The sequence below is a fragment of the Ixodes scapularis genome, unplaced genomic scaffold (assembly GCF_016920785.2).
Source record: "Ixodes scapularis isolate PalLabHiFi unplaced genomic scaffold, ASM1692078v2 PGA_scaffold11__112_contigs__length_91849675, whole genome shotgun sequence".
In the NCBI taxonomy this organism is placed as follows: domain Eukaryota; kingdom Metazoa; phylum Arthropoda; class Arachnida; order Ixodida; family Ixodidae; genus Ixodes; species Ixodes scapularis.
Genome location: NW_024609837.1, coordinates 33,579,927 through 33,724,105, shown reverse-complemented (window position 1 = coordinate 33,724,105; position 144,179 = coordinate 33,579,927). Strand labels below are relative to the sequence as shown.

The 144,179-nt window shown below is 47.1% G+C and overlaps 2 protein-coding genes and 1 pseudogene across 5 annotated transcripts in view; all 3 read left to right on the top strand.

The window, feature by feature from the left end:
* Positions 1–9,773, top strand: part of LOC8032434 (photoreceptor-specific nuclear receptor-like) — a 21,516-nt gene extending 11,743 nt beyond the window's left edge. Inside the window, exons 6-7 of the mRNA XM_040503568.1 lie at positions 938–1,043; positions 9,641–9,773. Coding sequence (XP_040359502.1) covers positions 938–1,043; positions 9,641–9,773 — 239 coding nt within the window. The remainder of the gene's footprint in view (positions 1–937; positions 1,044–9,640) is intronic.
* A 35,888-nt stretch (positions 9,774–45,661) lies between these two features.
* LOC8050710 (tudor domain-containing protein 1) lies at positions 45,662–81,748 on the top strand. Of its 4 annotated transcripts, none has more exons than XM_029973109.3 (18): positions 45,662–45,838; positions 51,772–51,900; positions 53,840–53,927; positions 58,468–58,508; positions 58,574–58,772; positions 60,465–60,564; positions 61,076–61,226; positions 62,457–62,564; positions 62,678–62,755; positions 62,900–63,362; positions 66,207–66,480; positions 67,707–68,163; positions 68,834–69,109; positions 70,573–70,887; positions 72,068–72,304; positions 77,041–77,190; positions 79,544–79,804; positions 81,086–81,748. In XM_029973109.3, the coding sequence occupies exons 2-18, from the start codon at positions 51,853–51,855 to the stop codon at positions 81,620–81,622; spliced, it is 3,783 nt and encodes a 1,260-aa protein (XP_029828969.2). In that variant the 5' UTR covers positions 45,662–45,838; positions 51,772–51,852; the 3' UTR covers positions 81,623–81,748. The 4 variants fall into 4 exon arrangements, with proteins under 4 accessions (XP_029828969.2, XP_029828968.2, XP_040359506.1 ...); XM_029973108.3 differs by having other exon boundaries at positions 45,671–45,838; positions 68,831–69,109; XM_040503572.2 differs by having other exon boundaries at positions 45,745–45,838; positions 53,843–53,927.
* Positions 81,749–84,189: 2,441 nt separating this feature from the next.
* On the top strand, positions 84,190–85,048 carry LOC120846043 (annotated as a pseudogene).
* Positions 85,049–144,179: the final 59,131 nt, after the last annotated feature.

Genomic DNA, 144,179 nt, shown 5'->3' with positions numbered 1-144,179 from the left:
TCGCCTTCTAATTAGAATTGATAAAGCACGCGCGCTCGCGCAGTGCATCATTCAGGGCAATGCGCTCGTGTCTTCGACTTCGCTCGCGCGTCGAGTAGAAGGGAACACATATCCTGACGTTGTAGACTTGCGTCACGTACGTAACGCCTCCGGTGTGATGCATACAGTGACATTCGCTTTGAGTAGCTATAACAACGAACGAAAGAATGAATGATGATAATCCAATTAAGTCAAACGAGTTTGACAAGAATAATGATGATAATGATCCTTGGAGAAGGGGAACAAGAGAGACAGCACAAACACAAATCCCCAAACGCAGCTAAGGGACTGGTGCGGCGACCGAAAAAATCCGCCTGATCCGAACCAGGGACCTCTCCATTTCCAGTGGAGCGCTCTACCAACTGAGTTGGCCAGGAGTTAGATGTCCGTAGAGCGAACGGGGCCACTCCCCTCGAAATGGAGAAGGCCCTGGTTCGATATCAGGACCAGGGGGATTTTTTTTTTTTTTTTCTGTCGCGTCACATGACAGATTTGGGCTTGTCCTCTGTCCCCCTTGTCCCCCTTCTCCGGGGATTATCATTATCGTCATTCTTGTCCAGCTTGCTTGCACCTCTGCAATAATTTCATTATAATCATAACCTTAAAATGCAGGCGGTTTACAATTATTGGTTTAAACTGGTGGAAGCTGTTAAAACCCGTTTGCTCTACTCACGTTAGCCCCTGGTTAGCTCAGTTGGTAGAGCAATCCACTGGAAATGGAGAGGTCCCTGTTTCGATACCAGAACTAGGCGGATTTTTTTTTTTCGGTCGCGGAACAGTCATTTAGCTCTGTTTGGAGATTTGTGTTTGTCCTCCCCCCCTCCCCCCCCTCCCCCCCTCCCCCCTCCCCCCGTTGTGAAGTGCGCATGCGCGTGTGACGTGAGTCTCTCTTGCGCAGACTCCCGGGGCCTGAAGGATGCGCACCAAGTGGAGGCCCTGCAGGACCAGGCACAGCTCATGCTCCAGCAGCACGTGAAGACACAGCACCCGACGCACCCCGTCAGGTGCGTACGGAGCTCGCGCCGGGCTCGTCTTGAGCCACGGAGCTAGGAGGAAGAAGAGGCGACATACCGGCTGAAGCCGGCCAAATGAGAAAACCCAAAGGGAAGCCGGAAGTAGAGGTCGGTGTCGGTGGGAACGCCCCCAAGGGTGTCCAAGCATGTCTTTTCCGTCCAATGGCGTCTTTTGGCTTTGTTCGTTTTGGGGCATCGTTGGGGGCGTGTCCCTCAAAACCGCAAGTCTCCCCGGTTTCATATCTAGTGGAGTCATGTCGCCTCCGGAAGCTTCCTAGCTGCACGCCTATACTTCGTTTCAGCTTCGGTCCGAGCGCGGCCGATGTTATGAGCCGAAGGGCCAATCGAACAGCGCAAAAAGCGCAGCATCATGGTGTGCTCTTTGTGCCTGATAGGACTAGCCGGCGGAGGAGCACGCAGAGAGAGACGGCGAATACCGGCTAGTCCTATCAACTGCAGAGAGCACGCCATGACGTTCTGCCTGTTTCGCTGTTTGATTGGCCGTTCGGCTCATAACATCGGCCGCGCTCGGACCGAAGCTGAAACGAAGTCTAGAGCGCACTCAGTTGCACACCTTGGAAACAGCGTCTTTAACTTGATCAGAGTAGACAAGACGCAAGTGGTGTCCGGAACAATAATGACAGGCGTCGATTAAAAAGATTGACTCCATTAATTGCTACCTTTACGCAATTAAACTCCTTTAAGCAACTAATTAATTGATTAATCGGTTATATTTACCTCCAGGCATAATATCTCGAAAGGTATCAAAAAACACATTTTAGAGCGCAGCTCTTAGGGGCCCGTTTCCAGCCTGAGCGGCGTCGGCGTCGGCGTCGGCGTCGGCGTAACCGGGGGGGGGGGGGGGGGGGGGTCACGTGACCCTCGAGGTCACGTGATCCCCGAGGTCACGTGACACCCCCCCCCCCCCCCCCCGAGATCACGTGACCACACTCCCCCGTGATACACGTGACTACCCGCAGGTGACGAGACCCCCTCAGTACCCTTCCCTACTCCTCCTCAAGAGCTGCGCTCCTATTCGGCGTTACAGGGATTTGTAAACGGCTTTCATTTTTTTACTATTTTTATGAAATAATTTTTATTATTATTTTAACCTCACAATTGCTCTGGATGACAGTCGTATGGAATACTAAAGATATTATCTTGGAAGCCAATGGTGTGCGTCGTAGAATGAAAATATGAGAACGAACGTACATACATACATTTTTCTCCCCGCGAATTTTCGCAACCCCTACCCAACCAATTAACCGGTTTAAAAAAATGATCGTGATAAAGCATTAATCAGTGGGTAGGTTATTCGATCAATTGCCTAGCCGTACCTTCCAGTTGCCACCGCCATAATACCTTTTCTATTTCGTTTTTGCCCTTCGTTTGCGAGATTCATAAAACGAATTCAAATTACTTGGCTCTCGTACACTTCTTTTCCTAAAGAAAACGTACTGGGGAAAAGGGAAAAATGGCTGTGGGGGTTTATAGAGGAGAGGAGATATGATAGAACGTGTTAATGTATCAAAAGGGAAACAGAAATGCACAATTTGCCGGTTTATGTTGGTGCAAAATCGTTAAAGGGACACTGAAAGGGTATTTTCGCTCGCCGAGGTTTTTATTTGAACATGACATATGAGAGCCCAACTACCCAAACACGATTTACGGCTCGAAATTTGTTTTCTTTCCGCCCAAAAACAGTCGGTCCAGAATTGGCCGGTTTCAGTCGCGCTGACTCTCTTTTTCATAATCACGTGGTGTTCAAACTATGTGTACCAAATATATTCAAAACCCTAGGTCATCTAAGGCACACATTCAATATTGGAAAGAGAAAAGAATACGATCCCCATTCTTGTGGCCTCCAGAAAGCTGCAAATGCGTTGATCGAAAAAAAAATGTTGCACAGATCACAGCAAGCACATGTATATACATCATCGCCAATATGGCGACGTTCTGCGGGCATACCACGGGCTGGACGACGCGATGGCAGGGCACGACGGGCCAACGTTGCGACGGACGGGGGCCCGCTACTTCGGAACTGTCGTTCGAGGTACCGGCCAGTCGATCTTCAAGTGCTTCATCGAGCGGAAGGGACACAAGTGCGAAACAATCGCACGACAAACGGTGCACGCAACATTGTCGTCTGCTTCACACGGCAAAGAACCGGAAAAAAAGAAAACGCGGTAGGGTGTAGCCATGTCACTTCCGGCCATGAGCTTCCGTGCTCGTGTTTCGGTTTCGAATAGCTGCGTTCTATTACTTTACTAAATATCTACGTGACTCTGTAGCAAAATATTGATTGTGTAGTCTACTGACACCATATTAAATCACCTGGCATAAAAAATTAAGACATTTTAAGGGGTGTCAGTGTCCCTTTAAAGACGACGCAAGGGTTGCCTTTTTTACGCAGCTAAAAACGCTGTATCCTGAATCGTAAGAAACAAATTCCATACCGATATATACGGGTACAAGTGTATGTGGCGACTCAGAGGCAGTCGAGAGTGCATGCATGGACGTAAATGGCTTTGACCGTCGCTGCAGAAAGCCGTCCTCCTCGAAGATCATTCCAATGTGGAGCGCAAGTTTGTCTGCTTCTTGCAGAGGGGTTGCGATGATGTCAGAACGCGCAGCTCTTATTGGCTGATTGAAAAAAAAAATGAAAGACGTTTACAACTCCCTGTAACGCCGAATTAGAGCGCAGCTCTTGAGGAGAAGGAGGGGGAGGTACAGAGAGGAGGGTATGCCCCTCCTCCTCGTCGTCTCTCTCCTCTCCTCCTCTCGTGCTCCCCTCCCATTCAGTGGAAATTTTTCTTGCTAAATTTAGCGGGGAAAAGTTTTACCTAAATTTAGCGGCGAACTTTCGTTTCGCTAAATTTAGCGGGGTAATTTCTCCGCTAAATTTAGCGGGAAATTTTCCTCGCTGAATTTAGCGGGGAAATTTTTTTTCTCTATTTAGCGGCAAATTGTTTTCGCTAAATTTAGAGGGAAATTTTCCCCAAAATTTAGCGGGGAATTTTTTACTCTAAATTTACCAGGGAAGTGTTTCCACTAAATTTAGCGGGGAATTTTTTTCGCTAAATTTAGCGGGGAAATTTTTCCGCTAAATTTTGCGGCGAAATTCTTTCTGCTATATTTAGCGAAGAAATTTTCCCGCTAAATTTAACGAAAAAAATTTTCCGCTAAATTTAACGGGGAACTTTTTCCACTAAATTTAACGGGAAAGTTTTCCGCTAATTTTAGCGGGGAAAATTTTTCGCTAAATTTAGATTGGAAAGTTTTCCGCTAAATATAGCGGTAATACTTTTCCGCTAAATTTGCAGGGACGTCACACGTGACGTCACGTGTGTCGTCATCATGGGGAACGTGCCATAATGCACCGCGCAATCACGCCGACGGTGACGCCGCTCAAACCGGAAACGGGCGCCTAAGAGCTGCGCTCTAAAAAAATGGTGTGTAGACGGTAGACCTCAAGGCATCTAGCATTGAGGTCTACCCACTATCCTTTCAATCAAAGCCATTCAGAGCTCGGTGTCGTTCAGACGTCACCGCAATTCCTGCGCAACGTTATTAGATTAGCTCAGTTGCGGAACCGCCCATACCTGCACGAGCAGTATCCCCTTCTCACTCACCACGACTCGCCCCTCACGTCGTTCGACCCGCCGGACGGCTGCTATGCTAACTGCAGTGTGTTCTATGGATTACGTAACTTTCGAAGCACAGCGTCTAGATGGCGCTCCAGCTCTGCTCTATGTAGAGTTCCTGTATAGCTACCTACGGTATAGGCTCCCGTAGGGAGCCTATAGAGGAACTCTAGCTCTATGGAACGCACAGTTATATAACGAAAATCTAGATGGCGCTTCAAACGACGGTAGGCCAGAGCCGTATATGTACGGAGTTTGGCCATTCATTGGAAACTATGAAAGACAAATCAGGAGGCGCCATTGGCCGAAAGCGGGAGAGCGGGCTGGGCGTATTCCAGTGCCTCTTCGTAAATTCGAATGTGGCCAACCAGAAGCCGGAAATAATACCCTGGCGGTGATCGCGAGAAACAAATTTGATAGGTGCATCGGAGTTTCTCGGTGACTGAAAATATGGTGCACGTGATGTTTTACTCACGGTCATCCAAAATTATGGTGGGAGAGTGCGACGAGCGGAAGGATCGACATAATCCGTACGCCAGGCGCCGAGGGCCGGGAATCTGCCGTCCGGGCGGTCACGCTCTGTCCGAGCAAAACAGAGTTCGAGCGGCACACATCACGTGCACCCTATTTTCAAACACGAAGGGTTACTACATTTAACTCTTACACGCTTATTAAAACCATTAGGGGTGTCGCGAACCGGCCGAGGTACGAGTTCGACCAGGTTCGACGTTTTCGAACTTTTGGTGGAAGGTTCGACGAACCTTGTATTGAGGTTCGACTTGTGTGCGCATGCGCGACAGGCTGGCCATTTGGCTTCGGATTGGATGGTGATGGCTAAGATATTAATTAAGGGCGGCGCTGATTGGTTATTTCAGTTAATATAGTACAAAAAATTAAGTTATTAACTTATTCAGTCATTAGAATGTGTTTATTTTAATTGCAACTGTTTATAAAATGAAATAACCCTTTGTGTAAAAAAAAAAAAAAAGATCTCCAATCCTAGACATGCTTGTATCAAGGTCTGGCCAAACTGTCCACAAAGTCGAACCAGTCGAATTTGGTGAAAAGGTCGAAGGTTCGTCGAACCGGTTCGACCCAGTCGAACCCCGAAAGTTCAACCAAAAAATCCGGTCGATATAAGTTCGCGACACCCCTAAAAACCATATGCCTATTATAAAAACTGTTTCTCGTTACCGCCGCTAGGGGATTCTATTCGGCTTCTGGTTGGCCAAGAGAGCATGTCAAGCCCTCTTTCTGCGTCCGGTGCACGACCTGGCTCTGCCGCTCTGCCCGCGCCTCCCATTAACCAAACTCTCTCTCTCTACACGGCTCTGCGGCAGGCTATGCGGGAGACTAGGGTGCCTCGACGTCAGCGCCGTTTTGCAGGGTAGGGACACCTTTTGACCCGCGCCGCGGCGCCATATTGGGTCGGCGGAGTTTACGTGTGCAGATGACCGCGCAACAGGGCCGTAATTTAAAAAAAAATCGATTTGATCTCGTTAGCAGTTGCGTCATGCACTTGAACTGTCTTATGGTGAAGACGAGATCGTCCATGCACTAGCATGACGGGCTGTTGTGTGGCGCTGTAGGTGGGTTCATGGGAAAAGATACTCCGATGTTTTCGCTTCCCTGAATAAAGGCACGAAGAAGAAAATGGGAATCCCTTAGTCAACCGCGATCCCTGAAGGGCTACTGAGAACTCGAAGATTGGCGAGGTAATTTGCAAAAGCACGTCCGATTTCTGCTTACAGGTGCTTCATGCAGTGCTGTCGGTAACACGTTACAAGTGACGGCGTTACCGGTACCTTGTACCGTACTCGTTACATTTCCAAAACGGCAAAAGGTAACGTACTTACGTTGCTCATTTCGACTAACGTGTAACGTAGTTACGTTACTCCTTACTTATTCTTCCCAAGACTTAAAAAAAATACACGTCAATTTTTTTTTTTTGGCTTTCTTAATCATGTAGTGTCTGGCTGGACATATTTTATTTTATTTGGCGAGTACAACTTGTTAATTCGTAATTTTGAAAAGTAACGCAAAAGTAACGTCCGTTACTTTTTAACGGTTGCGATAAAGGTAACGCGTTCATTTTATTTTCAGGTAGCGTAAGTTGGAAACGCGTTCCTTTCATTTGTAAGTAAGAAATAACGCACTTCGTTGCTTTTTTTTCTCGGTAACGCCTACAGCACCGGCTTCACGCAATGTTAGGCAGTTTTGCAACACCGATCGATCGCTCCGTGAGCGGAGTTACACCGCTGAGAAATCAGTCCTCGCGTTTACCTCACCGATCGGATCGAGCGATTAATCGGAGTTGTGAAAATGGTTCCCTAGGACACCCCCGTCGTGTGTTTTAAGAGCGATACCTATATAGCAACCTCCTTCCTGTCGTTGGGGAATGACCACTAGCCTTGTGCGATTAATTTAAGTTTGCGGGGGTAGTTCTCCAACCTGGAGAGTTTCTCGCCTGTGCAATACTTTATGGAACTTTCTGCGCTTATTTCAGTATGTAAATAAAGACCCCGAAACGGCGTGATAAGCGCGGAAGGATGCCTCTAACGCGTACAGCAGAATGGCGTAGTTAAGTGATTCCGTGCCATTTTCGCCCATCGATCCCAGCATACGTTCGCGACTAAGTTTCATTTATTTCTGCGTGTAATTTTTTTACAGCGGAGCTGTTAAGGGCTAGTTCCCCCAGTTTCGTGTCCGTGGACCAATAAATTTCGACACAAAACTCTGGACAGATTTTCCAGCCCTTCCAGTCTGGCTTGCCGACTAGCGGCCCGGCGATTACATTCTTGTTCGCCTTCGTCTGTTTTTCGCGCCGTTTTTTACGTTCTTATCAGTTGCCCTTTGGACTCACGATGGGTCGGCCGTGTGCCTTTTCTTCGGAGGAAGAAGAGCGGGAGCGGAAGGGAGCGGCGGCGTGCGCAGCAGCGCGAATGGTTCCGCAACTGCCGCGAAGCCGCTATCGCCTCAAGTTCCACTGCGTCGACCGCTTCAGATTCCCTCGCGAAATAAGAGCAGATCGCTCGCCTAGAAAGCCACCGGCAAGAACAGAAGCTACAGCTCGGCTGATCTTCCTTCTTCACCAGAGTGGAAAGGCTAAAAGCTTGTTTTTTTTTCTGCAGACATGGCACCTGTTTGCAAACGTTATTTAATACAATATATCTAACTGAACAAGTGGCATAATGTAAAACGTAGCTCTGCAACAGGTCTAATCGAATGGTAGAACAGCTGCTCCACTGTAGAAAGCTATGGCAAAAATCCTTAAATCTATAACATTTTGTCATTCTATGCTATATGATATCTCGAAGAGTATGACAGAGGTTGCCGCTTAAAGTGCTGCATACATTTTAGTATGAAAAAAAAAAAAAAACGAGTAGCAAATATAGGATGCGAGGGGCACTGGCAAGTGCGTTCGCTTGTCGTATTTTTTCTTCTGTCTAATCCGCTTATTTACTTCTTATTTATCTGGGTAAAAAGGACCTCTGACAAGCGCGTCTGAGTACAAAGATGATAACCCGTAATGGAAGTTGCACGACGTAAGCGCATCCTGGGCGAGGAGTAGCCAGTTGCACGCGAACGACCCAACATGGCGGCGCCGACGGGGTTGTCTCCACCCTGGACGGATGGAGGCGTTATCGAGGCACCCTACAGGAGGCGAACTAAAGTGAGGGAAGGTTGTGTACCCCCTTTAGCGGGAGCTGCACAACCGAGGTAATCTAGTAACGTTGGTCCTGCGCAAGTAGCAGACTTGCTCTCCGCATATTCGCCTCCTGGCAACTAACATCTTTGTCCACCTGGCCGTGGACCAGGGTTTAAGATAGACAGGTGGGGAAACGGCCCATAGAAGCCTACCGCAGCGCCGTGACCGGATTGTGTACTCGTCTGCTTGCGGGTACCCTCGATTTGCGACAGATGGCGCTGCGGCAAGAGGAAAAAAATTGGAATCGGATTTGCGTAGAAGTCTATGGGAGAGTGCGCAAAATAAACCGAGAGCACGACAGTCCTCCATTAAAAATCCACGAGAAACCATCTCTGTCAGTTTAGCCGGTCGCCACCGGTTGCCCACCAGGAGTGAAAGTTCGCGGTGCTCCACACAGATGGCGCCACAGAAAAAGAGAAACCCGAGGGGGACACAATCTGGTCGCTCATTTGGCTCTCGTTTCCTCACCTGTCTATCTTACACCCTGCCGTGGACCATATCCCAAGTATGCGATTACATCTGCGAAATATCGCACGCTGCTCATCCGTCCGCAGCCAAGCGATCCGGCTCCTTTCACCCGGACGCGCATGGAAAGACGTTTCTGCACTGGGTCGGTTCTGGATACAGCAATCTGGTTCAGCATCTCGGGATTGTGCGGTGTGGCTGCGCTACCTCAGCCGGTGTGTATCGCGGCTAACGGAAGCACAGGCGCCAACAGTACCTCGAGAAGGCGTATAGCGGGAATAAAAATACGTCTGCTCACCGAACAAAAACCACGCGCTTTAGTCACGAAGACGCGAGGGCAGCCTCAGTCGGCTGTCGATGCGGGGAGACGAGGAAACAAAAATTTCGAAAGAGACTCGATTAAAGTATAAGTTGATTGCTCCTCGAGACACTGCGAGAACGAGCGCGATGTCCCGAAAAATTCTACTTTCGGGATGTCCGAGCGCGCGGCCATTCCACGCGATCCTAAACTGGAAAAATCTTCCATTGTCTCTAATGGCGCACCGAACAAGATTTTGTCTTTAACGAGAGTTTTAGCTTTAATCGTTGCGACTGCTACATGACATTAATTAAAACTTGATTTATAACTTGTTCGTTTGAACGTCCTTCTAGTTCCTCCTAGCTTCCCGGGTGTCCACAAAGCTCCTCGGTTCTCCTAGGCCTTTGAGCGTCCATCGAATCAGCTTGCTACACCGTACTGCAACCAACGCTGGCGTTGGCGTGTACCGCAGGTTCGGCCGCCTGCTGCTGATGCTCCCGTCGCTGCGCTACGTGCCGGCAGAGCGCGTGGAGGCCCTGTACTTCCAGCGCACCATCGGCAACACGCCCATGGAAAAGCTGCTGTGCGACATGTTCAAGTGCTGACGACGCCCGTGCCCCGACCCCGTTGCACGTGCATCGGCCGGCGCCTTCGCCCACGGGCCTCGCGCGGGGCTGGACGCCTGCCCGCCGCCGCCCCGAACGAGGACCACCGCGCAAGACCATTCCTGACGGGACCAAGGCCGATGCGCGGCGGTGGTAGTGACGTTCTCTCTGGGTCGCGACACGCGAGCGATCGTTTCCGAGTGCTCGACTAGTCAGTCCAACGCGTACTAGACGAGAAGACGGTAGTGCCGAATTTTCGCAGCGTGCACTATTGGCTTCGTAGTGTTGGCCAGCCGGGGCTGATGGATAGCTCACACCGGGTCTGACCGCACACGACACTGTGATCTGATGGAACCAGGGTGGAGAATAAATATCACGATGATCTAATCGTTTCAATCGCGATATAAATCGGACAGTTTTACCAGATTTAAGTTGAAACCTTACCTGTAAAAATAACTTCAAAAATAGATTTTTTTTTTTTTTGCGTTTGCGAATCTCATTGGATGTTTTTACGTGCATTTTTTGTATTTATATCGAAGAATGATCGAGCGAGAAAAAATATCTATCGTGCGGAACACGAGCGAAATTCGTTTTTCTTCCGATCAAGTCAAAATCATTAAGCTGTTCTTTTTTTGTTGTTTTCTTTTTTTTTTCTAGTACACCCATAAAAAAGTCGTTCATTAAACTCTACTTAAAATTTACAGCATTTTCTCCCGCAATGTTATCACTGATTGGACAGATTGATCAATCGTTGCACCACATCTAAAAGATAAAGAGTCACTATCTTTCTTTTAGCCACGGAGATTTAAATCGAATTAGTCCGATTTGAATGAAATGATTCTAATATATTTAATTTTTCTTTTTGCTTTGGATGGAATCAGTCAACCAGAGTCAAATGTGCATTGTCATGGCGCTCGTCGTCTTTGTGCGTTTACTCTCTATGGCTAAATCACTCGCGCACAGCGCATGCGCAATGATCTCGTGCTTATCTCTTTTTTCCCCATGCGTGATTGGTTCAGCCTCGGGCGACAGCAAAGAGACAAAGACAACGAGTACCTCTTGGCGCTGCCTCGGCTGCGCACGGACTTGGCGTGAAACAGAGTATATACTCGTACGTATGACAAGGCCGTACACGGGCCGGTGTCTCTACGTCACCCACCGGAGGCCTGAGCAAGCACTGGACGCGGGGAGCACCGCGTCAGCTTTCGGTGGGCACGCGTTCTCACTGGCCGAACGCGAGTCACGGTCGAACGCCGACGGAGCGCTCGTGCCTAATGTACGCCCCGCAGTGGCCTCCCATTGGTGACGCAGAGACTCCAGAGGGACGGCCTCATCGAGGAGGTGGTGATGGGCTAAGAGCGAGACACATGTACGACCGAAAAATGATCCGAAAAATGTTGTCGCTTCAGACGTCCGATCGGCGATCCAGCGTGCGTCCGACGTGCCAGATAGTTTCGCACGACGGACGGACTTTCGGAAGCGTCCAGCCAATGACAGCACAGCTAGCACGAACGTCATGATGACGTACTGGGTCTGGCGCGACGAACGGGACGGGCGACGGGAAGCCGGACGCGTGGATCCCGCTGACCCATTCGAGAAAGATGGCCCCGGCAAAGAATGCACGCGTTAGCGAGAACGAGCTCCTAACTTCGCTCTCATGCGAGCTAAACCGTCAATCTGGGACCAGAGAGCTATGAACTCGGACCTCCGCTGAAGTGCTTGGATCTCCTGGGCGGAGCCGAACGGATCGTCGTGTCGCATGCAAGGTCGGAAGCGTGTGTCTCAAACTGTGGCGTGCGGCGTTCGGACTGTCGGATCGGACGACGAATCGGACGATTCTGCCGTCCATGTGTCTCGCGCTTGTTGTTCACACGCGGTGCAATCTGCCATCCACTCCCCGGTTTGGAACCATCGTAAGGATCATCTGTCCGTCGTGTTGCGCCTGTTTTTATCCCCAGGGAAGAATTGTAGCGCGGCAAGGCGGCGTCCGCGAACCCGTATAAACCAAACAATGACGTGTTCACGTTATGTACATAAAGAAGAGTATTTCCTCGTACGGGTCATGGCATGTTGCTGATCTGTCTCGTCAGCGGGTCGTTTTCTCAGCACGGGCTGTGATGGCTCTGGAACGGCGCCATCTTTGATGGCGCTTGCTGGTGCATGACTAACCCTGTACAAGCGTTGCGATTTATATATTTTTTTTTTTAAAGAGGGGGGGGGGGGGGGGGGGAGTCGATATCTTATTTCAGGGAAAGCCCACTGGGCGTATCGCAGTATCCTTGAATTGGCAGTAGTGTCGGAAAGTACTCATTACCTTGTACTTCAACGATCACTTCGAGTACAATTCACGCGCGCTTCGAGTGCATTTTAGGAGAAAGTACTTTACTTAAAGTACCAATCTGGAGTGCTTTCTGAGGAAAGTGCAGTTTCTCACTTCCGGTACATGCCAAGGAATGTATCGTGCCAACTTTTTTTTTCTGGAAGAATCAGCGCTTGGTCAGCAGGAAGAAATACGGAGAGTGACTTTTCATTGTAAACTGTGAATAGAATCTCACTTTTGGTGCTTGTGTACTACCTTCATTGAGTGTCATGTTTTATGTCCGAGATCTCGTGCAAAGAATTTGTTGAGTATGTTGGTGCAATGGTGACCCGCTTTTGAAATAAAAAGAGACATGCACAAAGCAACCTCATCTATTTCTCGCGATAACGACCATCAATTAATTCGTCAGCCCAGCGAGGTAAGTGATTGACACTTTCATTAGTGTCCACTGACAGTCTTCATATTTCTTGTTGGAGCAGCAAGAGAAAGTCTGGTCAGAACATGATGTGGAACGTTTGATTCTTTTAGATCAATGGTCCAAAGACTAACCGGCGCAGGTATGCTCCTCGTTGAAAAAAAAAAACAACTAAAAAGCACTGCATGTTTTTGTTTTTCTTTTAATAAATAACCCGAGACCGGGAACATAAGAAAGGAAGCAGACAAGAACACACATCATAAAACACTAATGAGCTGTGTTATGTGACGATGTGTGTGCTTATTCGTTTTTACCTTCCCATTATGGAGTTAGTTTAAAAGCTTGCCTGCATTTTATCACTTTCAAGTTTTTTCTACTGGTCTAAGAAACAAAGCAGGCATTTAAACAAACCCAACGCACAGGGTGAACTCTTATGCTGGGCAATCAACAAACCCTTTTTCAAAGCCCCATCAAGCAACATTGGCGGCCGCCATTTCTTGGGCACGAAGCACCTGAGCTACGACTCGGATCCAGTCAGGTGCTTCGTGCTCCTGATTGGATCCGAGTCGTAGCCGAGTTCACGTCGAACTCCGACGGAACCCTCGTGTCCAATACATGGCTAGTGTGTGTGGCAAAACAATGGCGGATTCGGATAATTGGCGCCGCGGCTACTGGTTGTTTTTACGTTGCGCTTCATTTATTTATTTATTTGAACGATGCGAAAGGAATCTACGATGTAGTTGGTGACACCCAAGGCGCACATGTCACTCTCGATAGAAAAGAAGGATTGGGGGGGAAAAGGGTATAAAGATGCAAAAAAATACAAACTCTAATACAAACAAAAAATTAAAGACGTCAACAAATTTCTGTAACGCGAAATTAGAGCGCAGCTTTTGAGGAGCAGGAGGGGAGGGTACAGAAGGGAGACTATGCCCTCCTCCCCCTCCGTACCCTCCCCTCTTCCTCTTCCCTCCTCCTCCTTTCCTCCACCTCTCCTCCTGCTGCTGAATCTGTTCATGGGTCACGTGACACGAAGTCGTGACGTCATTTTCCCCGCTAAATTTAGCAGGGGAACTGAATTAGTGTTGAGGTCACGTGACGTCAATTTTCTCGCTTAATTTAGCGGGGAGACTTGACCCGCTAAAGATTGCTGGGAATTTTTCCCGCTAAATATAGTGGGGAAATTTCCCCGCTATATTTAACGGCAAAATCTCCCGTTAAACTTATCGGAAATATTTCCCTGGTAAATTTAGCGGAAAAATTTCCTCACTAAATTTTGCGGGAAAATTTTCCAGCTAATTTTAGCGGGGAAGCGTCCCATAATGCAACGCGCGTGGTTACGCTGACGCCGACGCCGCTCAGTCCGGAAACGGGCGCCAAAAAGCTGCGCTCTAAAATGAGAAACGTTTACAAACCTCTGTGTGTAATTAGAGTGCAGCTATTGAGGTGGAGGAGGGTAGGGTATGGAGGAGTAGGGGCATACCCTCCCCTTCGTACCCATTCCCTCCTCCTCTGCTCCTCCTCCCATCCTTTCCTCCTCATCCTCCTCCCCTACTCTTTCTTCTCCCCTCCTCCGCTCCCCCTCCTCCTCTCCTCCTTCTCTCCCCTCCTCCTCCGTACCCTCCCCTCCTCCCAGGCACGCAGCCCGGGGGGGGGGGGGGGCCATGGGCCCCCCCCCCCCCGAAATCTTTCATTTTGCTGGGGTCTCCTCTCCCCCCTCTCCCTCATACAGCATTAATAAAGCTTGGACTTGGGTTTGGGCTAGTTGGTTGTACATTGATAGACGTGCTGCGCTGCGAAGTTCTACAGAACAAACGCGTGATTAAAAAATTGAAAATGAAAACGATGAGTTTACATTGAGATGAGGAGAAACACAACGAACACAAATGGGCGCAGAACTAACAACTGTTTATTCTTTTCTTTTTCCTCCTTCTCTGTGCATGAGTTTCCCAATGCGTGAGTTTGAAAAGGAGCGAACGCAATGAAATAATGGTAAATGTCTTCATGAAGATGTGTGTACTTTCGATTTTTGTGGTGTTTTTCCCGTTTTCTAATAAACGTTCGGTTTTTGTGGTGTGAGAGGGGACCTTGAAGCTGGTGCTGGTTTCCGCCTCGTTATGTTATGTATTGTCTTAGCATCTCAATTTCTTTTTTGTTCAGAGCTATGGAAGGATCACTGACACACTTGCCGTGCTTCCCTGATGCCATGTGGAAGGCTTCTATGATTTCTCGTTTGTTTCTATTTTTTGATCTGTCCATTACTGATGTGTCTTCGAATAGCGGTTCGCAGCTGCATCTCGCGCAATGCGCTGCTAAGTTGCCAGGTGCTTGCAATTGCCCGCATGAATATTTATGTTCTCTGAGTCTGTCGTTTAAGCACCTCCCCGTCTGCCCGATGTATGAGTTTCCGCACGTCAATGGTATCTTGTAGACGACCCCTTTTACGCAATCGACAAACTTGTTTTTGTGCTTTACCCGACACGACGATTGACCCGATGTGTCGCCTTCCTCTTCGTTAACCTTTTTGCACAGTCCCTTAAGCTTGAATGGGGCGGATAGGGCTACTTTGACCTCGTGCGTTTCGGCGATCTTTTTCAGTTGGTGCGAAAATTTATGAATGTATGGCATCACTACCAGAGGTTTTTTGACCTGATCCTTTTCCTTGGTTTTGTGATTGCCTCTGAGTGTTGCTATGCATTTTTCTGCCACAGATACTAGCAGGGACTCTGGGTAGCCGCTTGCTTGTAGTCGGGTGATTTGCCTTTGTAGGCCTTCTGACATTCTGTGGTGGCAAGATTTCTTTATGGCCTGCCATACGCACCCAGAGGCGACGCTCCTCTTCACCAATTTGGTGTGCCCAGAGTCGTACGGTAGTATGCCTTTTGCCCCTCTTGTCTTGTACATCCAGCATGTGTGCTTTTCTCCAAATGCCATCTCGATGTCTAAGAATTGCAGCCTGCTTCCTTCCGGTAGTTCAAATGTGAATTCTAGGCCTCTGTGCACTTGCTTGAAGCTCTGCTTGACCTTTTCGCACACGTGGTCTGTCATTTTGTTCATAGGGAAACATACCAGGAAATCGTCCACGTATCTAAAGCACTTTTTAACTCCGATCTCCTGGAAAAACGGCACTAGATCTCTGTTTCCTCTTGCAAGGTATATGTCGCATAAAACTGGTGCGATGCACGAACCTATGCAAATGCCCTCTTTTTGCGTGTAAACACTTCCTTCATACTTGACGTGCAGGGAGCTTAAGTATGTGCGGAGGAGATCGAGGAAATCGGATGTGCTGATCCCACTCTGGTTTTGGAATTTTACGCCTCCGTAGACGTCGATGCACTCTTCCACTGCCTCTAAGGCTCCTTGCTGTGGCACGTTGTAGAACATGTCTTTTACATCTACCGAGAAAGCAATGATGGGTTGTGTTCCATTCAGGAATTCCACCACCTCATCCGAGTTGCGTACCAGAAACGGATCATCGATTTGTAGGAGTGACAAGGATTTCTGTAGTTCTCTTGCTATCACATGCTGCCATGTGCCTTTGTCTTCTACTATTACCCGGAATGGACTGCCTTCTTTGTGCGTTTTGACTGCAAAGAATGGGTTTAGACATAGTTGACTGCTGCCTTTTACTTCCTTCGCTATCATGGTGATGCCTAGTTCTTCACACTGTCTGGCCATTTGTGCTCTGGCGTTTTTCATACACCTTTCGTTGATGTCTTTTCGTTCATCGAAGTTTTTCAGCATGGATTCTTTGGCTTTGTTTTTGTGCATTTCCTGTTCTAAGATGACGAACTCTCCTGTCTTGTCAGCTAGCAGGAGGCTGCAGTTGTTTCTTCTGATCCAACGTACCGTATGGTTGGTGTTCACGCCTGGTTGCCTGGCTGTTTTTAATTTGTTGGAAACAGCTCTGATGCCGGCAGCTATGCATGCGTTTTTCTCTTCTTCAGAAACCTTCCTTGCAACGTCGTGCACCATACCGATCAGGTCCACAGTTTTGGCCTTGGGCTCTACTGCATATTTGGGTCCTTTTTCTAATGTCTTGGAGACGTTGTCTGGGATGGTTAGATTGGTCATGTTGACGAGCCTTTCTTTTTCGTCCTTCATCCTTTTTTTCTTTTTCGGCATGTTGTTCATGCATTTAGTCCACTGGCTCTCACCCTGGCTCTCCGCTATATCGATGAAGTAGTTGTACATCAACTTGGCTCGGGTCGGTGATAAAAAGGCATCGCAAATACTCCTGATGTTGAGCTTGAAGAAGCGTACTTGCCTCCAAGTCTCGGAGCGCAGCATTTTGCAGCAACGCCTTGCTGTGGCCTCCCCCGGTGCCATCCTTCCGAATAAGGAAATCAGAACAGGTGCTGACAAGCCGTGTGTGAGGGCGTACGTCAGAATGCGTGTCCTGCATCTTGCCTCAGCAATGAATCCGATGAAGTGATGTATGCGTGGGAGAGGTGGTGATGGAGGTGGGAATCACGCGTTTGTTCTGTAGAACTTCGCAGCGCAGCACGTCTATCAATGTACAACCAACTAGCCCAAACCCAAGTCCAAGCTTTATTAATCTTCATTTCGAGTGCATCGGGCTTTCATGTTCTCCCATCACCACCTCTCCCACGCATACATCACTTCATCGGATTCATTGCTGAGGCAAGATGCAGGACACGCATTCTGACGTACGCCCTCACACACGGCTTGTCAGCACCTGTTCTGATTTCCTTATTCGGAAGGATGGCACCGGGGGAGGCCACAGCAAGGCGTTGCTGCAAAATGCTGCGCTCCGAGACTTGGAGGCAAGTACGCTTCTTCAAGCTCAACATCAGGAGTATTTGCGATGCCTTTTTATCACCGACCCGAGCCAAGTTGATGTACAACTACTTCATCGATATAGCGGAGAGCCAGGGTGAGAGCCAGTGGACTAAATGCATGAACAACATGCCGAAAAAGAAAAAAAGGATGAAGGACGAAAAAGAAAGGCTCGTCAACATGACCAATCTAACCATCCCAGACAACGTCTCCAAGACATTAGAAAAAGGACCCAAATATGCAGTAGAGCCCAAGGCCAAAACTGTGGACCTGATCGGTATGGTGCACGACGTTGCAAGGAAGGTTTCTGAAGAAGAGAAAAACGAATGCATAGCTGCCGGCATCAGAGCTGTTTCCAACAAATTAAAAACAGCCAGGCAACCAGGCGTGAACACCAACCATACGGTACGTTGGATCAGAAGAAACAACTGCAGCCTCCTGCTAGCTGACAAGACAGGAGAGTTCGTCATCTTAGAACAGGAAATGCACAAAAACAAAGCCAAAGAATCCATGCTGAAAAACTTCGATGAACGAAAAGACATCAACGAAAGGTGTATGAAAAACGCCAGAGCACAAATGGCCAGACAGTGTGAAGAACTAGGCATCACCATGATAGCGAAGGAAGTAAAAGGCAGCAGTCAACTATGTCTAAACCCATTCTTTGCAGTCAAAACGCACAAAGAAGGCAGTCCATTCCGGGTAATAGTAGAAGACAAAGGCACATGGCAGCATGTGATAGCAAGAGAACTACAGAAATCCTTGTCACTCCTACAAATCGATGATCCGTTTCTGGTACGCAACTCGGATGAGGTGGTGGAATTCCTGAATGGAACACAACCCATCATTGCTTTCTCGGTAGATGTAAAAGACATGTTCTACAACGTGCCACAGCAAGGAGCCTTAGAGGCAGTGGAAGAGTGCATCGACGTCTACGGAGGCGTAAAATTCCAAAACCAGAGTGGGATCAGCACATCCGATTTCCTCGATCTCCTCCGCACATACTTAAGCTCCCTGCACGTCAAGTATGAAGGAAGTGTTTACACGCAAAAAGAGGGCATTTGCATAGGTTCGTGCATCGCACCAGTTTTATGCGACATATACCTTGCAAGAGGAAACAGAGATCTAGTGCCGTTTTTCCAGGAGATCGGAGTTAAAAAGTGCTTTAGATACGTGGACGATTTCCTGGTATGTTTCCCTATGAACAAAATGACAGACCACGTGTGCGAAAAGGTCAAGCAGAGCTTCAAGCAAGTGCACAGAGGCCTAGAATTCACATTTGAACTACCGGAAGGAAGCAGGCTGCAATTCTTAGACATCGAGATGGCATTTGGAGAAAAGCACACATGCTGGATGTACAAGACAAGAGGGGCAAAAGGCATACTACCGTACGACTCTGGGCACACCAAATTGGTGAAGAGGAGCGTCGCCTCTGGGTGCGTATGGCAGGCCATAAAGAAATCTTGCCACCACAGAATGTCAGAAGGCCTACAAAGGCAAATCACCCGACTACAAGCAAGCGGCTACCCAGAGTCCCTGCTAGTATCTGTGGCAGAAAAATGCATAGCAACACTCAGAGGCAATCACAAAACCAAGGAAAAGGATCAGGTCAAAAAACCTCTGGTAGTGATGCCATACATTCATAAATTTTCGCACCAACTGAAAAAGATCGCCGAAACGCACGAGGTCAAAGTAGCCCTATCCGCCCCATTCAAGCTTAAGGGACTGTGCAAAAAGGTTAACGAAGAGGAAGGCGACACATCGGGTCAATCGTCGTGTCGGGTAAAGCACAAAAACAAGTTTGTCGATTGCGTAGAAGGGGTCGTCTACAAGATACCATTGACGTGCGGAAACTCATACATCGGGCAGACGGGGAGGTGCTTAAACGACAGACTCAGAGAACATAAATATTCATGCGGGCAATTGCAAGCACCTGGCAACTTAGCAGCGCATTGCGCGAGATGCAGCTGCGAACCGCTATTCGAAGACACATCAGTAATGGACAGATCAAAAAATAGAAACAAACGAGAAATCATAGAAGCCTTCCACATGGCATCAGGGAAGCACGGCAAGTGTGTCAGTGATCCTTCCATAGCTCTGAACAAAAAAGAAATTGAGATGCTAAGACAATACATAACATAACGAGGCGGAAACCAGCACCAGCTTCAAGGTCCCCTCTCACACCACAAAAACCGAACGTTTATTAGAAAACGGGAAAAACACCACAAAAATCGAAAGTACACACATCTTCATGAAGACATTTACCATTATTTCATTGCGTTCGCTCCTTTACAAACTCACGCATTGGGAAACTCATGCACAGAGAAGGAGGAAAAAGAAAAGAATAAACAGTTGTTAGTTCTGCGCCCATTTGTGTTCGTTGTGTTTCTCCTCATCTCAATGTAAACTCATCGTTTTCATTTTCAATTTTTTAATCACGCGTTTGTTCTGTAGAACTTCGCAGCGCAGCACGTCTATCAATCTCATACAGCATTTTGTCATGGGCGGGCCCTTCCCCCCGAACCAAAATCCTGGCTACCTGCCTGCCTCCTCCCACAGTTTCCCCGCTAGATTTAGCTGGAAAACTGACGCCACGTGGCCTCAACACCAATTCAATTTCCCGCTAAATTTAGCTGGGAAACTGAATTGGTGTTGAGGTCATATGTACCGCTAAATTTAGCGGGGAAACTGAATGCGCAGTGTTGCATTATGGGACATCACAGACTTACACGCAAATTCAGTTTCTTCTCTAAATTTAGCGGGGAATCGAACTGGTGTACATGTCTGTGACGTCTCATAATGCAACGCGCGCGGTTACGCCGACGGCGATGCCGCGAAACACGCCAACGAGCGCCTAAGAGCTGCGCTCTAAAAGGTTTACAGGTCAGTAATTCAGTATATAACATTCCAATGGGTTGAAAGTAAACATTTTCGAAAGAAATCTGTCTAATTTGAAAAAACAATCCAAAAAAAAAAAAAAAAGACTTAAACCAAAAGTACAGAAACAAAGAGTTGCCAACGTTTCGGGGTTGACTTGACTCCTTCAGAAAGTGACTAAAAATGGACCTGGACAGCGAGAGCTTCGACCTCTTCGTCCTCTTCTGCCGAGTTGATGTTTTGTTAACTTGACGCAGGCCATGGATGTAAATAGATGGTAAGGTCCCTCGGGGCCTTACCATCTATTTACGACCATGGCCTGCGTCTGATATATCTTACTGTTGATGTCGAAAGATGAATATTATGAGTATCAAAGTAATTAAGTAATGTCGGAAGCACCTTGGATGGCATTTGTTCACCATAGGTTATTCTGCAACTGGAGACTTCCAGTTGTCTAGGGTACAAGTGGGACATGTCAATTTCAGCGATAAGGATGCTAGTTCACTAAGATCGACAACGTTATTTTTGATTTCAGACATATAACTTAGACATACCCGATATTTATAGATATTGTGAACATGTATTAAATTTAAGTTTGTGAAGAGGCCTACTGAATATTTATATGGAACATTACATGTTATTCTCAGTATATTTTTGTAGCATAAGAACCATTGTAGTATTTCCCCAGACGAGGTGACAGTAGTGTAAATGTGAAAGATATAACGAGTTATAGGTTAAAAATTTAGCATTTTTTAGCAAAACAAAGCGGCGACGATACATTATGCAAATCACACTTGACACCCTTATCAAGATATTGGTTAGATGTTCATCCAAAGCCATTTCTTGCGTTAAAACAACTCTAAGAATTTTAAAACTGCTCAAGACTTCTATTTTTCTCGAATTCAAAACGATATCTCTGGTAATAGCTGCGTTTGTATTTTTCGGTTAAAGGCGGGGGCTCAAAATTTTCTTCAGCGTGGCAGAAGATTCCCCCTCTTTTCTTTTTTTCCTCCTCCCCTTTCCTCCTCCATTTTCCTCCTCGCTTTTTACGGCCTTCTCGCACGAGTGCTAATGGGCTTACCGGCCCCCCGACAAAATCTCTGTAACCCTTCAAGGTTCTCTACTTCAATCCCAAAAACCAGGGATTAGTTAGGCAGGCTCGATATGAGCTCGGAAGGGTTCGGGCTGGCTATAATTATAATGCAATTAAATGCAAAGGGGCAAGCGAGCTGGACAATAATGATGAAAATAATCCCTGGAGAAGGGGAACAAGAGGGACAAGGGACAAACAAATCTCCAAACACAGCTAGGCGACTGGTGAGCGTCCGAAGAAATCCGCCTGGTCCGGGTATCGAACCCGGGACCTCTCCATTACAGGTGGAGCGCTCTACCAACTGAACTAACCAGGGGTTAGACGTTAGTAGAGCAAACGGGTTTCATCAGCTGTCACCAGTCTAACACTCCTTTTTTTTAGTTTTACTTTTTTCAGCTTTAAAACATGCTCAGACACTTTCCCATGCGGCCACATACGCTACAATACCGCATATTTATCTCGAGTGAACGGAACATGAACATCACAGCAGAAGAAAAAAAAAATGTGGGTATTTTTATACCCAGGGAGTTGAAAATTGGTCGTTCTAACAACGGCACGCTGAAGAATGATTGTATCAGTATTTTGTGTTTTTTTTTTTTGTTCAAAATAATAATCACGAGTAAATATAAGTAAAAAATATTGCAGTAAGAGGGCGAAGCATGTAAAATTAGTTGCATTTTGACAATATATAGTCATGTATCGAAAGGAAAAGAGTCTGACCATTCCTGGCGCATATATAGGTTCGTACTACAGGTGTTTTCTAGAGTGACGGCCGCCTCGTTGAAGCAAATAAGAAGAATAAAAAAACAAACTTCCATAAAAAGTGAAGCGGTTTATGGTATATTTCATGTATCTTCAGATTTTGAAAAAAAAATTCTTCGCGGCCAAGCGTGCATTTAGTTTCTGCCAACAAATGCAACTGAAAAGTCGACAGCAGACAAATACCTGGCGTATCAGCAAAGAGAGCGGGAAACACGGAAAATGAACTTCAAAATCACAATTTTCTTCGCGTAAAATAGTGCAACTACCAATAGTAGCATATTATGCCATTTATTAAAAGACAGCAGGTATTACGAAGTTTTCATTCTGTTGTGTTCCCATTCGTTCGCCGATTGGGAAATGGAATGCCCAGATAGCCTCTGCAGCCCTGGCATAATTGTTCGGTGCTCTGTCAGGGTGGGCAAAGGCCAGCGACCATCTCCAAAAAAACTCAGGAGTTCGGAAGGTGTACTACTGCAAGTCTTGGGGCTGCTTGGCTAATTTAGGCGCTTGGCGTTACCCGGCCTACTTAGAAAAGAAGCTGAACAGCGGCCAGCTCAACGTCATCACCAAACGGGAAATCATGCCGAAATGTGTCCTTGAACATGTGCGAGATCTGTACCTGAACCCAGCCGGGATTCGCCACAATTCCTAATTAATCTATGAAACAAACTATAAAAAGAGGGAGGCTTAAACGATTTAGCAACTTTTGAATATAGACATGCGGGCTAACTGCCCACAAGTACAGAAAGAAAGAAATGCAGTAGAAAGGAGAGCTGTATTGTGTTCTTTATGTCCCTACTTGTCTTTCGCGCCAATTAAAATAAAATCTGCAATATCTGTAGATTATGCCTGGTTATGTTGACTCTAAAAGAAAAGTAATCCAGCAAGTTCGGCATTGTGCCATAATTTGTGCAAATAAAATTTTAGGTGGAATTCAACGTCAAAACAGTACTTCCGCGGGAAATAATGAATCCGTCGTTCCTCGTCTTCCAGAAGCTGTCAACCACCGATCTCGGCTAGAGGACGTTTGGGTCCACAAAAAATCACGCTCAGTAGAAAATTCGCCTTTTCCATCAAAAGTACTGGAAATTATTTATTTTTCAAACAGGTGGGGTGGTGACGCGTGTTTGAGTGTAGGACCGTTGACTGGGCACTCGTTTGCGCCAAGAGTGCAGTGCTGCCTTTCATGCTGCCTGCGATGAGTGTTGAAACTTGAATATGGTACAAATAAAATCAAATAACACTCTTAGAATTATTTTAAACTTTCACTCTATTCAGGCATTTAGTTTTGATCGTACCTTTTATTCATTGTCGTCTTCGATGAGGGGACAAGTTGCCGAGGAGGCCGCGCTGTCAGCGGACGCGGCTTGACAGATAAGGTCGCGAATGCTTTTCACGAATCTTTAGAGGCCGACGTACAGTTCGCGCTTTCCACTTTTGTCAGCGTCCTCCTTTCCTATATCCTATCCACTTTATACCTCGCCGTAACTTGTCTCCCCTCGCAGCTTAGGAGAGGGGAGCTCTAAGAGGATTATCTTCCCTGCAGAAAACCGAGGTTGTACGTCGGCCTTTAAAGACCAAGCATAAAAATGAAAGACGTTTACAAATCTCTGTAACGAGAAATTAGGGCGCAGCCACTTTACGCCAATGAAACCAACTTTATGTTGTTAGAAAACATCTTGCGAGAGTTGCAGTATTTTTAATTATGCGTAAAAATTAAATCTTTAGGACTAATTACCCAACTTTTTAAATGTATTAAGAACCGAAATGTCAATTGGAAAGTTGTAGAGCGCCTTGAGAAACCCCCCAATTAGCTGTTTGCAACGTGAGACGGCTCGAGTGGCTTTCATCTGACCAGTAATAAAGCTTATAAAACATGACAAAATAAACAGTGATAAAGCGCTCGCCCCATCATAAACTCAATTTGGAATGTCCCGGGATTTGTTTCTATAGGCGGAAAAAAAAACCATGCATGCAAAACGCGTGCCCCATGCTTTATTTATATCAGAAAAGAACTGCCCTCTGTTTTATGTACAACGTTTTTTTTTGTTTTTTTTTTCTTTTTTTACCTACTAGATATTAGGGAAAAAAAACGTGAAAATTAACGCAATTGCGCTTTGTGGATGTGAGCTATACGGCCAAGCGAGAATTAGGTTCAAGAAAGAACTCAACTAAAACCGACTGATTGCCTAAAATTCGATAATTAACCTTTTAGTTAGGAAAGAAAACGGCATAGTGTATATAGAAAGTTGGCCATAATCAAAAGCCACCATACCAACGCGCGTACACTAATATACGGCGTCCTGATAAGGCGTCCTCCTCATTTGGGCGCGAAAATATAGTTCTGATTTGATGTCACCATCTCCGCGTGGCACAGCTCAACGCCCTGAAGCCAAAGGGATAAATCATGCGCCATGCTGTGACAACGCCACTGTAGAAGGGGCGAAGAGCGCGGCGGCCGAAAAGATAGCGGTAACACGATTCGCGTCCAAATTTGTTTTTTAGGACGCCGTGAACTACTTCACGTGCGTTACATCTCTCTAAAAATGAATGATTGGGTGTTTTTGATGACTACAGACAAGGCACAAATCGCAATTGCGTAACTTTGACGTCTTTTTTAGAAAAATGTATAGTTGTTAAAAAAATCACCCTCTATAAACACGATTGTAAGGCAGGTTTTTACTGCCGGCGACATCATTATGGTATGGAAGGAGACGCTGACCACAGATAATCTATAGCCACTGTTTTTTTTGTACGAGAATGAGCAAACATTTGATACAAATAAAATAGATTTAGCATTCACCAAATTCGGCGTGTTTACTTGATTCAAATCTATATTTGATTTTATTACACTTATTTTGTACCGCCACACGTCTACTTTATTCCCTATTAAGTTACAAGTGATAACTTACATTGTTTTTCGTCGTGTAAGGTTATTAACAATTTATTATTAACAAATTATTAACGATCGGAGCTATACAATTACGCGAGGCGCATTTGAAGATATTCAAAATTGTTCTGAGTACACAGACAACTTCTCAAGCTTCTTGCTGTTCGGGGTCTTTCCTACAAGCAGTACCAATAATAAAGCAAAAACCTTATAGAGGAGACCATCTCTGTCAACTCAACGCGCAAACACGATGTGAAGCGTGTAGTGCGTACGTTGGAAAAGAAATACCGGCGAGCGAGCGATAGCGTCGAATGTCCAGGCATCAAAATGTTCGTGCACCGAAATATCCGCGCAACGAAAAGTCCCACACCGAAAAGTCTTTGCAGCAAAAAGTCCGTACACTGAAATGTCTGTGCACCAAAACGTCCGCACCGAAATTCTCTACAGCAAAACTCTCTACACCGAAAAGTGCTAGATCCACCACGGATGGAATCCTCCGTCATCTATGGAGCGCCATCCCTGAGATACCGAAAAACGCCGCTCGTACTTCTCGTTGTCGCCATGAATTCGGCTAAACAACGAAAGATGCCAAACTATATATTTATATTAAAATTTATACTTCAATGACTACTTCTTTGATCAGAACAAGTTATTTGTGCTCGCACAACAGCGAGAATCGTCCTCCAAGCCAATGGTCAAAAAAGTCAATCCAACTCGTTGGGAAGAGCAAGTGCCAAGCTCGCTCAAAAGTCAAAACAGCTCCTCGGTTGGTTCAGCTCCTTGTCGCAGGTGTGCCGGCTGGCTTCTGGATAATCTTTTCAAATCCTTCAAGCTTTCATTCCCCCCCCCCCCCCCCCCCCAAACTTGCCCTCGAAAAAAATCAGGCAGCCGGCAAAAAAACAAAAACAAAAAAAATCGAAAATGGCAAGGAGGAAACGAGAGGCGATTTCCTCCTTTCCCAGTGGCGAGAAGGAAAGTGGGGGTCAAATTCCTTCTCTCTGCTTGCGGGCCGGCCTTTAAAACAAAATAGCCTTCGTCTTGCTCACGTTAATTTTTAAGGCGTAAGCGTGGCTCCAGCTACTAAACTTCTGCAGAGTTTGACTCGCCCTATGTGCTAGGTCATCCCAGCACACAGCTGTGAAAAAAAAAAAATAAAAAAAACTTGTATCGTCACCCTAGATGACATATTTCGTATTTTTATCTACGTTCACGTTATCATTACTATATAAAATGAAAAAAGGCCTAAAATACTGCCTTGTGGAACACAAGATATGATAGGTTGAATATCAGAAGAGTACCCGTTGATAGGAACATATTGTTTACGATAAGCAAGATATGATGAAATGATAGCTGCCACTTATCCGCATAATCCGTACCTTCTAAGTTTCTTTATCAACAAGTCATGGTTTGAATATTCAAAGGCTTTCGTAAAATCAAAGATAATACCAAGAGTCATATTTTTATCCTCAAAGCTACGCAAAATGTATTCCTTCTGCTCCAGGACTTTGCAAAATCTGAATATCGACGGAGTGATTATATTGTTTTTCTCCGCAAACTTCACCATTCACGACAATATTTTTTTTCAAAAGCTTTTGGAAAAATAAAAAAAAAGATAAAATTCAAATTGGCTTATAATTACCAACATCGTTTTTGTCACCCTTTTTGCGCAGAACCGTTACCTTTCTGATTTGCATGCTCTGCGGGAAATGCGCGGCCTGCCAAAACAAATTAAAAATATACGTCAAACAGGGAGTTAATATTTGTCTAACACGTATATTATTGGCCCTATCCGCACGTCGTCAGCGTCACAACTTTTACTTTTTTTTTTTTTTGTGCTAAGAACGCAAGCGTCACCTCGGCTTCCATAACTGGCCGAAGAAATATATATAGAACACTCATACTGATTTTCAATGTAAGCACAGGTGTTTTCTCTTAAGTTATCTCTTGGAAAGTTCACAAAATGATTATTAAAGATTGCTAGCTTTCGCTCGTTCAGTTCTGTGCCATCTGCACAGATTTTATTTTTTTTGTTTTATTTCAAATTAATGATTAAGAACATTATTAAGCTTTTTCCACGTGAAGTCCGTTCGCTCTGCTGATGAAACATATAAGTTGTTGAAATATCTTTCTCTGACAGTCTTCAATTATTTTGTAAGTTTATTACAGTAGACCTTGAAGACCTTAAGACTTCCAGGCTCTCTCGGAACTCATTTTTAATTTTGACGAAACCGATATAAGCTTTGGAAGCATTTCTGAAATTAAGGAGGCCGCAAACCGCATGTTACCCAGATTTTTTTTTTGTTCTCGAGTTAAGAAGCGTAGAAGACGAAGTGGCAGAAACTATTTTTGCCTGCCGTCGCAGGTCGCGGGTTTGACACCCTCTGCTACCGCTACTCCTTTTCCTTCACCATCTTAACTTTTTCCCCCTCATTTAAAAGGTACTATAAAGCTACCTGACGTATTCAAATATCTGTAGAAATTTTAGCTTTTTTTTTATAATCAAAATGTCAAACTCGTCGTTCAGGTCGATTTTTGGTTAACTTTTTCAGGTGCTTACTTTGTCTGTACTTGAGGTAAATTGTTGTTCTTTACCTCTATAGAAAGCCCAAATCAAGCCCATTATAGATATAATAATACCGTTATAATATGTCGACCAGCCGCTTTGCCACCCTCACGCCACCCTCTCAAGAACCCCATTTTTCTACTTTTTTTTAGATATAATAGTCCACTACAAGAAAAAAAAAAAAGCTTGAAATGTAATATTTTGGTTGTATGTCCTCTATTTGAGCAGCAATCGTGTGAAATATGTGCTCATTTGACTAAAATACAACAACTGTACCGGTCTTGGTTTCTGTGGCGGAGACCTCCCTACAAAAAATCAAGGGGTTGAAAAGAAAGGTCCCAACGAGGCAGAGAACAAAAAGACCAGAAGTTATCCCGTACATCCACAAGGTTGCCCCCAAGAAAGTTGTAAACAAGTATGATGTTCCCTTTGTGTTCTCTGCCCCTAAGACGTTGGCTGGGTTGTGCTCCCGCATTTCTGATGAGAAGGCGAAAACACCATGTGATATGAAACACGTCACCCCTTACGTGGACTGCACAGTGGGTGTGGTCTACGAAATCCCACTGAGTTGTGGTAAGGTAAGGATCGGCCAGACGGGGCGATGCATCAATGACCGAGCATGGGGGCACGCATTATCAGTAAAACATAATATATGGCTCGCATTTGCTTATACATTGCAACACGCGTGACCGTGTTCCGCGACTTCAGCAGATAAGGATTCTGGGGAGAAGCCGAGAGACGGTCGCTCGAGATCTATTTGAAGCATTCTTTATCAACAAAAAAAGTGGGACGGCATATGTCAGCGACACTTCTATTGTACTTCATTGTAATTAAATTCAGTTTTTGAATGATCGGGTACAAAATAATCAACTTCTGTGTGGTGCTGCCTTGCCTGTCGTGTGTATATATATGCTTGCTTTCTCTGAGTAAGACTAGTTTAAAGTTAGCGCTTGTCCTGTATATTTCTTGACCTTGTCTTCTTGCGCTATATATGTTTAACTAAGATGAACCAACTAGCCCAACAACATACGCTACTAAACCTTAAAATGAATGATAGGGCGCAGGCGAGCTGGCTTACATTTATGATATAACACAACCCTGAGACTGGGAAAACAACAACAAACACGACGAAATCTCAAATTTGAGATTTCGTCGTGTTTGTCCTTCTTGTTTTTCCCAGTCTCAGGGTTGTCTTAAATCATCTACTAAACCTTACCGGCATTGTGCGCCTCTACGATTTCAAAAATATTTTTTTGATTTTTGTATATCTGTTTAAAAATCAACGCGAAGTAGGCGAACTTGTGATATTCATTGTAATTTAAAACTTGAAATAAAAAAGAAACCACGTAAGCACAGTACAAAACATTGAGCAACAAGAATATATAAATCAAAAGGCCAAGCAACATGCAGAAATTGTTTCTATATGCAACGGTTCAAAGTAAACGACGGTGGCTACTCATTGAAATCTTGTACATAAATCTTTCGGGAATATGCACCGGGTTTTGTTCTCCTCACATCTTGCAGGTCGCCGACACTGTACTGCACAGTTCTTCCGCCTCAGTAGTGTAGACACGCGCGCACAGAACCAGTAAAAAACACAGAAACATCGATGGCACATTTTCCGAAGTCAGTACATTTTTTTTTTTTTTCAAGGTCTACGTAACTGTAAATCGGTTTTCACACTGTGTAGGAGCCACGGAGTTCACAGTTGCAGTTTTGAACATGCAGGCACGCACTCACTGATGATTTTCTAAATTTCGGGACAAAGCGGTACGTGCATGCATGGACACGTGTATGCAGCTACTCTGGGCTTTCGCAAATCGTTCTCAGGGCAACGTTCGAGGCGCCTTCCTCCAGTGTCTTCCTCCACACGTGTGACGATCGGATGCCTCTTGGTGGGTTTACCGTCTCCCACTCTTTTCTCTTGAGCACTCGGAAACACGTGAGCCGATCCCTTTGATTTTCGGTCTGAGTGCATGGAATTTATACATGGATGCCTGATGCTTGTACACGCCACCCACTCCATCGCGCCAGATTTTCCCGTGATCTGATGCGGAGAATACCCCCTTGGAGACAACATTCTTTTTTTGGATTCGTACACCTGGTGCCTGTTTTTGAAGGGGCTTGGAACACCGTCTGAAATATAAACGAGTTGCGTGAAAATAGGCAATACTTCCTCCAGTCGCCCATCGACAACATTGAGCGTAAAGAGCGCGTGGGACGAGTCGTGGACGACGTTGTCGCTCACTACGCCGAAGATTAACGTTCCCTGTTCGGTCGTATAGCCACTCACGTAAAGATGGAAACCATCGTGCTCTTCCAGTGATGTCCTTGCACTGCACGCTGGATCACGACCCTCGAGCTTTCAGCAAAATCGAAGTGTAAGATGACAGATCTTGACTCCACATGAGCTTTCTCGAGCCATATGACTCTTCGCTGGGCGCGTCTGATGAAGAAGTGGAGAATGTATTTTTTGTCCGCTTCTGGGACTTGTCAAAAAAAAAAAAAGTAATATTTAAAAGCTTTTTTTTTTTTTTGTGTATTAACATGTTACCGCATTCTTACAAGGCAAGATCCAGTACGTCTTTGTGTTCGAGTCCTAGCTTAGCCAGCGATGAGTAATTCCTTTTCAAACAGACTTTACATCCTGGCAAGAAGCAGTCTTGCGAAGGGGTCTTTTTGAAAAAACGTAGACAAAAATAAGAATATATTTTCGAAATCGTAGAGGCGCACGATGCCGGTAAGGTTGTTGTATTTTAGTCAAATGAGCACATTTAACAAGATTACGGCTCAAATAGAGGACATACAATCAAAATATTACATTTCTAGATTGTTTTGTTTTTTCTTCTTGTAGTCGAGTTTTATATCCAAAAGAATCTAAAAAAATGAAAATTCACGAAATTGGGTTTTTGAGAAAATCGCCTTTTAACTTTCAACATTTGTTATTTCTCACAACGTTTACGTGAAGGTGACGGAGCGGCTATTCGACAGATCATAATGGTATTATTATATCTATAATTGGCTTGCTTGGGCTTTCTATGGAGCTAAAGAACAACAATTTACCTTAAGTACAGACAAAGTAAGGACCTGTCAAAGTTGACCAAAATCGACCTGGACGACGAGTTTAAAATTTTTTTTAGAAAAAAAAAATTCTAAAAATATTAGAATACATTAAAGGGGTCCTGCAAGGACTTTTTTACTTGTTTTTAATTTGCACCGAACCTGAGCGCATTGGCCGTAGTAACTGAATGAAACTTTTCTTTTCTCGAATTTCGCTTTATCTTAAAAGTTATAGGCAAATTAAAATGACAAAAACAAGCAAAAACTAACCTCCTTCATGACGTCCTTGGTTGCTTAGGTTGCTCGAGTGGCCGTCAGCTAGAGAAGGGGTAGTGAGCTCAGCGAGCGCTCACGGCTGCCACACTCCGTGTAGACGGCTCGAGAGAGCGCCACTAACTTCATGTTCTGGCTAGGCTGTATGAAGCGGGCAGCCAGGGCCGCCGAGTCGGCTCGCATTGCATTTGCTGAGCGATTAAAGACTAATTCGGCATGATACTTCATTGTCCACAAACGACAGCAAACACGGGGTAAAGATGACTTCAGAACGGGAGCCACTTCGCGCTGCCATACCGCTAAAAAGCCAAACCGCAAGCCAAAGCTGCTCGCCAAAGGCCTTGGGAACGCTCGGAACCGGTCGGATCCTCCAGTGTATGCAACCGCAGCGCCGCCGCGTACGCTCGCCGCTCGTTGGCGCCTGATCCCACTACACTTTTCTAGTATGCGCCCCCTTTTCCACCGCTTGGTGGCGGGTATATCGACGGGCCATTTCTTGTTTCCGTATTTTATAAACTGCATTCGTTTCTTTTTTTTTTTCTGATCTAAAATACTGAACACAAAATACTTTTATAAATAATTGAAACGGTTCGCGCCACTTATATTTTGTATTTCGACTAAAAAGAATCTTTTAACGGCTCTGACCAGTAGTAAGCCCAGAACCAAAAACGTCACATATCGCGCATTTTCGGCACCGCGGGTCGCCCCCGTAGGTAGAGGAGGTTTCCGCGTCGTCCGGTTAAAATATGACGCACTGATATTTAGCTACTCTCTCCATGCCCGCTGGCTTGCCCGAACCCCAAGAGACGTGGAAACCGCAAAAAAGGTAGACGCTTAAATATGATTGCAGGGCCCCTTTAAGTTATCCATACTTCGTTTCAGCTTCGGTCCGAGCGCGGCAGATGTTATGAGCCGAAGGGCCAATCAAATGCAGCGAAAGAGGCACAACGTCATGGCGTGCTCTCTGCAGTTGATAGGACCAGCCGGTATTCGCCGTCTCTCTGGGCGTTCTCCTCCGCCGGCCAGTCCTATTAAGCGCAGAGAGCACGCCATGACGTTGCGCTTTTTGCGCTGTTTGATACGCCCTTCGGCTCGTAACATCGGCCGCGCTCGGACATAAGGTGAAACGAAGTGTAGTGAAACCCGTTTATAGAACGAACTCACGTACAGCGAATTATTGTCAATATCGAACTCGCGGAAAATTTAAATAGAAGTGCTTGTAAAAAATACTTTTTATAGCGAACAACATATTGGCTATATCGAACTTGTTCCACCGTAAAGGCTTCCAAAAACGCTAAAACAATCGTCTTCTGGCCTGTCCCCCCCCCCCCCCCCCCCCTAAGAAAGGTAGAAAAGAAGAAAAAATCTCAAAAGCTCAAGCCGTGAACAAAATTGAGCGAAGAGAAGCGATTCAGAAGAGGAGAAAGCTAAAAAAACACTGCACGCACGCACGCACGCACAACAAGAAGTTGCTATCCTAAAGCGGTTGCCCACGAAGAAAAGCGATTCAGAAGGGGATATAAGCTAAAAGAACAAACGCTGCATGCATAGAAAAAAAAAGACGAAAAAAAAAAAAAAAAACTTTCCAGCGCTTTGTTACTAGGCGGAAGTGAAGAGATGACAAAGAAAGAGAAGTTTTCGCCTTACAACGAACGCATCGTGGAAGTTCGTTGTAAATGTTTTTTGCTACATCGAACTACTTGCTATATTGAACTGATCGTAGCGTTTCCTGCTGTTCGTTATAAACGGGTTTGACTTCATATAGTACCTATTAAATGAGGATGGGGAAAAAACAGTAGTGGCAACAGAGGGTGTTAAACACGCGACCTTCGACGGCAGGCAAAAATTATAGTTTCTGCCACTGCGGCTTCTACGCTTCGTAACTCGAGAACAAAAAATCTGGGCAACATGCGGTTTGCGGCCTCCTTCATTTCAGAAATGTCTCCAAAACATTTTTTTTTTCGTCAAATTAAAAATTAGACCCTTTTAGCTTGCCCGATTTGAGATGAAACCACCCATATATACGTATATGGGTGGTTTCATCTCAAATCGGGCAGGCTAAAAAGGTATAATTTTTAATTTTGACGAAAAAAATATATGTTTGGGGGCATTTCTGAAATGAAGGAGGACGCAAACCTTATGTGCCCCAATTTTTTTGTTCTTGAGTTACGAAGCGTAGAAGCTACAGTGGCAGAAACAGATGTTTTTGCCCGCCGTCGCAGGTCGCGTGTTTGACACCCTCTGCTGGCGCTAGTGTCTTTCCTACACCTTTTTTAACTTTTCCGCCTCATTTAATAGGTACTATAAAGATACCTTGACGTATTCAAATATTTTTAGAGGTTGTATTGTTCTCTAAAAAAATGTCAAACTTGTCACTCATGTCGATTTTTGGTCAACTTTGACAGGTCATTACTTTGTCTGCATTTCAGGTAAATTTTCCTTCTTTGGCTCTATAGAAAGCCCAAAGCAAGGCCAATACAGATATAATAATATTATTATGATTTGTTGACTAGCCACTTCGCTACCTTCACGTAAACGCTGTAAGAAATAACAAATGTTGAAAATTTGAGATCGATTTTCTCAAAAACCCTATTTTTGTAAATTTCGTTTTTTAAATTATTTTAGATATACAAGTCTACTACAAGAAAAACAATCTATAAATATATTATTTGGTTGCATGTCTTCTATTTGAGCAGCAATCGCACGTAATGTGTGCACATTTGACTAAAATGAGCACATATTTCACGCGATTGCGGCTCAAATAGAGGACATACAACTAAAATATTACATTTTTTTTTGTAGTCGACCATATATCTAAAAAATTTTAAAAATCCAAATTTACAAAAATGGGGTTTTTGAGAAAATCGACCTTGAAATTTCACGAACAAACCTCAAACTTGCATTGTGCGCCTCTACCATTTGGCAAATATGTTTTTATTTTTGTTTACGTTTTCAAAAAACACACACAAAAAAAAAACACGTAAAGTAGGCGAACTTGTGATATTCCTTCTAATTTAAAACATGAAATAAGAGAGAAACCACATAAGCACCCTACAAAACAATAAATAACAAGTATATAGAAGTCAAAAGGCAACGCAACATGAAAAAAATTGTTTCTATATAGAACGGTTCAAAGCAAACGAGGGTGACTACTCATATTATGCAGCTTATTACGATTGAATGATAAATTTTCACACCCTTCAAATCTGTACATAAATCTTCTTAAATTTATTTAATGAGTTTCAAAAGTGGACAAAAAAAAATACATTTCAAACTTTATCAGACGCGCCCAGCGAAGAGATGGCTCGAGAAAGCGCATGTGAAGTCAACGTGCCGTCATCTTGCACTTCAATTCTGCTTAAAATTTTAGTGTCGTGATCCAGCGCGTGGTGATCGGACATCACTGGAAGAGCAAGTTGGCTTCCATCTTTGCCTGCGTAGTTACATAGTGAGCGACGACATCGTCCATGACTCGTCCCATCCGCTCTTTGCGCTCAACGTTGTCGAAGGGCGGCTGGAGGAACTATTGCCTATTTTCACGCAATTCGTTTATATTTCACACGGTGCTCCAAGCCACTTCCAAAACTGGCACCAGGTGTACGAATTCAAAAAAGAAATGTCGTCGCCAAGTGGATATTTTCCGCATTAGGGCATGGGAAAAGCTGGTGTGATGGTGCGGGCGGCGTGCTAAAGCACCAGGCATCCATGTATGACTTGATTACTACTACTCCGTAATGAACGCGCAAAGCTTCGTTGAGGCACTCAGACCGAAAGTCAAAGGGATTGTTCTACTCTCAATCGCTAAAGAGAAGCTCACGCGTTTCCGGGAGCTCAGGAGAAAAGGGTGGAAGTAGGTAAACCCACCAAAAGTGGGCATCCGATCCTCACACGTGTGGAGGAAGGCACTGGAGGAAGGCGCTTTGAACGTTGCCCTAGAAAAGATCTGCGAAAGCACAGAGTAGCATACACGTGTCAAGGCATGCACGTACCGGTTTGTGTCCCGAAGTTTAGAAAATCATCAGAGAGTGCGTGCCGGCATGTTCAAAACTGCAACTGTGAACTCCGTGGCTCCTACACAGTGTGAAAACCGATTTACAGTTACGTAGACCTTGAAAAAAAAAATGTACTGACTTCGGAAAATGTGCCATCGATGTTTTTATGTTTTTTACTGGGCTGCGCGCGCGTTTCTACATTACTGAGGTGCACGAACTTTGCAGTCAACCGTCGGCGATCAGCATGGGTGTGAGGCTAACAAAACCCGGCGCATATTTCCCGAAGATTTATGTACAAGATTTGAATAATCTGAGAATGTATCATTCGATCGTAGCTGGGTAATGAGCAGCCATCCTCGTTTACTTTGAACCGCTCTAAATAGAACAAATTTTTGTCATGTTGCGTTGCCTTTTGATTTCTATGTACTTGTTATTCATTGTTTTGTGGTGTGCTTATGTGGTTTCTCTCTTATTTCAAGTTTTATATTACAAGGAATATCACAAGTTGGCCTACTTTACGTTTCTTTTTGAAAACGTAAACAGAAATAAAAACATAATTTCCAAATCGTAGAGGCGCACAATACCGGTTTGAGGTTTGTTATTGAAAGTTTGAGATCGATTTCCTCGAAAACCCCATTTTTGTAAATTTTTATTTTTTTAATAATTTTAGATATATTAGTCGACTACAAGAAAAACAATCTAGAAATGTAATATTTTGGTTGCATGTCCTCTATTTGAGCCGCAATCGCGTGAAATGCGTGCTTATTTTAGTCAAATGAGCACACGATTCACGTGATTGCGGCTCAAATAGAGAACATACAACCAAAATATTACATTTCTGGATTGTTTTTTATTGTAGTCGACTAATATACCTAAAAGAATTTTAAAAATAAAAATTAAAAAAATGTAGTTTTTGAGAAAATCGCCTTCAAACTTTCAACATTTGCAATTCCTTACAACGTTTACGTGAAGATAACTGAGCGGCTATTCAACAGATTATAATGATATAATTATATCTATATTGGCTTGCTTTCGGCTTTCTATAGAGCACAAGAAAGAAAATTTACCTCAAGTACAAAGTAATGACCTGTCTAAGTTGTCCAAAGTTGACCAAAGTTGACCTGAGTGACGAGTTTGACATTTTTCTTAGAAAACAATTAAATTCCTACAAGTATTTGAATACGTAAAGGTATCTTTATAGTACTTATTAAATGAGGGGAAAAAGTGAAAAGGTGTAGAAAAATCACTACCGCCAGCAGAGGGTGTCAAACACGCGACCTGCGACGGCAGGCAAAAACACTAGTTTTTGCCACTGCGGCTTCTACGCCTCGTAACTCGAGAATGAAAAATCTGGGAAACATGCGGTTTGCGTCCTCCTTCACTTGAGAAATACCTCCAAAACATATATGTTTTTCGTCAAAATTAAAAATTATACCTTTTTAGCCTGCCCGATTAGAGATGAAAATACCCATATACAGGGTGTTTTTTTTTTTTTTTTTTTTTAGCTGCACCAAATTTTTAACAAAAACAAAAGAGCTGCGTTAGGGCACTTTTAGTTATGCCATCAGCATACCCGACCTGGCGCCCACTAGGAACCAAGTATTTTGTGCATCTAGGCGACTAATTAACGGAGATCTCTTCATTAACTTTTTAATTATTGTTTTTGGAGGGCCTATTGCATTTACGAAATTGAAGCCCAACCTTAATATGCTCCAACCCCATAGCGAAGTAAAGGCACAAACAATTTCTGCGCGCGTTTCTGGTTAAATTATTTCGTTCCCGCAGGCTCTTTCAAACCGAAACTGACCAGAACGAGAGCGTCAATGACGTCGATACCTTCGCCTTCGCTTGGCGTCACAGCAGTGACGTCACCTGTGACGCAGGCACTGCCGTCAGCGCTTTTGCAATACGTTGCTCTCCTTAGTGTTTTGCTTACCGTGGCAGGTGTAATTTAGGCGTCTGCGGTCGGCGTCAACTGTGCTGTGTCATACCCCTCTCTTGACCTGCGGGCGGCGCGACGCTTTTGTTGGCACGATAAATGCCGTTGCATGCATTACCAACGGTCGGCAATGTTAGACGAGCTTCCTGCGTTTTATTTGGTAAAATATTTTTTCAATGCTGGAAGCTTCTGCTACCTATTATTTGCCACCGCTGCTTTATTTCCAAGTTCTTGCTTTTTGATGCACTAAACTAGCCAGGTTTTTTTTTTTTTTTAAGGAACAAAATAATCATGCTTGTGTAATATCACTCGTTGGTCCCTCTGGCAGTTAAACTATTGCAGCGTGTCTTTGTTCTATGTTTTATGGGCTCTTAATAAATGAGGAAGGAGCCTTAGCACCGGCGTCCTGGCTCACGTTACGGTAGTCATGTGCTGTGCGCGGCACAGTGTGAACACGGCATCGGCGCTTTTTCAAGTGTAACTCAAACAGGGCACTGTTGAGAACTAAGTTTTACTGACCCACTTAGAGCCCCAAATAATACTGAAAGAATAAATAGAGGGACGGACAGAACAACGCATCTTTCGTGCTTTCGTGCCTCTGTCCGTCCAGCTCCACTGTTTATTTCACTGTCCGTCCCTCTACTTATTATTTCAGTATTATTTAGTTTACCAACACGCTGACGTCTAACTTAAAGCCTCAAATTAGCACTTTTCACAGCACCAGTATTTTCTTCCGAAACCTTCTAGTTCGTCGAGAAAAGCAGGCAGAAATATGGCTTAGCGCATTCTGGTACTTAAAAAAAAAAAAAAAAAAGTTTGCCAGCCAAGGTGATTTGGGCATGTGATAAGCCACCCAGCGTTTGCCGCCGCCTGGCCACTTGGCAGGGACGGCGCCAGGCTTTTCATAGTGAGGGGGCAGTGGGGAGGCGCACGGTATTTTTGGGGAGGCATGGGCCTTCGATCCGACTAAAAGAACAAATATTCAGGGACGATGACTTTGCGCTTTGGGAGTTTTTAATAGAAATCAGCTCAATTTATTTCATTATTTTACAACCTATCTACAACGCTGGTTAATGTAGAATTTCACGTGCAAAATATTCAGGCATGTTTACATTCCGCAGTACTAAATAAGCAGGCTCACGCTTGTCGTGACTCATTATCTGCTCTTTAGGCAGTCCCCTGCACCGCGGAAAACCGGAGCACGTCAGCGATCATGTAGATGTAGTGACGATACTCCCTTCTCTGCTAAATACGCCTGGCAGAGGTACACGGCGACTGATTTAGCCGTGCCACTGTTGTTCATCTGCTTGAAGGAAGCCGATGATGCTTGGGACGCCTTGCGTGCCGCACTGTTGGAGTAGCGTCGTAGACCGCCTTCCTTTTAAAAAACTTTCTTCTAGTTTCGACAGCCCTCTGTCAAAATACAACACTTCCACTGTTTTCACCCCCCCAAATACACAAACACTTTCAGCTTACCTCCAACTTCCTGGGATAGTCCCTCGAAGGGACTTCGTGCCCCAGGGTCACTAATGATGGGAGCATGGCAGTTCTCGAACCGCCAGGCTCCGACCTATACCCTTTCCCGAGCACACACAGTCGCCGTCAACAAAGTTGCTTCAAGGACCCCGTTGAGACTCGAAATAAGCAGGATGACCTAGGGAGCCTTCATGCCTTCATGTGCGCTTGAAGGCACCCTAGGATGACCTAGACACGTCAAAGCCTCCCCTTGGGAACTCGCCCGTCGGCCCAAGCGCCTCAGGACTTTGGAAGATTTCCTCGGTCAGAACATGAACAGTGCCCTTGAGTTCCTTTGTCTGGCAGGTACGAAGCGACGGCGCAGTGCGGATGGGATTCCAAGTCTCTCCGAGTAATCACTTGGGTGAAGCTACTTTCAGGAAGTCTTTTATGGTTGGCGACAGACTACTTCCATAAAGCCCTACATGCAACACGGCACGCGTTGCACTCTGGGAACTAGTTGGCCAGCCAGGGAGGAGGGTGGCATGGTTTCGGTTTTGATTGACTCGTCGACAAACGATTATACACAGAGCGTGGACTATTAACGGCCGTTATCTCATGTTTTCTGGTCCCGAGAGCGTCATTTGTGGTCTCTAAACTAACCTAAATGGCCAGACCTTGAAGCTTTAGACAAGCCCGCGACGTATAGTTTGTCTTAACTCATGCTTGTTGTATTTTTGTACTTGAGCCTTTCTGTTGCCGTTCCAATCGAGGTATGTGGACGAGCCAGTGCTGGGAATCTCGACGCTGCGAAGCTCGGGGATCTTGCCTGTGTACGAACCAACAAGCTGTAGCAACCAATAAGTATGCATACGTCGAGCTCGCGCCTTTACATTAGTGTTGTTGATCAGGAAGTTTGTTTGTTTCGTGCGTCCATTGACGAAAAATCACTTTTTGTAATTACTGTTTTTCTTAATACGCCATGGTACGCGAGGTAAAACTCGGAGGCGCCATTGAAAAGCTCAATTTTAACACACTTCTAATCTCTTATCTGTACTGACCCGCAGCACTGCACGAAGTGAGGTCCCCACCCGCTTGCATTCCACTAATGTTCAACATGGCGTATGCGCATAAAGTTATCCTGCAATCATATAGGCACATTCGCACATACAGACCATTTTTAGAAAGCAAAGGCGAGCACTTGTGTGAAGAATGTCGCATCGTTCGCCGGGAGTGCGCTGGACGGGCAAGAACCCCTATGCGGTGCGCCAAACGAACGAAATTATTCAGAGCGCGTTTGACAGTTGCTAATGGCCATAATATTTGTTATGTGTTTGCTTTCTTCCTGCCTGAGTATGTCGAGATAATTTCAGACACACCGTTCAGGCACAGATCTTGGGCGTCAGTAAAAGCTCGTCCGAAAAGGCTTAGCGAGGAGTAGGGGACGCTTGTTAGGGCCTCCGTCGTAACTAGCCGATCTCAGCGTTTGCAAAAACTTAATCTTCTATCAGCATAAAATTTGAGTGGGAGATATATGATGACACGAGGAAGACATCATAGTAACTTTTGTGCAGTAGCGAGGTCGAATTTATTGCGTTTCCTTAGAAGTTCATGCGTCAACGCTGGGCTCAACTTTGATACTCCTGTGAGAACGCGGCTTGCTTTTTGCCCAATGAAGTAACAAGAAGCGGACGTTTGGCAAACAAAATAGGTGAAAGGCTCCAGGTGAACAAATTTCAGTTCTAGTTCACTGGTACTAGACGGGATTATTGAAATTGAACTCAAAGATGCACTCGTTGGGTGAGGTGACTAAGCCACGCTTTACTACGTTTGCATACGCACTCATAATATCCGGTGTTTCGGGAACCAAGAAAAGTGCCCCGGTCTTCGTTTTGTATCGCTCGAGAATAAGCGTATTGTACGTTCGTGAAAAGTCAGATAATCGAAAACGCAAGCAGCGCGTTCGGTCGCGGCGTGATAGCATGAGATGAAGCTGCTCAATCGAAACCGAAACTGAGCGGCCAACTAGTTCCCAGAGTGCACTGCGTGGTATTTCGCCGCGATGGGGCGCGTCGGTTTTGGAAGAAGCGACGCTCCTTAGCTTCGGCAAGCCATACCAATATTCATGCATCGTTCTTCACGGGGTACGTAAAGAAAATAAAGCGGATGGCACGAAAAAGTTGAAAACGTCCGGTATGAGGCCTCTTTAGGCTGGCTATCCTACAAGCCAATGCCTTTTCCATGGGACGAGGAAATTAGGAAAATGACAAGCCATGTAGCGTATACAGGTCTGCGCGCGAAAATTAGGGTGAGGGGGGGGGGGGGGGGGTGTAAAGGCTGGCATATTTTTGGGGTAGCAGGACAAATTTTAGGGGAGGCGCCAGCCACCCCTCGCCTCCCTTTGGCGCCGTCCCTGCCACTTGGTTAAGTTGGAAACAGTTGCGTGCAAAGCAAGTGCTCGGATTGGAGTCCATGTACAGAAACGCACATCATCAGTCGGCTCCGCATGGAACACAACACGCGCTCGAGCATTTCAGGCTGAACTGCGGCACAGACGGCGACGATTCTTTGTTTCAGGTTGTCCACGCTGGTGGGTTCCGTGGCGTAGACTTTATTCTTCACATAATTCCAAAGACAAAAATCTAACGGACTCAGATCCGGTGATCCTGCCGGCCACGGAACTGGACCACTGCGTCCAATCCACTGCTCTGGAAAAGTTCGGTGTAGAAATCGAACAGCACGCGAAGAAGAATGCGCAGGAGCGCCGTCCTGTTGGAACCACGTCTCCTTCAGCACGCTGAGAGGCCGGCCGGCAATAAACATTCACGACTCCCTCAAGGATTCTCTCCGTGTATAGTTTTCCGTTCAGTGTGCCGTCAAAGAAATATGGGCCAACGATTTTATCATTAAATATTCCACACCATATGTTAATACACCATCTCACACACACTTGATGTTTGTGCTGACGGAGCCAACGAGGATTTACGCTTGCCCAGTAATGGGCATTGTGGAGGTTCACCGTTGAATTTCTGCAGAATTGAGCCTCATCACTCCAAATAATTCTTTTCAAGAATCCAGGATCCCGGTCCATTTAAATCAGGGCCCAATTGCAAAAGTCCAGTCGTCGTTGGAAGTCACTGCCGTGTAGCTCTTGGTGCAGGCTAACGCGAAACGGATGCATGCGATGCTTCACAAGCACTTTCCACACAGAGATCGTTGTCCCGGAAGACCTCGCATTTTCGCGCACGCTTGCTTCAGGCTTAGTTGTTACGTACCCGAGAACGTCAGTCTCGAATTCGCGGCTAAGGACATATTTTTCTGTCTTCGCCCACTCACCACCGTACCACTTGATGCAAACTTGTTGAAGACGCGTATGAAGGAAGTGTAGGCAGAAACGAAGCGACCTGGGTGCTGAGCGGCATAAAGTTGCGCCGCATGACGAGCATTCTTTTGCATAGTTAAACATGCGATCACCATGTCTGTTTTTTCTTCAACCGAAAGCCTTGTCGCAATGAGCGACGCCATTCAGATGTGTTTCCTGCCACAGTCAGAGAAAGAAAGGCACAGCACTATGAATCGCATAGCGCCTGTGTTATTTGTAGCCTTCGTCCTTCCAAAGATATGGGTGCTAACCTGTGTCTTTTACAACGGAGGAGCAAGTGACGCAGCGTTCGTCGCTTTGTAGCACTATTGGCACAAGTCTTCAGAACGGCTTCTATAATATCAACGAAAGGAAAGGATAGCGTCACGATGCCCGCTGGGACAGCGTGATTTACACCTGCCGCAGTAAGCAAAACACTAAGGAGAGAGCAACGTATTCCAATAGCGCTGATGGCAGTGCCTGCATCACAGGTGACGTCACTGCTGTGATGCCAAGCGAGGGCGAATGTGACGCTCTTCGTTCTGGTCAGTTTCAGTTTGAAAGAGCATGCGGGAATGAAATAATTTAGTCAGAAATGCGCGCAGAAATTTTTTGTGCCTTTATTTCGCTGTGGGGTCGGAGCATATTAAGGTTGGGCTTCAATTTCCGAAATGCAATAGGCCCTCTAAAAACAATAATTAAAAAGTTAATTAAGAGATCTCCGTTAATTAGCCGCCTAGTTGCAAAAATACTTTGTTCCTAGTGGGCGCTAGGTCGGGTATGCTAATGGCATAACTAAAAGTGCCTCAACGCAGCTTTTCTTTTTTTGAAAATTTGGTGCAGCTAAAAAAAGACACCCTGTGTATATATTAGTGTGTGTATGATTGCACCAACACCTTGAAACACCCCCCGAAAATATTTCCTGGCTGCGCCACTAATAGCAGCTGTCTTGCGCGTCGAGCAATGGTAGGCGAGTCATGATGAGTGAGGGCGGGTACTGTTCGTGCAAGCAGCGTTTATGAGCAGTTCCGTAACTGAGCTAATCTAAAAACGTTGGTTACAGCTACGTGTGATGTCATGCGACACGTGACGCTAGTGACTGGACCACACAAACACGCTTGCACGGCTTGGCAACAAGTACGCGTTTATATATCTGAGCGTGCGAAGGCACAGGGACGCAGCGCTTCGGTGTGCCAAGAAAGCTTTGATCACGCCGCGAGGCCGGGGAAGCTTGCTTTCGAAGAGTTGTGCCTTTCTTCTGCAACGCTGCGCTCTCGTAAAATTTTCTGCGTGTTTTCAAATGCAAGTCTCACCGTTTTTACCGTGATTTAAAAAACTTCTTCGGCGAATGACAACGAACGAGTAGATAACGAGTCTTCAGGGCGCTGCCGCCGTGGTCTGCAAGGCTCACAAAAATGCGATTTCGCCGCATGCAAGATGGCCGTCTGGTGGCCGCGCTCGCGGAGCGGGGAAGCCCTATCCAGAGCCGTATATGTACAGAGTTTGGACAATGGGAGGCGCGGGCAGAGTTAGGGCGTGCGGCAGACTCGGAAAGAGGGCTTGGCATGCTCTCTTGACCAGCCAGAAGCCGAAAAGAATCTCCTAGTGGTGGTCGCGAGAAACAGTTCTGAGCCGATCGATCATCGAAGGTCTATGTTCGTATATGGTTTTATTAAGTGCGTAACAGTGAAGTGTAGTAACTCTTTGTGGTTGAAAATAGGGTGCACGTGTTGTTTTCATCATGATCATGCAGAAAGATGTAAGAAACGAATGCGCCGCTCAACTCTGTTTTGCGCGGACAGAGTGTGACCGCTCTGACGGCAGATTCCCGGCCCTCGGCGTTTGGCGTACGGATTATGTCGATCGTTCCGCTAGTCGCATTCTTCCACCATCATTTTGGATGAGCGTGATTGAAACATCACGTGTACCATATTTTCAGCCATCGAGAGTTACTCCAATGCAGTTATCAGGTTTGTTTCTCGCGACCACCGCCAGGGTATTATTTCCGGCTTCTGGTTGGTCACATTCGAATTTCTGAAGACGCCCTGGAACACGCCCAGCCCGCTTTCGGCCAATGGCGCCTCCTCATTTGTCTCCTATACTTCCCAACGAATGGCCAAACTCTCTACATATACGGCTCTGGCCCTATCCGCGCTAGAGCACTATATAGCTCCTTCGGAGCAGAGTAGCGCAATCTAGAACGCCGCCTCTCGGCGACTAGCGGCGAACGCCCGGAGGTTCCAACTGCGGTCAGAAACGCATGGAGAACGTGAGAAAATCGTTGTTTCTTCAGTATTGTGGGAATGTACGGAATGGCAATCGTTTTGGACATAATAATGGAACATTTTAGAATAATTTGCGCGAAGTTTTGTGCCCCGCAAGGACCTGACTTTTTTTAAAAAATTGCTTGAACGGCATTATGCAGCAGACGACACGGCGACGTCACACCATTCACGTGACCCGCTCCGGCCAACCCGAAAAGCCCATCTCCGCTGCGAGCAAAAATCGTCTGCTTCAAACGCCATTGCCTTGGAAATTGCCTTCTCAAAATTTGCACACGCATCCGATATTATTAAAACTTTGATAAAGTGTTTAGTGCTTTACTAACTTCACGACAGACTAGTTTTGAAAAGTGTGAACTCGCCGTTCATTTTTTAATCAGCCGTGTAGTATCGATCTCCATGTATTCTCCCATAGGGCGGGCCGCCTCCTGGAACCCTAAGTACCACGTGACTCGCGCCGAGCCGCTCTGTCGGCCATGTTGTCGGCAAAACACGGGGTTCAAAGGATTGCGCTACTCTGCTCCGTAGGAGCTATATAGTGCTCTAATCCGCGCGATCCAGCAATATAATTATTTTACAGAAATAATTTTTTTTTTTCAAAAAGTAATTAATTTTTTATCGTCTTTTTATTTACATACGTTAATTTTGTTTCTGCATAACCTGTTATGTGATTATGTAATCAAGTTTCAGTTTTTCTTCCGCGGAATGAAATCTGACAACAAATAACAAAACAGATTTGAGCCTAGACCTAGACCTAGGCTGTGTTCCAAAATTTACTCGATCCGACTCCGGAGTAAAAGTTTCGTACCGCGGCGTTCCAAAACTTACTCGAGCTTACTCGATGACGTCAGAACTCGCGTTCCAGAAGCGGGTTGTTTACTCCGGAGAAATTACTCGCGCTACCCTCCTCGATCGGGGGGTAAAGTCGGATCAAACCGAGTAAATACGTCACGTGATCTGTTCGTCGTCTGCTTTCTGCGCCAACAGCCGTCAAAGCTCGCTTGCTCCGTTGGTTTTGGTGGCGGACGTTCGAAAGGACAAAGAATTAGGTGCAGCATGTGTGGTTATTGCGATTTGCTGTTGTCAAAGCAGGAATTGACTGCATTACATCCAGACCGTCCACCTTCCCCGGGAACGTGTACTTGTTATTATCTGAGTGCGAGTGTAAACAGGAGCTTCTCCGCATCCTCGTCCCCGGCGTTAGGGGACTGCCGTATTCTCACGTTCAAGGCCGAAAATGTTTGAACTCGGTATATGATAATGTAGTATTTTTGTTTCCTCCAGAGTGTGTGTAATGAGAGGATAACGTTTGTAAAGCAGTGAAGGTTTCGAAAATTTCACTGTAATCACATTCGCGTCAAAGCGAACGTGAGTTTCATATCATTCTGGAGAAAGCACCCTCGCGCTGTACCGCTACACCGTGTGGAATATATTTCTGCAAAACATAATCGGTGCAAATTACAATACGTGGAATATATGCGTTTAGGGCACCGTGACTAGAATTGCAGCGATCGCGCTGATTAATAAAAACATATTTTTTTATGTCTAGCTGTAAGGAGTAAGTGATTTTGATCTCAATATACAGCTCAAAACGAAGGTGAGTAAAAGGAGCTGGTGGATCCACCTCAAAAAACACCGCGTCTTAACATTACCGTTCTTCGGGTGCTTTCTCCATGATCAAAAGGATCGTCTGCTATTTTCTGCCATCGCTGTTGTGTTTTCTTTTTGCCGTCGCCCAAGACAAAGCCAATCCGCGTAGTATCCAGGTGATTATCCTGGCCGTTCCAAAAATCGAGTCGCGGATCGTTTACTCGCGATGTCACGTGGTATTACCCGCTGACGTGGGAGGCAGATTACTCGGGTAAGATTTGGAACATAGCCCTAGTCGCATAGTTCGAGTACAGTTCGAGCCACTCGCTGTCGAGTTCGGTCTTTCAGTGTTCAGCCAGTTCAGCCCCGTAAAAAGAAGCGCCTTGGTGGGTGACGGTAAGTTCGTTCCTTATCAAACATTTCGTATGCGCGGCAAGCTTTCTCGGAAGGACTGGGTAGTTCTGTTGTCTCCTCAAATTGTGGGACACGTGTTTTGGGCTTGACAGCGCGGTGGTCACTGTGTCAAACGAAAACTCTCCTTGACACCGTTAAAATTGCGCCAACTGAACAAGGGCAAAGAGGCACACACATAGGACCCGGTAGTTTTGCGCTTTTATGCTGAACTCGAACATTATTTTTGGACCCTATATACTTTTTTTTTAATCTACCTTCTTTTTACAGACGCCCGTTGCAAACACACTTTTGACGGGGACGTTCCAAATGGTGATATCTTGCAGAGGTCGAGATATTCATTTCACGTAAACTCGGGTAATAAACTTGAAATGTGCAAAGATGGTAGCAGCGACAGCCTTTTGTTTGGCCACGACAGCCTATATTTCTGCGTCTCGACTGACTGAACAAGAAGTACAAAGCGTCTCGGCCTCCAACGCCAACACGTTGCCTTCCATTGTGCTGCTCGTGCGTGCACGTGCAGCTCACGAGAGGCAAACGTGTTGTCGAAAGTAGAAACCTCGCGGGAGCTTTGATGTCGCGGGCCTGTAATAAGGCGGAGCCAATTGAGGGGGCGGTTCACCGAATGACACGAAGTACTCGGGCACCGCGAAATGGCGTTTACGGGTGGGCCTAGTGGGTTAACATTTTTGTAATAAGCCGCCGCAGATTGTCGCCGCGAAGTGGCCTCTCGGCGGAAGCGGGTCACAACCGAAAGACTTCCCTGTCATTGCTGTCCTCTCAGGGACCATATCTTCCGTACAGTCAGCATGAAATGAAACCCGAACGCCGAAACGCGTGGCCGTTGATACAGGCTGCTCCACCTGGAGGGCCCCTGAGAACATCGAAAGGCCATAAATAAAAAGCAATACAGCATGGCAAAGCAAAACTGGGAAAATTACGAGCTACAGAAGAATAAAGTAAAATCTCTAGTGGCGACAAAAATTCCGAAGATAATCACGAAACACGAACAAGCCCTACAAGAAAGCGACAACAAAAGCCGTTGCTTTTGTAGATATGTGCGATCTCTCCAACCACACGAGGACTTTGAACACAAGACGGTAGGGAGTGGAGAAGACCAATGGACCACTGAAGAAGAAATTGCCGAGGGAATGACTAGATACTTTCAGGGACTTCAAGCCTCCCTCTACAACAAACCAAGGACACAGGAGTAAACATCCCTACGACCTCAGGAACAATTTGACCGCAGCATTCTTGAACCAATAGCGCCCGGTGAACTGCAGAGACATATTAATAAACTAGAAGCTTTAAAGGCAGTAGGTCCAGACGACATCCCCAACGAGTTCCTGAAAAAGATTAAACCGGTAGCACAAAAGCACCTAAGGTACCTTCTAAACAACATGCTGGCAAAAAATGCTATTCCTGAAGCCTGGAAACAAGCCAAAATAAAACTAATCTACAAAGGAAAAGATAAAGACAAGAAATCGTTAGACTCATACAGGCCGATAACAATACTAAGTAATGTTTACAAACTGTTTGCATCAATTCTGCAAGACAGACTACAGAGACTCTGTGAGAAAGCCCATCTTTTCAGCGAGGCACAAAATGGATTCCGTAGGAACCGGCGGGGCAGCGACAACATATTCACTGTCACACAACTAATAGAGCTAAAAAAATCTAGATAGGTCACCACTCTATCTGGCTTACCTTGATTTGGAAAAGTCCTATGAGGCAGTGCCCCATGAGAAGATGTGGACGAAGTTAGAAGCGATGGCACTGGATGTTCAGACAGTATCGCTCTTCAGAAACATGTACGCCGGATGCAATGCCAGATACAGTTTGGGAGAACATTTATCAGGGCAGGTGAACATGATTGTGGGTCTGCACCAAGGCTGCCCCCTTTCTCCAACCCTGTTCAACATCTACATCAACAATCTCATTCTGGAGCTGCAAGCCAAAGGGCAGGGTGTTTCTTTCACAACCATTACCTCCAGTAATGACATGGAAACAACTTATATTCCAGTACTGGCCTTTGCTGATGAAATACTCCTGTTATCAGAGAATGAAACTCACCTTCAAGACATGCTCGATATCTGCACTCGAATTGGGAATGAAGAGCGATTCAAATTCAGTAAGGAAAAATCAAAGTGGATGGGCTATAATGTTCACGAGCCTAACCACACGTTTAGAGTACAGGAGGTGGAAGTAGAACATACCAAGGAATGCAGGTCTCGTGGAAATGGAGCGTGCTGGTTAAGTTACGGTGTTTGTGGAGAATAACATAGAGGACGAAAACAGGACGACACGTTTCTCCAACTGGCAGCATACATTTATTTTGACGCCCGTCACCGAACGCGACAGTCACCGCGCAGAGTTGGAAGGGTTGAGGAGGACAGAGAAGGAAAGGAGGGTGGGGGTGGAGAGAGGAGGGAGATGGAGGGAAAGAGAAACATGTTTTTAGCCGGCAGCGCACGCCGAAGTCAAAAAGGGGGGGGGGGGGGGGGTAATAAGGGAAGTGACCTTGAGGAGGGAAGGGCGACCCTACTTCAAAGGCGCCTACGTTTGTCGCAACTCCGGACGCAGAAAGGAAACGTCGGCGTCGGAGAGACAAAGCGATGGGGACCCGATGTTTTGCGGTGAATGGCGCATAGCGAAGGCTTCGATAATCTCGCGGCCGTATCTTGACCTGTGTGTGCCCACTGTCGTGGTGGCCGGAAACTCTGGTTCGCAGGAGGGGCAAGAACCGACGTGCTGGGCAATTGGGTGCAGGGAAGTTATAACCCATACACCCTTGCGAGGGCACTGTGGAAGAGTGTCGCAGTACCGGCGGTCACCGATGCTAACGACGCAGTGGTCTTCCAACAGACCACCCTGAAGACACTGGATCGCCATCAAGTGGAATTCGGGAAGTGGGCACTGGGCGGAAACGGGGCAACTGCAAACCTGGCCGTCACGGGAGAGATGGCCTGGTCGACATTCAAGTAACGGGATGCAAGGGCCAAGCTCGGATACCTCGGGCGCCTGATCCACATGCCAGACGAAGCGTACACCAAAAGGACATTGCACTACGTTAGATACCGCAGCAGCAGGACGAACTGGTCAAACACCATCGCCAGGCTCGACTCTGTGTACAGCAAAGGGACAAGGTGACATGAGGCCACATCGGAGAAAGGATGGTTCAAGGCTGTGACAGAGGAGGTGAACGCGATTGAACTTGAGGCCTGGAGACAAGCGGTGAGGAAAAAGCAGAGCATCTACGCGCTCCACAAGTCTGAGCCGTCTCCCTGCACACACTACCGAGGGGACCATGAAAGCGCGCTACTGTTTCAGGCACAAGTAGGAGCGCTGATGACAAACTGCCGACGTGCCCAACTCTTCGGAGACACCGACACAGCCTGTCATCTGTGCGGGCAGTCAAGCGAGGACGTCTTCCACATGCTGCTGTGGTGCCCTGCTCTAGACCACTGTCGACCGCCCTGGGCGACCAGCGAAGAGAGGATTACCGAAATGCTGGGATTCGGGGAAGGAGCCCACAGTTCACTAACAACCAAGCGCATTTTCGTTGAATGGGACAGACTGTCTGATCGCCAACCAGTGAAAGTGTCCCAAAAGTGGGAAAAGCTAAAACAAAACAAGAACTAAAACTTTTACCTGTGTCGGCAATCTGAACTTTTGCTGACCGCCCTGTCTCAAAAGGGGTTAGGTACCGCCAACTAACTAACTAACTAACTAATGAAAATGCGCGAGGGTGCGGGTCCTACTAATATGAGCTCTACCCTTGCGCGGCGCGTCTGGGAGTTCCACTTTTGCCGGTGGCACGCTGTAAGCGCCGTCACATCAGATACAAAACGCACTCACTCGCTTTTGAGTACCGGATTTCCAGCGATATCTCTTCAGCGCTGCCATTAATTATCGCTCTGTGTATCGCAAGGGCGAAATGAAAGTTGAAACATTTCGTGCACAGAAGACCCGTAGTGCTTGATGACGTGTCACCGGAACCACGCTGGGGCTTTGGTGAACAGCGTGCCACGCGCGGTTTCTAAGAAACAGTGGGACGTCATAAATGCAAAATAAAATTTCTTTATTTGCACAACCATGCTATTTATAAAAAAAAAAAAGCTGCAACAGACAGTCGTGGATGACTCGGTTTTTATGAGCCATGCCCAGGTTTTTGTGCGAGGTTTTCAGTCGAATCTTAAAAAGCGAGGAATTGCTTGCTGACGTTCTCTTTGGTAACCACCGATATGCCAGGAGTATCGATTCCAGAGCGGAATAAATTCATCACCCTGTCTCAGCAGGGCCTCTCGTAAAGTGCTATAGCCAGGTTAAGCGGTCGCCCGGTGTTAACCGGGTGACAGTGCGGCGACAGAAAAGCACCCAGAGTGACGGCGCTTACAGCGCGCTACCGGCGAAACGCGGAAGTCCCAGACGCCCCGCGCGAGGGTTGAGGACATCTTAGTAGGACTCGCACCCTCGCACCCAGGTGCATTTTCATTAGTTCTCAGGGGCCCTCCAGGTGGAGCAGCCTTTATCGATGGCCACGCGTTCCGGCGTTCATTTCATGCTGACTGTACATAAAGCTTAGCTTTTTAGACGAATTTCCTCTGCCAAGCAAGTCGTTTCGTGTCTGCTCGCAGAAACAAAAAAAAAACAATGTGAAAGCTGCAAAAGTCCGCATGCCTAGCATCAAGGCGTCCAGAGTCCGAAGCAGTTTTTGTTTTAATGTGGGAAGCTTGACCATTGATATGATCAGAATTGTCGGATTAAGGGCGCAGTCACTCGGAATGTGTTCATTTTTCGTGTGCACAAGCAAAAACTGATAGAGTAGGGAGAGATGTAGGGGTGTGTGAATGGTGGTTTGAATCGGAATGCGCAGTATCGTCCCCAGCTTCAACACCGTTAAGGCTGGTTCACACATTTGCGTCGACTGCATGGCGCCGTGCAGCACAGCGCCTCCCCATTAGCTCGTCTTAAGTGTCACCACAACTCAACACAAGAAGTCTTAACGAGACGCAAATGGTTGCAGTTTCGCTCGAATGCAACAGTGTGAACAAGCCGTTACGAAAACCGGTTATCTTGAAAATTTGAATCGTCATTTTTGTTCAGCTCGCGTGCACCTTTGCATTTAATTGCATTATTATTGGCTATCTTGGCTTTGAATTGTGCTATGAAGGCTATGATTGACGCAGTGCTGTTAGACTCGAACCAGCATTTATACATTTCCTGTTAATGGAAGTGCAGGTTGGGAAGAGTTACTTTAATAAGTATATTTTTTTACTAATATCTGACAAATCACTCTTCAACAGGAACTAAGGAGGCATTCTGCATCCATCAAAACATAAGAGCTAAAGCGATGCTTACAAATTTGCAATTACAATGGCATGCTGTTATGTGCATGCTAATGATTGTAATACGGGCTTGGGACGATTAAAGACAAAAATGGGAGGCTGCAGCAAATTTTTCGGCGGGCCGGAAGGAGCCAAAGCCCCGAATGAAGATCCTTACCTGTCATTGCCAAGCTCACTAAGTAGACTTTATTTTGTCGAACTGTCATACAGTCATCACAATAGACCCTCTTCGAAATTTTGAAATAATGCATAGATTATGTGCGGCATTATATTTGGTAATTAATTTATTCTCGCCCTCCCGTGCTTGTGGGACAAAATGTCTATTTCACACGCATTGTTTTTGTAAATATTTATTCTTATCCTTACAAAAAAAAAAATGTGCAGGTTTATTTACTTAGACCGTGGCGGTAATGAGATCATCCAGTCCTCAGTCACTTTTGAAAGTCGGAAACATATTTGACCGCTCTGAATCTTAACAAGACGTGTAGAAGACCAGAGCGCAGGGTACTTTTGCACCTCGGAGAGTTGGGGGAGTGACTTGATCTTTTCTGCAAATTTTCTGCTTCTCAGGTCGTTTCTGCCCTTGTGCTTCAGACAGAATTCCTCTCGTCTGGGGATTGCGGTGCAGAAACAAGGGACGAAAGCACGAAAATGCCGATGCTGCTGTCTGACCGATGGGCAGTGGATCCGAAGCAGAAGGTAGGACCTTTTTCTCCTTTTATAGCACTTTGTTTGCAATTTGTTGGAGCAGGAGTGACCATCCCTGCGGTCGTAGATGAACCGAACACCAGACCGGGTGTTGGGGACTGCGGGGTAACCACTAAACATTGGGCAAGTTGGTGACTGCATCGCAGGGTGTCATTGAGTTTGAAACCTGGAATATAAAAGGCCCTCGAAATGCTTCAAATCTGCTTCGACTCCTTGATGGCCCCGAGCGCCCAGTTTGATTTGGGGTACGATTGGAATAAAGAGACGGTTCTCGGCGAGGCACCAGAAAGGGGAACTGAGCTTGTGCTCGAAAAACGAAATGTGCGAACGTGTAACTGTTTTTTTTTTAATAAATTTTAAGACTAAATGGTTTGATAGTACAGTAATCCCTCGTTACAACGAAGCTAGCAGGACGGCAAAAAAATCGATATAAGTGGTAATTTCATAAAAGCGAGAGCTAAGAAAAAACAGTGCCAGCAGCCTTGAAGGTGGACAGGAACACTGTAGAACACTCTGACCGTATATTTAATCAAACAAACCTTGGTTATGAACATCTCGCGATAGCTTTACCGAGTAAAAAACAAAAAGAAATAGATACGTGGAGTTTGCCTATAATTTCATCCGGGCATCAGTTCTCGAACTGCTTCAGGCATTGCAAGAACACTGTCACTGCTGCTGCACTCCACTTTGTTTGGAAGCAGCTGGGGGGTATTTCGAGTCTCCGCAGTTGTCGGCGTTTCCCTACGTGCCTCTCGGACGTTGCTTCATGTTTACTCTGGCCGCACGCAAGGTCGATCGCAGCATCTGTGACGGGAGCGACAACGGGAAGGCCCGCATTGACTAGCACGAGCAAATCAAAGTTGTCCTCGGTGGCTTTGCCAACATGTTTTCAAAAACTCCTGTAGAGAACGTTGCAGCTCAGGGAATCATGCGCCGGCTCGGCAAGCATGCTTGCGGGAGAAAATCCGACTTGCGCAAAGCAGTGTGCGATCTTTCACCTTCGGGTCGCGGACACGCTTTCTCTTGCATGAGACGCTTCTCGAACCCCTCCAATATGCGTTGCTTGTTCTGCAAAATGGTGGACATTGTTGAACAGTCAATGCCGGTATGTAGAATTCTTTGGCGATTTCGGACTTGGGTGGGCCACTTCCCTCAACATCGCAGATCTGAGTGACTTTCGGTATACAATACCAATCTTCCGTACGACGCACGTGTGCATGTAGTGCGCGCGTTTGGGGCTCCCGAAGGGGTGATCTTGTTCAGGCTCCATCACTCCCTTGACCCGATTCCAACAGGAGTCGCGCAGCATCGGCCGTGAGCACCGTGAGTAGCGTCGGAACGTGGACACTGCTCCTGCTGCTCCCTGCCCACGTTGGCGCATCAGCATCGGAAGCTGCGCTCTGCTCTCAGTCACCCGTCTACTCCGTTTTCTTGTTTGCCGCTTGCTTCGTCGAAGAAGGAGGATGGAACGCTAGGGTCTCCGTTCGGCTCCATGTAGGCTTGCATGCTTTTGGCACTGCGGCCTTCGCAATAAGCGTGGTCAGCCACCGATACTTTGAATAATCCTGTTAAAAATGTCTGCATTTCGGTCGGGACCACGTTGAAGTTTGATAAAAGCGATAATTAAAAAAAAGGTGGTTTCCTTATAACGAGGGATTACTGTAGTTGATTCCGGCATTCCTAGGCAACCTAAGTTCAAGCATTTTGGTAATAAGGCTCCGTACGAATCCGAAGTATTGCCTGCAGGTACCTTTGCGCATTTTCGAAAGGCACCTAGTCTGATCTGCCATTGTAGCGTGCAGCTAGAATAGCAATGTCAAGTGTGTTCGTGGCTCAAAATGTAAAGCATTTTGAACCAACCGTCTGCTGTGTGTATGTGTAAAGTTCCCGTTGCCGGGAAGTTAGTGACGTCGTGATACCCCCCTTGCAGCAGGAGCTCGACGAGATCCGGCGTAAAGTGGCTGCGGATTTTGGAGAGACGTTCCCTCCGCCGCCACCTGCACCGTCGGTTTGCCCCAGTAAGTTTCGGTTGAGTGCGCACCACACTCGTCCAGCAGCATCAAAGGCTGCTGAGCAACAGACTCCCAGGCGAGGCATCAGGGCACGTGCCCCTTTGCCACAGCATTTTTGTTCTTTGCCTGCAAAAGTAATCAATGATTTTTATTAGTTGTTGCATATTACGAGTTAATAAAATATACCATCTGGACCTATTGGCCTCGAGATCGACCTAGAGGTGGCGCTACGGTCGCGCTATCATCGTCATCAGAACGGGGATAGGAGAACGGCCGCCCCATAAGCTCTCCACGTTCGCGCGCGAGACGGCGTATATTCTTGCGTTTATTTTGTCGCATACTATCAATGGGAAAACAATTCTAGCGGAAAAGGATGCGGTATTCTTCGGTGCTTCAGTGAAGATTGAATCGTGTTGCCAGCGTGCGGCCTAAATTTATATAATTCCTTCCGTGGGTACGTCGTCTGCTCTAGGCAGACGTTGGAAGGCATGGATCACCACGACTGATGCCTGTCTCCGGCTGACCTGGAATATTTATGTTAAATATTTGTTTATTTTAAAATGGATGTATCGGTTCATCAATGTGGCAATAAAGAAAAAACAATAAATTCCAACCCAGATAACATAATACTGGTACTGTGGGCTGTGAAATCGCAGCTTCTATGCTTTTTTGTTTAACTTCTAGCTTTTGCACTAATTTAAATATTTAGAATGAAGATAAGTTAGCGCTGTATTGGAAATTACCATGCTATTTAGTTCCTCTGCCCTTTTACTGTGCCATAGTGTGGGTAAGTTTTTTGGAGTCTGAACAAATCTACTGCGTTGCGATGAGGAGAGAGTGTCTCTTCTAGTTAAGATCTGCAAACTGCACGGTTGGCAGGACAACTGAAACAAGTGAAACAAACTGTTCTAGTATATCTGCCGTGACTGTCATAAACGGGTGTAACCGAGCAACGCAGCAATGTTGCTGTTATTAAATGTTTTTCTCGGTAGTCTGGGTTCACCCGCTTCAGTTTTCTTGGTGAGGGCCGCAGATGTCAAGAGGCTAATACTATAAATTTCCGGCTAAATAATCTTGTATTCAAACACAGTAGACTCTGCAACCCCAACAAACGACGCGCACCATGACACAGGCAGCATCGGCCGCAGTGATACTCTTTTACCGATGAGGGCTAGCGACCTTCACGAGACTTTCCGATCACCCTCCACCTTCACCTAACGTGGCAGTTCATAGATTAACTTTCAGATTATTCAAGTAATGCTTTAATTGCATTTTTTTTGCCGGTTAATTGGAGCCTTGTGCTGGAGAAAGTCAACAAGGAGTAAAAATTGCCTACTTTAATATTTTTGACGTCTTTATTTCTTTTGTGACACTGGCTTGCACGGTAAACCACTTCAGCGTGCTTGTCATTTCACCGAGGGTGATTATACTGTTTAAATAATAACTTTAAAAAAATTAATTTTAAAAGGCTTCCCGTGTTCGTATTTATGTAGGACTCCCAACGTGAAGTTTAGAATGGGAATGCAATATGCCATATATGACATAGTAAAACCAGTAAAAAAAATGTATAGTTTTAATGTCTTTCACGCAATATGACCGGCAAAAAATCAACATACGGATTTATTGATTGATTAGTCTATTAAAGAATAGCGATCAGTCAGGTTAATTTTCTAATCAAACCACAGAACCACCCAACATTCAATGCTTTATGAAAGCCACGGTTTGTGCGAGATAACAAAAATATGTGGGATCACACTTTAAGATTATGGAAGCTTCCGACTTAATAATAATCGCTTTGCTGAATTTCTACGGATGGGAAACAATACAACACAACCTTTAGTAAAAGAAACGGCAACAAAAACATAAAACATTTAATAAGGAATGTCAAGCTCAGCCTTAAACGGGCTTGCGTCGTCATGATCCATGCTTCTGAGCGTGCACCCGTAGCAGACGACGCACGACGGTATCCCCGCTTTCGCGCGTTTCCAATTTCGGCCGCACGGTGGCGATACGGTTCGATCTCGAGGCGAATAGCCAGTCTGGCTAGTTTGGGCCCATTCTAATAAAATATGACAATGGCCAACAATAAAGGCACCCGTGGTGAAGTTGAGTCGTTTACGATGACACCGTTGCGGTACCAAGATTAACCGTTGGCGGCAACGTTGCGCCAAAATCGTGATCTCGTTTATATAGGGTGTTTTATTATCTTTGAATGTTCATATTTTATATATAAAATAATGAGGACCGAATATGATAGCGAAATCAGTCCAATTTGCATTTGAAGACCTCCCGGTGACCCAGAAAGGCATAAATTCGAGCCATTTTAGTGTGCGCTTCTTTGAATGGGAGCTCGCCATTTGATTTATTTCAGTAAGTGGTCAAGCTGTCTCCTTTCATTTGCATTCCTCTGTACATTCAATTTGTCGCAAAATATCTGTAAAAATATATATATATATATATATTTTTCTTTTCCGCTGCGAAAAAGTAATGTTACTTGGTAATTCTGGAACGTGTTCTTCTCTTTTCATAATTTTGAGGCATCTTTACAGTTAGTTCGTGCAGGAGATCTTCTGTTTTTAATAGTGTCCTACCAGAACCAAATTTTGCATGTGTATGCTTTAGGATATGTAGAATGCAGCTATCAAGGTTTTATTAGAACATATCATTCTATATTTTTAAAAATTTAGATCTTTTGTTCGCTCTTAGAAAAAATGTGGTTTCGCAATTTCCAAATATTTAAAATATAAGAGCTCTTGCACCGATTATTTTTGTTCATTGCATTCATTATATTGAGGGGGGACACTACCTTAAAATTGCAATATCCTGATGGATGTTGTGAGTTTCACTACTGTAACTAAAGTATATTTTCTGGAATAAATGATTTAGGACATGTTGGCACCATTTAAACTGCAGCTTTCTGAGCTTTTAGGCACGTTTTATCTCAATTTCACTTTTTGGCATAAAGTCTCGGTTCAGAAAAACTTTCATTGGATAATGAATTAATGTGTGGAGCCACTTTTTTTAAGCTCCTATACTGAAATTTTGTAAAGAATGCGACTGTGAGCTTCGTTTCTGCATTTTCATGACCTTTCGTTGTGTAAAGCTGTAGTATCTTCAACCTAACCTGATGTAAACAAAAACAAAAGAACTTTTTTTTAAAATGAGGCTTATAATTTACGTAATTTACACTGACACGTGAACACATCCCTGGTGACTTTGTACCGCGGTTGCGTCGGGATATTCCTCCTATTCATTTGGAATACTCCTGCTTTTGTATTATCACGCTCTTGTTTGCTGGCTCTAACGCTCAGTAAGTAGATGAAAACAGATACTGAGCCAGACTGATTGGGCTGAACAAGGTTTTGCTGGTTTGTTGCCCCGTTGAAGAAAAACACCAGACTAAAACCAAACCCTTTTCTTTTTTTCTTTTTTTTTTTAGGTTACTATAGTTGGGTATGGGCTAAGAATTCAGTGGAAGCTCCACCTCCATTACGCACTTGTTGCCTTCCATCAGGCTTCGACTGCACGTGCGACGAAGGGTTACCAAAGGCAGAAAGCTCGAGATGGATACGAATCGCGCACTGAATTCTGAGCCCGTTGCGGACTATAGATAGTACACTCATATCGTAAAACAAATTTTCCCAGAAGCAAAACGAATTTTTCCATAAATCTTGTGTTGTAATACTTGTATGTGCAGTTCCGAAACATGCTTCTGTTTCGGGATTGCAGTCTCGAATAGAAGCATGTTTCGAAACCACTCCTACCTCAAAATCTGTCTCTCAACATCAATAATGCTCTTTTTATTTTTTTTTTATTTTTATGAAGGTTGTCTTGTGGAGCTTGTGCCCTAGACAAATACATAAAAAAAAGAGGCCGCATCTCCACGTGGTGAGTGATCTTGATTGGGGCGAAGCTCTGGTGGTGCTCATGATACTGATTTTATTGTTCAAAGGTAGGGCTGATGGTGCCAATTTTTTTTTTTTATTGCTCATAGGTAGTGCTGTGTTCTGGGTCGCGTTTCGACTTCATTATTACTGCTTTATGGTCGGTGAAATGCAGAGCCAGTGGTTCTTCTAGCAGATCAGCTTGGATCCGCTAGAAGCCGTGGGAACGCATTTCCACCACTTAAGTCAACGGTCCATGTCAGAAAAAGAGTGTGTGGTATGGATCGTGGTTATATACGCAGTTGAGCATTTGACCGCAGCACCCTCTCTTGTATAGACGTTGAGCGGCTACATGCAACGTTGGAGTGTGGAGTAGTGGTTAAGACGTCTGCCTCGTAAGCAGTGGTCCCGAGTTTGAACCCCGTGCGGGCGTACGTTTTTTTTTTTTTTAAGTGGGCCGATCCCGGAGGCAGTGCAATCGATGTGAGCACGGACGCCGGATGGATGGACAAGGCTAGACCATAAGGAGCTTCGCCCCTAAAAAAAAGAAATGTTGGAGAGTTTATTGTTCGGTTAACCTAGCGAGGTTTTCGACCAGCTCAAACGGGGGAGTCCTCTTTCCAAATGAAACACCTTCCTCAGTTGGTTTTTTCGTCTTGCAGGAAGGGGACTCCTGCCATGCCCGAGGTTCACGCTGGATGACGTGAGTAAATTGCGAACGTCGGGAGTCCGACTGGATGCTGGAGCGACCCGTTCTCGCTTTCGCAGCTGACGGGAGTGCGGGTGGAGGTCGGGCAGAGGCCGGGCCAGCGCCGGGTCTTCCTGGCGAGTGGCGGGTTGGCCAGGCACAATGGCGTGACGAGCGACGAACTGGAGGTGGTGGTCAATGCCACCGGGGACCGGTCGCGCACGGTCAGGATCAGGGAGTCCGCCGTCCCGCGCAGGTGCCTCGTCTGCAAGGCGCAGGGTGAGGCTGCCTTGTGTACCATTCAAGCGAGGGCACTGCCGTCTGCTACTCACAGCATCCGGTTTTTTGTGTGGAAACTTGATTTCGCTTTGTTGTCTACGGCGAGTGCAGTTCCAGTCTCGTTCCACAGCGTTTTGTTTCATTTGCCGAGTTTTGCAAATTTTAGGTGCGTTTTTCGGTTTACATACTGTAATATCCTGAGTCATCACCCAGCCCCAAGTTTTCGCCCAGCCCACTTTTTGGGCCAATATTTATTTCCAAGAAAACAGACATCGCCCACCCCTTCAAATACCCCAACGCTGACTCCGCGATCCGCAAACACTCATCCTGCCCGAATGACGCGGCTGCGGACCTTACAGTTGAAGGACGTCGGTGACAAAGTAAAACGAAGGAGAGAAAGACACCTCTCTTTGTTTACGCATTTCCTCCGCGAGCAACCTCAAAGTACAGTGTATCTGTGCGAAAAGTAAGCGATGGAGATAACAAAACAAGTTTGTTTTGCTTTAAAAAAAATCGTCCCACCAAAAAACAATAAAGTTGCAAAGATAGCACAAGCAGTAACCCGTCCAGGGATCACGAGGTAAGCAAACACCCCATATCCTGGGAATGTAACCGCGAAGTGTAAGGTCGGTCTCTCTCCGCCGAAGTAAGGTCACCGCGAACTCTCTTCTTCTTCTGGCAGGTTGCGATGCCGGTTTTGCTATGTTTAAGACAAAGCCGACGGGTAAATGAAGCTTTGCTGGAATGCCGCACGCAGACGTTTGCAGAGCGTCCAATTTAAAGCTCAGTGTTCGTGGTGCCGTTCACACCACACAGCAACACCGCCTTAACCCGCATTGATAGTGCGCCATTCACGAATGCACACATAAATGCACCAAACAAGAAAGTTGCACAAGAGCTTGCCATTGACAACGCATCTGCATTGCTCTTCATCGCTTCTTTAGTCCGCTCGCTCGTTGTGCCTGGTTAGTTTTTCTAATTTCTTGTAAACTTTTTTTTTTTTTTTTTTAACTAACGAGGAGAACATAGTGGTGTAATGTGCTTTCACGGAACAAATGTTTGCGCCGTATGCTGATCGGCAGTGTTCATGGTGTGTATGCAAGCAACGAACTTCACGATAGTAAAACATTCTTTTATGAGCAGTTTTTTTTAATAAAACAATGAAACTAATTTGAGTTTTGAGTTTCATGCATTTCTTCCGCAGCCGCGCTAGATACGCACAAAAAAGGAAGTTTCTTTTTTTCACATATTTTTTTACATTTGTGTTTACCCACCGAGACATGACCCACCCCAGTTTTTTTTATGAATTTCGGGTGGCAGGGGGGTGGGTGATGACTCGGGATGTTACGGTACTCTCGTAAACTCAAGTAGGTGTGGTGGCATTAAATGACTGAAACTTAAAGATGAGAAGGCAGGGACACCTGTTCATTATGAAACTGCTGTCACCTGGCAACTGCAGCAGTCGATGCGGGAAGCTGTGGAAGGTGGTCGAATAGGTTTCACTCGGACGACCAGTCGCGTTTGTTGCTGCAGGTAAACCCGACAAGGTTTGCATTCTGGATTTTGTGCAAATGTGCTGTCTTGACCTGATGTCTGTTTGTGTCCCTAAGAAGAGTGATTGGTTGTTTGAGTGCAATGAAGGTGAACTGGCACTTGTGTAGGTGGAACTCAGGTGTGAATGAATGTGTGCAGCAAACAAGCGGTGCCCAGTGTGCAAGGTGTTCTACTGCAGTGCCAAGTGCCAACTCGATGACTGGCCCTCGCACCAGACAACCTGCGGCGTCCAGAAAGGGTGAGCGGTACGCTCTATTTATTGGTGCACACAGTTGGTAACGGTGTGCAGTGAGCTGCGAGTGTGCAAGAGGAAAATTGGCGACTCCTTCGCCGGGGGGAAGAGGCAGTTAGTGATGTTGTTTTTTTTTGTTTTTCCTGATCTTTCAAAGGTCATGCTGGTGATATTCCACACTGCCTGGTAGTAGTTTGGGGAGGAAATGGGCTTAGAAGGAGGGAGAAATCGTATGTTTGTCTTTTTAGACTTGGGCTAGGTGGCGCAAGCTACCGCCTGTTACAAAGGGTATAGCCATTAACATCCATCCATCCATCCAGTGGATCTTCAAGTATGCCCTGGTGAAAGATGTGCTCCTCGGTACATCAGACCGGTTATTGGCACCAACCGAGATTGGTTTGGTAGACCGGTTATTGGCACCAACTGAGATAGTTTAGGGTTCTCCTTGAAAGGAAGATGCGTTAACTTGCACAGATCTGCCTCGGAACGGCTCGATTCGACTGCATTCTTCCCACAGGCAGCCCAGCCCTTTGCAGCAGCGGACAACAGCAGACGAAAAACAAGGGGCGACGCAGGCACGCCCATGTGGCCAGGTGGGTCAGTCCCAGTCGGTGGAGAGACAGACGCCCGGCCCCATCAAGACAAAGCTGCCCAGTCCGAAACCCACAGTGAGGAGACTGCTTTGTCGCAATCCCGCCTCTACACTTCAGTTCACTTTGTGATGCACCGCGGGGTGGTACAGTCAAATCTCAATTCGAACTCGAGGGGGACCAAACATTTGTTTGAATTAAACGAAGTTTGAATTAACGAAAGCTCACTAAATGGAGTACTTACGTGTAGCACTGCGTTGGGCTGCATGTGCACTGAGCTAACACATGAGTGACGAGTTCCAGGACATGTATTTTTACCGATCACAAAGGGAAGTAATGCGTGCCTGTGCGCGGTTCCTCAGTCGTGGTCTCCAAGCTTGGAGCTTAGAGACCAGCTCTAACGCGGTATCCGCAGTTCTTCTGGCAAGAGAAGTAGCGCGCGGTTTTGTTCAGCACTTTGAGTGCTCTTCATGATGCTGTGTTTCTGAGATAACGTCAGTCGCGCTCTCACTGAAAACACACCGAACCGCAGCAACGTGAGAGTATAAGACAAGAAACGGAACTGTCGCACCCCCGCTGAAAACACGCCGAAGAGCAGCGGCACAGCAAACGTTAGTCGTGTGCCCACCGAAAACACGTTGAACCGCAGCAACGCGCGAGTGCAAGGCAAGAAACGGAACTGTCGGGCTCCCGCCGAAAACGCACCGAACCGCAGTAGTGCGCGAGTGCAGGGCAAAAAACGGAACTGTCGCACTCCTGCTGAAAACGCGCCGAAGAGCAGCGGCACAGCATCGTCACCGTGCAAGTTAGCACCGCACTGCTCATCGCAGCATTCAAGGTCATTACGTGACTGGTTGTCATGGTTATTTGGAACTGGAGACATTGGAGGCGGTGCCGCGTGAGTTAGCCTAAGGCCGAGTTAGCCCGCTCCTGAAGGCATGCTTGGCGGCGCAGGATGTTCGAATTAACCGGCGCAGGCATTTAAGCGTTCGAATTATCGGGCGTTTTTGCCCATTGAAATATGTATAGTGTAGTCCGGACCACAGCGTGAGTTCGAATAAACCGAAATTTCAAATTAAGCGTGTTCGAATTAACGATATACAACTGTACGTGCCATCGGAGCCAGTCCAATGTCATGCGAGCATTGCACGAGCACCTTGATAGGCGCATCGATACACATGGAGCAGAGTCGCGCAAAATGCTCAGCAGCGTTGGATTGGGTGGGATGGCTCGTAACATCTGTGGTCCATCGCATGGTGAAGCAAAGTATAGAACACTGGAGCTGACTCGTGCGTCCTTACGCCACAGCCATTGCCCGCAGCCAGGGAACAGCCGATTGGCGAGGCGAGGAAATCCGACGAAAGGGTCGGTGCCAATCCTGCAATGCCTGCGAAGGCAGCCTTTCTCACACCCAAAGTATGTTGTCTTTCTTCCTTTTGCCATACCTCTTGTAGCTGGTTTGCAACGCAGCACATGCGTTGTCGGTCGCTCAACGAGGTGTCTTTCTCATGTCTCCTCTCCCGCATCAGGGCCCGCCCGTCAGGGCCGAGCTTCCAAGGGCAGTACAGCTGGAGCCAGCGTCGCTGCCCATGGACGAGTCTGTCGAGGTAAGGGGTCTTCCACCGTAGTCTCCCAAGGGACGCATCCTCTCGGTGCAAGGTTTTAACGACATACTCGTGGTGGCGCATCGAGGCGGAAGGGCCATGGCAATCGCGGGAGACAGCACACGACAGCTTCCGTCCTTTGCGCAGGTGACTGTTTGCTACGGTACGGACCTCTCGGAGCTGTTCCTGCAGCGTGCCTCCTCCCTGCCGGCCCTGAGCGAGCTGCAGGCGCGCCTGCAAGCGGTGTGTTTCACGGGGGGTGCCTACCGGCCCTCCCCGGGGTCCGCCTGCGCCGCCCAGTTTGAGGACGACGGCCAGTGGTACCGGGCACGAGTGGCAACGCTGCGCGACGGGCGCTGCACGGTCTACTTTGTGGACTACGGCAACAGCGCAGACGTGGCGGCGGCGCAGACGTGCCCGCTGCCCGAGGGCTGCGCGGAGCTGCCGGAGCAGGCGGTGCGCTGCGGGCTGTATGGGGTGCGGCCGAAGGGTGGTGGCGGATGGGGCGAGGGTGCCACCCTGGAGCTGGCGACGCTGATGCAGGGGCGCCTGATGGCCAGGGCATGCCGAGTGGCCGGCGGCAAGCACGAGGTGGAGCTTCGTGCCCACGGTGCGTAAAGCTCCTCGAAACTGGTCCCTCGATTTTCGCCCGATGTCTTATAAGTGCCGTGTCATTGCCTGTCGATGTTCTGTTGGTGGGGGCAAGGCAGCACTTGTTCTGTTAAGAGTCACTGCAGCCAGACAGTGGACAGGATCCAAAGCAGACATAGATTGGCATACAGTTATGACACCTTGCATTCACTCTCCTTTTTGGTCAGCATTCCTACAACCAACCGTCACAGAATGGTACCCCTGCTCTTGCGACGCATTGCCACTTCGGGACTGCTTTCCATTAGTGATTGGCCGAACTTTCGCCCAGTCAAAAGTTCGGCACAACCGAAGTTTTGTCATACTTTTTCTAAAGATTTGGCAAAAATACATTGTTTCCAGACTAAGTTGGTACCGTGTTTGCACGATTCTAACTCGCCCCCGATTCTGATGTGCAGGCAGATTTAGCTCAGATATTCGAAAGGTAAATGGCTGCCGATTCTACCGCACAGGTAAAACCATGAAGGTTGAACACATATCTCATAGACCAGGTTTTATGGAACTCGCGCCAATACAAAAATAAATGCCATGCACTAGTCGCCATTGTCAGAGCCTGACGATGGTTCTTCACTGTCCACAGAGGTAAGGTAATCCTTGCTTTTGTTTGAAGCATTTTAGGTGCTGCGCTTCTTGTACGAGTGCGCAACCATCGCCTCTGAAGGGTCGTCTTGGAAACAACTTTACGAGCTCTTATCACAAATACTCGCCCGTGACAAGTGTTTCACAACTCAAGTCGGAATCTAATCTTTCGCCTTTGTCAACACATTGGAAACTCAGTTGTGCTTCTTTCATAATATGTACTGCAACCTGCCACACCTAAACTCCATATACTGTCATCCTCATTTATACATATCTCAACAGTGTGATCATGTACTCAAAATTGAACTATTACAATTGCTGACTAATCGACATAAATTTCCTCCGCTTTCCCCATGCATCAAAGACTGGAACTCGCGTCTTGAAAACACTTCTATTTCGCCCTAAGTGCAAGATGTTTTTGGTGGAGTGACCACTTATGCTCCCGTGCCTCTTGTTTTTTAACATGTTTACTGTGAACTACCTACATAGTGCTGCTATCCAAACATTTAATGTACACCGAAATAATTAACTATTAACTTCTCATTCAGATGTTCTTGGGAGTAATTAAACTTGAACTTGGAAAACAGCGTCGTCTGCTCCTCTTGGCGTGTCTTGCGTTTGAATGCCAAGTGCTAGACTTCACGAAGAGCAGACAATGGTCTTGTTTGCTCCGATTGGGAAGAGACATCCGGTAGAGCCCGAGGCAGCTAGCCTTTTTGCCTACCCACTCTTCTTCCAATCGGAGCTCGGTGCTCCGACGTCACTGGGTGCTCTCGCATCCTCCTCTCCCTCTGTTTCTCATCGTATGCATACCGCAAGTTTGTCAGCTTCTTGCACAGGGGTTACGATGACGTCAGATTGAGAAGCTCTTATTGGCCGACTGAAAGAAATACAGTATAGACCACTTACAACGTAACCGCTTATAGTGCAGGACCGGGTATAACGCGGTTTTTTTAAACCACCGGTTCACCTCCCATAGAACTCCATGTAATTACATACCGCTTAAAATGCAGGCGCGCGAAGGGAAATACCGGTTATAGTGCGGTTTTCGGCACAGCCCGCCGACCGCGCCGACGACCGGAGCAGTGAGCTCGCTTCCCTGTGCGACACTAGATAACGGCGCTGACGGCGCGAGCCGCAAACTGCACTCGCGGGGAGAAGCGAAGAGAGAGGCTTCAGTTGCCATAGCGACGGAGGGACGCACGCACGTGTCGTTCACGTGCGTGCGTCCCTCCGCTGCCTCCGCTGCGTTGGAAACAAAGAAACAAACAACCGCAACGACAGACCAATCGCAGGTCGAGGAGAAGTGTTCGCGCGCGTTGCATGCCTCCTCTCCGGTCGCGGGCCGGCTGCTTCTATCCGCAAACATGGCGTCGGTTGTGATCGTCGTCGTAGACGGCGTTCATCTCATCGTTCTGCGTAAAAGCGCTATCCTTGACTGTGAATTTTCGTTGTGTGTCGCTGTGATAACCCAGCACGTAGTACTAGAAGGGAAGATCCACCTACTCGTGCGGCGATGTCGTGGCGGCGCTCTCAAGACGGCAGAAACGCCCGTGTCGTCGTGTTTGTTTACTTCGACTACAGTGGTGATTTCTAAGCATTTGTGTCCTCGAACATCGCCCGGATTTCTTGTTTGGCGCATTTCATGCGTGTGCTCAAGTTCAGGTATTACTGGCGCGTACGTATGAAGGATGCGAATTTTCACGCGTTTTCATCTCCGGAGAAAAGTGATTAGGGTTAGCAATCCTGAACACTCGCAACGTCCGTCCGCAACCCGCGACGCCGCTAAAAGGCTGCGCCAGGCAAAAGCCGCTCATTTCTTTCAAAATGTGTGACACACTTGAGAGAGAAGTGTACTAGTCTGGTGAAATAAAGACTTTCCTCAAACTAAGCTTTATTTTGCATCTAACATAAAATAGATTCTTTTACAAAGGTAAGTTGTTTCATGGCATGTATTTTGGCCTGAAAAATTGATGTTTTGGTTATAGCGCGGTACCGCTTATAGTGCAGATTTTCGCGACTCCCGAGACATACGTTATATGCGGTCTACACTGTAGTGGGTAGACCTCAAGGCATCTAGCGTTGAGGTCTACCCACTATCCTGTCAATAAAAGCCAATCGGAGCTCGGCGTCGGTCTGACGACTCGTGCGCAAGTAGCAGGCGACTTGCTCTTTGCATGGGTGGCGAGGTGCAGGCATTGACGCGCGCGTGTGTGCGCTTCCCCAGATGGCCCCAGCCTGAGCGAGGTCCTGGTTGCCAAGGGCCTGGCCGAGAGCACCCTACCGTCTCCGCCATCTGCCCCGGCGCCCCGCCGCCTGGCCTCTGTGCTGGGCCTGGCGAAGCCCGGGGAGGCGCTGATGCTGCAGGTGACGGCGTCCAAGGAGGGCCGCATCTGGGTGCTGGTTGCCCACCCCGGGGTCACCACGCAGCTGCTGGAGGTGGAGCAGGAGCTCAACGAGCGCTGCCCCAAGATGGCCGAGGGAGCCTCCCCTGCGCGCGGGTGAGTGGCTGCAGTTGCACTGCTGGGACGCGCGGTCTGCTGGTTGCAATGGTGGGCTCGTTCAGTTTGTCCGCATCGGTACAGAAAAGTGTGGCGCAGTGCACAGAAGTATATTGACACAGAATGTGCTTTAGCAGCCAATTTTCATGGAGTTCGGTAACGTCGGAGTGCAACAGCCGGCTGGTGAGGCCAGCTGTAACGAGCGGCTGTAAAGTGACAATAAAGTGTTACACCCATAGGCAACCATATAAAAAGACTTCCGTCCTCCGGTAGGATTCAAACTCGCCTCCTTGACATTGTGAGCCAAGCCCTTTGCCAACTGAGCTATCTGGGAATGCAAAAGTGAACTTGTTTGTGAAGCGCGTGAAGGCGCACCTGGCGGCCTCTCCCGTCATGCCACACTATCTCGCGTCGTGTGTCTGAGATGGCAGCAAATCTTCTGCAGTGCCGTTCAGGCGCCCTTCTCTTCTTCTCTGGAAGGCCTATCACGCATTCTGTGCTCACCAGCCTTTGTCAGCATAAATAAGCTTACATATATATATATTTCTTTTTTTTCTGGTTATGTTTTGAAATGGGCTGCACTTGTAAATCAAGTACGGCGGTGTGCACCTAGTGCAGGAGGGGCAGATAAATCGAACGCACCAGGTGTCACCCGGCGCGGACATAGGCTCGAACGTTGGCATGCCACGGGTTTGTCGGGGGATCCAGCTTGGGTCGTGGAAATCATTTTTGGACGATCTTGATCAGCTATCATTGAAACTATCTTCATAAGAGCCGGATGTTTTGCTCCAGCCCAAGGCAGGTGCCAACCTCAATGCTGCTATAAGAGCTCTCGCCGTAAAATGATCCTTAAAAGTCAAATTTGTTTCGAGTGAACAAAGATGGCCTCGCCACTTCACCCGTAAGCTGGTGTCGTAGTAGCTACATGCTTGTCGGGTCAAACAACCGCTTCCCTTTCATCGCCAAACCTTACTCTGCGCGTGGGTATGGGTGGGAGCATGATCACATGACGAAAAGTAGACGTGCTAGGACTGGCCCAACAATCACATAGCTTCCGCCGCACTGTCAGCTTACGTTTTAACAGACTACTCACAAACACATGGCTGTGACGTTTCTGTGCATGCACCGTGGGCGAGCGCAGACTCGTTTGTAAACAGCGTGGTGGTCTATAGTAGCGTCACATGCTCGAGCACGAGATCTATTGACCCTGGCCCTCGGCATTGCAGTATTTCCAGCGGGGACTACGTGGCGTCTAAATCGCTCGAGGACGGGCGCTGGTACCGTGCCTGCGTGGCCCGCGCCACCCCTGCCGGTCACACTGTTCGCTACGTGGACTACGGGAACGAAGAGGCCAACACCCGCGTGGTGCCTCTGGACGAGAGGCACCTGAAGGTGGGTGCAGCCTCCGCACGGCTGGATGCCAAGGACGCCACGTCCCTGCCCCTGGGCGCCACCCTCTCCTTCACCGTGGGCGCGGCGGCCGGCGACGGTGCCGTGCTGCACGGACAACTGGTCTGCGAGGACGACCAGAAGACGCTTGGGACGGCCACCTTGTCCCCCTGGGATTCGGGGCTGGGAGGGGAGGCCCCGGCCGCGCCCCTGGCCGTTCCCAAGGCGGCTGCCAAGGTGGATAAAGTCGATTCGAAGCCCAAACCAGCCGAGCCAGTCGAAGAAGTCAAGCCCGTGAGTATCTTGATTTGCGATGTGGTGTGGGGAACAAGCTAGGGCCGCCACACTGACAATTTCTCGTTAATACTAGTAAACTGTTTGTTTTATGTGCTCGGATTTCGCAGGGATGTATACATAGATGGTAGATGTTGAAGGAAGTGAAGCCTCCTTCCCAGAGGGAAGCTAATAATTGTTGCTTCTAGCCGTCAACCCTTGTACCGAGGTCGAGGTTACCTTGCGCACTTGCAACTTGGCTAGGAAGGCTAGGGAGGCTGGAGCCCAGGGCCACACCTGAAGAAAGGGGGGCCCCTTGCTCGGTTCTTGGGGTGGGGCCGCGGGGGGATTTTGTTCCCTATGTCGCCGATAAGGAGATTGCTGCTCAAATCTAATGAGCTAGACCAATCTGTAATGGGTAGATAATTTTTGTGACACTAACGCTTCTCGACGAGTGGTCGAGCCACTAACGTTTGCACAATTATGACTTCGTCTCACTTTTCTTTCCTGGTTCTTGAATTTTTTTTTCTATTCCTACGACAGTGTGCCATTTATTTAGGCTTAGTGCCGTTTTTGGACGCATCAAAATAAAGAATATTATTATTATTGTGCTCGGTAGTTGCGAACCAACTTGCCCGCGTTGTCACTTCAGTTTGACGAGGACAGTCTGTCCACTGCCTTTTCCCAGCAGCGCAGCATGGTGCAGCCACTCCTCCCGGAGCCCCGTGTGCTCGACGTGCCCGTGCGGCCGCTGCCGGCCGCCAAGCGGCGCATGCAGGCGGTCTGGAGGACCCAGGACGTCCTGTTCCTGCACCAGGAGGACCAGGCGGAGCAGCTGGCGGCCATGATGGTCCAGCTGAATGCCTGGGTGGGCGAGGCGTCCCCCCCTGCCCCCGCCGGCCGCCTGGCCAAGGGAGACTACGTGTGCGCCCTCTTCAGCCAGGACGACACCTGGTACCGCGGACAGGTGGGGACAGTCCCTCTCTTCGGGATCGCTGGGGGCTTGGATTCAGGGTGGCTTCGGCGGGTCTGCAGAGATGTGACGTAGTGTTGCCCGCATCTCTTTTTTAGACCTAATAAGGGACCTTTTCCCGATAAGCATCTGCACATGAGTACTCCCTCTCCCCTGGCCTCGATTCCTGCTGTCGCCATTTTTTTGAGGGCATGAGCATCGGTGGGATGGGGCATATTAAGAAATTTTAACCAATACAATGGTATCACTTTTTTTTTTTTTTTCACTCTGAGGGATGGGGTTGCGTGGTGTTGGCACTGTCGTAGAATGCTGAGCGGGCCTTTGTTAGAAATTGCGTGCCTTCATTCAAAATAAAATCATTGATCGATTGAAATGTGGCAAACCCTGAAAATGGGAGCTTGCTTCCTTCTCCTCTTTGGCATACCTCCTTTATAATTGCCTCAGTCAGTTAAAAGCAGAGTGCCTCGAATCCCGTCCTAGATGCACGCAATTTAGCAAGAGCTCATTGCGGAAAAGGCACCGCGAGACCGAGATTTTTGTTTCATATCGAGAGATCCCCGGGCAGTCGAAATGAATCTCTAGTCTTTTCGCCAGTTGGGGACTATAAACCCCCAAGAACGGACCTTGCCTCTATGCATAATGTCAGGTAGAAATGATTCTTTATTCTTTATTCTTTATTCAATGATTACCCCGCAGTGCCCGAGGGCGTTACAGCAGGGGGGGGTTACAAGGATGAAAAGAACACGTCTTCATTGAAACAGCACACTTGCTCTTCAGACAGCCGATTCCACTGTGCAATTGTTCGTACAAAAAAGGAGTTTGCAAACATGCATGTCCTAGCGCGGTACTCTCTAATTTTAAGACTATGATCATTACGACTAGAAACATAATAGGGTTCTTTTAAGTAAGTCTCGCTATTTATTCCCGTTTTATTTTTAACTATTGAGTATAAAAATTTTAGTCGCAGTTTTTCCCGACGTACGGAAAGTGGTTCCCAGTTTAACATTTTTTTCATTTCTGTACAACTTTCTTTCCTCCCGTATCGTCCAAGAACAAACCTAGCCGCCCTGTTTTGTATTTTCTCCAGCTTATCTATCAACGTTTTTTGGGCTGGATCCCAGATTGAGAAAATATAGAACCGAAAATAAACATGTAATGAGGCAAACCTGTTCCCGCAAATTTGAAGGGAAGAGTCCTACGCATTCTGCGTCGGTGACAAAAGGGCAACCGTACCGAGGCGGCGCATTACCACTGCCCTTGTGCACGCAGTACGTTCAGGTACGTTCCGAACCAGAACACGCGACGACAGCGGAAATCGGGTCGGAACTTTCCTGAAGAACATCAATCGATAAAACTAAAGAACTAGGCGCCGAGCTGGGGTTCGATCCCCGTTTTTTACGCGCGGCAGCCAGGACCTTTTCGAAGCGTACGACCTCGGCACACCTCTCCGCCCGCAGCTGATGAGCGACCGCTCGGCGGAGGGCAGCTTCCGGGTGCTCTTCATCGACTACGGGAACAGCGAGGTGGTGCCCCTGGGGTCCCTGCGGCCCCTGCCGCCCCGCTTTGCGGAGCAGCCGCTCTTTGCGATGTGCGTGGTGCCCCAGGGGGTGAGCCCCTTGGATCCCCGGCTGGAGGGCCTGCTGTCCGAGCAGCCCTTTGCGGCCGTCCAGGTGGGCTCCCAGAAGGGCGTCCCCGTGGTGCGCCTGGTGCGCAGGGACGGCACCTGCATCAATGACATGCTCGCCGGGCAGGACCCGCAGACACCACCCAAGGTATTCAGTCCCCCCCCCCCCCCCCCACCACCCCGGTATAACACGGGGATATCACCATCGCCATAGTGACCGTTTGTTTACATTCGCCATTTTGGTATCCATATCACGCGTATTCTCTTGAGTCTAGGACTCGTGTCTGCCGTCCTAAGATGGGAAAGGGAAAGAAATTTGACGAGGAGGCATTATGTAAACGGAAGGCCATCACGCTGGCAGGAAAGAATTACAGAGCAGCACTGCATGGCCTCGCTATCCCGACAAGCTTGCAAAGTGGTTTGGGAGACGACCTTTCCAGAGGCGACTCGCGCACTCGTACTAGCACAAAAGCGCGGCACCTAGAATGCTTACACGAAAACAAGATTCACCTTTGTGGACAGCGGAGAACCATCGTCGGACTCTGACAATGGCGACTAGTGCACGGTATTTTGTATTGATTTGAGTTTCATAAAATCTGTTTTATTAGGTATGCGCTCATCCTTCCTTTTTTTTTTTTTTTTACCTGCAAGGTACAATCGACATTAAGTTATCTTCCAAATATTTAGTGCCAAATATACCTGCACGTTACAGTCAGGGGCGCGTTACAATTGGGCAAACACGGTAACTGTTTTACAAAAGTTGCCTATCGACCTATCTATGTGCCTGCCGACATCGTTGTAGTTCATCCAGATTATAGCTTTTTTACGGGACATCAAAAGGTCATCTAACAAGTAGTGTCTGTTGTACATTGAGTGTTACATTGTGTATTTTGAACTCCCATTCTTGAAATTCACTCTGTGCGAGTTTTGATATAATAAACTACCACCCGCTATATCGAACTAATTATTACGTCCGACAGTTTGTTATAAATGGGTTTGATTGTAGAGGTCGTGTGCCTCCAGCTTCTGCGTTGCTTTTTGTTTCCGTTTTCAGAGCGTGTGCATGTAGCACAGCAGCAGAAACATTGCGGAATCTGTAGTGGAAACCTGTCGGGGTTTCCAAGTGGCCGTTCGATGCGATGCCGATGCGGCATCGGGAGCTTGCGCCGGAGGCGGGATAATCGAAACCCCTCCCCTCCGTTCTCATCTCTTGTTTTCCCAAAGCTGCAAAACAGCGCCATGCCTCACCCTAGAGAGTTGGACAGTGCACTGAGAACCCTAGGGCTACAGGCTCGCTCGACCTTGATCGACCTCTGGACCATGCGCAGGAGGCAGCCCCGGCGAAGCAGGCTCCGGCAAAGCAGGCTCCGGCAACCCCGCCCGCAAGCGCTCCCACGAGCGCGCTTGCCAGCGCACTTGCGGCTAAGGTTCTACCCAAGGCGGCCGTCGTGCACACCATTGCGGAGTGCCCCAAGCCCCAGGGCCGCTTCGAGGCGCTGGTTTCAACTGTCGACAGTAACACCGTCTACGTACTGCCGATTGCACAGAGGGATGCCCTCGCCCGGGTGAGTGAGCCTTTTGGGGGTCCAATGTTTTCTCGCGAATTGAAAGTTGAGGAGATTTTATGTTTCGTTACCCGCTAATCTGATTATGTGGTGGGAGCTACGCGCTCACCCAACCTGTCGTCAGTTTCCCGTTTCTCGCCCTATTCTGCCCTTTGAGCCACGGGTATGCGGGAAGAAAGAGAGAGAAAGGAGACGGGAGCGTGCGGGGGCGGCAGAAGACAGAGCTCTGGTTGGAATTATTTGTAGGTAGATGCAAAGCTTCCTTTGTCACCACTCACTCCTCGAATGCCACGACACCTGGCATTTGCATTTCCTTGCTCACTCTTTAAGGGGGGATATGGCCTGGGAGGGTCAACTTTTGAACCCTTCACCCAATTTGGTTCAGATTTTGAGGGTTATTTCAGCACTATGAGGAAGGGTAATCTGCAAAGTTTTAGCATTATTAGTCAACTTTACAGTATGCTACAGTTCTCGCACTTCAGAAAAAAGACACTTGATTAGGAAGTCTATCGTAGAAAAATAAAATTAGCTGGTGGCAAACTTTTTGCTTTAATGTGAAGAACAATACCCACAGTGCAACCTAGATAAAAAATAAATTGCAAAATATTCTATTATAACAAAATAAGAATATCCCAAAATATACAAAAAAAAATGTAAAATTTTTGTTTAAAAAAAAAATATTTTTTTTTTCATGAAGGAGTAGATTTTTTGAACTGTGAAGTAGTCTATCTTGCTCCCCAGAAAATTTCAGTCCCAGAAAACCTTGAATGATGTCCCTCTGTATTCAGAATGTCAAACGATAGCTTTCCTGAAACAAGAATTCCTGCCAAAAAGTGAAACTGAGAAAAATGCGTTTGAAGTTTCAACTTGTTCTTTTTTTATTTTCGAACGATGCCAGGAACTCGAAATTTACCCGAGTCATTGGTGGCACCTTCAACTACATGAGCATGAGGAGGGTAGTGCGTTGAGGCCCCCGAAGAGATTCGTGAGCTTTGTGAAACTGATGCCACAGTCTTTTTCCAACGACGCCTAGACGTACCGCGAGTTCGTTCTCTCGAAACTTGCCGATTGATGGTGAGTGCGGTGTCGCGACGACGTCTCCGCAAGTCGAGCAGCTAACAACAAACTGAAGGTTGATGCCATTTTCTTCTTGCAAGCTCAGTAGTTTTCCGTGGCACTTGAGGCAGAGTAAAATCGCAACAAGAGTCTGCATGGCGGACACATTGAGGAGCCGTTCAGGGGCTTTTCAACGGGAGCGTCTGTCAGCTCCGGGTCGTCCGTAATCCCCGCATCGAAATCGTGCAGGCTGAGCTTCCTCTCGAACGTGGTCAGCACATCCGATTCGGAGATGAAGCTGTAGGCTCCGATGTCCGCCAAGCACCAGTTGAGCTTTGAGATCGTGACGACGGCGGCGGAGAAGGCGACGAAAGGACCGGCGGAGACGGGTCCCAGTCTCCGCCGGCCCTTTGTTTCCATCGTTGAGAACGCCGGCCAAAGCTACTGCGAGTGCTAACTTTGGAAGCAGGTATTTCTCGGCAGAAAAACTACCGGGAACAAAGAGGGAAAACGAATCTAAACAGCGGCGAACTAGCGATACGATCAGAAGCGAAAGAAGCTGCCGATAGCGCGCGCAGGCGGCCAATCGTGAGCCCTGTTTCGGGTCACAACCAATGGGATTGCTGGTATCGTAGTTCCCACGTTTTTTCTGCTTGTATGTACGGGGTTCTCCCGGGACACAGATAGCCGCAAACGTAGCAAGCTTCTATGGGCAGAAACTAGAAGAAACGGCGCTTCCAACGAGGGTAAGATATCTCGGCTGCGTCGAACGAGCGCGGAGTAGGCCTATTTGAAAATGCCGAACTTCGCCGTCTGCTCGCTCGGCGGGTCGCCGCGCGCGGCCGCGAGCTTGCCTAAAAAAATTTTTTGAGAAATAAATACTGCGCATTTATAAATAAAACTTTTTGAAACTATACTTCAGTACATAGTGAACCCAAATATAATATTTTTTGAAAATGCATTTTTTCGTAAAAAAATGGAATTTCGGGGCTGTATCCCCCCTTAAACAGTGAGCGGAGGCAGTCAGCTAGATTTGCACCTACCCATTCCAACCGGACCTCAGCATTCCGACGTCTTCGCACATTCTCATCTCCTATTGCTTGATTTCTACTCGTGTTGGCAGGAGCGTGATCCCATGGTGGAAGGCGGACGTCTCACTGGTCCCGACGAACATGTGCCTTCCACAACGCCGTTGCCTGAGGGCTGGACGGAGTGTAGTTGATGCTCGGAGTAAGGGCGGAAATCCAGTACTTCGGTATACTATGCAGGGCATAAGTTTGTCTGCTTCTTGCGCAAGGGTTGCCGTGACGTCGGAATGCCGAGCTCCGAACAGCTATGGTTGGGAGAATAGTGGGTAGACCTCGAGGCAGCGAGCATTGAGTTGTACCCACTGTCCTTCTATTCAGAGCTCAGCATTCTGACGTCACTGAAACCCTCTCTGCAAGAAGCAGATGAACTTGCGCTCCGCATTACCAGGGTTTCATGTTTAAGGGGGAATTTTTGGTGGCAGACGAGACGTCTGCATTTATTGGGGCTTACGTTGCGGGCAAAGGACACCGAAACAAGATTCCCCAATCTTTGTGCTACACGGACACGACTTGAATATTTGGGAAACATCCCGGGCGCCAATAAGCGAAGGAATCAAGATGGAGGGGGGGTGCTGGTCCCATGGAGGGAAGCAGCCTCGCGTTTCAGGCTAACACAAAATAAGGCTCTTGATAATGACTCTTCCCGCGAATCGTGGGTTTTTCTCGTTCAAGGACTGCCCCAATCTGGGGTTTTTCAGCCTTCCTCCGTTTTTGATAAAATTCGGTTCAAGGCATTTTTCTCAGGGCTTGTCAAAGACACGGGTACTCTATCCATGGACGTCACTTTCCATGTCTAGCGATGAGGCGAATCACCGGCAGTTTGGATTCGGGCAGTTTCAAAAGTTTACAAACTTCTCGGGACGAATATTCGGAAGGTTCTGTTTTGTATTCTGGAACCGGGCTCCCGCGTGTTCGGGGTCCAGTTTGAGACACCGCAGGAGTCGAGAAAGTGTGCCGAGTATTAATTACCTGCCGAGACTAGTGAAAGAGCCCCCAGAACCAAATAGGAGATAACCAGAGCACCCGGTGACCGGATGGACGCCGGTGGTCAACGCTGAACCGACGGACCGTCGTGGAACGGTCGACTCAGAGGGCCAAAGAAAGAGACAACCTGCTTGGGTGTGGGCGATGACAGAACTCACTTCATGGGTCATAACACAGAACAAGGAAAACACGAAGCAGAAATCTCACGACGGAAATACGAGGCAACAAGAACGTGGCTCCATCTGTTAATAAGTACAAACACTAATATTCAATAAGACAGATGGCGGTAAGTGCCGCCATCTATCATCAAACTAGAACACTGCATTTAGTGTTTCGGCAAATTCAACGTTTGTCGGTCAAGCGGTGAAACCAGGCTACAGAGCTCTGTCACAGAATTTTATTGATCATTTTGGTCTATTTACGGCATTTGAAAGGAAGAAACATGTCGCCCGTCTTGTTCCGCCGTACCTACGTGAAGATTAACTTCTTCGATCAAATGTTTGTCATTCGCTTATACCGATGTTGGTTAAAGCAACCGTGATCGGAGTAGTTTTGCAGATGAAAGTGTGCACTGGTTTTATTTCGGACAAAAATTACCATGCTTTGGTTTAGCTTTGATCCTGCACACATGGCAATTAGTATTTGTGCACTTCTCTAAAGCTCAGTTGGACACATCTAAAACATTGATGACCAGGTTAAAGCTTGTACACTTACATTACTTGTATACTTACATCTCTGCCAATTGTGTAGAAGGATCTCGTGGCTCCACCATTCAGTGGCAAAACGCAAGCTTGGCGCTTTTTATTATTTACGTTAGGAAACCAGACAGGATCGTCCAGGGTAATTTTATTGTTGTCAAACGCAAAACTCTGTTTCTATGATTATAATAATACTTTTGTTTGCAGAGTTTAGTTTTCTTATCTTACTTGACAAAGTGCGAGGCTAGACAGGAACAAGGACGGAAAGCGAGGACCCTCGATTGAAAAATTTGACTGCAATGAGTCAAAATGCAGCAAAATTAATGCACTAAAAGATTCTAGTATAATATTTTACGCTACTGTAATGTACCCAGCATCTGCCCACTCTACGGCAAGTGCCCACCCCTCACTTTTTTAACATTCAGAAAGTTCTCAAGGGACACATCTTTACGAGTAACTGACCCAAGGAACGCCCATCCCCCAGTTTTACTCGATTATTTTCAAATTGTGGGTGGGCGCTTGGTCGGGATTTTATGGTAGGTCTCTCCAGTGCAGTTTTGCCTTTTGTGGATATTTCGTTGCGTGAATGGCGTGAATATGGTGAATTTCGCTAATCATTTGAATGTGAAACCAAAACTTATTTTGATTAAGTCTAAAGTTGTGTCACAATGGGCTTTCGGGAGTAAAATAGAAGATGTAATGTTTTTATTTCTACGTGTGAAAGAATTCTAGAATCTTGAAGTGTGGTTATAAATTTCTCGAGTATTTTGTTGGCAATATGGTCTGGCAACGTTCTGAACCTATCCAAATCGTCCAAATCGCTACGAGATTTGGTCAATTATCCCAACTTTCCCGAACCGGGGTTCGGAAAAAAGTTTGCCCATGACTATCGACTTTTGCGTCCTCCCAGGTGTCCCAGGCCCTGGCGTCTGAAGGGGAGCACTCGGCAACAGCCATGACAAAGCTGCCGATGCCGTCCCAGTGCGTGCTCGCGCTGTACTCTGCCGACAAGCTGTGGTACCGAGCAAGAGTTCTGTCGGCTGACCACGATACCCGCCAGGTGGGGCTACGCTCTCTTGGTGTCATAGTCTTTTGAATTTGTGACTCGGTATTTTGGTCGCAGAATACCAAGTGACTTGCGTGGCCTGGTATTCTGGGGGGGAAAAAAAAAAAGGCACTGGTGTTTTGTGTTGCACAGCAACCGACTTTGTCCTTCGTCCCGTTTGTTCCCCTTCTCCAGGGATTATAATCGTCCAGGAACTTTGTGCTCCCTACTTTTTGCAAGCTCGCTGTTTTACCGGGGACATCTTTCGCTTTGAATTTGCAATCCCGCTACAACGAAATTGACGGTGCGCGAGAAAAAATTCGTTGTAGCGAAAATTTTGTTGTTGTGAAATTCACAGAAGAATGGCATACCTGAACTGATAGAGTACAGAAATCTTTATTTCCAGAGTGTATCGAGCGTCGCCTGCTTCCTTTTCCTTGTTAGGAGCTCCGTGACGCGGTTTTCGCATTCGGCAAGCAGGTTTATGGCGAGGTCGTCATCGTGCGCAGCCACGTAGCTTCTGAGAACGTCGAACGCATCCAGTACGCGCGTCATGGAAGGTGGAGGCTGCAGGTCCGGCACGTCGTCTTCATCTGACTGCGTCTCGTCGCGGACACTTCGTATAATGTCTTCGTCACTCACTTCTTCGTGAGCGATAACATCTATGTCAGCGTCGATGAAATCTCCCAGCGCGACACCGGACGGCGCAGTTCCGGCATCCTGAAGCGCAGCGCAAGAAGTAACGGCCTCTCCCAGCGGACTCACTGTTTCGTTATCCTCAGCGGAGTCGGTGTCTGGGTCTCCGTTGGCATTTGGGTCTCCGTCGGCATTTGGGTCTCCGTCGGCATTTGGGTCTCCGTCGGCGTCTGGGTCTCCGTCGGCGTCTGGGTCTCCGTCGGCGTCTGGGTCTCCGAGCTTGAAGCCCGCGTGCGTGAGACAGTTGGCGATGACTGAACAAGAGCCTTTTTGATTGCATCTTTCGACTTTAGGATCGTCGACCACGAACTCGGAGGAAGTGCAAACTTTTCGGCGATGAGAGCTTTCTTCTGTCCACTTGCAACTTCGGCCAGGATGTGAGCTTTATCTTGTAAGGATAAAAACTTTCGCGTTTTGCTTGGCGCACCGTGCCATCGTGCCATTCGGAAAAGGCCTGCGTACCGTCGTTGTCGTCGTACCAAGCTGATAAAATGACAACAGACAAAAAAGAAGAAAATAAACAACAAAAAGACTGAGCTTCGGCTTTGGATAGTCTGCAGCAGTGCGTTATCAAGCCAAGAGCTAGAGCAACATCGGTGCAACAGCGTAGGAAGACCAGCCTCATCGCCGTCGCCATCAAGTGATGGCGGCGTGCACGCCCGCTATCGTTGACGCCCGGTCAACGTTGCGCTCGGGTACCGGTTATTAGTGGCAGTTTCTGGTGGTTCAACACGCGATTTAAACTTTATAGTAGACGTATTTTATGTGCCAAAAGGGACCAGTGCTCGAAAGTTTGTTTTCCGTTTGGAAAATTTAACTTTGAAACTTCGAATTGCTCTGTAAAATTTCATTCAAGCGGAACAGCACAATAAACATTGTTCGCTGTAGTGAGAATTCTTATGCATTGACTCCTATGGACCGTTGACGGGGAACCCAAAATATTCCTTGAACCGGAAATTTCGTTGAAGCGGCGTTCATTGAAGCGGGGTTTGACTGTACAACTACTTTGGGCCCACGCCTGATCAACATCTAAAGAAAATACTCGTGTATAAAAGATATATTTTCTGAGTGCTCGGAGCCCGAGCTCATGGCTTAGTTTTTCGCAGTAGCTCCTGCTGAGCGAAGGTTCGTGCAGCAGAGGTGACTCCTTGAGCAAAGAGCTTGAGCTTGTAGCCTAGTAGTGCACGGTATTCCTTCCTGTTGATTTACATTAAAGGGCCGAAAGGCAAATGTTTAGACGAAGCAATGCACAATCCAAAAGAAAACAAAGTAGTGCAAAACGTGGGAACATGTTATATGACCAGAGCTTCTTTTCGAGCTGAAATGAATTGAGGATAAGAAACTATTACCTATGGCACACTTGCTCTTGAGGCATGGGAACGGGGGCTCGCAGCCACGAGATGCTTGGAGGCCGTGTCCCAGAGAGCTGCGCGTCTAGTGTTTGGGGCCCCCGGTAAGGAGGATGAGAGTCACGATAAGTTGTTTCATTACTAAAATCTTTCAATTATATTTTTTAATTATAAAGATAAAAACATGTTTCAAAAACATGGGGGGGGGTTTGCAGCGAGCGGGGGGTGGTCGCAGCGGGCCACCGCCCCGGGTGCCACACCTCATTGCCTTTGTTTGTTAGATTGGGGGTTTCGAAGCGGGCCTGAGGGAGACCTTCTGGCAGGTGCAAGTGCGGTTTGTTGACTTCGGCAACGTGGAGACGGTGTCCGTGAAGGACGTGCGGCCCCTGCGGGAGGAGCTGGCACGCGAGCCCGCCTGCGTGCTGCCCGTGGTGCTGGCCGGGGTGGCGCGCCTGGCACCCAACGCAGTGGACCTGCTTCCCGCCGAGGTGCTCACGGTGGAACCGACCGACAACGCCAGTCCGCCCAGCGTTCGTCTCATGCACGCCGGCACCTGCATCAACGACAGGGTCGCGAGTCAGCCGGTGCGTCCCAGTCGTTCTTCTTTCTTTGCAAATTATTGAAACGAGCCAGGAGCTTTTCCTTTTAAGTGCCGGCACGGTCGTTGGGTAAACTACTTGCTGGTCTGGAAACTTCTGTGGTTTCCACACTAACAAATTTCGTCACTTAATGGTAGCCGTATAAGAGTGAAAAAAAAGAAGAAAAAAAAAAGAATTAGAAAAATAATCTTGAAAAGGTAGGATAATTTTTTTTTAAATCTAATTTTATGCGGAGCCAAGTTTATCTGCATTGTGCTCAAGGCTTGCGATGATGTCAAAACGCCGAGCTCTTATTGGCTGATTTTAAAAAAAGGTGAGTAGATTCGAGGCATCTAGCATTGAGGTCTACCCCCAATTCCTCCAATCAAAGCCAACCGGAACTCTGCGCTGTTCTGGCGTCGCTGCAACCCATGCGCAAGCGGACGACTTGCTCTCCGAATACCACCCTTCCTGTGTCATTTCAATTATTCGAAAGTAATATGGCCTCTAGGTCTCGAGTATAGATTGTTTCCTGTCATCCATCTTTACAACGACAGGTCCTTAGGGATTCACAAAAGAGTCGACGCATTCTTTGACCTTCTCCCCTGGGAGGCTGGATGAGCATCGTACCGGCGTGTGGTTGTGTATCACTACTGCTTGGTGCATGTTAAAGACCCCAGGCTTGTGGTTGTACCGCACTGGCTAAATTGCTCATCTACAGCTGAAACACCAGACACCCACTGAGGCAGACTAACTTCCAGCTGTAGAAACACAAACACAACAATTTGCTTTCTTTTTTTTTTTGCCCTGGGAAGCTTCTCTGAACCTACGTCCTTCCGTTGGGCCTTTAGAGTCGCCCATTCGGTGAACTTATGTTGGCAGTTTGCTTTTGGGGCTTCTATATGTCCCTAGGAGAAACTTCCCCATAGCTCAACGAAAAGATACTAGAACGGGTAATCTAAGGGTCATGGTGACTCAGATAAAGAGTTGCCCGACTAGCCTTACCTCGTTCAAAATGTTCATGATGAAAAACAGTGCGAAAAACACAAGGACACAGAGACAAGCCATAAGTTATAGCAACTTCCAAATGGGTAAACAGAAACAAAGTGAAACGGCACACTGAAGAAATGTGGAGCATCGCTGCAGATGCCGACACTGGTGTTGAACAGTGGAACTTTGTGGCGGCAAAATTTGCTCGGTTTCCAGACCAGTAAGCAGTTTATCTAAGGTCCATGGCAACGCTAGTCGACTAACGGGCGACGACGAAACTGGTCTTCTTCCTTCTAGGAGCCTCCAAAGAAGAAACTCGCGGACAACCCCCTCCCGTCGGGCCGAGTCGCGGCCACGGTGGCACACATCGCGCTGCCAGACGGCCTCTTCTACCTGCAGCAGACGAGTCTGGCCTCCGGCCTCCTTGCCATGATGGAGGAGCTCAACGCCAGTGCAGCGACCGCACCAAAGCCCGCTTCACTCAAGTTGGGAGATGCGGTGTGTGCTCGCTATGCTGTGGACGGGCTCTGGTACCGCGGCGCCGTGGTAGAGCCAGCCAAGGACACAGTCGGTCCTCTGAAGATCCTCTTCGTCGACTTCGGAAACTCGGAAGACGTGCCCAAGGCGGATCTGAAGGCACTGCCAGAAAAGTTTGAGGCAGTGCCGCTGTTCGCCAACTGCGTGGTGTTGGACGCGGTTGCTTCCGTGAGCCAGGAGTGTGCCCAGCAGTTGGTCAGCGCCGAGGTGGAGGTAGAGGTGGCGGATGCGTCCTGCCAGCCACCGAAAGTGCGCCTCTATGTCAACGGCTCCTGCATCAACGAATTGGTAGAGTGAGTGGCGGTGCGGCTCTCATTTCGTTTCTACAGAGTGTACATAACTCTATTTGTTTCGCGAGGGTCCGTGGCCTGAGGGGCCTGTTTTCGTTTGTGAATAAATGATTGGCAGTGCCAGTGAATACAATGGTGTGCCAGCCCCATTGTTTCTGCCTGCTGCTGGCTAGATTGACAGCGAGAATGGCTGTGGTCTGTCTTTCAATTAAGTTTGGTGCCAGTTGTGACGGCTTCAACGGGATGTTGTCTACTTTCATCCGATTTCTCTGTTCGGATAAATCTTTACCAGTTCATCTAGTGTAATTGCCTTAATATATGATCTTAATTATTAGTGCAGTTTGTGTGCTGGTCTATAGGTTAGTACATGACACCCAAGCCTGCTGTCAACTTGGGGCGGCATCTGATTTTGTTGTCATTGGGCATGTGAGCGCAACAAATCTTCCAATGAGTTTTACTCGCCATCAAGCTTGCTGCTTCAAACCAAGTGTGCAAAGAATCGGACGTTTTGTGAAGTTGTGATTGGACACTCTTCTGAGAACATGTCCCTGAAAAAAAAAATTTACAGGTTTTTTTTTTCGCTGTTAAAATAAACTATGTATCGTCGAACGCTCATTCTCCGCCTGAAGGTAGCACTAGAGGTTCAAACCAGATGCCAAAGATTTAGCACAAACCGATATTTTATTTAAAAGTAAGTGATTTTTTGCAAATTTCAATGGGTAAATGGTGGCCGACGGAGCTCTGATACATGGAGCTCTATGGCGCCAGAAACCGGAAACTGGCGAAAATGGGCCCGTTTTCCAATGTAAAATACTGCTCCGTGTTGAAACTTTGGCATCTCGGACCTCTAGTGCTACCTTTTGGCGGAAAATGAGCATTCGGCAATACGTAGTTAAGCACCCTGCATTTATGTCACAAATTGAACTTGGCTAAAAAATCGCTGATAACTAATTCTCACAACATACAAAAAGCACAAAAAAAAAATTATAGTCCGTTGCAACTCAAGAAGGTAGGGCGGGGGTAAGGCGGGCCGGGGAGGAGGAAGCAGACCGTACGTTAGAGTAGAGAGGGTGAAACCACCTCGTTGGCATTCAATCTGCTTCCTCCTCCCCGGCCCGTCTTGCCCTCGCCCTACCTTCGCCCTACCTTCTTGAGTTGATTATTTTGTGGCATTTTATAGAAACACAAGAAGAAACCCTGAAAAGAAAAACAAAAACATTCTTTTAAACAGTCCCGTTGGGACACGCCTGTCAAAAAATTAATTTTACGCAAATAAAAAAAAAATTTACTTGCGATATTGATTGCGCGAGACGCGATTTGGTCGGTAGTCGCCTCCTTGCCACTTGTTTTCTCTCGGCTTTTCGGACGCGTAGAGAGGTGGATCGGCTTCACCTTCACGTTGAGGTGGAAAGAGTGAACGACCATCTCGTTGAGGTCGAAAGAGCGAATGACCATTCCATGACGTAGACTTTGCGCGCAGAATTTCACATAATTCTCTCGTCGCGTAAAATATATTTCGCAACACTCGTGTCCCAACCAAATTGTAAAAAAAAAAAAAAAAATTTACAGCGAAGCTGTTTGTGGCTAGGGTTCCGTAGATTTTTCAGGTGCGTCAACAAAACCTTTACGCTCTCACCGCCGCACGCGCACGCCTCTCCCGTATAAAAGATTCAAAGTAAATGGCCAAAAGAAAGCGTTGACAAACGTGCGTACAAAATGCCATTTGTTTTAGCATAGCCTCCTCTATACTGACAAAGCCTGGCAGATCGCCACGAGGCGCGGCCGCCGAAAGTGAAAAGGTACAGCGGCAGACAACGGTTGAGAGGAGAACCATGTAACGGGCGCCCCACTGCGGCGAGACACCGAAACACACTTGTCCCGAGCGATGGAATGTCCGCTCGTGCTCCTTGCGTTCCTTGCGCTACCGTTTTTTTTTTTTTTTTTTTTTTTTCTTGTAAGGTTTGAAAAACATGTTTCGGGTACACTCCGCTGCGAAAGCTGTCTGCTCACGACCAGGTTCCCCGAGAAATGCTCTGTGCTGCCAGATCCTCGCGCTCCAAATCTGTGACCAGGTGCTCAATGGCTCCGTTGTCGAACTGCCAGGCTTTGTGAGTATAGAAGAGGCAATGGCTTTAGGATAGCCTCCTATATATTGACATAACCTGGCAGATCGCCACGAGAAGTGGCTGCTGAAATAAAGGTGGAGCGGCAGACAACGGATGAGAAGAGAGCCACGTGACTGGCGCCCCGCTGCGGCGAGACGCCGAAACACACTTGGCCCGAGCGATGGAATGTCCGCTCATGCTCCTCGCATTCCTTGCGCTAAAGCATTTCTGTGAAAACGCAAGCCGTTTTATATTTGGATAGCCGAACTTCGCTAACGTATAAAAATCTATGTACTTTCTTGTTACTATAAAAAATATAAATGCAACTTCAAAAGTAATTCGCAACTTTTTGGGGTAGTTAGTAATTTACTCAATTACTTTACATTTAAGTAATTTCTATTGTACTCAAATTACTTTTGAGGCCAATACTCGGTAACCTAATTTAATTCCTTCTTTGAGAAACTTGTGCATGTCTGATTCTAAACCACATCAAAGAAGAGGACCGTGCGCTAATGGACCTAAAACACGCGTCGAAGCAATCGAGCAAAGCGAAAAAGAGACGGAGCTAAAGCAACTGATGCTCCAAGTGAATGACCTCGATTAGCGAAGCAGAAAGCTTAACTTATAATTCCACGGCATCCTGAGAACTAAAGCTAAAGACTTGATAAGCAGAATGAGCAAGATATCAGAAAAGTTGGAACTGCCCGAACTGTCTCTGCCGAACTGTCGCATCGATCACCGTCATAAAGTTGCCATTCCTTCTTGTCGTACTAAACATTTTTATGAGTCTTTTATTTCTAGTGCCTCAACAATGTGGAATCACCTTCCCGGAGCCATTGCCGAAATCCCCGCTATCGAGTGTTTTAAAACTGCCGTTTACAATATTTTTTTGTAAAGAGCCATAACTACTGTATAATATTTTCTGTTGTACGCTGTATGTTGTGTTGTACTTTTAATACCCACTCCCCTCTAACGCCTCTGGCCCTGAGGGTAAATAAATAAATAAATAAAAGTGACGTCACAGCTGTCCACAGGTTACCGTCAAATCCTGATAAAATTCCGGAATCATTATAAAGTTTACATCGCAGACAAGGGACGCCTGGTTGGACAGGAGGGCTAGGTTGAGAAACGCTGGTATCAACGCGTACGTCAGCGAAAGCATGACATCGTAGAACAGGGAGTTGTTTGCCAAGACAAAAGAATGGGCGAAAAGGAAAGGCTTCTTGTATGTCTGGCACCGGAACGGAAAGCTTTTTATCAGGCGAAAGGATGGCGAGCGCTTTTTCATCGTCAAGAACAAATGCAATTTTCTCGCGCTTGACTACTAGTTCTGCCTACGTGAATATGACGCATCATATATTACTTGATGGATTCGCCCTATCTACTACTTACTGATTTGCAACAACACCTTAGCTTAAAATCTAATATTTCACCACGGGCTTTCTCTTTAAATGTACGTTCTGCAAAGAACAAGGACATTGACCTCGAATGCCTTTTGGACAGTTTGAAATTCCTTTCGATGCGATTATGTTAACTGAAACTTGGTATTCAAATTAATGAGACGGTTTTGATTTGCCATCCTACAATGCCTATTGTTTAAATCGCATCACTAGTCCTGGTGGAGTGTGTGTGCACTAATAAAAGAAGGCATGGACTGTAAACTGTTATCATCATTTTGCCCTATCTCTAGTGATTATAAAATCCTGCCTTTGCTGACAGATAATATGCTTGTTTCTGTAGTTTACCGTCCACCTGATGGCAACATTCCGAATTTCCTAGCTTTCCTTGACACTCTCCTGGGATTCTGTAGCGACAACAAGTTAACTGTGATAATTGGAGGTGATCTTAACATTAACATGCGACTTAATACCACACCTAAAATTTATTTCGATTTTTCGCTTGCAATGTACGACTGTTTATGTGGTAACCAAACCAAGTAGAATCATGGAAAACACGGAAACCCTTATTGATATCTTTATCACAAATGTTGAGAACACTTGTGTGATTCCCGGAATTATAAATTGTATAAGTTACCATTCGCCAACTTTCTTTTGCATAACGGGCAAGCGATACCAAAATAATAAAAAAGCCCATCAGTCGTGCACAAGGTATCACGCTTGATAACCTAAGAAGTTTCGTGAATGCATTATGAACGAAAATTGGTTTGACGTTAATGAAACAAACCCTGCTGTAGCGTACAATATTTTTCTGGACAGGATTAATGTTATGCAAGCGATTTTCTGTATAACACATTTAAAACACCAAAAAGAATTCGTAAGCCCTGGATTACTTTTTAGCTAATATTAATATAAAAAAATTTATTGTTCGAAAATTTCAATAAAACAAAGATCCGACGGATCTAAACAGTTGCAAATTATATAGAAATATGCTAACAAAGGAACTTCAAAAGGCAAAGGCGTGTTACTATCATGTTAACTTGGGCTCGTCAAGTGGACTTGTTGATGGTCTATGGAAAATTATTAATTCAATCCTACAATGCGACTGGTCTCACAGTGCTGTGGGAAACCTTTCTGTGAATGGCACAGAACTTACTGGTGTTGTTTTAGTTCACGCGTTTAACATTCATTTCGAAAACTTAGCTACAAACTCGTGCAGCGATGAAGCCTGGTAATACGTTGTAAAAAGAGATGAGAATTCTGTTTTTCCACCGGTCATTGATACCGATGTGTTTTCGATGTTTATGCATTTAAAGAACACTACGAGTAGAGATGGGGATGATGTCCAGATTAAGCCAGTAAAATATGTTCTAGGCATTATAAACCCTTCTGTAACGCATATTTTCATCTTGTGCATATCGATAGGAACGTTTCCTGCGCGTATGCAAGTAGCCAAGGTTTCCGCTCTGCACAAGAAGATAGGAATGGCATTAAAAACTATAGGCCTGTGTCAGTACTGCCAGTCTTTTCAAAGGGACTTGAAAAAGTTATTCATACCCGCTTGTCTAACTTTTGTGACAAACATAACCTAATTACGAGGCCCCAGTTTGGATTTAGAAAGCATCAATCAACTGAACTTGCCTTATTTGAAGAGAAAGAATTTATTTTAAGAAATCTCGAGAAACGAAAACTAGTACTTGGTATTTACGTAAACTTTACTAAGGCTTTTGATTTTTTAAACCATGAACTATTATTGAAAAAGCTGGAATATTATGGAATTAGCGGACAAACTTTAACTCTTTAATTCTACCTTGGAAACTGCAAACAATACATTTGTTATAATAATTTCATTTTTACAATAAAATAGTAATATCGGGCAGTATTTTAGGGCCTTTTCTTTTTAACGTTTATGTCAATGATTATGTGAACATTGACCAGACCACTAAATTTGTTATTTATGCTGACGAAGCGTCGCTTCTTTTCACTGCTGATCAGGCACATCAACTTATATCTATGGCCAACACAGTACTATATAAATTAGGAATAAGGGCCGATAGAAACGCTATAAAAACAAATACCAATAAAACAAAAGCCTTTATATTTAGGCCGAAAAATAAAGTTATTTCTCCAGTAGGAATCCTGCTTATTAATTAAGATGATTTTTGTTAGAAAAGTTTATCTTTCCGGAGTTGCGTCGGCATTTTATTTTTAACTTTCTATGTTAGTGTTGGCGTTTTGGATGAAGTATTTGCGGGGGGGCATCGCCGCCGAGGTGGGAGAGCTTCCCCCGCGGTCGTTAAGAAACGTCTCGGGTTTCGGGAGAGCCCGCGCTTGGAGCTGCTTGTGCCTTTTAACCGAGTGTGCCTGTGTGTAGAGGGTTTTGCCGCTTAGTATCAAATTGGCGCTTTTTACCCGATGTAATAATTTAGCTGTTGGCGCCAGCCAGACTGGTAAAAATGCAGGGAGCGACTCTAGAAAGAATTTGGTTTGGTTTGGCGGTTGGAGCGCCAGGCTGACAGCTCGCTGACCATTGGGTAACAGTGTACCACGTGGGAGTCGTGGAGTTTGAAGGGATTGGTCGGTCCCTGAGGGGAAAGGAGGCCTCTGCGAGTCTACAAGAGGACTGCCGAGAGGATTCTCGGGGATTGGCTTCGATTCAATTTTGGGAGACTCGTGACAACAGTATGGGGTTTAATTTTGGGATTTTAACTCACTGTTGAGTTGTTTTGTTTCATAATAAACGTGGCCACACTGGCCACTGTAAGGTTAACCAACGTCGCAATGAGATCAACGAGATCGAAAAAGTTTTTTTTTTTTTTTTATTAACTTCTTGGGGGCTGTCATCGGGCGACAGGCGGACACCATCATTGGTGAGCACCATCCGGACCGGGACGCCCACCCCCACCCCCATACGACGAGGTCGAAAGGAAGTTGACCGACGCATTTATATAAACCCAGTAAATATTGAATTGGTTGACTCTGGCTCATTCAAAACGCCTGGCTTTGTGTTTTCACAAAACATGTCATAAGACCATCATATTGAGTACTTCAAAAATAAATCAGCGAAGTTTGTAGGTCTGGTATCGGAATCGATATACATTTCCGAGCTCAGTTAAAGTATAATTGTATAAATCTCTATTTTTGTGGTCATTTAAAGGGACACTGACAGGGTATTTATGCTCGCCGAGGTTTTTAGTTGTACGTGACATATGAGAGCTCAACTACCCAGAACAGAATTTGCGGCTCGAAATTCGGTTTCTTTCCGCCCGAAAACTGCCGATCAAGAACTGGCCGGTTCGAGTCTCGCTCACTCTCTTTTCCGCGGTCACGGGCCGTTTTCTAAGGTATCGATGCGACCACCAAATTTAATCAAAGTCGTAGGTCACTGAAGGCACACACTCAATATTAAAAATATAAAAAAATATAAAACCCATTTTTTGTGGCTTCTAAAAAGCTGCAAATAGGTTGATTGAAAAAAAAGTTCCACAGACAACCGGAAGCATTCTGTGCGTGCGTCGTTTCGCGTATCGTGGGACTCGCAGGGACGGCGATGGCAGCGGACGACGGGCGTGGGACCTCTATTTCAGAACTGTCGTTCGCGGTACCGGCGAATTTTGTCTGCCTTTAAAAGAGAAATTTGGGACTGGTCAAAAGAATTGGTATTCATCCCGTACGACACGCCCGACCACCAAGCCGATTTGCACGAAGACGTCGCCGAGCCGTCGCTCCCTTCTCGTGGCTGAAGACACCGCTCGCGCAAACGTCAAGCGCGACGTGTCTACTTCGAGTGGAATATGCACGCGTACGATTTCTTTACTAGGTGAGAATGTCGCGAATGCGTGGTGCATCCCGACTTCGACCCGGGAGTGCTTTTACTAGAGGAAAATCGGCAGCAAACTTTTCAACTTACAGTTTATCGGCTAAATTATTACTAAGGAAAGAGATACCTCATTTTCGATACGCCCCAGTAGCTCAGTGGGAAGGACGTCCCCTTCACACGCGGTAGAGCCTGGTTCGATCCCCCGTGAAACCCTTTTTTTTTTTTTTTTCTAAATACTTTTGATGTCTACATTTCTTTTTTTTTTTTTTTTTTTTTACAATTATTACTGAAGAAACAAAAACAAAAAAATAAGAAACAAATTTTGTGGACGACACGTCGCTGAATTAAATGGTATGGGATTTCCTTTTTGACACCTGCGAACTCAATGTAATCACTTTCCACAAAATGCAAGGAGCATATAAATCAGGTACCGTCCGCTTCCCGAGGTGCCCGTAAATGGTCTACAGGAATTGCAGCCAGCCATTGGTCCCGATCCCGTTGATCTTTCGGAAACTCTGTCGCACAATGCCACTTCTGTTTCGGACGCGGGACATGTGAGCCAGCTCTTCACGCAACATCTTGGGTGTATTCTTTTCGGAGCCGATCAAAATTCACCACGGGCACTCACTACTCATCTCCAACTCCTCAATGTACAAAACAACTCATCTTGAAGTACAGAACAACGAGCGGAACAAACATAACTGCAAAAGAATCCCACGGCGAGCAGTTCCCATACGCCGCATGTCGTCTGCTACCGGGAAGGAGAAAAAAAAAAAAAGAAAAAAAAACACACGGTCGGGTGCAGCCACGTGACTTCCGCCACTCCACTCTCTTCTCTCCACTTCTCCGACCTCCGTCAGGTTTCGGTTTCGGTTTCGAGCAGTTGCGTCTTTTGGCTTTATTAAAAAAATACGGTACTCTGTTGCAAAATATTAATTGGGTAGTCCTCCGACACCATAATGAAGCGCCTGGCAAAAAATTAAAAATAAATTTTGGGGGGTGTCAGTGTCCCTTTAAATTACTGCCACCTGGTTCGGGGTACTACCACAGCAACAAACCTTAAGATAATACACTTATTCTTAAACGAATGTTACGTACAATTGCTGATGTGCCGTTCTATTCGCATATAAAAAAAAACCTGTTCAATTACAGGATTTCTACACAGTATAAACTTGAATTGTTCAACAACCGTACTTACATAATTGAACTGTCTGCCTTAAACCAACGCGTTCCGAATTATCAATTTCGCAACCCGGAAAACTGGAATATACCTACTTACCAATTAAACCTAGGAAAAAAAAAAAAAATGTCATCCTACAGATTACCTTAACTGTTTAAATGTTTTATTCTCAGTGATGTTCACTTAGGTACCATCAACATCAAAGAGTAGCGTGCGCTGGTGATTCTATTTTGTAATAGCAGACTAATGCTTTTTGGCCGTGCGTGTGTGTTTTTATAGTTCTCTCTCGCCCTTTCACTGCTGTCAAACCGTTTCGTGCGGCTCTTTTTCTCGGCCTCCACCATTGTAAATGGGATATAAATATGTTATTATTATTATTAGATCCTTTGGTGGCGCCCTCTCATGGCTCCCTACGAGGCGTCACTTTCATAATTTGCTTCGCCGTGACGTCACAAGTTTTGATCAATCACAATGGAGTGTGTAAAGAAAGCATGGTGGGAGCATGGTGAAAAAAGACATGGGAAAAAAAAGAAGTTACAATTGAAAACGAGCGTGTTGGTTAATAAATACAAAACTTGAAAATATAAAAACAGCGAGGACGAGGACGGAAACAGGGCATCTTTCATGATGTCCTGTTGGTCCTGTTTCTGTCCTCGTCCTCGCTGTTTTTATACTTTTAAGTTTTGTAAAAAAAAAGTTTTGTAAAACTAGTAAAAGTTTGCGTGACACCCGTCGCAACTCAAAAAGCACACGGCGCGTTTTTTACCTTCACCTTTATATCCCTGGAATTTGGATATATATTCTTACGTTTTGTTTTATAAATCCCCACAAACTCAAGCACATTGTGTCACAAAAAAAACAACAAAAAACAACAAAAAACATACACACACACTTATAGCGAGTTCGTTTCACACGCACTGGCACCGTTCGAGTTCTCTCCCAGAATGCATCGCACTCACAGAGTGTTGCACGGAAAACTGGACTCAAACGAACTCGCCAAATGCACCGAGTGCAGAATAGTGCAGAAGACTGACGCTGCCGCCATCTATGTTGTAGAAAAGGTACCGACTTCAAACCGAAACTAGCGCCTTTCTGTTCCGAGTGATGCGTGGGAATGCGAGAATGCCAGTCGCTACCAACGTTTATCTACAAACGTTGGTCGCTGCAACCTGTAGTTTATAGTTTCGATGACTTCAAGCAGCTAGGCTGCCGTAGAGATAATTACAGACGGCGTAAATTTCCGCAACCAGCTGTCTACAAAGCAGCTGGTTGCGATCTTTCAATTGTTATAACCGTTTACACTGAAGAAAACTGATGATGCTGTCCGAGCAGAAGCTTGATCCGTTTGAGCATGGTATTATGCGTGAACCACTGAAAGGGTACGGCTTAAAACTAGCCTGTTAGAATATCCAGCAAAACTGGGACTTTCGATTTCGATCGTCAGGATTAGATATTAGCTTTGGTGAGGGCGTCGAGAACGAGAGCTTTTTCGAACAAAATACGACGGGGCAAGTTAGCTGACGTAGGTAAATGTTAAACATGATGATGTTGCCCCACCCTCGGGTAAAGTCTCCATCCTTAGCTTTCTCTGATGCTTATTCTGCAGTCAGAGGTTTCTGCTGGGGGAGTTTTGTTGACAAATGTTAAATTTTTCACCCGCACACGGATGGTGATAGACATCTCGGTGGCCGCTGTTGCGTTTGTTCTGAGCATTTCTTTACACACTGGTATATTTCAGCGTTTGGACGGCAACAGAGCGATTTAAAACCTGCAAATAAATCACGGGTTGTCAATTGCTTCCTTCCTGAAATAGCAGACGCTCACAATTCAAGCTCGCGTTTGATTTCGTTGCCCGCGAATCGCGATTTCTATAAGAATATTTTTTTTTTTTTTTTTTTCGGTTCGGTTCCGCGACACATCGTAGCAGACGAACCCTCGTCGTCTGCTCCCGCTCCTCGCCGGCCCCACCGGAGCGAGGCATGACGGGATTGCATTTTGGCGCACTCCCGATTTTCTCGGTGCAGCGAGTGCATGCACGCGTGGGGTGTCAGCGCTGAAACGAACTCGGAGAGTGCAACCACTCGTGGAGTGCCGGCCGAAACGAACCCGTTCCACGCTGCGAGTGGGCACGCGTGGGCACGAGTGCCGTGAAACGAACTCGCTATTACACTGTTGTTTTCTTGTTGTTTTATTGCAAAATTGCTGAATGCTCAATCTCTGCCCAAAATGCCAGCGCTACCGGTCCGGTATCGGAAGCCAAAGTTTCAGAACTAACTGTAATATTAGAGAGTTTTAGTAGACCGTTTTCGCTTTCCCGCTCCGCTCTATGGAAAGCGGAGTCGCCATCGCGCATGCGCGACCCGCTCTGGGATTTGAGCGTGTAGCGTCAGCTCCGCTATCGTCGCCATTTTAAGAAGTACGTTCCACTCTCAGTAAAGGTTCACTAGATGGTGTTTTTCTGGAAAGGTGGGTGCTCGCTATTTGAAATCATGCTTAGGAGCGCGCTTGACCGTTATGAACCTCGCTGCACTAAGATGGCTGCGCAGACTTTGTTTGAAAAGGCGTCCCCCAGAAAATGTTTCAGGGTGGTCAAGAACCTCTGGCTGCTTCGAGAAATCGCTGGCCGCAATCCTTTCACTGCCCCTGAACGGTGGAAACAGGTGCTGCCTTCCTTGTCTAAGCCAGCGGGCTCGATTTTTCTATGCGAGATGACGACGACGACGTTGAGAGGATGACACACCGGGCGACGGCGGTGCCTCAATCTGAGCACTGGGCCTCGGTTCCTCGGAAGCGGCACCTTCTACTTCGGCTGGACTACCTCCTTGGAGCATGATTCTTTTACCCCAGTGGACCCCAGTGAGCAATAGCGCCATTATGTTCCTGGTGCTCCTTCATGCACTGATCGAACGGCGTGCAAGATCCTCATAGCTCGCTGCTCACCCGCCCAACCCGCCTCCACGAAGTCTGGACTTCTGCGAATCAGACTGCCACCCTCCCCAATACCAACAACCCATGTCGTCGTCATCTTGCACGTATATACTCATCACATTACCATGTTCCCTAGACGCGGCACCGCGGGCCTCGGTGGTACGGGCTGCTACTTTCCGCGGTGCCGTGGCTCTCCAGAGCCAAAAATTAAAGGTTAAAGACCAAAGAATAAAGCAGTCGGCAAACGGATAGATATTTTGTTTAGTTACTTCAGGCAGCAAGACGGTGAAAATTAGCGAAAGCGAGTGCTCCATTTATATCTATACTTTTTTTTCCCAATGAAATGAGTCACGGACAGATATTTTGTTTAGTTACTTCAGGCAGCAAGACAGTGAAAATTAGCGAAAGCGAGTGCTCCATTTATATCTCTACTTTTTTTCCCCAATGAAATGAGTCTTTTCTTCTTCGTATGCTTCGGTTTGTGATAGGGTGCCTTGGTGTTCATGTACACTGCGCGACATTGTTAGCGGGAGCATTCAATATCCTGTTTTCATTTTTCACCTTAAATTCCAGGGGCTGACATTTGCCTATTGGTGTGGAATAAAGTGCTCGTTTGGGGCACTAATCTGAGCGACAAATTTTCAGCTTTTTTAATAGTTGTCAAAGAAATAAACTGCAAATAAAAGCGATATTTTTCGTGTTCGTATTAACAGTGGAGCGCAGTGTATCTATCTGCCTTGGGGGGTGACATGAAACCATTTTGCTTGACTATACACTTCTTTTTATTTCTTTTGTGTGTTTATGAAAGTGCGTTTTCCTAGTTTCTGCCTCACTTGTGCTACGGTCTTGTCTTGCAATAGAAGGCCACGCAACATAGGCTACTCTTACAATGCTAAATTCAATAGTAACACTGTAATTTGGTTAGATGCAATATTCACACGCACATCTGAGAAGTAAAATGGGAGTCGTTAGTAAACGTTTTTTATTAAAATATTTCTAAATCCCTTTCAGCCCAGTTGGACAGGTATTTCGCTCAGTACAAAAGCTTGAACATGATTTACTGTGATAATTTTATGCATTCTAATATTAAACAAACAAAAAGATGCCCATGGTTTTTGTAGGTTTCGTCCAGCCGTCTGCGCACATCACTGCCTGGTGCTTCACGACGAGCACCCTCTTGTGGCCCTCTTCTGATTTTTTGATGGACGGCATATGGGCATGCTGTGCGTTCAACAAAACCCCAACAGTTGTTCAGGGGTGTTCCCTTGTCCTTGACGGCCTAATAAAAAAGACGAAGAAAAACACTCTTACAACACGGCAGTATTTAAACACTACCAAAACATGTGATATGGGACTTGTTACTCCTCTAAGATAAAGCGTATTTCCATTTTAGGGTTGTAAAAAACTGGGTATCGTAAATTAATATATATATAGTTGTTCCTTAATTCTGCTAAGCTTTGAGGCCGTCAAACTGTACATGCGAGGCCCGCTACGACGGAATTCAAAACGAAACTTCTGAAAACTGTTCTAATCTACCACTATTGCTTAGAAGTCCAGGGTTGTGTTTGTTAAATTTTGCATTGTTTATGCCTGTCTGGTTTTCACCAGACAAAAAAATGACGTGGAATATTCTTTCGACCGTTATTGGTAACTCTTTTCAAAACACCACCGGGTAACATATTCGGCCGCCATATTTTGGGCATCGCTTTTAGTGCGAGAGTTGTGACTAGAATCAATTTCATACTCAGTATTGACGCAGCATTCGCGTCTAATACATTTAGACTCGCATCCGCGACAAACAATGACGTAGCTCTCTTGCTCCCTAGGCACTTGGCCAAAATAAGGCGGCCTCGAAGACTAGCGGCACCATATGTTGCACTTTTGCAAAGGCTGCATTCAAGTTTCTATTATTTTCTAAATCTACCAAGGAAATCCATTGCGAACATTTCCTGAGGAAAGTTAAGGGAACAGGGTAGGCCCTATTCTTCCCATGTGTTTCAGCCTATGTATGTGACCCTTTTTCTCAGGATCTGCTGGGGTTAGAGGATTCATGTTGGTATCATTGTATTTAGCTTTCTGTGTTCTCTTTACTGAACTAGATTTATTGTTATATATATTTTAGTTCTTTTTTGCTTTTGTTTTTACTGAACCCTTCTAATTTTAATGCCAAAATAGACAATAAACAGCTTGTCAAACAAAATTGCCTTGATTAATTCCCATAATTCTAGTTCAGTAGACTCCCCCTTGTGTTGTCTTGTTAGTGGAAAAAAATGATACTTCTAGTTTTTATGGTTTCAGAGAAAAAGGGTCAAACGTCGCAAAAAAATTATGTTTTGAGATAATCGACTTTGAAGTGAAAAAAGGCACTTTATAATAAACTTGCACTCTAGAAATGCATGCTGATGTATCCGTTCGGTAGCCACCAGCCAGGTTGTCACCTCCATAGTCAATATTTAGTTTTTTTGTTTGCTGTCTTGCTTTTTGGGCCTCTTTTGTGACGAGCTGTGTAGCCCTGTCTGCCAAGTAAAGTCGTCGCCGGTCAACGTCCCACAACCACTGCACCATGAATCATCCTGGTAAAACGCCAAGTAGAGGCTCGAAGTTGTCCGTTTTGACGTCTCTAATCAGTGTGTCCACCAGCACTTTTCACAGCTCAGAAAGTAGGTGCAGGCGACGCCAGCTCTTAGTGCTGCTTTTTTAACCAGCTGCAAGTCCCCACCACACACTTTGCACACCCAGCTTCGGCGACGGTACAGGACAGAAGGTCGTTGCCAATCAGTGCACAGTTGCAGTCACTAACACTTGCCTTGAGCTCTTCAAAGCGTGCTGCCGAGTGCAACAGCTTCGAAGAAGACGCACACGTGGTAGCCGCTGCGTCAGGCATCAGAATGCGTTGCGGGGACTCGGCGGCATGAGAAATTGACCTATGCCGACTACTCTGGAAGCGATGCTTTTAAAATATCTTCTTCGTCTTCGTCATTTTTAACATTCCAAACCTAGTGTTAAAGTAAACAATAAATTACCTTGCCCGTGGAAGCATGCCGAAGCAGAAGCAAAAGTATGCGCGTCGCGACTGACACAGGCAGTGTCTGAGGATTTATGGGGCTAAAAATTAAAAGCTAGACAGCTTTTTGCTGTTGCTGGACGAGCAATAAACATTCCGCTAAACCTAGTGAAAATCTGCGTTTTTTTACGGTTTTTTTGCAACATAGGAGAGATACAGATCGTGCATAGGCGTAAAAGGGGGCGTGGTCGGTCACCACCTAGGTTTCGGAAAAGGTCATTTTTCCTGTAGATAAATCGCGCACGCTCAAGTTACACAGTCAGCATTGTTCAGGAAAGACTGGGAAATCCAAATCCCTAAAAAACAAAAACTCAAAATTTTTCAAAATTTTGCCCTACCCTGTTCCCTTAAACAATTCAAAAGTTGCAAGCGAGTGTGAATAAATAAAGCTGAGATGAATGGTTTCTTTGGTGCAGCTTGCGAGCGCTATGCTCGTGGTCAGCTTTCAGTGGCATTTTCGACAGGAGGGCGCATGCACAGATATAATCGGCGTTCAAGCACGCGCACCCGTACATCTGACTGCTTAGCCATAGGACGCCCACAAAACGCGACGACTTTACCGACGCCGTGCTGGTTGCAAAGTGATACTCGTTCACTTCGTTTGATTATGCTGTTTTGTGTTACATAGAACTCAAATCGAATGGTTTACTTTTTACGCGCGGGGCGTACGCTTTGCTTCTTGATTTGACCCCTTTCAAGCTGAGGTCACGGTCAAAAACATCGACGCGTATTGAGTAAGTGCAGCCATCTTGAGATCTAAGCGATCACGCTAGGGACGCTGAGGGCAGTCCGCTCTACAACTTGCGAAGCGGAGCGCACGCTCACTCCGCTAACTATACGCTCCAACTCAGAGCGGGCCACGCATGCGCGGTGGGGACGATGCTTCTCGCAGAGCGTAAAGTAGAGCAAAGAGGGTTAATAAAAGTGGCCTACTAATACTCACAGATTACGAACGCGCTCGTCGTGACTTGTCCTGACACTGCCCATGTACACCTTTTCACCAGACAGAGCAGCTGTGCTAGAAACAATGAAAATGCGAAATTTACACAAACCGTGCAGGGTCTCACCTGTGAGCACAGCTCCAGTTTCGCCAGGGTCAACCACCTCCGTTTGTTCATGTCAGCGAGCAGGTGGCCGAACCTCTCGTAGATGTGACCCACGATGAGGTTCACAAACTGAAGAACACCGACAAGTTCCGTCCAAACGCTCATTCAAGTACGAACAGACGGTTGGGATAGGCCAGTCGAGGAAGAACCATGCAAAGCGTCTCGCCAGATTGGCAACACCCTGCGCCGATCTGTCGGGTGCTGGTATTTGGAGGCCCGCATGAAGAGCAGCCAGGTCCTTCTTTAAGCAGAATAGCTTCCTAAAGGGTTTCTTTTCTACGTTGGAAATATCCAGCAAACCGCGTTCGGAAAGGAAGCTTCGGCGCTTGATGGCACGAGGGATACGAATCATAGATTCGATGTCTCGCCAGCTTAATCTCGTTAGTAGAAGTCTCCTTCCTTGAGAACAGCGGGGATTCATCGTGCAGATGCCTTGCTAGCCTTGAGCAACACTGTACTCGTACTACGCAAAAGGATGTGCTCGCAATGCCCAAACTTCGTCCTTTTCTTTTATTTTTCTACTTCGAATAAGTAAATCTGTTTCATTTTTAATTCGAGTGGAGCAGAAGCTACAAGAGCGAGTGCTGGCCTTTCAGCGTCCTTGATAAGCACGCGCGCTCGTGCAGTGCAAGTACCGTTTAGAGCAACATGCTCATGCTTATACCTTCGGCTTCACTCGCACACAAGGTGGAACGATTATATTTATATTTTATAGCATAATATTTCTTCAGGTTTGTGCCTACTCTTTTGTGTTCATTATTGTCGCCTTCGTCTTTACTACCTCTACAAACAAGTTCCCTTTCACTCTCTTGGTGTTAACGTTCAGGTTTTTTCGCCTTACTAGTACTATAAACGTCCACTTGTGGGGCTACGCAAGCAAATTTTTCGAACCCGCTCAAAACGCTCTTACGCTGAAGAAAAACGCTCAACTAAAACGCGTTTTTGGACCTCCGCTTTCCATTCCGGCGAAGCAGGCCGCGCATGCGCAGTTTGGCACCCCCAGAGCGGAGCGGAAAATGAAAACGGTATACTAAAACTCTCTATTATTCAAAAGATGGAGGTGATTTTTTTCTCTCTAAACTTTAATGATAAAGTGGGATTTGTTTCCGGCAGAGGACGCCTTTTATCTTCCTGGATTCTTGGGCTGTGTCGTACATATTTTACCTCTGAAAAGTTCCGAAAATCGCTTTTGAACTTTTCAACGAGACAACGGATCGCTCCGGAACCTTTGCATCTGGTGCGCTTGTGCGGGACCGCTAGTGCTATATTTGGGAGAAAACGGAACGATCGAAACTGCGTAGTATATTTTGTGATAAAAACAACACTATAATTTTTTTTTTTTTTGAGGGGGGGGGGGGGGGGGGGTAGGACACTGTAGGTAGCGAAAAAAGAACATGAGTTCACAGCTTCGCTCGGGATATGTCAGGCAGGCGGATTCCATCGCTGATCATTTTCCTCAGGGCCCTTCGAAAGGGCCCGTGCTGGTAGAAGGGCCCGATGTCCATTGCCTTTTCCACGGCACTCTCGAAAAGCTCCCCGCGTTCAGCGAGCCACTTGGCCCCGTGGAAGTTGGTGATCTGCAAGCAGGAGCACGTGTACCCCCAGAGTCGCGTTGAAGTATGTCTAGAGAGTCACAGTCACGCTACTCACACATCCAACAGGCTAGATGGCGCAAGCTACCGCCCGTTATAAAAATCACGCGTTAGCATTGATCTATCTACGGTGTTTGCTGCAGACATGATGACAGAATGATCTGCGGATGCACCTCAAGCTTGTTCTAAGGCACGTCTGTTTAAACAGGGTATTCATGCTCGCCGAGGTTTTTAGTTGTACGTGACATATGAGAGCCCAACTACCCAGAACAGAATTTGCGGCCCGAAATTCTCCTTCTTTTCGCCCGAAAACCGCCGATCGAGAACTGGCCGGTTAGAGTCGCGCTCACTCTATTTTCCGTGGTCATGGGCCGTTTTCTAAGGTTTAGACACAACCACCAAATTTAATCCAAGTCGTTGGCCAATGAAGGCACACGCTTAATATTAAAAATAGAAAAAAAATATGATACCCATTTTTTTTGTGGCTTCTAAAAAGCTGCAAATACGTCGATTGAAAAAAAAAAAAAAAAGAAGTTGCACAAAGAATCGGAAGCATTCTGCTTGCTCACTGCGTAATTCTCAACATGGCGTCGTATTGCGTATCGTGGTTCTCTCAGGGTGGACGGCCATGGCAGCGGACGACGGGCGTGGGACCTGTACTTCAGAACTGTCGTTCGCGGTACCGGCGAATTCTGTCTTCCTTCGAAATAGCAATTTTGGACCGATGAAAAGAATTGGTATTCATTCCGTAAGACACGCCCGACCACCGAACCGATTTGCACGAAGACGTCGCCGACCCGCCGCCCCTTCTCGTGGCTGAGGACATCGCACGCGCAAACGTCAAGCACGGAGTGCGTACCTCGAGTTAAAATTCACGCTTAGGATTTCTTTATTAGGCGCGAATGTAGCCGATGCGTGGTGCTGCCCGACTTCAAGCCAGGAGTGCTTTTGCTGGAGGTAAATCAGCAGCAAACTTTCCATCCTACAATCGACTGGCTGCATTAATACAAAGAGTTTCCCCAGTAGCTCAGTGTTAAAAGGCCGCTTCAAAGTTGATCCCAAACGTTTTTTGTTTGTTTTTTTGTCCCACATCTTGCAATAGTTAATTTTTTTTTTTTTTTTACAAGTATCACTGATAAAAACAAATGTTGTGGACGAAACATCGCTGAACTATATGATTTGGGATTTCCTTTTTGACACCTTCGAACGCAATGTAGTGACTTTCCACAATATGAAAGGAGCATATAAATCGGGTAGCGTCCGCTTTCCGAGGTACCCGTAAGTGTTCAACAGGAACCGCAGCCAGCCATTGGTCCCGATCCCGTTGATCTTTCGGAAACTTGTGCAGACTCTGCCGACTCTGCCGCGCAATGCCACTTTCGGATGCAGGACATGTGAGGCAGCTCTTCACGCAACATCTTGGGAGTATTCTTTTCGGAGCCGATCACGGGAATTCACCACGGGCACTCACTACCCATTTCCAACTCTTCAACGTTTAAAACAACTCATCTTGAAGTGCAGAACAGCGAGCGAAACAACCATAACTGCAAAGCAATCGCACGGCAAACGGTTCCCGCAACACATCGTTTGCTGCGCGCGGAAAAAAAAAAAAAAAAAGGAGGGGACAAAAAAGCGCACGGCCGGGTAGCCACGTGACTTCCGCGACTCCAGCAAAACGGACGCCGCCACGCGGGAAAACCGGGAACCAGCCGGTCCAGGTCGCTCCGCGCTTCTCCGCGTCTCTGGTGGCTTTCGCGGACTGGTGTTGTCGGCGCGGTGGCGAACAGTGTAATTTGACAAAGGTCCGAAAATTTCTTAAGTTTTCCTGAGTGTTTATTAGTGTGGTGAAGCCTCAGTAGATTGTTTCCTTCCATCACATGTTTGAAAACCCCTTTACTCCACAACATACGGTCGCGTGCTTTCGATTTCTTGGATGGGAAGGAATCACGGAAAAAAGTTTTGATTTCTTGTCTGTCTCGAATCACATTCAAAGTGACGACTACTGGGTAACTGATAAGTGGTTTCTTTATAAAGATGCAGAACAGTGGATTGAGGACGACAGACGAGGTGTTTCACTGGAGGGAACACCAATGTTGCAGTCAAGTGAATGGGAAGGTTGGATAGCTGCTTTTCTCGAGTTTGGTTGTGTTCGATTAGCTTCAAGTTTCAGCCACCCACGCCGGTCGGTGCGTTGGCTATTCATCTTGGCTGCTTTTCGCCGAAAAAGCTCATCTGGATCACACTGAAGGAGTTGGGCTGATTTCGCCATTACTTGATTCAGGAAAACCTGCTGGCTGCATATGATTAATAAGGAAAATTATCTGCTTTCAAAAGGTGGGGGACGCGTCTCGCAAAGTTAGAAGCTTTCACGGCGTTATGATTTATCGCGCCTCCAATATTTATATTATACCCCCGTCGAAGCCAGCAGCAATATACGTCTACATTGCTCAGATTGACGGGGCACGAAAAATACTCATTTTCTCCGTTCAGGATTCGAAGTTAAGTTCAATGCAGAGAGGTTCTGCTTGAATCTCCCATGAAAACTCTCTTCAGTTTGTCCGCATTCGTCTTCGTGCTACCGGCTAGAACCATTTGGCTAAGTTTAAGTGGTATATCTCTGTCTGTCAAATATACGTTTATTCAGCAGTTCACCTATAGCTAGTCAACTAAGGTCATATTTCAACCCAAAGAATATACTGATATCGCTTTAGTGGGATGTAGTACTACGTAATATATAATACATAACCCGCACGTCAAAATGACTTCTCGATTGCTTACTAAAACCGGAATCGAAATACGAGTATCAGTTGCTTAGTGGGGCGCCAGCAAGTTAACATGCTCCTTAGCTCAAGAAGCGCTTGCTTAATTTTCGTAATTTTTCTGCAGCCTGTGTTGTTGACCAAGCAGACGACTGGAGCTGTTTCTTAAACACGGATACGCACAAAAGCTCGATTTCACGGACAGATAGGTCGCATGGTCGAGGCATGAGAGTTAGCTAAAAATTACTCTCGGTGGAACAACCCTGTAGTCATCGTCGCTTTCCTTAGCGGATCAAAACTGATTAGAGCCCATTACCGTCTCTCCGGATCCATAGTTCCGGTTTTGAACGAGATCTCCGACACATAAGTTTAAAATTAAAAAAAAAGAAAAAAACACTGAGAAAACAAAACTATGCTCTGCAAGTTTATGTGCACTGGCTACACTTAACCGTCTCAGTTCAAATACCTATAAAATTGGGCATTAAACACAAGAAAATCTGTTAAATTGAATGCGCCACCCGTTCAGGCGGCCCGGCCGTGCCGACACGACCTGGACCCAGCCGCCATGTTTGTTTGGTGGTGGCGCCCCCTATAGGTCGCTGGAGTCGCGATATTATCCGACCTCCGTGCGCAGGTTTCGGTTTCGAGCAGTTGCGTTTTTTTTTTTTTTTTTTTTTTTTTTTACTTTATTAAAAGTATACGTGACTCTGTGGCAAAATATTATTTGGATAATTTTCCGACACTATAATAAATCGCCTGCCTGGCAAAAAAAGAAAAAAAAAGAAAAAAAAAAACATTTGGGGAGTGTTAGTGTCCCTTTAATACAAAGTGATGGAACCAGCATTTGAACTTTTGCAATAGGTTCTGTAGCAGGCGAAATATTGTTTTAGAGGAACCACTGACGTTTTTGGTGCGGACGCCAACATCTGTTAACACATTCCTTGAAAAAGAAAAAAAAATTGCATCGCTAAATGAGTTTATTTATAATAATGATGGAAGGTTTCTCTTTCATATGCTTGGGCCAATTACTTCTGACCTTTTATAATAGGAATACATACGACGCAAAACGAACACATATAGCCTTGTTTTTAGAAGTAAGGGTCTGCCGAAAGTATATTCCATTGAGAGTAGGCGTTCAAAAATTGTCGAAAAATTAATCATAGCACAACACTTCAGTTGGGATGAAGCCCCACTCCCTTTCCCCTTTTACACTCCCCCCCCCCCCCCCCCCCCAGTTTATTTAGCCTGTAAACATGATTTCTTTGAAAATAGCGGCAATTACCAGCATATCCGCCTACCGATAGAAAGGCGGAACCCCAAAATTTTATGAGCCTACCAAACTCAAGACTCTGTAATCATAAGCTGTAAAAACAACCACCGACAAATAATATGAAAACCTACACATGTTCTTTAAAGGTGTCACTGACCTCTTGCGGTGTTGAAACCAGAGATAAGTAAAAGGTCACTTCCCTTCAGTCGACACCTGCACCGGAACTACCTTGTCTACCGTATTTATTAAAATAAAGACCGGCGTTTTTTGCTTTTTTCGGCACAGCAAAATTTATATCAAACATTATTTCCCTGCCTGTCGATTCGCTCTGGCCCGGGTGCTCCCCCGTGTCAGCCGCGCTCCCGTGCAAAGGGGTGAAGCTCAACGCGGGCGCACCGCCAGAAGGCGGTGAAGGTTGGCGCCAGCTGCAGAACCAAAGTCTTGTAAACTTGATGAGGTCGCTTGATTATCATGTGCCAGACAAGGTAGTTAAGTGAGCTCGTCAAGATTACAAGACTCTGGTTCTGTCTTATCCCAGTAGCCACCGTCCTACCATTTTGCAGTTTTCTCGCGATGTTTAGCTCCGGGCATCGACAACATCGTCTGAACATATAGAAGATGTCGGCGATTAACCGGCCAGCACATTCACCGGTCAGCGCCTTTGACGAAAAAATATTTATACTGCGTTGCATCTTAATTAGTTCAAAGCGCCGCCGACGCTACGAGCCAATGGGGCCAATCATCCATCATCAAAGTGCGACATCGTTTTATTTATGTTTATTTATTGGACATTACTGCTACCCCTGTAAGGGTCAAAGCAGGAGCGGAAAATACGAACTGATCTCCTCCTCCTCCAACAGAGCATACAAAGAATTTATTTCGATCTCCCAGGAGACAAACAAGGGCTGCAGCAAATTATATGTTTAATTTACTGCCATCCCATAATGCATATGGACAAAGGCTGATTGAATATTATGGTGCTCTAGTTTGGAATGAAATACCCATTAACATAAAGTTGGAAAACAACTTTCTGCCCTCCTTAAAAAGATTCTTTCGTGATTATGAAATGCAGTTACGCTAAGTACTTTCTAAAACGTGATTTATTTATTTAATTTATTTTTTGCTTCTTTTGCGCATTCTACGAGTCTATTGTATTCTGCCGCTTTTTGAACCTATATTGCGATTGGACAACGGACTAGCCTTAACGGCTATGGGTCCAAACAGTTTTTGTGTATTTTGAGAACAAATTTGAAAATAAAGCATTGAATGAATGAATGAAAGAAAACACGGTGTGGTAATATCACTCTGCGAAGTATAGAAAACATTCCCAAAATATAAAAAAAAATGGTGTGCGCGGAGCAATAATGGACCTGGAAGCTTCTTCGACAGATCTATGCCTCGTACATAAAAAAATATTGTTAAAAAATATTTCTACGGGCGTCAGTGCCGGCGAGTACTCTTTCATTATTTAATCGCTCAGAAGATGACGTTCGTCATCTTCCTGTACGTGCTCTTGCGATGGCTAAAGCAATCAAGTGCAACAAAAGCCCCGCGACTTGCTCTATATTAGGAATGTTTATTGTTGCGTGTTATAAGAGCCTTCGATTGCGCCCTGATATAAGATTAAACAAAATATACGGTCAGTAGAGACGCTGTGAAATATATATTTGTACTATTCCCCTTTCCTCCTGTTTATTTTAATATTAAGGTCTACAAATAAAAATATATTCTTATTTTTATTTGTCTTTAAGCCCGTCTCCGCGCAGGTGTCACGCAGTTTTTAACAAAAATGACATTTTGACTCAAGATTTAGCAGAGCTTCGTTCATGGCGCAATTTGGCCCAAATGCCCCCCCCCCCCCCCCCCCCCCTCCCCCGAGCGCTTTCATCACTGCAGATATGCAGGCTTCGAATAAATTTTCTTTTCTTTTTTAATGATTAATATGAAAGGACCATTGATGAAACTAGCCGGAGACAATGATTGCAGACTTTCCTTCGTATGATGTATTAAGCCTGCGCCCGGGGCTCATAGTAACACTGAGACAATAAACGATTTAACTATAGTTATTCCTTGGACTTTCATAATTTAATCGAAAAAAAAACATTTATAAACATCCGTTTTTGACAAAAAATACATTAATTAAAGCAAAAGCAAAAAAATGACCGATCAGCGTATCTACTCGTGTGAAAAATATAAAATCAGCTAAAAACCGAAAAACGACGATTTTGGACATTTTTTGCCCCAGCTATATTTCGTTTCAACATTAAGCCCTTGTGGTACCAACTCCCATCGAATGCGGTGAATATGCGGACACTGGTAATGCCTCCCTTCGAAGTAAAGAAGGGCATGGCCTCATAGGCCTCGCGAGCAGAATGAACTGCCTCTCCGTATGGTAAACCGCGGTAACGCTATGCCTAAGTTTTAGCCGTGCGAGGCCGCACGGCTAACGAATAATACAGAAGAATGTCTGCTGAGCCGTGTGTCTTCTTGTTACATCGGTCAGAAGACACTGTGTCTGCTCACGTGTTCGAAGTACGCATATGTGCGAAGCGAAGGTGCTTCGAAGATCATTCCGTGATCGCATCCGCAGCGACCACCGGGTGTTTTGCACAATGTAAGAGCAGTTGGACTGCGTCTTTCCAATGACGGAACGCAGGCTTCTACCTTGAAAGCGCTCAAGCAGTGTTCCGTAATGTTGAAGTCGTCCAGGTACGCCTCTTCGTAGTTGAGTCCGATTTCGACCGAGATGTACATCGTCACGAAGTCGACGTCGTACTGGAAAGACACCGGCCTTGTAGGGCTCTCGGGCAGGGGCCCTGGTGCGATGCCTTCGGCGTAGAAGTGTCCGTTTTCGAACTTGACCCACATCTGCGAGCCCAACGAACCCACGTGTGACGAGGAACGCCTCGTCTTTGTTATTACGTGCGCAGCCAGTGCGCTGCACACACAACTGCTCACAGACTACACACAATCACACGGTACACGGTCAGGTTCCCGCCGAATTTAGCGGAAATACTAACCGCCAAATTTAGCGGATAAGTCCGGCGGGAAAATTATCCGCAGAATTTCAAAATGTCAGGTAATGTCACGTGTCAGCATGACGTTATAGTGTCACGTGACATTGTGAAGAAACGTCACCAAACTGCTTACAGCGTAATGACCCGCCCTCCTGGTTTCCCATGTGTCAACCCTCTCGATGGTCATCGCATCCATGCCCCACAGGAGCCCTTTGACCACGGTCACCGACATCTGCTCCGGGTGATTGGGCAGGTTGCTGCTGGCAGTCACGTTGTCCGTGTGCAGCGGCCTCAGCGCCGTATTTCTGGCCACATTGTGCAGGAAGAGATTTCGGAAGCGGGTGTACATCTCCCCCAAATTCCTACGGCGGGGTCCTCGAGTTGTGGACACGTATTCGTACCCTGGGTGTGGCGCCGGTACGGTTCTAAAGGCCAGTTCTGAAGGTGCACGGTTATAAAACTCGGTTCAAAATATACACGGTTGGAAAGACCGGTTTTAAATGCCGGTTCTAAAGGTGGGTTGTAAGGCCCGTTCTGAAGGTGGATTGTAAAGGCTGGTTCTATGTGCCTGTTCTAAACTCCGTCTCTAAAAGTGAGCTGCGAGTCCTTTTCCAAAGGTGCACGATAGTACAGGCTGGTTCTAAGCGTGGATTGTGAAGGCCGGTTCTATTCGCGTCTCCAGCTCGACGCTCGCCCTCCCGCGGCGGAAACGGAAAGCGCTCTAGTGAGGGTCCCCCGATTCTCCTGCTCAGCGGACACGGCGGAACTGCGCGCGGTCATGGCTCGCTAAGTGTCATTTCCGAATGCAAACAGCACTCTTCACTGTACCAGTGGAGTGCTGCAGCCGGTGTGAGATTGTACCTTACTAGAAAGTCTTAGTGTGGCGTACAGAAGCAAACCCATGCGCTGTGTGTTTGCGTTAGGGTGACGTGCTACACGTTGCGCGTGCGCGTCGTTGGCATGCTCCGATCCAAGACCGCAATTTCGGGCTCCGCGCACGCGCAGCGTGGAACACGCAAAGCTAACGCAAACACACAGCACTTGCGTTCGCTCGTATACGCAATACTAAAACGCACTACTGTTTCATCGGCTTCCGACGCCAACAAAACATGCTGCATGCAGTGAACAGACGTGCAAGCAGGTCGTTCCTTCGATCTGGAAAGGCTAAGATTGGCAAAACGACGGGGCGTAGAAATGAAAGTAACTAAATGCTATGAAAAAAATATCCGTTTTTGTTTTTCGAAGAGGGGGGGGGGGGGGGGGGGGGGGGGGGATTTGGTCCGGAAGGATATTGACGGCGACTTTAGAAGTTTTGCCGATTGCCAAAAGTCGCTGCTTTGACAGTACCCTCAATGAATCTAATTTTACATGAATTTCTCACATTAGCTAGAATATTTTATTTGATTTTAGGCTATATTTATTCTATAACTTGGTAATTTAAAATGTTGCAATTGGCACCAGTGATGACAGTTAGCACACTTTTGATTGTCATACTTGTTCGTGCGTTTCAAATGAGATCATAGGCAACTAATTATTTTAGAACTTGAAAGATTGCATATTAAAATATCTTAATTTTAATATTCATAATATTATTAATACAAATCGTGGCAATGTATGCCCTCAATTAACGCCACGAACACAAAAATACGCTATTTAACCATAATAGTATTTCCAGAAAGGTATATCATTTTGTTTTCTTTTTAGCACATGAAAACCTCTGACATCGTTATCAAGATAGACAAACAGTCAAACACTGGATGCACTATAAACTCCTATGCATCACGCGTTTCTATAAGAAACACACACACACACACTTCAGCTGTCTTACTCGGATTCCGTCCTTGAATTTTTCTAGTGAAAACAGCGTTTCTTAATTCATACGTTTTGGGAACATATTGTATAAATTGGATTTGTTCTGTTATTCTTGTGCTGGGTAAAATGTTAAAGCAATTAATCATCCCAAAAACCAATTGAAAGGCCTGCACTTCATTATTTCACATGACAATTATCTGAGCGAGAAAAGGCAGCGAGAACGCACAAATATCAGCACAAATATTTTTAACAAATAATAATATTCTATGTTACCTCTAAGGTTTATGAAAAACTCTGTCTTTAAAGGGACAAAAGTTTCCGAGAACAACTTCTTTAACTAAATAATTACGGTGTGAGACACATTTTGAGTTATGGAAGAATCTGAAATTAAGACCTATATCAAAAAATTAAATCCACAATAGAGGATAGTTTCGGTTTCGCTCCAAAATTAAAACGTGCCTCCTGGCGTAAATATTTCACTAAATACCTTTGTTGTTTTCGGGATAAAGAGGTGACCTGCGTTCATAACACCCTAGCTTCCTCGTATAAGCAGAAATAATTTCTGTCGCTCAGTGAAGCCAGCAAAGCGGACAGGTTTAGCAGCGGCATGCATCTCCGACCCTCACTAAACCCGCCATTTTGGAAATCGAGTGGCGCCACCTATAGTGAATTGGAGTCGCGAATAGTTGCGCGGTTTGGAAACATCGGCTCTAAAGGGCGGTCCTAAAGGTGGGTTGGAAAGTCCGGTTTCTAAAGGAGGGATTTTATGGCTGGTCTAAACCTGCCGGGTTTCCGGGTCGTGGGTAGCCGAAACCGCAAAGGATTCGCGGCTTCAGACGCCCGTTGCAGGAGGAAAGTTTGCAGTTCCCTTTGAACGGGTTAGAGAGCTATAACCGTTTTCACGTCAAGAAAAAAGTAAGTTTTGCGCATTGTTCATGCGCGGCGCGAAGTAGTTCTTACGAGACTTGGTTATCTAAGGAAAACGCGAGGCTTTTGGTGTTTGGAACGTGAACGTCTTGCTAAGACAACATATATTTAATCTACAATTCACCTTCGTATATCTTAATTCTCTGCATGAAAGTGGAAATCAGTAATGCTCCGCGAGAAGCCGGACTTTTTTTTACTGTGGCTCTTGAGGTGAAAACAGGTATAGTTGCATAACGCAAAAGCTGATCACGTGTTTCTTTCTTTTTAGTTTACAATGCGAAAGGAGAGAGCTGAGATGTTGAACATATTACAATGATCGCGTCAAACCAGCCCGAGACGACGGGCACTGGAGAGACGGAAATGTGTCTGGCTAATGTGGGTCACCGAAAGATGAAATATATTGAGGATTCCGTGCTTTCGGAGTTAATTTCTTGTGAAATTCGGAGGGTGTTTTTCGGAGGTTATTTTCCGTTGGAAACTCAGGATTCATAGGAGTTTCTTCTCTTTTTTCTTTTTTGTGTAGATCCTTAATTTCTAGAAATTCAAAGTTGAATTGTGCTTTGTTTTATTTATTTATTTTTCAACATAAAAATAAAACAATATCCGAACATCAACGTACGCTAAATTCAGGGGGAAAAACTCATACAAAAACACACCATTGTTGAAAACTAGTTCTGCACCTGAAGAAGCTGTGGACGGCAAGTGTAAGTTCAATAAACTCCGGTAGCTTGAAATAGCCAAACTCCTGGACGCATATAAACCTTAGCTGCCCTCCCCATCCTGTAAGATCTACATGCTCAAATCTTTCACTCCGATAAAAACACAACCCTTCGTCCTTTTAGGAAGCGCATATAGTATGGTCGGTATGCTCCCAACTGGAAACCGAAACATTGGCCTTTTTCGTCGTCCAGAAGAACATTGGCCCTTGTAGTGAACGAACTTTGAAGAGATAAACGGAAAACCCCCTTGTCAACAGCCCAGGACAAAAAATAAAGAATTGGCTTTTTCTCATGACCACTAACTCTGAATTCTGACAAACTTTAGTCGTAAAATACCGTCTTTTTTATATTTATTTTGATATAGCAACCTCTAAATATAGAGCTTTTTTTTTTTTTTCGGATAAAGCCATAAAGCTGTAGCCGTCGAATGCTACAGCTGCCGCAGTAGCAACTGTGGCAGCGAATCAAAGTCGTGTTATTCGTATCTCTACGTAACACGGAAAACGCGCGTGCTGAGCGACGTACTTCAGCGTGCGCGCCCAGTAAACAGTAAACAGCTGCAGGCTTTTTTTTTTAGAGGACCGCTGGACCCAAGATGGTGGCGTTGAAAAAACTCGATGATGATGATAGCGACTCACGTGACTGCCGCTGTCCAATAATGCCGCAGCGAACCAGAATATGGTTGAATAGAGCGACTGTATTGTCGGCAAAATGCCAAAGAAAAGGAAGGCGGTACTCTGAAAGCGTAGCTTATTTAGTGACTCTATTGCGATGCCGTCCGAGCGCTCATCCAGGCTGGATGAGCACTCGGACTGCGTCGTGTGTGAAAATTACTCATCGAAGGTCGTCCATTATCTTTTTAGAAGTGATAATATACTGTGTGATCTAAAAATGTTTTGTTTCGAAATTACAAAATACGCGCCGGTTATCAGAAACGTAAACATCAAATTTCGTACTAACCTTCTGTTAGCTCTTGGTATAAATCTGGAATCAGACAACACAACACTGGAGTTATGAAACGTACCCGGTGTGATCATTGCTTATTCTTCAATCTACATTTCGCACAAAGAAAACGAAGAGAAGGATAAAAAAAGAAAAAAGAACAAGGAGGGTGCCGAGATTCTAATGTCTGCACAAGCTCAATGCGGTTAATATATTTTCTGATAGAGGCGCATGTTTCTGCTTGAACTTTTTTTTCTATCAAGATCAACTAAAATATGTATCGATAGGCAAGACACGCTTTGCGCAAGTGTAATTCATCATTTTCAAAAGTTCTCCCCACCTAGTAAGTACCGCCTCAATTACCCGACTCAGCCATTACTTGGGCGTCTGCTCCCCGAGTGTATTGCACAGAAGGGCTGCATCAGATTTCGGCCTGCACCGGTTTCAGCTTAAATCAAAAGCGAGTACTGCGTCTGAATTTGACAAGGATTCGAATCCAATTGCACGCTTCGTGCCCATGGATGAATGGATGGATGCTAACGGCTGTACCCTTTATAACAGACGGTAGCTTGCTATAACATAGCCAAGAAATTAAGAACCGAATGTATGATTTCTTTCTTTTGCCAATTTGCGGTTTCGTAGCTATCACCCAAATAACGGCGAACACCAATGTTGCTTGATGAACTTCTAAAAGTTGTGTATTGTCTGCTGTATAAATTGCTGCGCATTTCACAACTCTAAAAAATGTAAATAAACTTTTTTTTTTTTTTTTAGAAAATGATCACCATATTAATCATCATGCAAGGCAATAAGCAGGCCTCCCAAGTGTGTCAACTTTTTCCACTTAACATTCCCTTATTAAAATTAATTTAGTTTAAGAAATTGTTACCACTTACCTATTACGTATACCAGAGTCCATAGTAGATTCATTAAACAATATCTCTTGGTTAACTGCATTGCTCAATATTATGTGACCCAACGGTCTACTTACAGGGGCCCTTCAGTTAATTGTCATGCGAGATGACAAGATCGCCTTGTTATTTCGGATATTGATTTTAATTCAACTCGTTCATCGCAGGTAACTGTTTTCTTTAATATGACTTTTGGTTTCAAGGGCCAGAGCTATCAATCAATAGAAATGTCCAACCGCGTGTTCATATCTGGAAATGAATGCAGTTCAATTTCGTTGAATGTCCATTACGATCAATATTATTTCCAGGAATTATGGTTTCGAAACTCTCCGACGCTTCATCAGCAGATGCGCCTCGCATTATTATTTTTTTTTAAATTTTATACAGCAGAGCTTTTAATGCAATTGTTAGCATACACTTGTGAGATAGTCAGAAAAGCTTTTACATAGCCGCTCTGAGACTGTTCTATTAACTCAGTTCGAATTAAATCATCCAATATATCTTCCATCTGGCGCTAACAACCTATCAATTTCCAGGTACCGGGGTTTCTCCCTTGTACAATATTAGAAAATAGTAGCGTACTAAATCATCTATGCATACTAAACAGTAGCGAAAGGAACTACGCGAGGGTATTCAAACCCAAAGAGCGCGATTTAAATTGTATCAAAAGACCCTTTCTGAAAACCACATCAAACATCAATTGTGGTGTTCATTTCATGGACACAAGATGTGTGCTTGAATCGGAGTTCTCGCCGAAAGCCGACGCAACAAATTGTTCTCGATTCGAGCTGAGCCGAGCTCCCGCTGAACGCTTTCGCAGTCTTTGTTTCCGATAATGCAGAATTCGTTCCTTGACAATGGCGAATTCAGATAATTGCCTCGAGTTACTAAAAAAAAAAATACTTTCTGTCTCTAAGAATTCAAGTAAAACAAGTTCGGCTGCCGGCGGAGCGTTTTCGGTTTATACCGATAAAACGGCGTCGTGACATGCAGTAGGCACCACTCCCCGTCGGGCGGTGGTGGGCTTTTTGATACCGAAACCAAATCAGGGCACACTACTACGGCACTCTCCAGTAGAAAAGCAGAAACATTATACCGCTAAATCAAGGGAATGTCGTTTATTTCTGTTTAACAGACAAAACTTGGTGAATTGAAAGTGAAAATCATCGAGAATGAGAACAATCTCGGCTGAAGACGCTTCTCGAGACTACTTTTCATGTAGACTATTTCTTATGACAAATAATTCCTCCCCAAAGTTGTAAAGCTTCACTTTGTTCTCACCGATAACCAGAGGTCGGCATTTTAGGTCGCCCTCACTCACCCTCACCCTCACAGCCACACTCACCTAAGCCCCTCACTCACCGTCACCCTCACAGCTACACTCACCTTCATCCCCTCACTCACCCTCACCCTCACAGTCACACTCACCTTCAGCCCTTCACTCACCCTCACTGAACCTCACGGCCCTCACGCACTCACCGCCCTCACGGCCCTCACGCACTCACCGCCCTCACGGCCCTCACTCCCCTCACGGCCCTCACGCCCCTCACTCACTCATGGCCCTCACGCCACTCACCGCCCTCACCGCCCTCACGGCCCTCACCGCCCTCACCGCCATCACGGCCCTCACCGCCCTCACGGCCCTCACGCACTCATAGCCCTCACGCCACTCACCACCCTCACGGCCCTCACCGCCCTCACGACCCTCACGCCACTCACCGCCCTCACGCCCCTCACGCCCCTCACGCACTGATGGCCCTCACTCCACTCAGGCCAGCTTCAGATGGGGCAATTTCGCCTAGAAACTTTACGTCGCAACACCAGCAACACGGGCCGCCCGCGATCACACGCAGCAACCAATTGCTGCAATTTGCCATCGTCATCATAAAATTTTATGTTTCTTGCACTATTTAGACGCAATTACGCGTTATAAACCTGTGTTTATGCATTTAAATCTCGTTAAGAATACTAATGCACCTTTCTGAAACAGTTTATTTCCAAAAAACGATCGATTTCAAACCAGAACCAAGTCTTTCGGTGTCATCATCACCGGCAGGAGGTATCACGTGAAAATTTTGCGCCCCTGATTGGATGCAGTCGCTTCAAACGTATTCGAATTGCTCCGAGTTGCTTCCTTATTTCGAGCCGGACCCGATCTCAGCAATTCGTGTCGATCTAGGGAAAGCAAGAGAACAACCCGCAATTAACACCAAAATTGCTGAGAAAGATGCTCGATCTGAAGGGGGCCTCACGCACTCATGGCCCTCACACCACCTCATGCACTCACCGCCCTCACGGCCCTCACGGCCCTCACGCCTTTCATGCCACTCACTGCCCTCACCCACTCATGGCCCTCACTTTCCTCACGCACTCACCGCCCTCACACCACTCACGCACTCATGGCCCTCACGCCACTCACCGCCCTCACGCACTCATGGCCCTCATACCCCTTACCGCCCTCACCGCCCTCATGGCCCTCACGGCCCTCACCGCCCTCACAGCCCTCACCGCCCTCACCGCCCTCACCGCCCTCACAGCCCTCACGGCCCTCACCGCCCTCACAGCCCTCACGGCCCTCACTCACCCTCACACTCATGAATTTTCCTGGTTCAGAAACTCACTCACCCTCACCTCACCTGTGAAGATGAGGGTGAGTGAGGGTGAGTGAGGGCCCTCATGAGTGAGGTTTGCCAAGGTATGCCGATAACTCCGAAAAACAACGGATATAGCAACAATGATGTTCGGAGTATAGACCTTTTCCACAAGGGCGCCGCCATCTTGAATTGACGTCACTTCCAGTATGGGCGAAAACGTAACTTTGCCGTTGCCACGCCAATAGAAGACATTTAGGATATAAGCCTAACCGTCACACATTCTCGTTTTGGCTCGCCTCTATTTTTTTACTAGTTACAGGTTGAAACGTTTTACTTTTTTTTCGTCGCCCATACTGGAAGTGACGACAATTCAAGATGGCGGCGCCCTTGTGGAAAAGGTCTATACCCACTCCACCTAGATACAATCTAGGCAGCATTGACTCTACCTCGGCGTAGGGATTCAGGGACGCGCGGACGCAAAGTCATTAATGCAGCCGTTCAATCGGCAGCTTCCACGTTGTCGCTCGCGTTTCTCGGTGCACCTCGCAACGACTTTGTGTTCCACAATCTCGCTGGAATTTTGAGGAACGACAAATTTCGGATGATTGACATTTCGTCCCAAGTGAGGTCATTGTCGATAGAGTCTGTAGCGCAGAAAACACACGTACATGCTACTAAAATGAAAGCCTATTTAATCATTATTTTAAATTCGGAGCTAGCTAACCGAGCGCCGAGACCATCTGGAATGGGAATGGCGGTTAACCAGAGCGCTGGCCTCGAGACGCGCGTGTTCATTCCCCAGTGGGCTTTCGCACGTGCACAGGCCCACTGATGCTTGTCGGCGGTGCTTTGCTTTACTGGCTTCTGTTGGGTCTTTCGACCCAACACCACCTAGACAGGTGGTGTTGTTTGACCGCCACAGGAGCTCCACCCTAGTCATGGGACGGGGAACACGTCATGTGGTATACGATGGTGTGGAACTAGTTTAGCAGCAAAGTGTACCCTTTTGAGAGTCGTCTTTTTTGTCGGTACCTTGGTTGCGGTTGTCGTAGGATGTCCTTTGCTTGAGTCATTTCTCTCAACGTTTGTGGAGACATTGGAAGACGTAAATTTACTAACATTTGTTGCAGGTGTGTTGGCGATGTGAGCAGGTTTCAAACTGTCTAGTGACACTGTGTTTTCTTTGCCATTAATGTCAAGCCTGTAATGCTTTGATGATCGCGAAATTACTTTAAAAGGACCTGTATACGGAGGTTGTAGTGGCTGCCTTACTGCATCATTTCGGATGAACACGTGGGTTGCCGTTTCCAGATGGGGGCTCGCGAACACTTCTGGTTGATGTGGTTTGCAAAAGGGAACGGGCTGAAAGGCCCGCATCATTGTTTTAAGTTGTGTAACGTAGTTGAGAGGGTCCGGCAACTCCGCGTCTGGTGAGGCAAGGTCCCCTGACAGACGAAGCGAACATCCGTAGACTAGTTCGGCTACAGTGCAGTCGGTGTCCTTTTTGAGCGTTCTTCAAATTCCTAAAAGAATCATGGAGAGGCCTTCTGTCCATGATGTGGTGTCTGAAGCATTCAGTGCTGCTTTTAACTGCCTATGAAATCTCTCGACTAGTCCGTTAAAAGTGGGATGGTATGCTGTCGTTGAAATATGCTTAATGCCGAGTAGGTGTGAAAGATCTTCGAATAGCCGGCTTTGGAATTGTCGTCCTCTATCCGTTGTTAATGTCGCCGGTACGCCAAATCGACTTATCCAAGTTGGCAAAAAGTATTTTGCGACCGTCTCTGCAGACACGTCCACAATGGGACATACTTTGAGCCAACGTGTGAATCGGTCGACGCAGGTCAACATGTACCGGTATCCTCTTGACGGCGGGAGGGGATCGACGAGGTCAATCTGTACATGGGAAAATCTTGCATGCGGAAAGAAATGTTGAAATTGGAGTAGTGGTGAGACCATGAATCTTGGTTTGTTGATACTTTAGACATGTCCGAGCCCAGTGACGAACGTCTGTGTTCATTCGGGGCCACACATATCGCTTTGCAAGTAAGCGTTGAGTCGCACGAATGCAAGGGTGTGATAGAGAATGGTACATGTCAAAAATGTCTTGTCTTTTGCCGGGGGTAGATATGGTCAAGGCGTGCCAGTTGACACGTCGCAAACCAATTTCACTGAAAGTGAATCTAGCTTAATGTCTTCTAGGACAAGTGCAGCTGTTGATGTTGGAGTTGTTGAAGCTTACTGTCCAGAGTTTGTGACGTGGCCAGTGCAGGATAATCGATGGAAGGACTTATGGCGCCCGTTGCATTCACAGTCACTCTTGACAGGGCATCTGCAACGACGTTCTTTTGGCCGGAGGTAAGTTGAATGTATGTGGTGAACTCAGAGACAAAGGAAAAATGCCTGATTTCTCGAGGTGAGTGCGTGGTACTAGAGGTCATTGCATGTATGAGCGGCTTGTGGTCGGTGTAGATAAAAAGCTGACGTCCTTCGAGTAGGTACAGGAAGTATTTCACGGAGAGGTAGATGGCGAGCAATTCTCGGCCAAACCTACTATAACACGTTTTGGCTGGAGACAGAGCTTTGGGAAAAAATCCAATCGGGCACCAGTTGCTCCCGAGATACTGCTGAAAAACTGCACCAACGGCAGCGTCAGAAGCGTCCACCAATAACGAAGAGGGTGCATCACTGTGTGGATGAGTCAAATGTGTTGCATCAGCAAGCTGCTTTTTTACAGTAGTGAACGCGGCAGTTGCTGTGTCATTCCACGCAAGTGGTGCGGTTTTGCTCTTAATTCCCGCTAGTAAGGTGTTGAGCCGTTTGAGTGTCGCTGCTGCATTTGGAAGAAGTCGACGGTAAGAGTTGAGTAGGCCGAGAAATTCTCGCAGCTGCTTCACCATTGACGGCACGGGAAGTCATTGTTTGCCTGGACTCTAGACTGTAGTTGACGGATTCCATTTCGGTCGAGTTGGTGGCCAAGAAAGTCAAGTTCCGGTACGCCAAACACATTTTTCAAGTTGTATGGTAACGCCGTAATCGTCTAATCTTGAAAATATAGTATGAAGATGCTCCTCGTGTTCTGTTGCAGTGTGGCTAAAGACAAGAATGTCTTCCAAGAACGCAAAGCAGAACGAGAGCCCTCTCAGGAGGTGGTCCACAAAACGTTGAAATGTTTGTGCAGCATTACGGAGGCCGAAAGGCATGCGCAAAAATTCAAACAAGCCGAAAAATGTAATAATTGCTGTCTTGGCAATGTCGGATAGTTCCACCGGGATTTTGTGATAGGCCTTAATAAAGTAAATTTTGGAGAATATTGTTGACCCTGCGATGGCGTCGGTGAAGTCATGAATATGAGGTATGGGAAAGCGGTCAGGAATTGTAACCTTGTTAAGAGCTCTATAGTCGCCGCACGGCCCCCAGTCACCTGACTTCTTAGGGACCATGTGAAGTGCAGTAGACCAGTTGCTGGAAGAAGGGCGTACCAGGTCAAGCTCAAGCATATGGTTGAGCTCTTGGCGACTTGGTAACGGTCGGAAGCAAGACGACATGGTCGGGAAAACACGGGGGGACCGGTTGTTTCAATGCAATGAGTGACGGTGTGTTTGACAGGTCGTTCTGTTATAGATAGACGTGTGAGGGCGGGGAATTTCGCTAGGGTGCTGTGCCATGGAGAATCGGTCAAGACTTTTGAAATGGTGGGACTGAGTGGTGGTTCGCCTGACCATAACCCCGGGATGCAGAGTCGCGTTCCCGCGTCAGTGAGTTCTTTACGTCATACGTCCACAATAAGGTTGAAGAAGCGTAGGAAGTCGGCTCCAAGAATGTGTCAAGTGACGTCGGCTATTAAAAACACCCATCGAAAGGTACGACGAAGACCAATATCTAGCGTGAGCGATCTTTCCTCAAACGTTGAGATGGGAGAACCATTTGCAGCTTGAAGTGTCAAGTAGTTTTAACGATGTCTGCGATCATCTGTAGTTGGACGTATTACGCTGATCTCCGCCCCTGTGTCGACCAGAATATACATTTTCGTATTCTTCTCCGTTATAAAAAAAAAAAAAAAAGACGGCTGACATGAGGTACCACGGCGTTTGCCGTCTTTAATGCGTGGTTGGGGAGTCTCCTGGTAAGAACAGGGAGGAATGCAGCGGCGGGCCATGTCACCAAATCGTTGGTGGTACCAGCATAATCCGCTTGCTTAGGCGGAAAGAGATCTGTTTGCTCTGAATCGGAACCTCGATGAACCCCGACGGTTTCTTGAGAAAGATAACTCCGTGACACGGAGGGATGACACCTCAGAAGAGAGTTGGTTCATCTTTCTCGAGAGCTGTAGGACGACGTTGTTGAGTCTCTCTAGACGGTCAACCGCTTGGTGCGATGAAGGTGTCATTGAAGAGAGAGTTGCGATGGCAGGTGTATTCACTTCCATGATCCTATCAGCCATGTGAGCCAAGGCCTCGGTAGATGGTATTTCCGAAGCGGACAGGATCATGCAGACGTTGCTTGGGAGCCTCTGCAGGAATAGTTCTCGGAAAATTGGTTCCTCGACTCTGTCTGGTCTGTCGCCGAGTAGCTGATGCATACATCGCAGAAGGTCCGTTGGTTTTCGATCACCCAACTCTTCCGTTGTCAAGAGCTGTTAAAGTCGGCGTTGTTCTGATGCCGTGGTGCGGCGAATAAGTTCATTTTTAAGGTGATCAAATGGATTGTCTGCTGGTGCACGAAGGATGTCACGGACAATCGCGACTGTAGTCTGGGGTAGCGCGGCAACTACAAGGTCAAAACGGGACCTTTGGGAAGAAATCCGATGAGAACGGAACAAGGCCTCGACGTTCAAGAACCAGAGATCCGCGTCGCCATCCCAAAAGGCGGGCAGCTTGAAACTTGCGGTGGAGATGTGTGCAGCCGGCTAGATAGGATCACCGGGGGAGGAACCAGTGGGCAGTCCAGACCCCGTCATTGCTGTCGAAGAGATGTGGCACGGTTGATGAGAAGCTAGAAATCACGTCCGGGCCACCAATGTAGCGCAGAAAATACGTAGACGCTCATGCTACTAAAATGAAAGCCTATTTAATCATTATTTTAAATTCGGAGCTAGCTAACCGAGCGCCGAGGCCATCTGGAATGAGAATAGCGGTTAACCAGAGCGCTGGCCTTGGGACGCGCGTGTTCATGCCCCAGTGGGCTTTCGCACGTACACAGGCCCACTGATGCTTGTCGGCGATGTTTTGCTTTACTGGCATCTGTTGGGTCTTTCGACCGCCACAAGTCCAATCAGCACGCTCCGCAAACTTCGGCCACAGCCTTGTGTTTCACAAGCCGAGGGACCCAGGGTCGCTAAACTTGTGAAACACAAAGATTTTTTGCGTTCTGACGTAGCGGGGGGAGTGGCCGAAAGAACACCGCAAAGTTTTCTTTTCTCAGAAACCCGCAGATTCGTTTATATTCCTGACGTCTTTCATTGAAGGGGAGAAAAATCCATACCACTCCCTTGTCGCCGAAGAAGAGCAGCACCAGGAAACCCGCGGAGACGAACGTGGTTCATACCATAGCCTAATACTCATAAAGTCTGGCAGATCACCACGAGAACCGGCCGCCGAAATTGAAAGGGTGGAGCGGCAGATAACAGATGAAAGGAGAGCCACGTGACTGACGCCCCGCTGCGGCGAAACGTCAAAACCCACGCTGCGGCGAGACGCCGAAACGCACTCCCGAGCGAACAAGTGTGTTTCGGGTCCTCACCGCCGCAAAAGCTGTGCGCTGACATCCAGGCTCCCCGAGAAATGGCTCTTTTATGCCCTGTGCTACCAGGTCCTCGCGCTCCAAATCTGCAACCGGGCACTCTATGGCTCCGTCGTCGGCCAACGAAAAGGGCTTTAAGTGCTGAGTCAATACACGGGAAAAAGAAAAATATAGTTGAAATAGAATACGGTGGCTATACGTGCTGTTGTCCAGACGTTATTCGAAAAGCATTCGTGGAATATTACAGCAATCTGCTCCAGATGAAGGAACATGGAAATGATACGCAGCTTCAAGATTATCCGGCGGTTATGCCTTGTCTAAGTGACAAGATAAAAGAAAGAGTAGAAGAGTCAATAAGCGTGAAAGAAATTGAGAATGCCATCGACGATCTTCCGATAAAGAAAGTATCCAGGACTTTTTTATTGACGGTATGATTGTGGCAATTTATAAGAAATATAAAAACATCGTCGCTGCGTTGGTTCACGCAGTTGTACTTGAAGCACATGACAAGAATAGGTTGCCGCCCTCATTTTTGAACACACATACTCTCCTAAGTTTAGACAGCGATGATGACCAACAGCTTAAAAACGTTAAAAACTATAGGCCAATAGCGCTCAGCAACGGGGATTACAAAGTAATAATAAAACTTTTGGCAAGGATATTACAAAATATTATTTGTGAAACAGTCAAGGATCACCAAACCTGTGGAATTAGAAGCAGATCCATTCTAACCAACATTCACGTTGTAAGAAGTTTATCAGAATTTTGTGATAAAGATCTGAATCACGTGGCTAAGCTCCAGATCGACCTGAAGAAAGCTTTTGATCGTGTGCAACACTAGGTTTTGTATAAAATATTGGAACATATAAATGTGGAGAATTGATTTTACGTTTCGTTAAAATTGCTTATTTTGGTTGTACAACTCGGCTCATAATTAACGGAAACCCAACTACGTACAGTCGGCACGGAATGAAACCCGAACGCCGGAACGCGTGGCCATCGACACAGGCTGCTCCACCTAGAGAGCCCCCTGACAACTATTGAAAATGCGCCAGGGGGCGAGGGTGAGGTATGATTGTCCCTCGCGCGGCGCGTCTGGAACTTCCGCGTTTCGCCGGTGGCGCGCTGTCAGCGCCGTCACTCGGAGTGCTTTTGTGTCGCCGCACTGTCGCCCGGTCGACACCTGCAGCTTGCGCTCGGCGCGAGCCGCAGGTGTCGACATACGAGACTGAAGAACAAGTTAGGACACATGATGAGTGATGACTCCTGACTGAAGGTTACTACTACAAACATTTAGTATATAATATATGAGCACATCCATACGTCCACTCCCAGAACTCGTCCATTAACCACTCTTGTTCTTCAGGCTCGTATGCCTCGCTGTTTCGCTATAAGTACTGCTAATTATAAAATTACGATACGTATAACAAACAATTAAAACTGCGCACGCCAGGAGGAGAGGACACCATGAACGTGCTCCGCTGGCACGCGCGCAAGCAGCTTGCTGCTGCTCCTATAGGAACCGTGCGCATCTAATTCAAGCCCCGACCAGGGCGCCCCTAGCGGCAAACGGGTCCATTGCATCGGGGAGCTTCTGCCAGCCGCTGCGTTGGTTGTGCGTTGTAGTGGGTTAGCGCTGTAATTTCTGAGATGGCTATTCCGCACCAAGAAAGCCGTAACAATTGCTGCGTGGTCGGCTGCAACAGTACGTCGAAGATCGCGCACGGCACGAAGTACTACATCGTCCCTTCGGAGCCGTACGAGGCGGAGTACTGTGCGGCCTGGGTGCGACTTGTGCGTGGTTAGTGGCGTTTCTTACCTTCCAGTTCGCGCTTTGTTTAAGCTGCTCACGAATAATACAATTAACTTTTTTTCTATTCTAGCGACGATGCGACAGCATCGACATCGACGGCAAACTCTAAAGTATGCGGCAAATACTTCACCGGAATCGAGAAGCGGAATGCGGTCGCCACTCTAAGCCTACCCTGGATGTTTCCATCAGCCTGCAGGAAGATAGTAGTGGGAATCGCGGAACGGCGCTAAAAAAAGTCGCCCAGTTATTGTCAAGCTGATTCAGAAATAAACGTGCATAATTGCCACAGTCCACTCAACGCCAACTGCATTTTTTTTGCGGGCGCGCTTAATTTTGTTAGCGGAGTACGGCGCGCCGTGACATCCATTTGCCCATCGAAACGGACGTACACGCGACCAGATTCACGAAGGAGTTTTCCCTTCTTCATATTGGTACCACGGAAGAAGCTTTCTGGATTCGTAACCGCCTTAAACCCCGTCGTAATCACCCCGGGAACACTGTCCGCTGTGCTGCTCATCGCCATTGCTTCCCCCCGATGATTCTGCACCGGCTACCGAAGAAGCTTTCCGGATTCGTAATCGCCCACTGTCCTCTGTCGCGTTCGGTGCTATTACTTCCCGATGATTCTGCGCCGACGGCACCGGCTACCGAAGGAACTTTCCGAATTCGTAACTGCCTTAAATTCCTCCGTAATCACGACGGGGACACTGCCTGCCGTGCTGTTCGTCGCCATTGCTCCCCGATGCTCCTGCGGCGGCTACCGCTAGGTCGCGGTGAACAATAGGCGACCGCCGCGACACGGCCGGCTTGCTCGCTTCCTATAGACGCTTTGCAACAGCTGTGCATGGACGCCGCCATAGGTGACCTTCAGTTTTTGTTTCCTCTTACTCCGTTTATTTCACTTCATCATTGCCATGGCAGGGCACGTTATTGCCATATTAGTTTCAACTGTGTCCTTTTCTAAAGCGCCGGCCTTTGTAGAGGATCGTCAACTACCGTTTCAGTAGCTAGGCATCTCGGTAAGACAAGAGAAGGTCAGCAATGGCGGCTGTAATTTGGCGCGTGTGTAAAGCGTCTATACTTCGTTTCACCTTATGTTGTACCGCAGCGAAGGCTAGAAGTGCGAGCTCACAGCGTTGGCAGCCGCTGTGCCGCCGAGTTGTGCCCCAAAGTAAAGAGCTCGCGCTTGTAGCCTTTCCTGCGGTACATCATAAGTTGAAAGGGGGGATCGGTGGCCGAGTGGTCTAGCGCACACCAGCTCGGAGCACGTGGAGCGAAAGCTCGCGCTGCAGAACCCAGGGATCCTGGGTTCGAGCCCCACCCCTGCCCGTTTCGATCTGGATGAGCATCGTACCGGCGTGCGGTCGTGTATCACTACTGCGTGATGCACGTTAAAAACCCCAGGCTAGCGGCTGTACCGCACTGGCTAAATTTCTCATCTACAGCTGGGAGACTCGTCGCCCCTGTGAGGCAGACCAAGTTCTAGGCTGTATAAACACACACACAACCCAATTTTTCATAAGTTGAAACAGAGTATAGCATCGACCTTCTCGCGCCGAGCGCTAGCCGCAGGTGTTCACCGGGCTAAAGCCCCTCGATAAAATCGTTTTTTACAAGTACCGCCAACCATTGTTGTGCAAGCGCGCGAGACACGTGCCATGAGCGGGTGCTCCGCCGCCATTCGCTTCCAAGGTCGGCTCATTTCAGTACTGTGCCGCCATTTGCTTCCAAGGGCCGCTCGAGACATGGGCCTCGTGCAGTCGCGCATTTGACGCTACTTGCAAGACGAACGCAAACACATCGAGGGGCTTTACACCGGGCGACAGTGCAGCGACACTGATAGCATCTTCGATCAACTCGCACTGGAGCCGCCCTAAAACCAGCACGATGCTCAGTGCTCCTTGGTGGTGGTGCACGAAGTCGGTGCAACATCGAAGACAAACTACACCGCGCCTGTGTCGGCGGTAGCGCCACCATTAGCCACCTGAATTTTGGCGCGCATTGCAATTGAGCAGACGCTTTTCTCTTTTTGACAGCTGTCAGCGGGCCTGGCCTTTCTTTTTGTTTGCGTGCTCCTTTTGCCTTAGTAAAAGATGAACACAGTTGAGGGTTTTGTCAATAATGCCAGACATTGCGTGACGTTATCCAAGGCGGACCTGGACGACCTGATGGCCGACGAGTTTTTTTTGTTTTTCTTTCTAAAAAATAACAGATGTAGCGCACCGTTAGCACCTGTAGTTTCCCTTGATACATTGTGAGGCTTACTAAGACAGCTGACTTATGTTCTTTTATGCATCACTGACAAGGAACCAGATTATTTCATTTAAAGTTTTGTTTCATAAGCGGATTCGTCGAGGTTGCAAGCCCGGGCATCCTCGTTTGCAGCGGCACAGGACCTTTGACGATCGGCGGCGCAGGACCTTCGACGGTCGGCGGTGCAGTACGACCTTCGACACCTTCGACTGTCATCAGCGGTGCGTATCTGTCTATAAATATATTTTTTCTCTGCATACTCCAGAGTAAGGGCATAAAAACCTGCCGTCCAACTTTTCGCCCAGCAACAGGAGAAGCGCCTTCTGTGTTGCTTCATGAACGGATACATCCCGTGTGAGCCAAATGCATCGCTGGCCTGAAGGGACCGCACGACTACGAGTTTGTGCAGAGGGACGAAGGTGGTGAATTTTCTGTATAAAATTTTCAAAGAATGAGCATACCTAATTAAGAGCGTGAATTAGCTACCTGTGGCGGCCATCTTCAAGTGAAAGACAGGTGATACAACAGCTAAGAAATTGCAACAGCTTGATTGGACTTCATATTTTATTTTCATAGTTTATTTTCACAATGGTGATTTAATTAGTTATTTGAAATTTTGATGCACAGATTGAACCATTTTCGGCCACATCTGTACAAAATATTTTGCAAACGGTCGTACGGTCGTGCGGTCATGTATCATTAGAGAGTTTTAGTAGACCGTTTTCATTTACTGCTCCGCTCTGGGGGTGCCAAACTGCGCATGCGCGGCCTGCTTCGCCGGAATGGAAAGCGGAGGTCAAGAAACGCGTTTTAGTAGAGCGTTTTTCTTTAGCGTAAGAGCGTTTTGAGCGGGTTCGAAAAATTTGCTTGCGTAGCCCCACAAGTGAACGTTTATAGTACTAGTAAGACAAAAAAACCTAAACGTTAACACCAAGAGAGTGAAAGGGAGCGTGTTTGTAGAGGTAGTAAAAACGAAAGCGACAATAATGAACACTAGAGCCACTAAATAAGCTGCGCTTAGAGTATCGGCACTCCGTTCCCCGACATTGTTGTGGGCGCCGCCATTTTGGCTCGTATGCAGAACAGACGCAACAGCCGATCGTCATGATTCAAAAGTGCGACTTCCTCAGCATTAGATTCGGTGTTAGGAAGGTAATATAATATTGCTTCGCTCTGTCGCGAACGATTTAAACATTTGTGGAGGGCGGAAAAGCATTTCCTGTGATTTCAGATAAAGCTTCAGATAACTGGCAACCATGATTTTAAGCCACAATATGGCCAAGTGTCGTTACTCTGAAGCGTAGCTTATTTAGTGGCACTAATGAACACAAAGAGTGGCACACACCCGAAAAAATATTAAGCTATAAAATATAAATATAATCGTTCCACCTTGTGTGCGAGTGAAGCCGAAGATACAGTGTTCCGAAGGTATAAGCATGAGCATGTTGCTCTAAACGGTACTTGCACTGCACGAGCGCGCGTGCTGGTCAAGGACGCTGAAAGGCCGGCACTCGCTCTTGTAGCTTCTGCTCCACTCGAATTAAAAATGAAACAGATTTACTTATTCGAAGTAGAAAAATAAGAGAAAAGGACGAAGTTTCCGCATTGCGAGTACATCCTTTTGCATAGTACGAGCACAGTGTTGCGCAAGGCTAGCAAGGCATCTATCTGCACGATGAATCCCCGCTGTTCTCAAGGAAAGAGAATTCTACTATCGAGATTAAGATGGCGAGACATCGAATCTATGATTCGTATCCCTCGTGCTATCAAGCGCCGAAGCTTCCTTTCCGAACGCGGTTTGCTGGATATTTCCAACGTAGAAGAGAAACCCTTTAGGAGGCTATCCTGCTTAAAGAAGGACCTGGCTGCTCTGCATGCAGGCCTCCAAATACCAGCACCCGACAGATCGGCGCAGGGTGTTGCCAATTGGGCGAGACGCTTTGCATGGTTCTTTCTCGACTGGCCTATCCCAACCGTCTGTTCGTACTTGTAGGAGCGTTTGGACGGAACTTGTCGGTGTTCTTCAGTTTCGTGAACCTCATCGGTGGGTCACATCAACGAGAGGTTCGTTGCACCTGCTCGCTGACATGAACAAACATAGATGGTTGACTTTGGCGAAACTGGAGCTGTGGTCACAGGTGAGACCCTGCATGGTTTGTGTAAATTTCGCGTTTCCATTGTTTCTAGCACAGCTGCTCTGTCTGGTGAAAAGTTACTTTTTTCTATACGCCAAAGGTGCACATGGGCAGTGTCAGGACAAGTCACGACGAGCGCGTTCGTAATCTGTGAGTATTAGTAGGCCACTTTAATGAGCCCTCTTTGCTCTACTTTACGCTCTGCGAGAAGCATCGTCCCTACCGCGCATGCGTGGCTCGCTCTGAGTTGGAGCGTATAGTTAGCGGAGTGAGCGTGCGCTCCGCTTCACAAGTTGTAGAGCGGACTGCCCTCAGCGTCCTTAGCGTGATCGCTTAGATCTCAAGATAGCTGCACTTACTCAATACGCGTCGATGTTTTTCACCGTGACCTCAGCTTGAAAGAGGTCGAATCAAGAAGTAAAGCGTACGCCCCGCGCGTGAAATGTAAACCATTCGATTTGAGTTCTATGTAACACAAAACAGCATAATCAAACGAAGTGAACGAATATCACTTTGCAACCAGCACGGCGTCGGTAAAGTCGTCGCGTTTTTGTGGACGTCCTATGGCTATGCAGTCAAATGTACGGGTGCGCGTGCTTGAACGCCTATTATACTTGTGCACGCGCCCTCCTGTCGAAAATGCCACTGAAAGCTGACCGCGAGCATAGCGCTCGCAAGCTGCACCAAAGAAACCATTCCTCTCAGCTTTAATCACACTCGCTTGCAACTTTTGAATTGTTTAACTTTCCTCAGAAAATGTTCGCCTTGGATTTCCTTGGTAGATTTAGAAAATAATAGAGACTTGAATGCAGCCTTTTTAAAAGTGCAACCCATGGTGCCGCTAGTCTTCGAGGCCGCCTTATTTTGGCCAAGTGTCTAGGGAGCAAGAGAGCTACGTCAATGTTTGTCGCGGATGCGAGTCTAAATGTATTAGACACGAATGCTGCGTCAATACTGAATATGAAATCGGTTCTAGTCACAAGTCTCGCACTAAAAGTGATGCCCAAAATACGGCGGCCGAATATGTTACCCGGTGGTGTTTTGAAAAGAGTTACCAATAACGGTCGAAAGAATATTCCACGTCAATTTTTTGTCTGGTGAAAACCAGAGAGGCATAAAGAATGCAAAATTTAGCAAACACAACCCTGGACTTATAAGCAATAGTGGTAGATTAGAACAGTTTTCAGAAGTTTCGTTTTGAATTCCCGCGTAGAGGGCCTCGCATGCACAGTTTGACGGCCTCAAAGCTTAGCAGAATTTAGGAACAACGATATATATATATATATAAAACTGAGAAGAAAAAAACCCTTAGTGAAAACAGCAACAACGGACGATTTAATCTTCGACGTTTCGGCCGGAGTCCGGCCTTCGTCAGGAAGGCCGGACTCCGGCCCTCCGTCTTCCTGACGAACTCCGGCCGAAACGTCGAAGATTAAATCGTCCGTTGTTGCTGTTTTCACTAAGGGTTTTTTTTCTTCTCAGTTTTATACCCACGCCTTCGGCCTCCCGCCACCATGCCCGTTATATATATATATATAATATATATATATATATATATATATATATATATATATATATATATATATATATATATATATATATATATATATATATATATATATACTAATTTACAATACCCAGTTTTTTACAACCCTGCAATGGAAATACGCTTTATCTTAGAGGAGTAACAAGTCCCATATCACATGTTTTGGTAGTGTTTAAATACTGCCGTGTTGTAAGAGTGTCTTTTTGTCTTTTTTATTAGGCCGTCAAGGACAAGGGAACACCCCTGAACAACTGTTGGGGTTTTGTTGACCGCACAGCATGCCCATACGCCGTCCATCAAAAAATCAGAAGAGGACCACACGAGGGTGCTCGTCGTGAAGCACCAGGCAGTGATGTGCGCAGGCGGCATAATTTGACGGCTGGACGAAACCTACAAAGACCATGGGCATTTTTTGTTGTTTAATATTAGAATGCATAAAATTATCACAGTAAATCATGTTCAAGCTTTTGTACTGAGCGAAATACCTGTCCAACTGGGCTGAAAGGCATCTAGAAATATTTTAATAAAAAACGTTTACTAACGACTCCCATTTTACTTCTCAGATGTGCGTGTGAATATTGCATCTAACCAAATTACAGTGTTACTGTTGAATTCAGCATTGTAAAAGTAGCTTGTGTTGCGTGGCCTTCTATTGCAAGAAAAGACCGTAGCACAAGTGAGGCTGAACCTAGCCAGGAGCTTAAGCTAAAAAACGCACTTTCAAAAACACACAAAAGAAATAAAAAGAAGTGTAGTCAAGCAAAATGGTTTTATGTCACCCCCAAGGAAGATACATACACTGCTTTTATTTGCAGTTTATTTCTTTGACAGCTATTCATAGAGGTGAAAATTTGTCGCTCAGATTAGTGCCCCAAACGAGCGCTTTATTCCACACCAATAGGCTGATGTCAGCCCCTCGAATTTAAGGTGAAAAATAAAAACAGGATATCGATTGTTCCCGCTAACAGTGTCGCGTAGTGTACATAAACACCAAGGTACCCCATCACAAACCGAAGCATACGAAGAAGAAAGGACTCATTTCATTGAAGAAAAAAAAGTAGACATATAAATGGAGCACTCACTTTCGCTAATTTTCACTGTCTTGATGCCTAAAGTAACCAAACAAAATATCTGTCCGTTTGCCGACTGCTTTAGTCTTTGGTCTTTAGCCTTCAATTTTTGGCTCTGGAGAGCCGCGGCACCGCGGAAAGGAGGCAGCCCGTACCACCGAGGCCCGCGGTGCCGCGTCTAGGGAACATGGTAATGTGATGAGTATATGCGTGCAAGATGACGTCGACATGGGTTGTTGGTATTGGGGAGGATGGCAGTCCGATTCGCAGAAGTCCAGACTTCGTGGAGGCGGGTAGGGCGGGTGAGCAGCGAGCCATGAGGATTTTGCACGCCGTTCGATCAGTGCATGAAGGAGCATGGAACATGATGGCGCTGTTGCTCACTGGGGTTCACTGGGGTCAAAGCATCATGCTCCAAGGAGGTAGCCCAGTCAAAGTAGAAGCTGCCGCCTCCGAGGAACCGAGGCCCAGGGCTCAGATTGAGGTACCGCCGTCGCTCGGCGTGTCATCCTCTCAAAGACGTTGTCGTCATCTCGCATAAAATAAAAAAAATTGGGATTTCTTACCGTTCAGGGGCCGTGAAAGGATTGCGGCCAGCGATTTCTCGAAGCAGCCAGAGGCTCTTGACCACCGTGAAACGTTTTCTGGAGGACGCTGTTTCAAACAAAGTCTGCGCAGCCATCTTAGTGCAGCGAAGTTCATAACGGTCAAGCGCGCTCCCAAGCATGATTTCAAATGACGAGCACTCATTTCGAATTCCTTTCCAAAAAAAAAACACCATCTATAAAAAAAAACACCATTTACTGAGAGTGGAACGTGATTCTCAAAATGGCGGCGAAAGCGGAGCTGACGCTTCACGCTCAAATCCCAGAGCGGGTCGCGCATGCGCGATGGCGACTCCGCTTTCCATAGAGCGGAGCGAGAAAGCGAAAACGGTCTACTAAAACTCTCTACTACTGCGTGGTGCACGTTAAAGACATATTACAACGGTTAAACCAGCTGAACTACGAAATTAGGGAGAAAGGAGTAAAAACAGGTGATCGCTGGCCTGTTTTTACTCCTTTCTCCCTAATTTCGTAGTTCAGCTGGTTTAACCGTTGTAATATGTACCACCAACTAGCTCAGCTTCTACCCCCTGTACGTTAAAGACCCCATGCTCGCGGTTGTACTGCACTTGCTAAATTGCTCAGCTACAGCGAGTGACTCGTCGCAACTTTGAAATGGCTGACCAACTACACGCTGTATAAATATCCTCGCGACCCCAATCCTTCTGCAGCGCGAGTTTTTGCTCCACATGCTCCGAGCTCCGGTGCGCTAACACGCTCGTCCACCAATCCCCCTTTATTCTTTTCGAGACCCAGATTGAAACTAGGGAAACGTGCTTTTGTTTTCTATTGTTCTCCATGAGGCACGTGGCAATTCCCTCTGTCCAGAATGTGGGTGGAGACCACGGTGGAGCCAAAGCATCCACACTAACAGCACAGAGCACGGGCAAGGGCACAGAACACGAGGTTTTATCGGTTGATTTCGGCACGCGAGCGCTTCATTGGCGCCTCCCACGTCTTCGATCTCGCGTCCATATAGCATCTGTTTCACTTCAACTAAGAGTAAAACTTGCATTTTTATGAATCTTTCCCGGGGACGGGAAGGGGGGGGGGGGGGGGGGGGGGGGGGGGGGTAGTTCAGTGGTCGAGTGGGCTAGCGCACACTAGCGCCACTAAATAAGCTACGCTTCACAGTAACGACATTTGGCCATATTGTGTCTTAAAATCATGGTCGCCAGTTATCTGAAGCTTTATCTGAAATCACAGAAAACGATTTTCCGCCCTTTACAAATGTTTAAACAGTTCGAGACAGGGCAAATCAATATAACGTGAGCATCCTAAAACCGAATCTAATGCTAAGGAAGTCGCACTTTTGAATTATTACGATCATCAGTTGTGTCTGCTCTGCATACGAACCAAAATGGCGGCGCTAAGACAAATTGGAAGAACGGAGTGCCGATACTCTAAGCGCAGCTCATTCAGTGGCTCTAGTGCACACCAGCTCGGAGCACATGGATCAAAAGCTCGGGCTGCAGAACCCATTGATCCTGGGTTCAATCCCCGCCTCTGCCTGTTTCGATGTTGATGAGCATCGTACCGGCGTGCGGTTTGGCATCATTACTGCGTGGTGCACGTTAAAGATCCCAGGCTAGCGGTAGTATTGGACTGGCTAAATTTCTCATCTGCAGCTCGGAGATAAGTCTCCTGTTCAGGCAGACTAATTTCTAGGCTGTATAAACATGCACGCATCCCAATTTGTTTTTCTTTTTTCATACATCTTGCACGTTCATCGTTATCGTCGTCAGAATAGAAGCAGGGGTGCTATGTTGCGCTTTTTGCACTCCCAGGAGACTTGGAAGAGGGAAGTGACGTCAACGACACAGCAAATGCAGATTGGATGTTGACAGAAGAAAACGAAATCAACACCCAATCTGCGTTTGCTGTGTCGTTGATGTCACTTCCCTCTCCCTAGTCTCCTGGGAGTGCAAAAAGCGCAACATAGCACCCCAGGTAAGTCGTCCTCCTTTGATTCGTAACTTTCATTTTCTGCTCCAGTTTTCGTGCTGTTTCACCATATGATACCCAAAAAAATTGGGTAGTGTGTATGTGTATACAGCCTAGAACTTGGTCTGCCCCAACGGGCGACGAGTCTCCCAGGGGTGCTATGTTGCGCTTTTTGGACTCCCAGGAGACTAGGGAGAGGGAAGTGACGTCAACGACACAGCAAATGCAGATTGGATGTTGACAGAAGAAAACGAAATCAACACCCAATCTGCGTTTGCTGTGTCGTTGATGTCACTTCCCTCTCCCTAGTCTCCTGGGAGTGCAAAAAGCGCAACATAGCACCCCAGGTAAGTCGTCCTCCTTTGATTCGTAACTTTCATTTTCTGCTCCAGTTTTCGTGCTGTTTCACCATATGATACCCAAAAAAATTGGGTAGTGTGTATGTGTATACAGCCTAGAACTTGGTCTGCCCCAACGGGCGACGAGTCTCCCAGGGGTGCTATGTTGCGCTTTTTGCACTCCCAGAAGACTTGGAAGAGGGAAGTGACGTCAACGACACAGCAAATGCAGATTGGATGTTGACAGAAGAAAACGAAATCAACACCCAATCTGCGTTTGCTGTGTCGTTGATGTCACTTCCCTCTCCCTAGTCTCCTGGGAGTGCAAAAAGCGCAACATAGCACCCCAGGTAAGTCGTCCTCCTTTGATTCGTAACTTTCATTTTCTGCTCCAGTTTTCGTGCTGTTTCACCATATGATACCCAAAAAAATTGGGTAGTGTGTATGTGTATACAGCCTAGAACTTGGTCTGCCCCAACGGGCGACGAGTCTCCCAGGGGTGCTATGTTGCGCTTTTTGCACTCCCAGGAGACTTGGAAGAGGGAAGTGACGTCAACGACACAGCAAATGCAGATTGGATGTTGACAGAAGAAAACGAAATCAACACCCAATCTGCGTTTGCTGTGTCGTTGATGTCACTTCCCTCTCCCTAGTCTCCTGGGAGTGCAAAAAGCGCAACATAGCACCCCAGGTAAGTCGTCCTCCTTTGATTCGTAACTTTCATTTTCTGCTCCAGTTTTCGTGCTGTTTCACCATATGATACCCAAAAAAATTGGGTAGTGTGTATGTGTATACAGCCTAGAACTTGGTCTGCCCCAACGGGCGACGAGTCTCCCAGGGGTGCTATGTTGCGCTTTTTGCACTCCCAGGAGACTTGGAAGAGGGAAGTGACGTCAACGACACAGCAAATGCAGATTGGATGTTGACAGAAGAAAACGAAATCAACACCCAATCTGCGTTTGCTGTGTCGTTGATGTCACTTCCCTCTCCCTAGTCTCCTGGGAGTGCAAAAAGCGCAACATAGCACCCCAGGTAAGTCGTCCTCCTTTGATTCGTAACTTTCATTTTCTGCTCCAGTTTTCGTGCTGTTTCACCATATGATACCCAAAAAAATTGGGTAGTGTGTATGTGTATACAGCCTAGAACTTGGTCTGCCCCAACGGGCGACGAGTCTCCCAGGGGTGCTATGTTGCGCTTTTTGGACTCCCAGGAGACTAGGGAGAGGGAAGTGACGTCAACGACACAGCAAATGCAGATTGGATGTTGACAGAAGAAAACGAAATCAACACCCAATCTGCGTTTGCTGTGTCGTTGATGTCACTTCCCTCTCCCTAGTCTCCTGGGAGTGCAAAAAGCGCAACATAGCACCCCAGGTAAGTCGTCCTCCTTTGATTCGTAACTTTCATTTTCTGCTCCAGTTTTCGTGCTGTTTCACCATATGATACCCAAAAAAATTGGGTAGTGTGTATGTGTATACAGCCTAGAACTTGGTCTGCCCCAACGGGCGACGAGTCTCCCAGGGGTGCTATGTTGCGCTTTTTGCACTCCCAGGAGACTTGGAAGAGGGAAGTGACGTCAACGACACAGCAAATGCAGATTGGATGTTGACAGAAGAAAACGAAATCAACACCCAATCTGCGTTTGCTGTGTCGTTGATGTCACTTCCCTCTCCCTAGTCTCCTGGGAGTGCAAAAAGCGCAACATAGCACCCCAGGTAAGTCGTCCTCCTTTGATTCGTAACTTTCATTTTCTGCTCCAGTTTTCGTGCTGTTTCACCATATGATACCCAAAAAAATTGGGTAGTGTGTATGTGTATACAGCCTAGAACTTGGTCTGCCCCAACGGGCGACGAGTCTCCCAGGGGTGCTATGTTGCGCTTTTTGCACTCCCAGGAGACTTGGAAGAGGGAAGTGACGTCAACGACACAGCAAATGCAGATTGGATGTTGACAGAAGAAAACGAAATCAACACCCAATCTGCGTTTGCTGTGTCGTTGATGTCACTTCCCTCTCCCTAGTCTCCTGGGAGTGCAAAAAGCGCAACATAGCACCCCAGGTAAGTCGTCCTCCTTTGATTCGTAACTTTCATTTTCTGCTCCAGTTTTCGTGCTGTTTCACCATATGATACCCAAAAAAATTGGGTAGTGTGTATGTGTATACAGCCTAGAACTTGGTCTGCCCCAACGGGCGACGAGTCTCCCAGGGGTGCTATGTTGCGCTTTTTGCACTCCCAGGAGACTTGGAAGAGGGAAGTGACGTCAACGACACAGCAAATGCAGATTGGATGTTGACAGAAGAAAACGAAATCAACACCCAATCTGCGTTTGCTGTGTCGTTGATGTCACTTCCCTCTCCCTAGTTTCCTGGGAGTCCAAAAAGCGCAACATAGCACCCCAGGTAAGTCGTCCTCCTTTGATTCGTAACTTTCATTTTCTGCTCCAGTTTTCGTGCTGTTTCACCATATGATACCCAAAAAAATTGGGTAGTGTGTATGTGTATACAGCCTAGAACTTGGTCTGCCCCAACGGGCGACGAGTCTCCCAGGGGTGCTATGTTGCGCTTTTTGGACTCCCAGGAGACTAGGGAGAGGGAAGTGACGTCAACGACACAGCAAACGCAGATTGGGTGTTGATTTCGTTTTCTTCTGTCAACATCCAATCTGCGTTTGCCCTAGTCATTGACGTCACTTCCCTCTTCCAAGTCTCCTGGGAGTCCAAAAAGCGCAACATAGCCCCCCAGGTTTAGATGAGCAATTTAGCCAGTGCAGTACAACCGCTAGCCTGGGATCTTTAGCGTGCATCACGCAGTAGTGATACACAACCGCACGCCGGTACAAAGCTCATCCAGATCAAAACGGGCAGGGGGGGGGGGGGGGGGGGGGGGATTTAACCCAGCATCCCTGGGTCCTGCAGCGCGAGCTTTCGCGCCCCGTTTCACCTTATGTTGTACCGCAGCTGCGTTTGACTGCGTTTGACTGCGTTTGACTGCGTTGCGGCTGCGAGAAACCAGGACATTCCTGCTGCTTATATCGCGTGCCAAGATGATCCCTTGAATTGGATTGCACGCTTCGTACCAAGCACAGATGTGCCGGTGACTCGCTTTCGGTTCTCAACGGAATGCAGTCAAAACGCACTCAAACGCAAGTGTCTGAAGCGGCCTTTAGAATACAAGCTTTAGAGCGAATCTATTCATCGCGGAAACAACGCGAAAACACAATGACGTAGACGAAGAAGAAACACACGGGACGAGTGCTGGCAATCAACGTTGTTATCAACTAACCATTTTTTTTTTGTAGGAAAAAAACACGAAGACGGCCTTTTGTTTTATGGCACTGCGATCCCGCGCAAGCGCATTACATGGCTATGACAAGGGCGAATTCCCACCCAACTCGCCCAAATATCTACTCTTTTAATGCGAACTTATATTTGTCGTCTGCGAATACTGTCTGAGCCGGCGGACAACCGTAAACAACCGTAAAAATATTTTGTCGTCATGCATGAGAACAACTTTACGAATTTCACTTAGGTGCACGAACATCTCTTCTACACCTTTCGCGCTTTGGAAAGATGAACCTTCAAGTTTGGATCAATTCTTCCTTGCCAAAAAATCTGCGTGTTGCGGCGAAAAGCGGGGAGCACATTTCGCGTTGCGCCCGTGTTCTGAAGAGCGACGATAATGTTGATAATGATAACTTGTGGCTAATCTTTGTATTGTTGGGTTTGGATACCGGCGAATGTTAACGGCTTGAGGAGCGCAGCCGGCACGCGAAGAATCTCGAAGTCCGTGGTAAAACAAAGCATAGTTCTGCTTTTCACCACATGAGCCGTGTCGATCGTATCTCGAGGCGTGTAAATATTCCACGTCAGTCTAATGTACCGCCAAACAAGCAAAACGCGGAACGTGCGTGTTCAAATACTTGACAAAGCCTACGAAGCACGCGCCATGCGCACGAACCCTAATGTGGAATTCTTTTGGAGGATTTGATGCTATTCACAAGCTCTCCGTGCTGGCGCCTTTAGTGCGGTAGATGCGAACACGCGCTTGCACACCCAACAGGGTAGCACAAGGATTACGCTCCAGAACCGCTCCAGTTCTACCAAGGAAATGCCCCGTAAGCTGGAACTGGCCAGAAGCTCAATACTACAACTGTCTTCCAACTCGCAGTCCGTGAGGTGGAACACGGACTCAAAGACGCAAGACGAGCCAAGCAGAGGTCTCAGTGGTGCGCTTTCAGACTGGTCCTTCTTCAGCAACGACAAGGTGGTCAGGGCGTGCACGGCGGCGTCCATCGCGGTCTTTTGTCTGCTTGTGATCCTGGTGGGATCCGAAGTCCTGCACAGGCCCGCTGCTCTGAGGCTTGCGAAGAACTCAACAACGGCCCAAGAGGAAACCCGGTCCAAAATGGAGAGTCCGAGAACACGAAGAGACAGAATCCTGACGGAAGCTTTTATTCCTGCCAATGCCAGGTGAGGTCAAACAAAACAGGGCTCGCGCTGCAGAACCCAGAGATCCAAGGTTCAATCCCCACCCCTACCCAATGCCAACTATAGTTGGCATTGGGTAGGGGTGGGGTTACTAGGCCTTCCGTTATATATAACGGAAGGCCTAGTAACCCCACCGCACCCCCCCCCCCCCTCCCACACACACACACACTGACACACGCATCCCAACCTCGACAACAGTAGTGAGGTGCCTGTGTTAGGGTGAAGACATGGCTTGTACTGAGTGGGCCACCGCGTCCCGCGCTCACGCACTCAGTGCGTGACTTATGCGGTAAAATAACGTCTAAGCATTAGCCAAGGCAACGCGCCCGGGCTGAGTCACACCAAATGGCGCGGGCTGAGTCACACCAAATGGCGCGCGCTTCAAAATACATTTAAAAAATTACAGGAGAATGCTTCAGCTTCGCCTTTGAGTCTGGAACGCGAAAGCTAAATATAAACCCCAGCTCGTTCCGAAGCCTTTCAAGCGTGTCTGTGTGGCCTGGGAGAAGCGCAAGACACCGCTTAAAACGGTCGCAAAAAAAAAAAAAAAAGATTAAGGCTTTAATTTATGTTGTGAATATTGAAATTATAAAGCACGAGGGACGGACACGGACATGAAGTAGACAGGACAGCGCTATACTCACAACCGGGGTTATAATAGAAAAATAAGGAAGAGAAGAACGAAACGATAGAGGATGCATGTACGGAAGACAAAAAGGACAAAAATAAAAGAAAGAAATTAAAGAAGTAGGAGAATCTTGGGAATTGTAGATATAAATTAATATGTAGAAATAAATAAAAAATAAAAACTGATTATTCAAGAAATTAAACAACTATCTTTTAACAATATTTTACCACGACTTTGAAGGATGAAGTTTGGGATGATCATCCAACTAACTAGAAACCTTCAGAAACATGATGGAGGGTGATGGAGGTGTAATGGTTCTTTGTCTGACAAGGACACAGAAGGTGCACTGACACAGACGTCCCCACAAGCCTTGATTGTCAGCGCCTCGTAAAGTTGTGAAGATGGCTGTGTGGAGGGTGGTTTAAATTACGTTATGAAGATGGTTGGACAGTGAATCTGTGGTATCACCTGCAACGATTGCCCACTGCACTATAGACCCCTTCTTTTGGCAAACGTTACCAGGTGGTGCTCCACTCTTTCACGTCCGACAGAACTTCCGGTTTATAAAAAGAACGAACAAAGGCCAGCTTAACGCCGCTGCTTGAAATGTGGATAAAACATTTAACCACCAATTCTCCAGGTGAACGCCAAAAGAACGAACGAGTGCTGGATCTTTAAAATGTTTCGAGTATTCTTGTAAACCCACTTGCCTCCTCCAAGATATAATATTGTGCAGCCGAAGGCCCGCGTTAAATCTTAAACTTCGTTGTCCGTGTAGCATTTATCACCAGTGCTCTCTATCACTGGTGATATACGCAAACTCCACAGGCTTGCAAAGACTGTGCGACCGGAAGTCGCTTGCGACACAAACGGCTGTTTATGTTTGTCACAGCAAAAGGGTCTATATGACTATATCCATACCAAATAAATGACGAAAGAAAAGTAAAAGCACCGTCCCAAAACCTTTTTTTTTTTTTACAAAAAAGACTCGGTATTCTGCCGTTGCCGCGGCCGCTTACGCAACCATAATCTTTACCGCGAAGCGCATGCGGGGAACGCTATGTGCTAATCATCTATCACGTGGTTTTGACACTCATTTTGTGATTTTCTCATTGAAACAAGTGTCAAAACTACAGGACAACAGATAAGCAGCGCGCGAACGGTGATAAGGCGCGCGTGTGGGTTTTCTGTCGACTATTTTATTTGTCGACTACCGGGGAGTTCTTCGCGGAACTGGCCGCCGGCCGCGGTTGGTCGGCGCCATGCGTGACAACGTGCGCCGTCATTCCCTAGGTCGTGACGTCACGGTGGAGAGTTTGAGGCGGTCGGAGAGCGACTTTTTCGAAACTCGCGGTGAGATGCGGGGACGTCATTGTGAGGTGGCAGAAGCCGCCGAGGATGGGAAAAGCTTGCCGGCTCCGACCTATGCGAGTTTTCGCGAGATGAGGAAGAAGCGTCCAAAATGGCAGCGTTTTTGTTCGTGTTTCGACATCGCCATAGGTATTTAGGCCCTGTCCACGCGTTTGACATGGACGGCATTGATTTTCAACAACCCTATCGCCTCTTGAAAGACGTGGCAAGGTGGCTGTGCGAGGAACTGCGTGGCGATCCGGGTGTGAGACGATGGAGCCGTGCATGGACCGTCGTCCCCGTTGCGAATCCTACAAACAAATGTGTTTTTACGGCGATCTGCAGCCAGGGACACAATTTATCATTCCCTACAGGCTTTTATAATTATTGGTTTGCTGCGCTGCGTAGATGCAAGAAAAACGCGTTTTTTTTTTTTTTTTTTAAACTTTAAGCTAAAACAAGGTAAAAAAACTCGTACTCACGTCGAGTGTCAGTGTGGTTACTGATTTGGGCAGGCCAGGGATACACTAGTGGTGACGTAAGGCGTCGGCCTTGTCTTCTAGGTGGCGTAGGTTTAGTCCCCACCCCTGCTCGTTTCGATCAGTACGAGTACCGCACCGGCGTGCGGTCGTGCATCACTGTTGCGTGATTAACGTTAAAAAGCCCAGGCTTGATTGTCGTGCAGCACTGGTTGAATTTCTTATCTACAGTGGAGGCAACAGACACCCAATGGGACTGACTAACTTTCTACTGTGTAAACAGACACATAGCACAATTCCCCCTTGCAAAGCTAGAATGCAATTGGGACTGGTAGAAAGCACTTGATGTGGAACACCGTTGAAGCATCAAAGGGGCAGTCGACGTGTCGCTAGGAGACCCAGCGTCTTTGGGTCTTTGAACACCGTAAAATACCGAGAGATGATCCACCCCCGAAAGGTAACCCACCCCTATTTTCGGCTTGATTTCCTATTTTCTCTTAAGCACCGAAAGATAACCCACTCCTAGTAATCGTGTGTTCATATCAACGATGACGTGGGCGTAAATGCGTTTAGTTAGCTACGGCGGGATTTAAGCGAACGTTGCTGACTGAACTACAGTCATGTTTGCTTCATTGCCATTTGCCGCGATACTAAGCTTGACAGGGACACATAATCTAAAAATAGCATTTTTTAAATTAACTTAAGTTAGCCCACTTCCTATTTTCACCCAATATTCTCTCAATTTTAATTTGGCTAGCTCTCGTAATATTACGGGTACACCAAGTTTGCTGAAATACCGTAAGCCACTTTGAGGTTTGGATAAGCTTCCTCTTTTGATGACAAGCGGAATAGACCGCCTGAGATGTAGACTCCTCTTTAAATACCTGTGTATGCCCGTAAACCGTGTGGGGATTGTGATCCCTCAACATTCTGTCGCGTCAGCGTTTTGGCGCGCCGTGGCGGCCGCGCTGGCGTAGCGAGAGGTGGCGCTGCTTACCACTGTGAGTGGCTTCCTCCTCTCCCCCCTTGGGGCGATTTCCGTAACGGACCCCCGCACAAAGGAGATCGACGTGTCGCTCCTTGATTGGCCACTTCGCCGCCGCCGTTATCTTAAAACCAGCGGACAGCAGTCTCGCTTCCTTTTTTCTTCCTGGGATTCGGCGGCGGCGACAACGGGGACCCTTCCGGCGCACCGGTGAGCGTTTACCCCGTCCTTTGTACATTTGTGAACGACCGTTCGGCCGTGGGCGATCTCCACACCGACGGCGTTCACCAGCTTATAGCCGCTGTGTTGTTGTTATTTTGTTTCATTGTAAATAAACAGAGTTTATCACCGTTACCAACGTGACTGGTGTCTCATTGCGCTCGACGAGCAGCATGCCACGCGAGTGCGAACCCGCTTCGCGGTAGAGCGTCTCGCCGCGAACGTGGTACTCCCAAAGGCAGTGGCCCCAAGGAGAACCACAATTTGGCGCCCAACAAAAGGGCTGACGACCAGAACCCTGGTACGTCTGTGTGGCGACTGCCGCCGAGTGACGAGTCCTCGCGCAACCAGCGCTTACCGTGACAATGCAGACTGACTTCTCGGATTTGCTCACGCTGGCGACCGCGGCCGACGCATTCGCGCGGCCCCCACTTCAACGGGAAGCCGAAATGCCAACCCTCCAACGAGAAGCGCCCTACGGCGCACCCCTGGAGCCGAGCGTGGTTCTGACGCCATTGCGAACGGGCGCCATCGCTCCCGGATCTTCCCTGAACACGCGTGCTCCGCCGCCGGCACAAAGCGAAGCCTATCGGTCTCCCCACGGAGAAACCGCTGCGGCGCCTCATCACACCTTGCTCGAAAACGCGGCACGTGTGATTGAGAGTCTGACAGGTGCGTTGCGAACGACAACACTCGCACCACAGGCCCAACGACCTCCGGTCCGAATTCCCGTCCCGACTTATCGGGGTTACGCAGACAGAGCGAGCGCTACGGACTTCCTTGACGATTTACGGAAGTACCAACGCGCGATGGGAATGTCCGATCGTGAAATACTTGAGCGCATTCTGCCAATCGCGCTCGTCGACGAAGCCGCCCGCTGGTTCCGACTTGTCGGTGACCAACCCGGAACGCTCGATCAGTTCCGAGAAGCGTTCCGTCGCGAATTCCTTCCCGCCGACTACGAGAGAAGGATGCGGCGGGAGCTCGAACAACGAACCCAGCATCCGGACGAGTCCCTGCAGGAGTTTGTACGAGCCATGCAAGAGCTCTTCGAGCTCGCGGAACCCTCAGCTCCCCATGCAGAGCGAGTGGAACGCGTCATACGCCAAAGCCATCCGACTTTCGCTGCGTATCTTCGAGGCAGCCGTTTCCGCGACCTGAACGAGCTCGCCTCCGAGGCCCGGCGCCTTCAGGGTGACATTCTCGCTGCCCGTGCGTACCGGCCTCCGCCTCCAGCGTCAGCGGCCCTCGAACCGCGCTGCGCGTGGAGCGGGGACACGCCATCTCGAACACCGAGGCGCTACGATTCCGCAAACTATGCGGAAGATCGGGGCCGAGACACGTACGCAATCTCAGATCGTGCGCTCGACCCGTACTCCTACGGTAGACGAACAAGCCGGCCGACGCCGCAGTTCAGAACCACCGACTCGCGCCCCAACGAGGCAGCGAGGCAGGAGGAAACGAGGATCCCTCAATCTCAGCGAGCCAATGCACGCTACGACAGAGCCGGCGAAAACCAAAACGCACGGCGGAACCCCCAGCGAGGCGACGACAGAAGATGTTTTCGGTGCAATCGCCCCGGTCATCTCGCTCGCCAGTGCCCGGAGCGGCCGAACACGGAATCGCACCGTGCGGGAAACGAGCAAAGCCACCGGTAAACGGCCCTTGGACGGACGGACCGGTGGCTAACAAAGAATCAGAGGGTCCCATGGCCACTCTTTTACCGACCGCCTACAGAATAGGCTTCCCGACCGGCACACCGGCCCCGTTCATTTCTGTAACGATCGCCGGCAAGCCATTCAAGGCACTCCTCGACACCGGAGCAAGCGCTTCGATGTTCGGCGACGAAGTGTTGACTCACCTCCGACAGAATTCTGTCCGACTCCGAGAATGCAACACTGCCTTTCGCCTAGCCTGCGGAACCGCCCTTTCGGCTGGTACCGCGCGGCTGGTCGCGAGATGGGAGAATCGAGTAAGACGACAACGCTTCGTTCATCTCCCTGGCCTATCGGTGCCCATTATTTTGGGCAGAGACTTCCTTGCCAAAACAGGCATTGTAATCGACGTCAGCAGCGCAGGCTATCGGGAGGGCACGTTTGCACCCCTGAAACCCTTCTGCGAACCCCCGGCCGTACTGCCAACGCCACCATTGGCGCACGCGACGAGCCGTCGAGAGGAAGCGAGGGACTCCCTAAACCGGGCCATTGACCCCAAGACACCGAGTCCAGCGCCGATGGCAGCGAGCGCCGCCCCCATCGGGGAAATGACGCACCCACTGCTCACGCAATCATGCAGCGTGTCAGGGCGAGAAAAAGCCCGACTGTCGTCGTTGTTGCGCCGCTATGACGCAATGTTCACGGACCGACCTGGCTGCACAAATGAAGTGCGACATCGCATTGACACGGGCGACGAACTGCCAAGAAGGCAGAACGCTCGACCCGTAAGCTTGGCTAAACGAAAAGCCATCGACCGTGCCCTGGACGAAATGATCGACACCGGAGTCGTCCGGCGATCTAACAGCCCCTGGGCATTCCCCGTAGTGCTGGTCCCGAAGAAAGACGGCAGCTCACGTCTTTGCGTGGACTACCGCCGTCTCAACGACGTCACACGAAAGGACGCCTACCCGCTACCGAGCATCGACTCGATCCTGTCCAACTTGGGCAGTGCGCGGTACTTCACCACCCTGGACGCTAGCCGAGGCTACCTCCAGGTTCGGATGGAGCCAGGTGACGAGGCAAAAACAGCCTTCTGTTGTCACCGCGGGCTTTTCGAATTCACGCGAATGCCCTTCGGTCTGTGCGGAGCGCCTATGACGTTCCAGCGATTGATCGACCGAGTACTGGGAGAAGCCAAATGGAAACACGCAATGGCCTATCTCGACGACATTGTCGTCTACTCCAACACCTTCGAAGATCACCTACGTCATCTCGAGGACGTACTCGACCGGCTAAAAGCCGCGGGAATGACCCTGAACCCCGAAAAGGCTCAAATAGCCGAAACCCGCATCGCCTTGCTCGGGTTCGAACTGGATCGGGGGCGCCTTGCGCCACATCCCGACAAACTACAGGCAATCCTGGAGTTTCCTGCGCCAGCCGACGTGAGCTCCCTCCGTCGCTACCTGGGAATGGTGAACTTCTATCGCCAATTCATCCCAAACTGCGCGACGCTTCAAGCACCACTGACACGCCTATTGCGAAAGTCCGTGAGTTGGAGCTGGGGTCCCGAGCAGGAAGCGGCCTTTCGCCGCACCTCCCGAGCGCTCGCGGACACAGCTGAACTCAAGCTACCCGACTTGAACAAGCCCTTTCTGATCCAAACAGATGCCAGCAATCTTGGCTTGGGCGCGGTCCTGCTCCAACAGCACGAAGGTGTACTCCGACCGGTGGCCTTCGCCAGCCGCTCGTTGACGCCAGCTGAAAGGAACTACAGCACATGTGAACAAGAGTGCTTGGCCATCGTCTTTGCACTCCGGCGTTTCGACATTTATGTCGACGGGACCACTTTCGTGATCGAAACAGATCACCAAAGCCTAATATGGCTCTCCCGACTTCGCGAACCCGCTGGTCGCTTGGCAAGATGGGCTTTGATGCTGCAAAAATACGACTACGTCGTGGGGTACCGGAAAGGCAGCACAAACGTGGTGGCGGACGCATTGTCACGAGCCCCCGTAGACTGCACACAAATTTCCGCAAAGACCCAGGCCGAGCCAACGACATCCACATTGTCAGGCGAAGCCGTGACTCAGTCCCAAAGGGAGGCAGCAGATCTGACCACCCCGGACGAGACGATCAACCACCTAGACGCAGTGAGCGCCGTGGGAATCGTGTTCAGCAAAGAAGAGCTTCTAAAAGCTCAGCAGAATGATCCGTTTTGTCGAAAGGTGATCGACGGACTCGCAGAAGAGTCGGACGCCGTGGAGGCGGGCGGTGCGACCGCCGGGCGCAACACTACTGGTATTGTAGTAGGCGCCGATTGCCGGGACGTATCTGGTATTGGTGCGGGCACGGAGGATTCATATCTGCTGAGCAATGACGGGCTCTTGCTGAGGTACATACCCTCCGAGAACGACTCCGACGAGGCGTTCAAGGTAGTGGTACCCCGCAGTCTGAGAAACGCAGTTTTGCGCTACTATCACGACTCGCACTTGGCCGGACACGCGAGCGGCTCCAAGACTTACACAAAGTTATGTCGCATCGCCACCTGGCCGGGCATGAAACGGGACGTTTTCCGTTATGCCCGCACCTGCCACTCTTGCCAAAGCTTCAAACCAAGAGGCGGCAAACCCCCGGGCCTAATGCAACCAATTCCGAGCCAGCAATCATGGTCTCTGGCAGCCTGCGACGTGGTCGGCCCCCTACCGAGGAGCCCTAAAGGACACCAGTATTTGCTGGTTGTAACTGACCACTTCAGCAAATGGACGGAACTTTTTCCACTCCGTAAGCTGACAGCCCGAGCGATCACGGAGAAGCTCATGGAGGTTTTCACCCGTTTTGGGTTCCCCGAAGCTCTTTTGACTGATCGAGCGAGCTACTTCGTCGGGAAGGTATTCGTGGACGCGTGCAAGGCCCTTGGCATAAAGCACAGAACAACCACGCCGTACCACCCGCAGTCGAACATCACGGAGCGATGCAACAGAAACATCAAACCAATGCTGGCCGCCTTCGCGGAAAGGCACCGTGACTGGGACACATATATCCCCGAGATCGGGTTCGCACTTCGGACCACTCTCAACCGTTCGACGGGCTTCACCCCCGCTTTCCTCACATTCGGGAGAGAGCTTCCGAACCCCATGGACCGTGTCCTAGGGGCGAGAGCCGGGGTGGACAACGCG

Bases quoted from the DNA above. Each gene is read 5' to 3' on its own strand.
- LOC8050710 (XM_029973108.3), top strand. From the start codon at position 51,853: ATGCCGATGCTGCTGTCTGACCGATGGGCAGTGGATCCGAAGCAGAAG. The intron at 62,565-62,677 runs GTATGTTGTCTT...CTCCCGCATCAG, and splicing joins CAGCCTTTCTCACACCCAAA to GGCCCGCCCGTCAGGGCCGA. The intron at 70,888-72,067 runs GTATTCAGTCCC...GACCATGCGCAG, and splicing joins ACCCGCAGACACCACCCAAG to GAGGCAGCCCCGGCGAAGCA.